We start from the raw sequence: 114,273 nt of genomic DNA, 5'->3' as shown, positions 1-114,273 counted from the left end.
GAGCCTCGTGTTCAATTGGAAAACATCCCAACTCCTACAGCTTTTCCAGAAAAGCCCTGCCTGGATTCCTAGCATACTGCGTCAGGGACTTGGTGTTTCTAGGATCTACATTTCCTACAGAGATGTGCTGCAGACACTAGGAGCCCCCCACCATGGGAACCTGTGGGTGCTTCTGCTTTGCTGCCACAGGGGCTGCAAGCAGCCACCAGCTAGTGGGTCCTGCCTGGGTTGGGGGCTGAGCACTGGGCAACCCATCCATGGGTTTGCCTTGAGGCACTGAAACTGCCCTCTGCTCCTGGCTGGTTCATCATCCAGGCCCAGAAGCAGCTTTCATGTCAGAAGCCTGAAATTTGATGTTGAGTTTACCATATTAAGGTATTTTTGTGTGTTTGGGTTTTGCCTTGCTTTGAAACTGGGCTCTGATCCCCTCCTGCCCTTCTTCTCTGCAGTTGCCCAGGTCCTCCCTCCTCCTTGAGGATGGTCTTTTCCAAATGCCTTGCATCACCAGGTCCATCTGAGCATACCAGGCTGTTCCTGACCAGTACAGCCGAGGCTGCGTTAGATGGGCTGGTGGCACATTCTGGCACATTGCACATTCTGGCATAAGTTCCCGTTCTTACCATGATATTTTTGTACTTCACCTACTGCAACATCAAATACCATACCTGCAAAAGGTGCATCACTGGCTCTTGTCCAGGAAGGTGAAGGATGTGACTGATGTAAGAACTGCATTTTCACATCACCATCTCATCACAGTTAAGGATTTCCACCTGCATTGCCAGCAAGGATCCCCACGACTGAGGAGTACAAAGACAGCCTTTGCCAACGCCCTATACTTTGCAGATGGCTTTTAATGAAAAAAAAAAAAGAGAAAAAAAAAAAAGAAGAAAAATAAGGTTGAGAAAGAAGCTATCCTGCAGGAGGCTGAGAGAGAAAAACAACACAGACTAGCTAGTGCCAAGCTTTCCTACTTCCCAGGCTCCTAGGAAATACCCAGCTATGTGAGCTTCCTAGTGCTAGTACCAAGCGTGTTCTTCCTTGCCGTGGATTCACCTCCCACTGCAGCCGAGGGCTTTGCTTTTTAACTTGGGAACCACACGGCTCTGTTCAGCAGGTGGGAGGGGTGGGATGCTGGTCCTCCCAGCCCAGTGCTCCTGGCTGCCTTCCGAGCCAACTCCCCCAGCAGTGGAGCAGCAGGGGAGCCATAAAAACAAGCTCAGTCAAGGGAAAAAAATCAAGAAATAGCATTCTTATTACAAGGTAAACAGCATTAACTCCATCTTGGGGGAGTAGAAACACCGCGGCAGCGATAGGCTTTTCTGCCCACAAGCCGTGGAAGGGCGGTGGAACGCGCTCCACCCTCCCCTTGTGTAACACTCCCCACGCAGCAGCTGTAAATAATCATTTACCTGCGTGTACTCCTCTTTTGCTGCCTTTTTTAGGGCCTTTCTTCTTAAATGCAGTTGCTGGAAGGGTGGTTGCACCGAGGTGTGCACGGCACAGCCTGGGTGCTGGAGCTGGCAGAGCTCTGCCCCACGTACAGCCGGGGCTGGAGCTGGTGGCCCCGGGTTACTCCTGCGAGCAAAGCTGCAGCTGCGGTAAGGGGGATGGGAACGTGTGGGCTGCATTTGTTATTTTTCCAGTGAAAAGAACTCAACGTTTCGTTTTAATTACTGTTTTTCCCAGATCTGCAATAGCATTTCTCCACACTTTGCAGTTCTCTGGAAAAGGTCTGGTAAAAACACATCAGTCAAAACACATCTGTTAGCGAGCCAGGTCTGCTTGTTTACCTGACTCCAGGATTTCAAAGCAGGTGCTCGGGGGAGCTGTTTGAACCTTTCCTGACTTCAGGTGCTTAGAAACTGGGGACAAAAAGATGAAGGCCAGTCCCTCCCTATGTGTGTCTCTTTGTTGTTTTTTTAATGGGTAGAAATTCCCTACCACTGACCTAGACCTGTGGGTTGTCTTTTTTGTGGATGTTTACTGGTTGCTGGCATAGTCTAACGTGACAAAAGCATCTGCTGGGGAGTATGCATGGGATGGATGCTCCGGGAGCATGAGCAGAGATGCAGCCATACCCATGCCCGAGCACACAGCCCTGTGCAAGCAGGGAACACCGAGGAGCAGCGAAACCCTCTGCACTGCCTTCCTTCAGGGATATGGCCTTGGCCCAGCAAGCAGAGTCTGCACAAGAGGGAGTCTAATTTACAGTGCCCTGTAATTTGCTGATGCCGTAATATGTTTAGCTTGGGGAAAAGGCTCTGTTGATATTAACGTGTACACTCACATTGGAGCTGTGGTATGTTCCATGAACATGAAAAACAACACCACACTGGGCTGTGGCTGGACCATTCTTGCAAAAATAACGGGGCAGTAGCTCAGCTGAGGCTGAGCTGTCGGGGCTTCCCTGACATGGGAGCAGCCCCCTGAACCCTCCAGAGCCAGGCAGGATGTGACAGCTGGGCATCTGCTGCAGTAACATTTGCTCCTTGTCAAGAACTACTGCCTAGGTAAATTAAAAGCCAAAGTGTCAGCACTAGATCAAGCAATATTTTCCTAAAGCTTTTGAACTGGCCCCAAATCACTGACGACAGTGTCAAAAAACTAAGCTCCATCTCCTGTCTATAACTGCTTTCCTCTAACTGCTGCTTTTTGAGTCCAGACAGCAATGGTAAGGATATTGTTGTTGCTAACACCAATAGCAGAAATAACATGAATGATCTCAAGGCACAGACTGGGGTGCCAGGGTGATACACCCTGCAGGGACACTGGGCAGCCAGACTTGCACTGAGAGCAAATAATTACTGCGCTGTGACCTGGTCCTGCTTTGGGATGCAATATGGTAGTGGCTTAAACATGCCTCCCTGTTTGCCCAGTAGATTTGTTATCAATAATTGCTTACACATTATGCAGCACTTGAGCTCATGGGACTGCTCCAGGCTGGCTGCTTCACGTTTCAGAGTAAGTCTGCAGGACCCAGCCCTGCAGGTAGAGAAAAGCCAACTCTGGAGCATGTATTTATCTTCATGGGAAGAGATGGCTTTTTACAGCTTCATCTGCACATCTAAATTCTTCATCATCCTCAGAGCAGCCTGGTGGGTGAGGATAGGGTGTTCACTCTGCTTACAGATGGGCAGCAGACAAACTATAGCCCTGAACCTTAAACCCCTGAGATCAGGGGAAGTGCCTACAGATCCACAAGGCTTTGAACTTGAGTCTCCTCTCATCCATGCTGGTGTTCTAACTTTCCTTCTCCTCCACAAATCTACTACACCCTTGAGGATCTCTGTGTCTGTTGGTTTGGGACTGACTGGCTGTGAGGAGTTATTTGGCTCTGGGTACAGTCACAGGATAAAGATGGACCATTTTGTCCTCAAGCTGCCCTGGAAAGGGGGAGGTCTCCCTTGCTGCCTGTGTACTCTTCCATCCTTCTTTTTGCCATCTCTGGAGCACACAGGTGAGCAAATAGTTCTCTGCCAGGTTTCTCACATGGGTGGTCAGCCCAGCAGAACACAGGGAACAGGGCTGAGACCCTTCAGCTCGGAGGCAGGCAGAAGAGTGGAGCAGTGGGGTAGGACCATGCTTTTGGCAATGGTGAGCCCCAGGGTACAGCAGGCCAGCAAAGCTCAGGGGCTTCCTGCAGAATTCCTCAGAAACTAGAACAAAAAAGTAAGTAAGACTCACTCTGATGTTCTATGCTGAAGGGAAGTGACCAAGCTTCCCTTGCACACACCTAATTCTGCTGAAGGCATGATTTAGTCCTGACTCAGAATAGCTCTTATTAGTACAAGACTATGCTTCAATAGGAGTTTCCTTGCAATTTTTCCCCAGAACCAGGCTCAGGCCAGCTCCAAAAGGTGACGACATCATGACCCGAGTTAGGAGCAGATAAAAACTGCTCTTAGAGCATCACGCTTTGCATGAACCTTTTTCCAAAGAACACAGATCAGGTGTTTCAGATTGAGTTAACATTAATTACAGCCACAGCAGTAGTTCAAAATGTGGCAAGCCTTTTATAACTTGTTTGTTACTGTAGATGGCAATGTCAATATTGCAAAAGTGTAGTTTATTTCCATCATAATCAAGTTGTCTAGCACTGAATAATGGACTAGTGGAGGCTGCCTCTTTTTATCTTGGCATAAGCTGAGCTCAGCAGTGTGTGTCAATACTAAGAACACTTGGAGGGTTGCATTTCTTTGTCTGCTTGGACCCAAAAACACAAGGACTTTGGAGGGGATTCAAGCTGATTCGTAAAGTACCTGCTCTGAGCCAGCTTACCACCTCCTAATACTGGCAAACTTGCTTATCTGTGTCCTGGCTTTCAGAAGTTAGCCCTCCCTTTCCTCCTGTTATTCACCTGGATAATGAAATCCATGCCGTGTGAAAGGGGCAGTGATACACTGTGCACACAAACTGGCAGAGGCTTCCATCGGTGTACTGCTAACCCCAGTTCTTTCAGTATGATATAAATGACATCATTCCATCATTCCCCAGACCTTCCGAGCAGTGGCTTCATTTTAGCTGTGCCAGGTGCCGTACAAACAGCTCAGAGCTTGAAAAAATAAATAATATATTATGGGTGGCACAGAACCAAATATATACCCTTAATCAGCTGGTTCATGCATGACTGAAATGCAGTAATAGCTGCAGTGAAGCAGGCGGTGTTGCATTCAGTGTCCCTGAGCCTGCACCCAGAATTGCAGCACCTGGACTCCCCTTTGGTACACAACTTGGTGGCTCCTACTGATTTTAGAGAAGGGATACCTATGGAAGTGATAGGACAAACAAAGCACAGGGGGTCCCGGGACTGATGACAGTCCCATCCCTATGTTGGTCAGTTAAGCATTTCTTACAGAATAGCTACAGATGGCACATGAAGTGCAGGATGTGTTCTGCATCCCTCCTGCCAGAAGGGAGATGTGCAAGTAAAGCAGTGCAAGTACTTTCACGAAGAGATTTAGAGGAAGGCTTGTCTGGGGCTCCCCTGTGACATGGGTAATTTTGATTCACATCTCCTGGACAAATGAGAGCTAAAAGCAGCGATTACAATGACTTTCCACAGGAGATTCTTTCAGGACATTTGAGTTTTTACTTTTTTGCAGAACTGAAAGAAGTTCAGAAGATATGCTGATAAAAGCTAAATAAACTCTTCCTTCTTCTACTGGAATTCATCTGCAAGAGGATGCACACTACAGCTAATCAAGACTGGAAAGGTTCTCCCAGAGTCATGCCTTTTCCTCTTGAGAACAATTGAGGTAGTTTCGTATGAAAGGGTGTTTCTGCTCAGTGTCTGTAGCAGTGTTGTTTTCTCAGGCTAGGTGGCCACGCTTATTTGTGGGGACCACTGGTGCCCTTGCTGCTGGACATGCCATAATGACCAGCCTTGGATGGGAGAAGGTGTCCTTCCCCCATGGGCATGGCACATGGGCTTGCTCCTAACACCAGTGACTCAGCACCAGCTTTCTTCCTCCCCGTGCTCCTCAGTGGCCCCTCAGCAGTGCAATCTCTCCTTGTCAGAGACTTCTTTTTTCCTGGTAGATGTTTCTCATGTGGATTTAATTCTGTTTGTGGAAGGTGCTGTGTGCACAGACCAGAGGAACGGGGTGGGTGGCAGGGTCAGCTCCCACACGTTATCTCTGGCTGACCAGGGCAGGTGAGGAAGGGAGGCTTTGGGCTCCATTCAGCCCAAAATCTGTGGGGTAGCTAGGGATGGTTACTAGGATGATATCTCCTTCCTGAAGAATGTGGTGTGTGCAATCTGGGACACGTTCCCACACCCGCCTCTGTATATTTACACTCATTCAGCTTGAACATCCAATTAAGCTTGATGATGGCAATTAAAAAAAGCAGCAGTATCTGTTCTTACTCATCTGTGAAAACCAGTTAGCAAGATTCTGTTACAGATGATCGGTCAAATTTTAAGCTGGTACAGTTAAGAGTCTCAGAATAATTCTGTCTTTTGGAAACGCTGCTCATGTGTATCAGTGTAACACAGCACAGCCCAACACAGGGAGCCTTCAGCAGGGTGAATTTTAATTACCCAGTAGAGTGGAAAGTGGATATCTGTTCTAACTGGGACCTGCAGGAGTAAAAGTGTGTGCGTGCAAGTGGGCACACGTGTAGGTCATGTATGCATACATGTATGTGGCAACACACACGTGTAGGTGACAAACACACACTGGACTAATTTTGCAAGGGCAAAGACCAGAATGTTAGAAACGATCACAACGTATGCTTGAAAACGGCTTCTAGCAGCATTGTAAGAGTAATGAAAGCTTGGGACTGCTGCCATTTGTGGGGCAGTTTCTGTTATTTTTATATTACTTATTTTATATGGGGTTCCCACTGGGAAAAAGGCTCATTCCATTTGTTTGTTGTAACAGCAAAGGAAGGGAAGAGGTTTTCCTTTTATCCTGCTATTACAGCTACCTTTGTCATTATATCCCTTTTCTCATCTGTTTGAGGTCTGTATTCAAACTGGCAAAGATCTTGTCCACAGCTTACCTTTCTGTAAACAGTAACAAGTTACAGCCAGCTTCTAATCAGGTTGAATTAAGCAAGCAGCAGATCAATGATGTAACACATTTACTTTTCCTTACACTAGAGCAGGAAGAGGTATATATAGATCCTATATATATAGGGGTATGTATATATCCTATATTATGGACCCTATTAGGAAGGGGTATCCCTCGATTCTGATGATAGAAACTCCCCGCTGCAGCTGATCAAATAGAAAGCTCTTGAGTTCTGAGCTAAAATGTCCTAAATGTGGTTGGTGACCTCCTGACAAAACCAGTGGTGAGTCCCTGCTTCATTTGGGTGCTCAGGTCAGTTCAAATCCAGAAATGATCCCAGTCTCTCCAGACTTGTTATTTGAAAATACCATCAGATTTTCAGATCTGGAAGTGCCCTGAGGCTACCAACTGTGGACTTCCATCAGCCACCGAAACTTCAACTAAGCCTTTTCTCCTTTCGGATAAACAAACCACCCTTTGCCTCCCTGATCCCCATCCAACAGAACAGCCACTCCTGAAAATGAAAGCAAGCTAATTTACTGATCTAAACTGCTCATTTCCCAACATGATATTCAGTGCTGTGAGTCACGCAGAAAGACTCTCCCCTTTTCCGTTAGGGTCAGAAGCAGTTTCGGTGGGGAGCAGGCAGGGCACGCTGCCTGGTCACAGCACCAAGCTGAGCTGGCAGCACCGGCAGAGGAGCCCAGGTGGAGGAAGGCTTCCCACCTCTGCCTCTGCCACAGCTCCTTGCTGGCACCACTCAGGGAAGCATATTCTTTGCATCGATAAATCTGATTATCAGCTCAGTTGCACTGTGGCAGGGTAGGTATAACTCCACTGGAATCAAATGCTAGAGGAGCATAAATAAAATCCGGAGCCAGACCGTAATCTTACAGGGGGTCAGGTGAACGAGATCAGTAGCACTGCCTGAACCTTCTTTTTTAAGGACTTCTTTTCAGATGCAAATAACTCAGTTTAATAAAGATAGGTGCTGCCCCAGGACTCGACTTAATTTGGGTGACAAATGAGGGATGGCTGGGAGGCAGGGAGCTTCACCTAACTTTAGAAACAGTTTAATCTCTTTCTTAGAGCTGCAACAAGGAGAACTTTTCTTTGTGTTTCTGTCCTCAGACAAACTTCCTTTGTTCTGCTGCAGTTTCTCCTCCCCTGGAATTTGCTGTCCCAACTGCCTCGCTCAGTCATGCTCAGGCTTGCTCCAATGCCAGCGTCTCAGAAGTCTGATGAAACCTTACTGATCCCCGCTGCCCCCGTATGCCTGTACCCAGCCACCCAGAGAGAAGCTGGGGAGCCTCCTCCTGTGACAATGCTGGCCCAGCAGCACCACGTGGAGAGTGGGAATGGAGGGATTACACCTGCTGGAGCCAGGCCTTTGGGTACAAATACTGGGTGACTTAGATGTCTGGAGTGGTGGCTGAGTCACCGGGAGCACGGGAGCCTTGTCTTTCCCGGTGAGTGTTTTCCTACCCAGGCACATCTGGACCAGAGCGGAGGACAGGGAGCCGCCAGCCCAAGGTTAGGACACTCCCTTGGGAGCATGTTTGCAGCCTCCACACTGACCAGAGCAGGAACGTGAATTAAATCTTCCACCTGTCACGTGGACATCCCAACCACCAGCACCCACACGGCTGCCTTTGCTCGAGCTGGCCATTCTCGGCTTTGAACAAGCCCGGGGGCAGAGGCTGGGGAAATGCCTGTGTGTTCTCCTTTAGGGCATCCAGCCTGAGCTGCTCTCTTGCAGGTACTCAGCTCTTGAGGCACCTTGGCACAGCTCATGAAAGCTTGGGATCCTGCTGGATACTTGGACACCCTTGAGTGAGGAACGCTGGCTGCGGAGTCTGGCCCATTCCCACCAGCTGAGACCAGTTGAGCAGCAGTCTCAGTGGCTGACTCAGCCCAGCTCTCCCATTTGACTTCACTGAGGAGCACCTGTTAAATCATGGTGTGACTTCAGACTCAGATGAATCAGACACTCAGTGAAGGAGTCACTCTAGGCTTTATGGATTTAAGTGCAAACTTAACTGCTGCTCAGGCTGCGGTCATTGTCTAAAGGGCAACACCAAAACACAAAGTCTAAGGCAGCAAGACACCTGCTGCAAGAACGCTCCTCCATTTCATTGCTGCTCCTGGAGCTGTGCAGCCACTTCTTCATGCAAAATCAGAGCAGTTTGGAATCTCCTGCGTAATTCTTAACCCTTAGCATGTTCCTCTACATGTAAAAAGTCCTTTTGCAACAGGTAAGCTCAAGCCTAGAGTCAAAAAGCAGCCATGTTCAGCAAGGAAATTCTCTGTGCTAGTGTGAGAGCCGTGTTGCTCAAAGGGATGATGTGAGGCCAAGTTTCCCACGTTAAATAGGAGCTGGCATCATTGCAGAGAGCAAAGTTTCACCTGGAGAGGCTGTTCCTATTGATGGTGCCAGCGCCTGCTTGTGCGATACTCAGTTTGAAGTTAAAGGGAGGGAGAGCAGGAAAGGACCAGGCTCTGTCGCTGATGGAGTCTGTACCTACACTCTCACCTTAGCTTCTTGCTTTATTCTGGTTTGCATTTGCTGTTGTGCTTTGTGGGAACAAAACTCAAGTTTCAGGAAGCATCTCATTAAATTTTCCATATTTTGAAACGTAGTGACTCACTCTTACCAAGCCAGCCACTCTTTTGTCCTTGCTCTCTGTGCTGAACAGAGCACAGGACTCACTCCTGCCCCATGACTGGCCCCAGCAGCCCAGGGAGCTGGGGGTCCCCTCAGCAGCCAACGCTCATCACCTTCCCCCGTCAAAAAATGTCCCTTTGTGGCTTTGAGACACAAACATGAATGTACATGAAAGGGCAGTGGGTGGGGGCTCATGCTGAATAATAAGTAGCAGCCAAACAAGTCGAGCAGGTCTGTGGAAGCAATTCAAGGCAGGCAAGGCAAAAAGATCGGTAAGGTGAGATGTAATTACAATCCCTCTAAGCTGGGACACGAGAAGCCGAGGATCCATGGCACAAACATCAGCCGTGCAGCCGTGTTACACCAAGGAGAATTAGGCCCCAAGTAACAACATGTTTACAACTTCACATTTGTCCCAGCCAAGCCAGCCCCGTGACGACGTAACTCAGAGCGCATCGTATCTTGGCCAGGCTGAAATCTTGTTGGGTGTAAGGGGAGATGGGGAAGAGGGACACAGGGACATAGGGCTTTTTTTTTTTTTCCTTTCTTGTGTCCTGTCCTAAAAATATTTAACTGGAGAGAGATTTAGTCAGGATTTTTCCCCTGTTTTCCATTGTGTGTCATGTGCTTTGCTGGTGTATCGGTGATGAAGGGACTGCAGAGCAACAGCTCACATCCAGCAAAAGTAAAATGAAGGTTCAGAGCCCAAGCTAATGGTCCCCAAACCTCAACTACCCTGTTAGATAACAAAGAAGCCAAAACGTACCTTGTTTTTCACCAAAAAATAGCCTACGTAAACGTCCTTGTAAGCTCATGAAGCTACCCCTCACTCATTTCTTTTTCTTTAGCTGTATGAAGTTTGCGGTCTCGGCTGCCCAGTGGCACAACGCGAAAGGATGAAAGGGTGGCTGTCCTGAGCCAAGTGCTCAACCAAAAGCTAAAAGAAAACCCTACACTATAGCCAAAGATAAAGCTTAACCTAAATGAGCATCATCATCAGAGTAAAATAGCGAAAGTGGGAAAGTTTAAAATTGTGCAGTCACTTCAGGTAAGAACTGACTTTCTAAAAAAGGAAATAAAATCAAAGAAAAAAAAAAGCTGGGGAAATGCTGAAAGCTTTCAGACTTCTTTCTTTCATCACAAGAAAGAAAAAAAGGGGCACATTTGCCCCTTTGTGAGTTGTATTTAAGAGCTAGACCCTTCTTCATATCGAGCCAAGGGAATTTTTGCTTTTCAGTTTGAAAAAAGCAGAATCAGGGTCATGATTTTAAAAAAGCTTAAATCCCAGGCATGTTTTAGAAACAGATTCAAAAGCACATGCTCACTGCAATTATCTACGCCTGCGGTGTTTTCGGACATGTGGACTTCAGGAAAACAATAGCCAGCCCTGTTATCAGCACAAAGGAGGATCAGTTTGGAATTACTGTACCTGTAACGTCGGCAGCCCTCAGCTCTGAGGGTTTTCACTCCCACTGTTGTTCAGCTGTGAATTTACTTACAACATTCCTGAAATTTAAAAAAAAAAACAAACAAACAAAAAAAAACCCAGAAAAAAAAGAAAAAAGGAAGGGCATTCTTGACGGAAGTGTGGAGCAAATGAGAGAGCTGACACTCTCTACACAATAATTCTTACACAGATATTGCCTAAAACCAGGGGGATATTCTGCCAGTGGAAACCGATGGCTCTTGAAGAAGGAAAAAGAAATCAGGTGGGGAAAGTATCTGAGCACTGGGCTGCTCCATGTCAAATGCAGGCACTGCACAAGGGTAAAGACATGATGGAGATGTCCCTGGCTGCAATATTCCCTGTACAGGAGCTAAGACTGTTTCCATCCAATTGAGACACAGGACTATGATGAACCATTGCAGCCCCCAAAGATGGTTTAATAGAAAGGTTTGGGGATGATGGCAACTATCTTGATGCTACGTGGTGTGGTCACTCAGAGGCACACATGTCTTGGGTAGCTGGGTTGGGCTGGTAAGGAAGTATCTCTTGGAAGCCCTCAGCTTGTTATTTAGGTTAACTACATGTGATTCTCTTATGTATTTGAGTTTAACACTCCCAAGGATAATATTGTTGAATCTCAGGAAGTTGGGTGGGAGATAGCTAGACATGGGCAGTCAAACCTTACGGACTGAGCTGGAAAAATAAAAGGTGATGGTGGAAGTTTAGTGAGTTTTAGCAGGAGCTCCAGAGGAAGCAGTCCCCTGCGCTGTTTGCACTGTCAACTACGCTGCGCTGCGCACGTTGTTTAACCAAATTGCCAGAAACCCCTTAAAAACATCTTGGAGATCTTGGGTCTCTATCCCAAGGGCGCCAAATCCTCAGTGGTCCTGGCCTCTATGGTGCGTCACTGTAGGGTGATGGGTCACCCTGTGGGTGGCTGCTGCAGCACAGGGGGGACGTGACACTGCTATCTGCTGCAGCCATCTCGGCTCCTTTCATAATCGATGGGGAGAAACCGGGAGGAAGGCATGATTCACCTGACCTGCCTGACACTCCGCCTGAGCACTGCACAGGTTGCAGCCCTTCTGCCTGGAAACTGCCCTGCCAGACTGCCACCACTCCCTGCCTGCCCTGTGTGTCACCCACACCCTGCACCGCCACATGTGTCCTCTGCTGATGGCCCCTGAAACCCAGACCTGGGGCAGGACACTGCAGCCTCCTTGCTAGCAGCTTGTGCTGTGAGTGCTGGGACAGGGCAGAAGGTGCAACACAGGGCAGCACCCCTACACCAGCACCCTACCTCCTACATGGGTGATCCCTTGGCACCTTGAAGCAGGAACAAGTTTGCGTCACCCTTATCCACGTGATCTCAGCTGTGCATTTCGTTTTTCTGTCTGCCAGAGGAGGAGCTGAAATCTGCACCAGCTGTGATTCATGTGCCATTACTATGGGCAAGCCCAGTGGTGGTGATGATTAGCAATCACTTATATAAAACCCAGGTTTCCAGGGTATTGATCACCTGTGAACTATGATAAATTGCAGGTAGAGTGCCTGGGCCCCTCTGGTAGTGGCACCCATGGGCTCCCAGCTGCCCCAGGCTAACCAAACCCATGATGCTGTGTGGCAGGGAGCCAAGGTACCAGCCCTGCCAGAGAGCTTTCCCCTGTACAGGGAGTGGTACCCATACCTCCCTGGCAAGCTTGTCTGGAGAGACAACTAAGGCAAGAGGAAAGGACTTGGGATGGAGAGGAGCTAGAGGGGGTGACCCTGGAAGGGAGGAGGCAGAACAGGCTTCACTGAAGTGGGATTTTGGAGAAGGGGGAGTGCTTAGAGTCTTGGCTGGGGAGGAGAGGCTGTTTGAGGTGTAGCGTGAGAAGGTGACGCTGGATTGTGGGAGCTCTAAGAACAGACTTGCTGGGGTGATGGGATGGGGCTGGAGGAAAGGAAATGTGTCTGATCATTTCCCAGCTTTCTGTGGAAAATGAACAGAAGTAGGAGAGGCTCTGAGGACAGATATGAAGATTCAGCTAATCTCTATCGAGTTAACACTTCTCTAAAGATTTGCTGAGCAGCTATCCCATCCATGGGGCATGCAGGAGCCAGTCTTCATGCCTCATCCTTCTTCTGCACCCAGTGGATAGGCACTGCTTGCTGCCAACTCAGCACGTGCAGGGATTGAGTGAGTCCGGGGAGATGGCAGCAGGATGGGGTTGCGGGGTGCCAGGCTCACCTCCCCCTGGGGCTCCTGGCAGAGACCACGCTGAGCCTCGATGAAGCTGGGAACAGGGTCCAGGTGAGCCGGTCTTGCAGGCTGCCTGGCAAAGCCAGCCAGCTTTTGCCCACTCTACTATGCACTAGTTAAAGTCAGCTCCGTTCCTAGCCAGAAAAATCCTGATAAGTAAGTCAGCCAGCTGTGTATTTACCTTCCAATGCCAGCCAGCACTGACATGCTTTACAAAGCCAAGCCCAGCGAGAGGGGGAGTGTGCGGGGATGCGGGAGGATTTATAGCTGCTTGGAATGGGGGTCGGGTGGGTCACCTGAGCTGAGGGGGCCTCCTCCCAGGTCCTTTTTCTGCCTTGCCAAGAAAGGCTTTCCTTGTTTGGCCTCCCGATCCTTGGACCCTGCAGTCCCCTCCCAGGGAGTGGGGTCATTTGGGAGCAGCTGAGCCTGGGAAATGAACCCACGGGTAGGGCTCGCATCTCACAGGGAGCAGGAAGCCGCTGGTGAGGAGTCAGGCTCAGGGGGCTGCGGGGAGCTTGGCAGAGAAATGAGCTAGGCTGTGGTTATGTACTGTATCACTGAGCGTTTCGCCCCTACCAGCTGACCATCTCTTTGTACACCACCACCCTTCCTGGCCGCTCTCACACTAAACAACAGCAGGAAAAACATTTTTTCAGGTGAAATGGGCTGATGCCTGACCCGGGGGGGAGTGCATGGGGATGGGCTGTTTTCTGGGTGCAATGTCTTAGAGAGTCTAAGTGTTTTACAAGCCAGTGGAGCGTTCTGCAGGGACTGTAGCACCACGATTTAACTCCCATCCTTGACTGACACACACGTACCTAAAGCCGAACATTTCCCATGTCTGCTCACTTGCTGAATATTTTTTTTTCTTCCCTTTACCAAGAATGCAGGAACCTGCTGCTCCTGGACTGCTCTGAGATGAGTTTCCGCTTCAAGTGCTCCCGCTTCCAAAGCGGAGCTGCGAGTGCAGCCAGCCAAGCTGCTGGAGAACTGTGCTGCGCCAGGGAAGCGCTTGGCAGGGGCTGCCAGAGCACCCCACAGTGCCTGGAGCAGCACTGGGAAAGGATGTGGGGCTGGAAGGGGAGATGTGCTGGGAACCCCGCATCCTCCCTGGGCTGTGGTACGGTTGCAGGGGGGAATTGCTCTGGCCACTGCTCCCCTGGAGGCTGTGTGGGAGGAGGACTCATGGCAACGATTTTCCACAAAACTGCAAAACTTTGCAGAGCGTTTCATGGCCACAGGTGGCATTTAGGTTTTTTCCTTGAGAAAATTTCTGCACTTTGGGAAGCGGTTTTTGCAGGAAAAGACAGAAATCTGAGGAAGGTCTAGCAGCATCTTCTGTAGACTGGCTCTGGGGAAAGGGCCAGTCTTTCTGGGTCAGTGAATATTGAATATTTATGCTAATTGAAAAGCCTGGCAAGGTGAAGGCTGCCTCTACAGCTCCATGTGGTGGTAGTCCCATTACCTGTCTTAAACTGCGCAGAACACTAATGTCAGCCTGTTTTCTAAGCAAATGCCCTGACATTTGGGTCAGTGGCTGTTAATTTGGGTACTTCTGCTGTTGGCAGGGCTTCCCCCGACACACACAGCCCCCGCCCCGGGATTTCTTATTCTAGTTGGAAACTCGTTGCAGAGCATCACCAGATTCCTCCAAACGCAACGGCTGCTGGTGAGCCTGGATTTTCCCGTACCAAAGTCCGACCAGCTGAGGGTCGATGTGCTCCCCTCCCCCCTGCCTTGCTGCCTGCCTTCCCCTCGCCCCGGGCTTTGCAGGCAGGGGGTGCTGCCTGCAGCCGCTGCTGCTGCTCCCGGAGCCGCTCTCGCAGCTCCATCTGCAGGTGCTCAGCCCAGGCTGTGCCTGCACAGAGCCCAGCACCCCGGAGCGTGGATTTCATGCTGGGCTTGCACAGCCCGTTGCTGTCTGGCCCTTTCTGTCGGGTTCCTGCCCTTCGTTGCGACACCGGGGTGCTGCTCCACCCGGCTGTCCCGCTGTCTGCCCCACCACGCGGTGCGTTCCCATGCTTCATCCTCCAAACTCTTTGAATCAGGCTGTAAGATCCTTCTTATCCTCCTTCAGATCCTCCCTCAGGACAGGATTTCACTAGGACACTGAGGAGAAATTCATCGTCTAGCTATGAGGAAAGGAAGGGTGTGCTGTGGTACGTGGGTACACGTGTCTCTGCTAGGACACAGGCTCGTGGTGTGATGTGAACCATTTGCTGACCACATTTTTAAACTCTCCAGCAGTTCTGCTTGCTGCTGGGTTTCTCTGGAGAACAAGAGGACAAAGCCATGGGTAGCAAGTCCTAGAAAGCTGGTCTGAGCGTGCAGTGTCCTTTCTCCTTCAGCTCATGTCACCCCCTGACACATGCAGCTGTCCCTGGAGGAGACGGAAAGGTGTATTTGGCCTCAGTGCAAAGTCCAGAAACAGTTAAGCCAGAGCCTATAACAACATTTCGTCATCCCAGTGTCCCTCTTCACTCAGTGCTCCTCAGGACCCATGGGTGACTGTGGTAGCCTGCTCCCAGCTTTGTGCAGGGCTGTGGCTGGTCCCTCTGCATGCTGGCAGTCTCTCCCCTGGAGTGCCCACATCATCCACAGACCAGAGCAGCTCTCACTGCTCCTTTGGTGACTGCAGCAGTTGTGGTCATGGCTCTTGTACACCTTTGAAACCACAGCTATGGGGTTAGTGCATTGACCCAGATGGTGGACATTCAGATTAGTGCTCTACAAGGAGAGAATATGAGGATTGGGAAGATCTTAAACTCCCTCATCTGCAACTAAAACTGATATCCCAGGAGCAGCCATGACTTCTGGTCTTGCACTATTGATAACAGCAATGCTTGTTAACAGCAATCCTACAAAACCTAGCGTGAGGCTTACATATACATTTTGTGGCCTGTTTGCTGTGCTTTATGGAAGGCACCTGTTCTGAGATGTCTGTGGGCAAAGCTCAGCAAACTCTCCACAGGTGAGAATGTGGAGATACTGGAGCAGACTCTGGGAGAACTGCTCAGGAAGAAAGGCTCCTCAGCCCAGGACTGACTCACTCTCAAGTAAGAGTTCACGGTTGGTGGCTGCTGCTGTTGTACAAGATTACAAGATAAACAGGATCACTGGCCTACAAGGCTTTTAATGCAACAATTTTCCTTGGTACATGAAAACAAAGCTGATGAAATAAGCCAGAGATGGTCAGTCCATTGGGCTCCCAGTTCTGTTTGAAGCAAAGCATTCAGACTGGGCTGCTTATGGGGTGTGTATTGATCCCATTAACCTAAGAAAACGTGAGCATGGTCCCTCCTGTCAGCCAGGTGACCACTTTGCACTCTGTCTCTTGTGCCTGTGTGCATGGCCTTTGCTCATCCATCCATCAGGAGAAGATGGCAGCAGAACAGTTAGATCAACCACCAGCCCAGAGTCTGGGAACTGCCAGCTCTGAAGTTCAGGCTTAGAGAAATCCCACCATCTGTGATATATAAAATAGGGGATAATTATGTCTCAGCAAAAGTTGCTTAGAGCTGTTATGGGGATTAACTAGTTAATCTCTGCAAAGTGCTGTAGTTATCTGAAATGCAATGTTAATATTACCGCCTTCCATGCAGGCAAACAACATTCATTTCATTTGAGAACTTAAAGCGGACTACTCTCATTAAGACTCCCAGAAGAGTTTTTGAAACCTTTTGTGTATATGACCTTGTCAGGGCTGATGTTACCGGTCTGTGTGAAATAAACCACTGTGGTCCTGTTCAATTTTTTTTAGTGGTCAAGCATGATTCTTTCATCAGCATATTTGTCTGATGCAGACACCAGCGTGGGTGATTTCAGACCCCTGGACCAAGCCCAGTGCCTTTCTTGGCGTGGCTGGGCTGCTGTTGGCCTGGCTTCACCTGCAGGTTTGCAAGCTCTCCATACCGACTGAGCTGTCAGGAAGCACCTGAATAGCATCAATGCACTTACACTTTCACACATGGTAAATCCAAGCAGTACAGTCTGGAGCAGAGTGTGCCTTGATTGCTTCAAAACTAGACGAGGGCAGTGAGGCAGATGGGTGCGTTGGGAAAACGGCCGTTGCACGCAGCTGGGAAAGCCAAGAGCGGAAAGAGGATCTCGGTCTCTGAGAAGCCCCAGGGCTGTGGAGCTGCTTACCAGCCTCGGGGCAGCTTTGCTTGCTTGGCATCGCCGAGGGGCCAGGCGGGTGCGTGGCAGAGGCAGCTAGCGGGGCTGAGCCCGGCTGCGGGGGGACCCGGAGCTGCTGCGGCGGCTGTGCCGTCGGGAAAGGCCGGTAGATGGTGGTGTGATCTTGGCACCGCTTCCTTCCAGCGCTGATGCAGCAGGGATGGGTCACAGAGAGGGCAGCAGCAGTTACCGGGCTCTCAGCCCTAAATCCTGCCATGCGGAGCCCTGTGCCCTCAGCTACAAGAAGCTCAGAGTCCCAAAAGTCCACCGTATCCCCCCAAAAAAACCCCAACCCTGGGGGTGCCGCTTGCAGCTGGTCTTTGTTCTGCTGGGTCCCCGGCGTGTGTTTCGCAGCCTCCACCTGAGTGACCTTGTGAAGGAGGAGGCAGGAATTCGCCTAAAGAACCAGCCCGTTCCGACCTTCCTACCACTGCCCGTTGCTCCCATGCCTGGGTGCAGGGGCGGCTGCTTACCCGTCCTGCAGGGAATGAAAGGCCGGTGAGTGGGTCGGAAGGGTACCCTGCTAATCCCTCGAGCTGACACTTGTCAGTAAAGGGCTTGACTTTGTTCTCAAAGTGTGTTTTCTGCCTCCTTAGTACAGCCAGGCAGCTTTGTCCCAAAAACGCTGACTGGCCTGTCAAGGGGCTGCCAGCTATAACTTCAGACATCAAGAGAGGATGGCTCAACCCCTCTCTGCCTTGCCTGTGCTACGGCTCCTCTTTTCCTTGGGTTTTGTTTGCCTTATACAGCACCTAGCTCTGTTACACAGGAATTGTGCAAACTTAATCCTTATCCTTCCACAAAATTAATTTTCCCTTTTGTATTTCCCTATTACAGGGAGACACTTCCCAGGCATCAAGGAGTCCATTTATTCCTCCGAGAGGATGAATCCAGTGCTGAGGCACCGCTACATTTCTGTGGGAGTGGGTGAGATACCAGAGAGCAGGGGGATGTGAGGGGCACCAGTGCTTCCCCTGGACTTGTTACCACTCTGGCAGGATGAGGCAGTGCTGGGTGGGACAAGTGCATGGGAAGGGAAAGGGAGGGACTTCCAACCATGGGCTGGTATTTTTTGATTTTATTTTTTAAAGCCTTAAATTCTCCCAGGATGGGAGCCTGGGCAAGCACCCCCACACTTAGGAATGGGCAGGTCTCCCTCATGGCCATCTCCTGCCTATGACACCCTAGGTTTTCTGCGTCCCCTTGGGTTTGCCTGCACCCAGTACAACCCTCACACCTTCCTCTTGGCCATCCTTGTCCCTCCTCTGCTTTGGCATCAGTTCTCAGAAATCCTCCTTTGCACTCCAGCCCCAGAGGAAGAGCTGCGGGGGCGGGCAACAGGGTGGGGAGACAAGGAGCTGGGGCAGGTGCTAGGGAAAAGAAAGACAAGGGAGACCCTAACTTCTCACCAGTGGTTCATTCTCCTGCCATGCCCCCCACAATCACTGCATCTCACTGCATCCCAAATTTCTTCTGCAATACAGATTTCATGCTACCCTCCATGCCCTCTAGCAACACTCCAAATACTTCCTATATACTTCTACACTCTTTCTATAACACTCCTATACTCTCCTGCTCCAGTTTACAGGGTGCTGTATCCTCTTTCTGCCCCCTGCACCCATTGGGGCCAAGTGGCTGAGGACAAGGTGGGTGGGAAGCATTCAAACTCCCCAGGCAGCTATAGAAATCGTAACATTGAATAATATCTTCCTATGCACCCCAAGCCAAGGGCTGCTCCTTGTGCATGCAGCGTGCTGAAGAACCTGGCCTTAGTTTTCAGCACACTTGAGGCCAAATCCTGATTTATTTATGGCAGTTTTCCAGCTGGAGCACACCAGGACTTACACAGAGATGCACATCTCGCTAATGTTTCACATAGCTGTACTCACTGTTGCAACATGATGGTCTTGTTAGAAGGTTTCAGAAATGTGCAGAACAGATGCAGGTAATTTGGGGTTTCCAGACTTTGGAACTATTTTGTGCCCATTGAAGTCAGTGGAAAAGCTACCACCACTTCCACTGGGTGCTGGAATGCCTCTAAGCTATTTGGCAGAACGAATTTGACTGTCTTAATGAGTAAAGGACGGCTTAGGTTTTCCACTGGATAAAATAATCGGCAGCGGTGAGCTCTGGAAATACTTGTGTTATCATATAGATGTCTTTCATGCAAAAAAAAAAAAAAGTGTCTTGAATACGGGAAAAAGAAAAAAAAGGAACATTTTGTTCTTAAAGGCTCTGGGCATTCAGAGCACTGTAGATCACCTTAGAGCACTGACTGGTTTGGAAATCAGGGTGTTTCTCAACCCCAGTTTGTTATGGGAACATACAGCCTGGGTCAGACGAGCTGGTATTTCCATTCTGAGCAAAGACCTTACCTGGCAAATGAGCCAAACTACCCAAAAGGCCTGTATTTATCCCACTCCTATGGCACAACAAGGTCCAAGTCCCACTCTGCAGACTCACACAGCTGTGTACGCAGCAGAGCTCATTTTGGGAGGACCTTTGAGATGCAGATTTCCAGCAGTTCAACACTGCCCATGGGGTGCTGCTTTCCCACATCATGGATATTTCTATGACCCCAGCTCACTTGTTGGACTCGTGGAAGCCGTGTCTCCTCCTCAGCTACCCAGGGAAGGCTGCTACCTCAGCCAAAGGCTGATTCCAACCTTTGTGGCCCCTTTTCTTCCTCTGGTCTGTTATGCCATGCTTTCCCTTCCTCCAATAAGGAGGTTACTTTTTTCCTCTGAAAATGGGTTGAGAAGAGGGAAGAAGAGCACTCTATGCAAAAGCCAAACCTCTTGCATGGCATGAGGCCAATTCGCTGCCTCCTGTTACGCTGATAGGTAACAAGGGTGTCACCTGTGTGATGGGGGGATATTCCCAGAACAGCTTAGGAATCTTGGACTAGATACAGAAGCATGTTGGTATGGAAATTTTGTTAATCCATGAGATAGTGGAGGCTCTTTAAAGAAGTCATGAAAAAACAGCCCTTTGAGCTTATTTGCCTAAGAAACTGCAAGTTTTCCTAATGTGGGAATAGGTGATGCAAAATCCCCCTTCCATTATCAAAACCTTATAAATGATCTCAGCCAGGGGGGTGTTTTCCTTGTAGCATATTTCCCCTTTATATTGTGTTATTTCATCACTTTAATATCACTTGCTTGGAATTCTTCAGTTCATAGCTACAGAAGGTAACTTCAGCCGTAGCTATCCTGCAGCCAAACTGATGCGCTCCATGTAGGAGGCAGTGTCCTGGGAGTGACCTCACAATGACTTCACTTGGTGTCTCACAGTAACCTATAGATAGTGATGCTGTAAAAATGGTTTTGTGAGAGGTATAAATACAAACACCATGAGATCACATATTCCAAACTATAACTGGATGCAGACTCTTGGAAGAAAATCGACTCAAAGCCCTCCTGGAAAAAGCTGTCAAGCACAGCACACTTCATAAATTTTTCCACATCCCCAAATGTACCATGCATCAAATAGGCTTCTTTTAGAAAGTGGTGCTGTGAACCCCATGGTGCCTGGACATTTGTTAGATTACTTGTATCCCATCCAGGATGGGGAAGGGGAAGGGGAAGGAGAAGGGGAAGGGGAAGGGCTATCTCAGGTCCTCTGTGCTCATGGTGTCCTGAGATGTCCTTGGGGACCTCTATGGGAACCATTGTGCAAGGCCATCAGGAAAGAGTCAAGTGCTGGCTCTGCAAAACGAGCCTGATGGCTTCAATCTTGTGCCACGCAGCATATCCCCTTGCCCAGGGAATAATAACCATCCTGGCTGCCTGAGGGCAGTTCCAGCAGTAAGGCTGGTGACTCAGTGGATTGTGAGATGGGTCCACCCAACCCAACATTGACTATGGGTAATGAAGACACATACTGTATGGGAAACTGTACTGAATCTCTGTCTTTCATCTACTTTTGCCAAATTGGCCAAGTTACAGGTGTCTGAAAACATTCTTGTAGCATTTGTTCAGGGTGATGGTGCTTGTGGATGCTGACTGATGTGGCTGATGTTAATAAAAATTGTGTCCTAGATATAGAAATATGCCATACTCCGAAAAATCAGCATATTGATGTCTCAGAAGGCACACCAAAATTTGTTGCTATATTTCATCTTCGTTTTGTGTGGATTAACTTTGTGCAGCTAACATGGAGCTAAAAGGTTTTCTTGTGCAAAGAAATTAATGAACAGCATGGCAGCATTTAGACAGCACAAAAAAATCAGAGAAAAGCTTAAAGTGAAGTTGTGTCCTCAAAGAATGTATATGCTTGCACTGAATAAGACCTGAAACTGCATGCTGAAGAATGAGGAGAATACAAAACGGAATTATTTCATACATGTACGTCTACTTTGGTCTGAGCAATCCACAATCCTGAGGGATGATGAGGCAGAGAGCATGAATAATGAACAACATACCCTGGAGGCCTCCTCTAGTGCATTCATCTCATGGGTATAGCAGGAAGCAAACTAAAGCAACCTTAGCTCTGATAACCCCTAACTTCAGATTGTTTGACAGTGTAACTGTCACATTCTCCTAATGTTTTCCTTTATTTATTCAGTGAATAAAAAAAACCCTCGAAATTTTTGCTTATGCCTCCCCAAAATTTTTGTTTTCATGTCTGGAGATGTATAAACCCCATTATTCTTCCATTACCCTATTCACCCTAAAAATCCACTCTAGGTGTGTGTCTGCAAAATGGGGTCCCCATTCTGTTTCTCCTCTCCTCATGAGGAGAGGTCTCTCCCACAAAGAAGCCACATTTGCACAACATTAAGCTTAGTTTCACAATAAATTACTCCCAGGCTTTTTGATTACTGTGGGGTGGAGAAAAATTATCCTTCATCTTCATTAGCCAATTTAGGAACAAAGAACTTCCTTACATGATGTGATAGAGACATTTATTTGTGGTTTGCCTTCAGTATCCCTGGCTCTTCAACCTGCCTTGGGCTTGTATTAATGCTGTGGATCTCTGAGGTCCTATGGCTCTTTCAGAAACCTGGCCAGGCTCAGCCTTGACATCTCTTCAGCTTTCTGGTATACTAGATGAATGTCAAAAATGCCTAATCGCCATGGGGCTCATTTCTCTCCCCCAACTCCAAGATGCCAGGTTGGGACCGAGGGGAGGAAAGGCAGCCAGAGGCTGGGAGCCTTCTCCATAATTTGGGACTGGGTGGGGTGATGGCAAGGAGGAGGTTTCCCTTGGTTTGTTTTTCATCATGAACCATGACTCTGGACTGCAAACCTTTCACCCACCTTTTGATTACGTTCACATAAAGTTCCTGAAGAGCCTGTGCTGATTTACAGGTTAGTGTGGCAGTCATGCAAACCCCTCTGCTTTTTGGCACAAGTGCAGGCAATATCACACCTATTGGCTTCCAATTAGAAACAGCATTTAGCACATATGTAGCACCTGTAGCCTTCAAAGTGCTGCTCAAATATTACCAGAACCCTGGGAATATGGTTCCAGAGAGGCAAGAGGCTCATACAGAGACCTGGCCCTGAGTCTGTGCTCTCCATCTGCTGGCTCAGATGCATGTAGCAGACTTTTCCATGTAACCATGATCATCCTCTTCCCAGTTTGTGCTAGACTGCCTAATCACAGCAGACACGGCACAGAGAGCAGCAGCCCCTGGTACAGTCAGCTGCATTGCAACAGCTTTATTTGGCCTTAAAAAGTCTGGGAGATCTTTGTTTACCATGGAAAATCCCTAGTTTAAGATTTGACATCTGGTGGCTGTACTAGTAAGTTAGGTCTCATCCTAAAAGTATTCCTAAAAAGATTTTGCTCTCAACCTTTCAGTATCTCTAGTCTGTGCGTTAAAATAACACCCCAGTACCTACACAACTGCTCTCAATGAAAATACCAGCTAGCGACCGTCCTGTGAAAGCAGACTGCAGACGTGAGGAAATGGGTAGCAATCAATGTGGTGAGTAAATCAGATGAATGCTGGGGAGGAGGGGCATATTTTAAGCATTGTAAGTTTTGTTCTTCTCCCCTTATCTCTGCGTCTGGCTGCTCTCTGTTCTTATATTGTGAGATCCTGAGAGAGGGGTTTGGTGGTTTTTTGGGTTTTTTTTTTTATTTTTATTCTGCATTTGTATGGCTCTCTGGACAAGTCCTGAGTGTTGCCTTAACACATACCTGTTCTAAAAATTCCTCTGTGTGTAATAGGTTATGTTGTTTCCTGGTCTCATAATGAGGTGCATGATTAACCTATACATCTAACGCTTGGACCAGCTCCATAGCTGGTATAAAGCGACATAACTGCCTGGCTCTTGTCCTGTGGTAGCAGGATTACTGTTTAACCTGATAGTCACTGAAATACTACATGGGCTAAAGATTTCTGTCTGCGTTTTCTCGCATGCACTTGTCACTGAGAGATGCTTGGTGCTGGGCAGCACTGGTTATCTCTCGCCAAGTGTCAGCTCTCCAGGGAGAAGTGGCTGTGCCGGGGACCCCATCTCAGCTCTGTGCTTCACTGACCTTACAGACACTGCTGGAAATCAGCAGAAACCTCCTTGAAATAAATATGTAGCACTGATACATGATAAAATCTGGCTCAATATATGTTTAGGTGAGGGACACCTTGATCTTTTATCTCCTAGCTGTTTGAATAAAGGATAAGAAAAAGATCACTGAGACACATATAAGAAATATAAGATGGTTGGAGGCCTGGGGGTAGAAGAGGGTGGTCTTATTCATGGGTGCCTGCCCAGGCACTTCCTCTTTGGGACAAGGAGAGGCAGCATCTTAGTTCCTGATGCATTTATTGTCTCAGTGTCAGGTCGTTACATGTCACTGACATGTCTCGGTCCCTAGTTTTGCTGTGCTAAGGGCAGAAATCTCCATGGCCAAACCACTGCAGAGAGACAAAGCCCTGCTGGCACTGGTAGCTGATTTCCCTCGTATTTGGGGTGAACCCTGCCTGCTTCTGCATTGACCCTGCTCTCTGTTGAAGGCAGAAGGAACTCAGCCTTGACAGCTTTTCGGCTGGACACATGCAAACCTCAAATAAAGCTTTCTTGAGCATAGAGGCTCACTCTAGTAACACAGAGATATTTGTGTGCACGCAAAGCTGGGAGTACAGCGTAGGGAAGAATGAGTCGCTGTAATGTTTTGTGATGAAAAAGTGGAGACACGGTTAAAGAAAAAAGGTCCCATTTTCTTCTGGCCAAGCCTCACTGGGGAAACTCCAACAAAATCAGTGATGTTTGGCCCAGAAAGGGAGCATGTTGGCATAAGCATAAACCAAAGCATCCAAACGCTCACAGATGATTTATGAGAATTCCTAAGGCCTTTACTGCCATTTCCTCCAGCTGCCCGAACTCCTTCCACACCATCCTCCCATCTGAGAGCAGGAATTAGCCTCCTTTTTCCTAAATGCTGAATCTGGGGAAGACATCTGATGGAGCAGGCCCTCTGCAGATGCCCATGGGGAGGGGTTCAAATATTGAAGGGTTTCCTCTTAAAATAAACAGGCTAACTCAAGCCCCACTGGAAAACCAAGCATCTCCCTTGGGCTGCTTTAGCAGGCAGCATTTCCCCTTGTGGAAGCACAAAGTTTGTGTGTAACGGATACAGCATCAATTAGGGAAAATCCAGCACCAGCTGATGAGCTGTGTGATTTGATATCTTCCCCCACTGTAACATGGACAGCGTTATTTTTGTCTTGGGTTCTCTGCTTGCTGGTGATCTGGTGATCAGTTTGTCCCAGAGCTGAAGTATGCTTTTACATAGGTCCTTCAGTCTCCAGCTACATCTTCTGTTCCTAGGGCAGGGGGCCTCTGGAGTGTCTGCAAAACCATGGTTAATGCCCTGCAGAGACCTGCCACAACTTATGAGGGAGGAAGATCACAGACCTTTGGTGATCCTGTCAATCTGGCTATCACGAGGTTGAAAAATCAGTGCAGCCTCTCATTTCAGCTGGGGCAGTGGGCTTGTTATAGATCTGTCTGACTTCTCATTTCTGGGGAGTGATGCTCAAAACAGGCTTCTTCACTCCCATGTAACCTCTGGCTGGATGTGTGCCGTGCTGAGGACAGGAGCCAAAGGTGGTGGCAGTTCTCAAGCAGCTGGGGGGTTGACAGTGGCTTAGTGAGACCACAGGCCTGGGGAGATGCCCTGGCTTGCTGCTAGCTGGCGCTGACCCTGACATCGATGGCAACCCTCAGCACTGTCATTGCAGCTGAACTTTGCTGCCTTCTCTCCTCCGGCTCTGTCTCTAGTTGCTGTGCTGTCCGTGAGCCATCCCACCTGGCCTAGGGACTGACCCTTGAATCCCTACCAGGATTCTGCTCTTTGGAGAGAGAGACGCTGAAGGAAAAGCTGTGGGCACAGCTTCTCCATGTGTCATTGATACGCAGGATCCTTATCGGCAAACTGCTTTAATGGTGAGAGAAAATCCCCCAAAGCCCTACCTGGCAGCCCAGCTCTGGCCAATGCAGTATGAGCTGTGCTGCTCAGATGGTTAGTGCAGAGAGAGAGAAAAGCTTCCCAAGGATGACTCACAAATTCCTGGTGATGAATGTGCTGAGGTTAGTCTGAGATGAGGTCAGCTTTCACGAAGCACGAATGCTGTAGAAGGCGGTTAGCTGTTGACTTGGTCTCCATCCCATGTGTGCACAGAGGCACCAGTAACAGCCCCAGTGCAGAGTCCGGCACCCGTGCACATCCCTCTCCAAGGGCTGAGCAAACACAAGAAACTGCCAGCCTCTCCTTTGCCATCTCCCCTACTGGATTAATACCTGCAAACTTGTCTGGAACCAGAATATAAGTGGTTCCTTGGCGTTTGGTCAGCGCTAACAAGCAGCAATGTAGCCTGCTTATAGGCAGAGACAGAAGCAGAAAGAAAAACAAGGAAACACTGCAGGCAGTGCTAACATCAGACTTGCTTTTATTTTAGCTTTCAAGGTGATTTTCCAGATTTAATTGTGTTCAGTAGTTAAAAAGCACATTCATTTCTTCATTACCCGCAGCATATTGGACGTCCCTGTTCTTAAGTTGTTTTGATTTCTAGGTATTTGAGAGTTTAATAAGGTTTTGTGTTTGTTTAAGGACTTATTGCCCACCCAATTGAAAGATAATGGGACGCTGTAGTCTTGCCAAGCGTTTTTATGCTTCAATAAAACAACAAGCAATTTACACAGGGTAATAAAACGGTACCCTGCATCCCCAATGAAGAAACACAAAGCAGTGTTTGAAATGATGTCTAGCTCAGAAAATAAATCCGCTCTTACTCAATGCACTCTATAAAATTAACTAGGTACAAAATCCCCCATACACTTTCCTTTTCCCAGAAGTTTGGAAAATTAGCACAAGATACACTTGAAAATCCTGCAACGTATCAGCGTAATTTGTCCCAAGGTACGTTGCTGTCTGCAGAATGGCAGACTGACTGCTTATGGAGGCTTGCAAAGGGGCATAGGTTTGATTATATACTCCATCGTCCCTGATTTCTTTTCTTTTTGTGCTCTGTCACTTTTAGAGCTTTGCCTGGTAGCTTGAAATGCTGAAGGACCCCATCTGATGTAATGATTTGCCTCTTTATCCCCTCTGCTGCAGGGCTCAGGCATTTGATGGCATTTTCTACACTGCCATTCAGAACGTTTTGGAGGCTGTGCTGCCCTTCTGCCCTCTGAACGACTCTTCTGCCACCTCTTTCCAAGGGCTGAGAGCATCCCTGAGCCCTCAGAGTGGCCTCTTGTTGCCTTGCCTGTTTCTTCCATAGAGGCAAAGTAGGATTTTGGAGTTTACCCACGTCATTCGTCTTCCATGGAGGCTGACAATAGCAGGTAAGTAGCCCTGTTCCCTCAGAAGTGTGTTGTCGTATGTCTTACCTCAATTTGAGTCTTGAGCTTCAAAAGCTTTTCTATCTGAAAGACCTCTTGGCTATAAGGATGCTCTTCCCTGTCCCTTCAGGGACTGCCACAGACAAGAGATTTCAAGTTCTGTCTTGATTAAAGTGGCAAGAAGAGGTCTGAGCCCAAAATGGGGTACAAACTCCCTATTGTTCTCACATCCCACTTACTCTTGGCAGAGAAGGGTTCCTGCTGGCTGTTCCAGTGGGAAATGCCATAGTGAAGCCTGAGATTTATATGTTTGTTGCCTATAGGCAGCAATTTGCACCATAAGTGTTGCTGTTGGTAGTACAGCAGGGACACCACCAGCAAATAAGGCTCAATTTTGCCTTTGCCAACTGATGCCAACTGAACTGGTGTCCTGAAGCACAGAATGGCAAAAAGCATGGCAGAAATTCATAGCAACACTGCCCTTGGGGGCAGCTGTGAGCCAGCACAGCTGGCTGAGGGAAACACACTCTGCAGGGCTGTTCATTTAGCCCCTTTCAAAAACCATAAACCCCAGCATTTCCAAGCATGTGCTGTTTCAGAAGCTTGAAGTCATTCATAACAGTGCTAGCCCTATTGGTGTGAGGGACCCCCCAGATTAGTATCCATTTGTTGCCAAGGACCTTCTGAGATGCTTTTCAGGACTGCATCTCCACCCACCCTCCTGACCTTCAGGGTGCCTTTCAGCCTCTTCAGCAGCTGCTGCTCAACAACTCTTCTGGCTTATAACGACGGAGGCTGTTTGGAGAAATAAACATACAATCTGGCCAGCTGCAAAACCAGGTTCACAGCGATCTTTCCTAACAAATAAGGTCAGAATCTTCTTAAACAGGAACATGTCCGGGCACAGAGATTAAAGCTTTCCTGTATCTCTTTTGCCATTAAAATCACACTTCTCATGAGAAATCTCCCTCCTCTTTCCATAAAAGATCTAGCCTGTTGGAGCCATCCGCTTGTCAGGGTATGATGGATTAACGCAGCAAAAGGTTGCTGAGGCTTTTAGCTCTCCTTCTCTGGGCATATACTTCAAAAAGCACCCTTGGCCTGGCATACCGAGCAAATTTCACTCCTAGTCCTGAAGGCTTGGCCAGGGGGATGCTTGTGAGGCCAGATCACTGTTCTCTGCAGAAATTACAGGGGTCAAAGAAGTAACCACACTCTAATTTCTAACAGCTGAGATCTTCAATGCAAGGAGTAGATACAAAAGCAGCACTGTCTGTGACTTACTTATTTTTCACTAGCAGCTATATTACAGAAACTAGAAAATTAAGGAAAATGGAGTCCTTACTACTGTATTCAGAGATCTTCTCCTCTTGGCTACCTTCCTAAATCTTTTTTTTGACAAGTCCCAAAGGTAATGCACTCGAGGAGAGAGGGAGCGAATGCACACTAGGGCCTATTTTTAGTGATTGCAGTAAGACTGAGATCTGCTTCCCCTGCCCCAGCCCATCCTCAGCCAAAAAAGGCCCTGCAGAAACTGCTGAAGCTGTAGTGAACAGCCTGTGCCAGTGACACCCTCTCCGCTGGGGCACTCGCCTTTGGTGCCTGACCTAGCAAAGGGTGTCCCCATGCAAGGTTCCAGGGAGGAGGGTCGGGAGAGCTGGTTCTTCTGTTTTGAGTGAATTCAAGCTGCTTGCTTCCCTGCCTGGGTGCACAGCACCTGGTGTATTGGGAATCTGCTCCTTCCGAAGCATTCTCCTGCTCTGCTTGGAGGAAGAGCAACATCAGCTTTCACAGAGCACTACAGCACAGGAAATGCAGAGGCAATTTCCCTTCTTCTTTAGCAGTGTTTCTCTTCTGCAATTTCTCTAATTACAGGGAACGCTTCAATGAGACAGGGTATTTGCTCCTCTCCATTATCACCATCTGGATTTGCTGCTCTTGCCATATGTTCCCCAGCTGATGTTACAGCCACCCTCTGCAGTGCCACTGTCAGCTGGCATGCAGCTGGCATCCCTGGTGCTTGGCATCCCTTAGAAGGAAAGGAAAGGGTGGCACAGGGGAGCTCAAGGCAGATACTGATCTCACAGGTTTCAGTGTTGATCTTGAGCAAACTGGAGTCACTCCATATCTTTACACTGCTGCTCCACCATATCCCATGGCTTCCATACCCAATTTTTCTGTAATTCATACCACTGTGAAACCAGAGTAAATATGCTGCTGCAGGGGAATTCATCCAGCTTTAACAAAGCCTAAAAATTAGCCATGGGGGAAAAGAAGGAAAGAGAAAAGCGAGTAAGGGAATGTGTCATTGCTTGAATTGGCAGAATTATTCCCAAATTGAATGTTTTCTGCTGGCCTGCAGCAGCTCTGCGAATAATGGTGTTATACAGCCACCTATTCCAGTCTCCTTCCTCCATTCACCCCTTCCAGACCTTCTTCCAGCAGGAAGGGTCCTGTGTAATATCTGTGCAGCATCCAGCTTTCCCCAAGTATTGGTAAAGGTACAAAGGATGGGGTGAGAGGAGAAATGACGATGCAACCTCCTGCATGCCTTGGCTGGCCACAGACCCTCAGTCTCCTGATGCTTTTTGGTCGGGCTTGTTGGTTGGGGCCGATCAAGTGTTAGGAAGTTTCTCATGGGTTGGGGGCCAGCAGGTACCCCTGCTGCTGTGTATTACCAAGCTGGTACCAAGCAATGGGGAGCAGGTGCTATGGACCCAGCCCTGGCTGAATCCAGGCATGGTCTGTTGCATGCTCATAGCCCAGATCTGAAATCTTGATGTTTCTTCTTGTTTGCCTCTGGGCCACGCAGTTGGCTTTGGTGCTCCACCTCCAGAATTACATCTGTGAGGAGAGACCAGAGCCCCCAGAGGTCTGTGTGTTACATGAAATGTTAAGAATTCAAGTTCTGTTTCTTTTCCCCAGGGTAACTTCCCTTAAAACAAGATTTTGCTGAGATGTCCTGGGTAGGTCATTCCCTTCCCACATCTGGGTGGGAAGAACTGCGCCAGCAACCTGTCTGCCTAGCAGCTGTAGTGAAGTGAGTTTTATGCGTATAGCATTAGCAGAACATTTTAGGATACTCTAGGATGAAAACTACTGCCATATAAACCTAGCACCTTGCAGTAAAAATGATTCAGCCAAATGCACTTTGGAGTGTGGTTTTAACCACCTCTGGGCCTCTGTCTCTGCATGCACAGCATGTCCGTGAGCTGCCCCAGCATCACCTCACCCTCATGAAGATTTTTGACTTTTAACCAGGGCAGGTCTTTAAGGAGATCAGGGAGCTATACTGACTTACGCTTAACGGCACACCATTTCTTTCAGTTCCCTTTGTGTTACAGCTGATTGGGCTGTAGATGTTGATTTACACCTCTTGGGCAGATTAGTCAGAACTGGATTAATGTACAGGAAAGATGGATTGTTAAAGGGAGGCTGCAGGGAACCCAATACTTGTGAAAGAAGGGAGCTAAATATCTTTTATAGTCTCTCAGCTCCCTACTTTTTCACTGAATCATAAAAATTAAAATAGGAAAAGACTGGCAACATGAAAGCCTCCCTCCTCTGCCGTGCCACCAGTGGTGAGAGCTGCTGGTGTTTGCTGTGGTCCTTCTGGGGGAAGGCAGAGCTCCCAGCCATCACTGCTGGCGCTCAGCTGTGCCTCTTCCAGGGAGGTCCTTTCCACGGTGCGTGTCCTACCATTGCCAAATTAGCTTTTCATTTCCTCAGTGGGCTTTCTCTGCCTCCTGGGCTTCTCCTGCAGCTCTCTGCCCTCCTCTGATGTCATGGGCAGGACGTTTGGTTTCCCCCCTGTGACAAGTCTTCGTTCTCTCCCATTGGGTTGCCCTCCTAGTGGGCCTCTTACCCCTGCCCGACATTTCCTTCTTTCTTCCCACAATAAGTCGGGGTCTGGCTCATGTGGAGAGCTCTGCAGGGAAAGGAAATATTTACTTTCGGAGATCCAGTCTCTCATTGCTAGGCAATGTGGGGAGAAGGGTCTGTGGATAAAACCTGGCTGTTTGTGAGTTACGTTTTGGGGTGGGATGCAGCATCTGCCTCAGCTGGCTCAGCAGCCTCATGGCTTTGACATAATCTTACTTTTAAATATTTTCCAAGTGCTGAATGAGCTTTTGAGACCAGACAAAAACTGATAAAGGGAATGACCAAAATAATAAATGCATCAAGGTGCCCAGATTATGAGTTAACGTGTAGGAAAAATAAGCACAAGGTCATGCAGAGGAAAATATGGCCACACTGGATTTGGGAGTAGTTATATTTATTTTGATGGGGACTCATTTGACATTTCCACTAAAAGATACAAATTGCTTCAGACAGCCCTTGGGGGCCCTTGAGTGTTTTCCCTATTGTCCCACTTTGATGCCCACGTTGCTTTCACAAACTGATTCTCCCAGCAGCTCAGTTCTCACATTTTCAGCACAAACAGCCCCGTTGCAGGCAGGTGCTGCCAGCACAAGGAAACCTGGGAATCAAATGCACTAGATGTTTACCCCAGAAGTTCTCATGGTCATGGTTTTCATGGGGAGCTCTTCCCTGGAGGGGTGGTGAGTCCACAAACATCCACACCAGCTGCACAGGAGCCTGGGCCACCCCTTCCCACACACTCATCTCCAACAACCACCTCATTCTGGGCAGAAGAGGAGGTTTGCTCTGTGTGGCATGTCTCTGCCATCCCCTGTCTTTCTTCTCCTTTCACATACCACCACAGGTCATGTTGGAGAGAAGTGTTACTCGTGGCTCTACCCCTCCTAGATGAATTTCATGTCCTTTAAACCTTACTCAAACAGGCTACTTCAACTAGCCCGTCCCACCCCCATCCATTCACCACGTGTGGGACCTCCTAGAGCTACAGCCAGACGCTGACTATGCATGCACATGCTCTGCACTTGACCCATCATTTTGGCAATGTCACCAATTTCAGTCCAATTACAACAGTCATGAATTGGACCCTGTTCACCCTCTGAAACTGAAACTGCCACAGCTTACAGCTAAAGTTCAGGCTGTTTCACAATGAAACCATTCACACGTCTCATTAACTCTGGGCTATGCACTGAAAAGAACTGTGTCATATGAGTCTATGATTAAATTTTCTCAGTTTATGTCATTTATAGGTACCTTCCTGTTCATAACTGCAACTCTCTCTAAATATGTAAACTTTTTTGTGCTGCCAGTGTAGGAAAAGTGCTATGTAGAGCGCAATGCAATAATACCTTAGTGTTATTAATTGTTGTCATCCTAAATAATATAGGCCATGGAGGTATTTTAAATCCAAGCTGAAAGATACAGGCATGTGGCCAACCCCTCCAAGACACCAGTGTGCCTGTGGTTGTGTATTCTGTACTTTTTGAACTTTATTTTTATTGGGTTTTAATTTATAACGGCAGTAGAGTCCAAGTTTCCAAGTAAGCAAAGCGTACAGGCACTTGGAATTTAATAAGGTTATACTGTTGCCTACACATGGGAAGACACAAGGATCTTCTGCTTATGTGATTTATATGATTGTATTTCTCTGCTGAGTGCCAACAGCAAGCCTTGTGCTGTTCTTGTCTGTGCTCTTGTATTAAGGTTTTTATAACAGATCCAGCACGGGGGTTTCTGTGTATCAGCAGGCACTTGCAAACTAAAGCAACGTCCAAAGCCTTGAGAGTCACAATGGAGGGATCATTGCAGAGACAGCTTTGGGGAGTTAGTGTTGGTTTGTGCTGCTGTAGAGAAGCAATGGCAAATTCTGGAGCACAAAGCCTGGTCCAAAACAGGCAGAGATACAGTAAGTCCCATGAAACAAAGCAGAGAGACAGGCCAGACCAGGACAAAGAAAAGAATGAGCTGTTGAGGCTGGTACTGATAACGGAGCGTAGCAAAGAGAGATGTGGACAAGCCTGGGCCAAGGCAACTTTAGTGGATACTGCAAAGGACGATATGAGGTAACCTTGACAGTGAATGTAAGGAAGGATACACAAGTGGGTTATGCACTTAGAGCAATACTGTAAGCAAAGCTTTGCTGGCAGTCATTTTCCCTGTCTGCAGAGGTAATGTCTCTGCCGATGTCAAAGGAAAGTAATAAAAAAAATAGGCTGTCATCAGCAAAATATGAGACGGACATGCTTTGGAGAAATGTCAGGATAGAGGCCTGCTAGGACAGAGAACATCCCAGGTTCTTGTGGTTGTAGTTTATGGAAGAAGAACATACAGCATTTGACCACAGGTCGATGTCTGTTTGGGAGAAAAATGATAGTCAGCTGCTCCCGGGTCCTGAACCTACAGAAATATTGCTAGAAGGAAGTAAAAGTGAAAAGATTTAGGGAGAAAAATTAAAGGCCTCCTGTTCATCTGTGCTGACCTCAAGTCATCAGTGACCTATTCAGAGCAATGCATCAAAGACAGGCTCAAATGTACAGTGGAACAGCAGTGAGGGACCAGATTTGTAAGCCAGCAGCAACGAAACAACTGGTGCAATTTGGAGTGGATGCAGTGGCATCCCCAGCATGCACCGTGTATTCTCTTCATCCATATCCTGCTCTGTTGCAATGTGCTACATCTTGCTATAACACAAATAATAATTTACAGAGAAAATTTCTCCTCGGTCACTCATCCTTTCAACCCTCCCAAACCTAGACTAGTTTTATGTGACTCGGATGATGGATTTTTCCTAGAAGGAGAGTCCCAAAATCTGGCATATGATTATTATTGCAGCACATCTATTTATTTGGTATTAATTTCCTGACATCTACTGACATTCACAATCACTCCCACACCTTCCTGAGTAAAGAAGGTGTTGGGTAGATGGAGGCACTCTACAGAATTCAGGTCTGGATTCGAGTCTTAATTGTGAAGTACTTCAGTGATGTTTTTGATATATTCAATAAACTTGTATTTTTGTACATGAGGCAAGAACCAAAGCCGTTCAGTGAGGGTGTGTTGTACTTTTCCATCTGATTCAGATCTTTTTCTCTCGCTAAGGTATATGGCTGAAGAGGTCACCTGTGTTTGATTTGGGAATTACGAAGTTTGCCCATAAGTTAAATACGAAGGCAAGTCTACAAATGAAACAGAGAGGGCTTGAAACTTTGGTCTGCTTGTAAAGTGCATGTTGAAAAGCAATTTTGAAAGGCATTCTAAAATTTGCTCTTATCTTGTTGCCAAATCATCAGTGGTTTGACCCACATATCAAAGTTTTCCTCAAGAAGAGGAAAAAAAAAAGCTTTAGATTAATCTATTTACGTAGGAAAAGGTCTTTCAAAACAACTGCACAGGGGCCAGGATCAACATCTGAACACGGGCTGAGTTGTTACATTTTTAGAATTATTCCTTTCATTAGAGGCATGAGGGATATCTCAGGCATCTTGGGGCCTGATTCGGAGTTGTAACATCCGAAGCTAGTAATTGCTCTTCTGGGTGAAATCCTGCCTTCATATGTGCAAGGCTTCTAAACCCAGCTCCTTGCCAACTCTAAGGCAGCAAACCCACCTTGCCTACAGTGCTGCTGGCTGTAGCAGCTGCATTGCTGGATTGTTACGGGTCAGATCTGCAAAAACAAGACCCCTAATCAGGGGACCAGCAAACTTCTTTCTATCTGGTCGCTGCCTTTTCATTTAGGCAGTGAGCAGGAGTATAAAAATAAGGGTGGTTGCTCAGGTGGCTGCAGTGAAGAAAGATAACCTTGATCTGTGTGCCTTGTGTATGTCAACTATTTTTGAGTTCTTTGCTGCAGTTACGTAGCAATGAAGCATCAAGATGAGGGAGAGCACAAGCTTTTGTGAGCAAAGAAAACATGACCCTAGGCAGGAGGACTACAAAACCGGGGTGGTGGCAACCTGGTCTTAGAGTGAGTGGGTGCCTACAGAGGAAACCCTGGAGGAAGTGTAGTGGAACCAGGCTGCAGGGTGGCAGAACTAAGAACCTTTTCTTCAGTGTTCAAAAAGGACTTTTAATGCAAGAAACATCTGGATCAGAAAATGCAGCAGTCTGAAATAAAATGTTTTGTTTGACTTCATTCTCTCTCCAGTCATTCGTGTACTTTTTGCATTCCTTCCTGTGCAGGGCCTCAGTGTTACCACTGCATGCACAGAGATGTTGCTGACTTGGAAACTATATGGAGTTACACACAGCACTTTTGCAAATAGATCACCTGAGGAGCATCCTTCAGAAAGTGCACCCAAGGAGCCAGGTGCTTTATCTCTGTGATTTGGGGCAGAGCTGACTCCCACTCTAAACTTGTGCAGTTACCAGTGGCACCTCTGTGACCCTCGAGAAGGTGAAGTAGCCCTCTTGTAATGTCGCCTCTGTTCCCAAGGAGTGCTGATAACCCTTCCCTTGCGAAAGGCTTTATCTGGACCTGAGAACTCACGATTGCATGGGCAAGTGGTTACAGCACGTACCTCTCCCACTGGGGATCTCCCTTCAGGGTGTTTGGTTCTCCTGTTGTGAGTACCCTCCCCAGCATGCCAGTCTGGCAGGGCAGAAGGATGGAGGGACACCCAAGCCTTTAAAGCATTTTGTGCCAATTTGCAAGAAAGCAACAAGGATGATTGTTATGAAATCTTTGCCAGATGGGAAAGCTCCTCACCAAGAACTCTAGTAAATCTCTAGCTATGTGGAAAAAACCCTTCCCTTATGTGAAACTGCTGTAAACCAGACTCCATAATCTGATCACTCGCCCAAAGAGAGGGTGTTGAGCCCTGTTTCTGATCCTGGACACAGCAGTATAAACAAGGCGCAATTTGATTAAAGCCACTAGAGCAGCAGAGGAGAAAACTCAGCATGACTATGAGGACATCTGGCATGATGCAATAACAAAATCTGGACCAAATGGGTTTCAAGCATCTCCCATTTGCAGCTATTTTAGCCTATGAAAAGGTAGCCAACATCTATAGAGATATTCCTGAAATGTCTGAAATAACGAAGGCCACAATCCCTGGTGAGGAACCCTAATGAGCACTATGCTGTACGCACAGACTTCGGAGTACTCGAGTCCACAACAACCTATAGTAAAGCTTCTAATGGGATCCAGGACTTGCCCATTCCCTTTCACTCAGGAACAGCTGATTTCAGCCAAATTAACTGCATTAATATGAGAAACTTCTTGCTGACAGGTGTTCGACACTGAGATTATTTAAAATGCCAACTCAGATATTTTTTTTCATGCGTCACTAGCCATCATTGCCAAACGTCTCGTCACAAGAATGCCTGAAAATTTATGCAAAAAAATGAGTAACATCTTTGGCAGGGCAGTGCTTTGCAGCATCGGAAGAGAGAAACCTTGGAGGAAGCAAGACAAACACACAGCTGGGAGCTGGGAAGGCTTCGCCAGCCGCTCACTGTGCCCATCCCAGATGATTTATTTGCAGAATTCCCAGCGGCGGGAGGCTGTCAGGGCAAGAGGGGCTGGGGGGCGGGGGGTGGGAACCCAGCGAAAAATGGCTCCAAGCAACATACTCGCAGAGGGACACAAAAAGCATCCTGCGGATATCGACGCCAGCCGCGGGGACGTGGGGCGGCAGGAGGAGCTGCGGGGCACGGGAGGGAGAAGCGGGAGGAAAGGCGGCGGCGGCTGCCGCTTACACCGTCCCGGGGCGATTTAAATTTCACGACGTCACTGAAAACCCCTGAGGCCGCGGGGATGCGGCGGAGCGGGGATGCTCCGAGCGGCGCCCGGCCGCTGGCTGCGCCCCCTGCGCGGCACCGCTGCGGGGGGGCCGGGGCCGGGCCGGGGCCGGGCGGGCGGGGCGGGCCGGCGGCGCGGGGCCCTTTAAGAGGTGCCGGCGGCGCGGGAGGGCGGCACAGGGCCGGGCCCCGCCAGCGCCGCGGGCAGAGCCGCACCGGAGCCCCTCGCTGCACCGAGATCTGCTGCGCGGTGCCTGGCTTTCACTGCGCGGACCACCCCCACCCCCCCCCCCCCCCCCCCCGGCTCTACCGCCCCGCTGCACGGACCCCCGGATCCCACTACATCGAAACTCGTTGCGCGGACCCCCGGACCCCATCGCACCGAGCCCCGCCACACGGTGGCCGGCACCCCCGTCGCACCGGACCCCCCGCTCCCCATCGCGCGGACCGCCGGTGCGGCGGGCATGGCATCGGGGAGTCGGCCCTGGGCGGCCCCGCTGCTGCTGCCGCTGCTGCTGCCGCTGCTGCTGCCGGCGGCGTGCCGGGCGGGCGGCGGGTGCGCGGGGGAGGGCGGCCCGCTGGAGCCCTTCGACGCGCTGTACGCCGGCGGCGTGGAGGCGTACTACGGCGGCGACTTCGCGGGCGCGGCGCGGTGCCTGGAGCGGGCGCTGCGCAGCCGGCGGGAGCTGCGGGCCGCGCGGTTGCGGTGCCGGCGGCGCTGCCGCGGGCAGGTGCGGTTGGCGGCGCCGGGGCCGGGCTCCGCCGGTGACCTGCCCTTCTTCGGCTCGGTGCTGCGGCGCGCCGGCTGCGTGCGGCGCTGCGAGGAGCCGCGCCTGGGAGCCGCCTCCCGCCACCGCGCCGCCGAGGAGGTGCGCGCCGACTTCCAGCGCAGGGTGCCCTACAGCTACCTGCAGCGCGCCTACATCCAGGTAGGCACCGGCCGCCCCCCGCAGGGCTGCCCCCCGCCCCGGCCCTGCTGACCGCCCCCTCCCCGGCGCTGCCCTCTCTTCTGTCCTCCCAAAACACCCCGGGTGCGCCCCGCGCCCCAGCCCGCTCAGGCTGCCCGGGGATGAGTCCCCCCCACCGTCCTCACTGATGCGGGCTGGGGGTGGCCGTGGCCTGGAGCATCCCGGATGGCAACACGGACTCTGTCCAGCCTTGGCTCACCTTTGCTTTTCCTACGTTTTGTTTTGTTTTGGGGCAGGGATGTTGTTTGTCATTTAGTGTAAACGTTGTATAATTCTGAAAATGGTCTGCCTGAAGTTTGCAGAGAAGAGCCCCCAGTAACACCCCAGTGCCCTCTGCCAGACGTGTTTCAGGCAAACTGGACTGATGGTGTATTCCCGGAGCTGGGAGTGTGTGCAAACTGGGCGATATATAACCTCTGCTGCTGGGATCTGATGGCCTTTGTGCTGTTGAACGATATGAAATACTTTGCGTAACACTGGACAGGCGCTATTTAGCAGCCACTGACATCTTGAGTATCATCCTCTTAGCCTGGTAACTTCTGCCTTGTAGCTGTTACCTTCCCTGAGGAAAATGGTATTATTCTTTGAACTTCCTTGCCAAAAAGAAGGAAAAACAACAACAGAAAACCCCCAACCCACGCCAGGATAGTTAATGGTATTTTTCTTGTAGTTCAAGACTTGTGCTTTCTCAAGCCAAGTACCTGTAGTAAGTCTTCCTGTTCATAACTAGTAAGGACAGAAACTGTGGGAATTTTATTTCATGCCAAGCTGAATGTTTAAAACATTTCTGGAACATTTCCCTCTGGATTTCTGCTTTATTTGAGCACATTCATAGCCTTTTAGTTGCTATAGGCAACTTAATAGGTGAAGACCTGTACAGCAGAGCATGGGGAGGGTGATTCTGCTGAAATCCATTTCTAGTTGGAGAAGCAAACATCTGTCCTGGGCAGTGCCTGTGGTGCAATCAATGTCTACATAGTAGCAGATCAATGAAGCAAGTCATCAGCTACTGCATTTTAAAACCTTCTGGAAAATCGTAGCTATGTTGCTTTTTTAGTACTTTTCTGCCATTGCCTTAATGTCAGTTTTACACATCAGGGGCTAGAACTGCATTGGCTTAAACTCTGGTGTCCATGTACTGCATAGGGTTCCGGAAAGAAATCCTGGGAGGGAACTGGGACTATAACTTGGTTTGTATGTGATCCCAGTGAAGCTGGCAGAATTTTCCAGCGTTCCTAAAGGATGCTCTATGTAATGTTAGCATGTGTGGGAAGTGACACTAAATTTGTCATGCTAAAAAACCTAAGTGATTTCTTCTCCTGAACTCAAAGCCTTTCCTAGAGTCGCAAAGGTTTGCTCATGTCAAGCTCATCAAAAAACTTTTCTCTGAATTAGGGAAATTTTTTTTTGTCCCCCATTTCAGTAAAATCGATATACAAAAATTCAGATACTTTTGGGATGTGGTCTGTTCTTCCATTTCTGCTTCTACTGGGTCTGAGGTTTTTACTTTCCTCATGTAAGAATGCATTGTAGACTTATCAAAGCAATGTGCTGAAAACAGTCTTTTTTCAGGTTTCGGGCCCTCTAGCTGAGGGAGGGTGCTCTTTGAATAGAGCTGTTTATGTTTTTAATACCTTTTTTTTTTTTTTTTTTTTAATCCTTTCTGACACTTTTGGGTTTTGTGAGCAGGACTCTGATCAGCTTTGTCCTGCAGAGCAGCCTGTAGTGGTTTGTCCATGTGCTCACCTTGCTGCTGCCTGCTCCTGAGCTCTGCTCCCAGGACTGCTCTTTTGATCTGGCTCAACAAGTCTGTGCGCAGGAGAAAATGCCCCACATCAGATTTGCCTGCACTTGCACAAAACAGGAGGTCTAATGCCTAGCACTTGCATACACTCGGATGTGAACCATCCCCTCATGCCAAGGCTGAGTGCCAAGGCTTTGGCATGTTCCCCAAGGCTTGGGATGCATCCATACACACACCCTCCAGGGAGACCTCGGCTGCAGCATCTGCTCGATGTTTCGTCTGAGAAGGGCGGCTGCAAAGTGGGACTTGCGCAGAGACCCCGCCACCTTGCTGTGGGGGTGTGGGCAGGCTGCATGGCTCCAGGGGTGGCAGTTTGACTCCCCTGTTTTGCTTCTTGAAACAAAAAAGTGAGATGAGGTTAAACATCCTGCAGTGTGTCCTGCCTGGTCCTCCCCAGGCTGCATGGGGAGGTCTGGGTGCTGGGCACTTGTGCAAGGTGCTGGTGGGGCTGGACACATGGCAGGGTTTGGTGGCATTTGGTTTGAGAGAGGAGGAGCAGCCTGGAATGTACTTCCCCACTCCCACTGCTGCTGACCTTGTGCTTGTTTGTTTCTCAGGAGGGGAGAAACACATCCCTTCAGGAGGGAGTGACAGAGCAAGGAACAGGGGAGAAAAAAAAAAAAAAGAAAAAAGAAAGGTTTGGCTTTTGTGCAGTGCTTTGAAAAACGGTGCTGAATATACATGAGCTAATCCTTGCAACACTCCTGTGGGGTATGCAAAGCAAAGGCTTTTAGCCCTGCTGGACAGATGCACAGGCAGCGTTGGCCAGCACTGTGTGTGCCCCCGCTGCTCTTGGGTGAGCGGAGCCAACCTGTGCATCCTGGGAGCAGGCTGGGGTCTCCCACCGCCTGCGGGCTCTTGCTGCAGAGCGAGTGCTGGCACAGCCTGACCCAGTCGTGGTGACATGAATTGGTCTCTGCGGTGAATTGGTGGAAAACTGTGTTAGAACTGGAGGTTTGGGACACCCTTTTCTGCCTGCTGGACCGTGGCAGTGGCTGCCCTGAGCTGTGTTGCTGCTGCTGCTGAGCAGATAGATGCTCGGGGTACTTCTGCATGGAGCACAGGGAGGTGATGATGTGGTTAAGTGAAATACTGATGGTATCCCTCTATAAGAACATGTCCCATCTGCCTCTAAACCCATGTCATCCTGTCTGTGTTCCCTAAATTATTTCCTAGTTTTATTTTTTTTTCTCTGTACTTTTCTGAAATAGAAACTGGTTCTGTTTCACAGATGTGAACAGTGTGTTTGGTGACTCCAGCATGGTGTGAGGGGAGGCTGTGGTGCACTGCAGGACTGGGACAGCTTGTGGGTTCAGCTGAAGTTTTCTGTGGACTTCAGGTTTTGGATCAGGCCTCTGAGGATGACGTTAGTCTCTAAAGAAATGGTAGATAAATTGCATTGAACAAGCAGCCCAAGTGTAAATGTGCTCGCAAGTCTTCTTGCAGCTTCCAAATGCATATTTGCATATTTTAAGTAGGAAGACTCCTTTTGCAAGGGTAGGTCGTGTTTTCAGGTAATTTAAAGGTACACTGGGTACAGATACCTGAGGCAGTTAGAATGGGATGAGTTTTGAGAAGATGTGGAAACAGAGAAGGTGATGAGAACATGAGATTTAACGCTTATAGTGCATGTAGTGGGCTAGGGGGCTCTCCAGCCCATAGAGAAAGGTCCTTCCATGGGTTTCTGATGTCATGTCCCATGGGCAGAAGGGCACTTTCCCTTATGCTGGTAGCTCTCTGCTGCATGCTGGCTGCTTGGTCTTTGTAAATGAAATACCCGCTAGGCTTGGCAGGCAGGTGTGGTGGGGATCTCTTTGCCCTCTTAAATATTTTATTAATCACATCATCCTTGCTTTGTTGCCTTAGTCATCTTGTTTCTCTTAAAACCTAGCCTGCAGGCCATGATGTTTCTAACCTCCACCTTTTGGGGAGTTTTCTGTCTCTGAGAGCCAGGGGAGGAGACAACGTACACTGTTAGAGCATGTGCTGGCCGCAAGCTGCTGATTCAGTAGCCGTGTTGGAGCTGGCTGTGGATGGTCTGCCACGAACCCTGTGACAGAACATTGCTTCCAGTTGCTGTACTGACTCCTGGAAGTCAGCTTGGTCCAAAAATAACAAGTAACCTGGAAAAGCTGGTCACTGTATCAATTACAAAACCAGGTTTTGCTTCTCTTCGACCCTACTAACCCTTCCCTCGAGGTCTGTTTTTCCTCGTCTCATCTTGTTTGCAGCCACAGCATCCCCTGGCCCGTTTTCTGGGTTGATCACTATAGCCCATTTTCATTTTCTTGTGTATTGGTGTGCTGTTACTGAGGGCTTGCTCAGGTTTTGTAAATGCTGACTAGCAATGGTCTTGTCTTCCCACTTGCCTGCATGCCCCGTTGCACACCAGTGAAGCGTGGCAGGAGTCGTGGGTATGTAGTCTGTAACCAGCCTTGGATCTGGATGAGAAAAAGCCTTTTAGGCTGTGCTTGGGTTTAAAACAACAAATAAAGCAAGTCTCCAGCACATAGGGCATTTCTCCCCTCTTAGTAACGTCAGATGTCAAGTGGAGCAAAAGGTGCAAGTGTCTGGCTGTATCTGGCTTACTCTGTTCCCCCTTGCTGTGTCAGAGATATGCGTCAGTTCCGTTATCATCATGATTTCATGTGTTGCAAGCATAAAATAATAGTTGTAGGAGAGGCTGTTTATTTGTTCTTTAAAGCTGTTTTTTTAAAAATCTTTTTTAGTCACATAAACTTTATACAAGCAACTTAATCTTTCTAGTGGGCTTGTTTTGGGAGAACTTTGACTTTGCAGTGTTCTGCTCTGCTGGGTCTCGGGCGCTGCAGCTGATGGGGCAGTGCTGGAGGTGTTGGTGGAAGCGTGTCCTTGGGTTGCTCCATGCTGTCCTGCCCACCTGCACCGAGATTTCTGAAATACAACACAGACACAATAATGACTTGATAAAAGACCGCAGGAGGAAAAAAACCCAGACTTGATAAAAGACCATAGGAGAACAAAAACAACCACCAGAAACCTGTTAGCCCAAACTTCAGAACCTTTGTGATACAAATTACTGCTCTACTCCAGTTCTGCCTTTGAAAACTCCCTATTTATGAGAATCCAAACTCAAGGGAGGAGACTTGTGAATGTAAAACCAGGCCCCTGACCACTCCGGAGGGATTGTTCTGTCTTCTGCCAGTGCTTATGTGAGCCTTACCATCAGCCACTCTTGGGTGTCTGTCTCTGAGCGCCTGTAGCAGAGCTCAGGGTGACTGTTAAGACATCACCAAATTCTTTCAACCCTGAGTAACTACTCACTGCTGCTGCCCACCTCTGTGCTGTTGCACTGGGACAGAGTATTTTGCCTCCTTCACAGGTGTCTGGATTACCTGCCTAGGGATTGTGGAGTAACTCTGGATTCACACCAATATAGTTTGGGAGTTTGGTTTGTTTCACTCAAGGGCTGGTATTTTCTGTGAATGTTATGTTCTCTCTTGCTTCATGCAGCAACGCTGCATGGACTTAAGCAGATAATAGGGTCCTGTCCTGGGGTGAACTGCAGCCTTTGGGGGCAAGGTGGTGATTTCACTTCTGGCATCTTGACACAGAATAAGGTGCAAAACTCCACTACTTAAATGTCTCTGTGGGAGCAGCCTACTGAGGCTATTTCTCACCACAGCCACCACCTGTCCTGCAAGGTCTGCCTGGTCAGTTGGTCTTGTTTTCACAGGATTTATATGACACATCCCAGACAAAGACCTGTAATAAAGCTGTCAGATAATCGGTATTATTTGGATTATTACTATTAGCGGTGTTTATTTATCTTTGATCTTGAGGATTGGTATTACTCAGATACTGGATAAATAAATAGATCCCAGAACTAATCTCTTGGAACGTCTCTTTATTTAGATTTTCTGAGAGAGCATTCCTCATCCTCACCAGAGGGTAAATGTTAGTGCTCAGAAAGTTAAAATTACGTAGACAAAAATAAACTCAGTTTATGGGATGGAAAACTCTGAGTCTTGATGGTTGGGTCAATGTCCTGGGTTTAGGGCTGGGCTAAATATCCTGCCCTAAACCCAGGATACTGACCCAACTGCCCCTGCCCCTGTTATTGCTACCACTTAAAATTAAATTTTTCTGAAATGTTTCATTTTGGGTTGAAAGTATTATCAGAGAGGGAAGGACGTGACCCAGTGGTACAATACTGACACTACCGAATGCACCAGTGGTACAATACTGACACTACCGAATGCAGACTAGGCATACGTTTTTGTGGTGAAGGTGAGCTAGCTGTTGAAACCAGTGTACCAGGAAATACACTGGATTCCCCTGCAGTCTTCATAAGAGACTCAGTCTTCACTTTTCGGACTTGACTCCAGGCTGGTGCTGTACTAAAAGTTAGACTAGATGGTTGTGGAGACTTTCTGCTGTGTTTTTTTTTTTTTTTTTTTTTTTTTTTTTTTCTTCAAATAGAGCAAATCCAAAAGAAAAGCTGTGATGTTTGTGGAATTCTACATCATTTCAATTGATAGTAAATTAGCACAGCCCTGCTAGGCACCACTGCAAATCAGGATACAACCAGTTAGCACAAATTGGTCTTAGACCCGCTAAGCTCATTTCATACAGGCTGGTAATCAGCCATTTGATGGCCAGGGCCACCTTTTTGTCTTGCCAAGTTCCTCTTTCTCACCTCATAGCTATGCAGTCATGCCAGGGCATAATATACTGGCAGCAGGTCCCAGCCTGCAAATTTTCTCAGTCTTTTGGACAAAAAGAGGTAAGCCTGGATTCTCCTTATTTCTTAGCAATCCCTGGTGCCGTGGCTTGGATTATGGAGAAGACAGTGGTGCGACTCACATGGTTTCTTTGGATCTTTTGAGGCCTTGATCTGAAGGCATCCCAGTGCATGGGCTAGGTTAATGCCCCAACTTGGGCAAACGGGGCACGGAGAGCGCAGGAGAGCCCCTGGCTTTGGAGAACAGACTCCTGCTGCTGTGCTGTAAGCTGGGAACCTGCCCCTTCTCTGTTCTTTTATCTCCTTAGTTTCTCATGCTTTTTGCACCTTGCTCTTCACTCATCTCATAGTGGCTTCCTTCGCCGACTGCTCCTTGGCAGAGCCTTGCTGCTGAACTGCCCTGTCCATGTGCTGCATTGCACTGGGATTTGTTAAATGGCTTTTTTCACTGCCTGTTAAATCTCATCCATACATCCCAGTGAGCTCTGCCCTGGCTTCTGCCGAGTCCTTTTGTTGTCCTTGGCCATGGGAATAACTAATGGCAGCTGATAATGAACTGCATGTGAATGAGCAATGCAATTTAGCCCTGCTAAGCAAACTTATGCCCAGTACTCAAGAGCTGTGGCTGAGGTTTCAACAAGGATTATTCCCGTTTCCTCGTACAAATGGTGATTTCATCATGGATGGCATGGGCAGTAATGAGAAACCATCGTGTCAGCAACTGAGCCATTTGCTGCTAACCCTCCTGAGCGTTACAGGAGCCTTGTTAGCAGGACTCTGGGCTCAAGGCAGTGCTTGACATCTGGAGCAAGGGATTTGGGGGTTATTTATCTTAGTTTTTTCCTTTGGAGGTGGTAGGAATTAGTCATTGTGATTGGGTTTGTTCCTGAGGAGTAGGGACCCCTGTACTCTGCACATGGCATGTTTCCATGTGTGTAGTCTGGACTAAGGCCAGGCTGAGTCTGGATAAATCGATGTGAACCCGGAGTGACCCAGCTGAGGGCTGTGGAGTTTCTCTGCTTTTACCCTGGGGAAACTGAGATCAGGATTTGGCCTGTGCTTTTTAACAGTAACCAATGGCAGGATGGAGGGTGCAAAGTTCCCTGGATGCTTTTGTTTCCAGCCAACGTATCGGCAATAAGGTATTGACATTTTTATTTCTTGGCCATGAGCTGGTGATGACTAATGTAGGCAGGGGGTCTGCCTGTGGGTGGGTTCAGGCAGCAAAGAGCTGTTCCTCATCAGCCTGTACCTCCCAACCAGTCCTTCTCCTTTCCATGACAACTGGTCAGTTAAACAGACCCTCCAGAGCTGACGTCAAGGGTCAGGGATTTGGCCACCAAATAATTATAGCAACAAAAATAGTATCCCCTCCCCACCCTTTCCTTCCCACATGCTCCTGCTGAATCCTAGCTCATAAATGTCCTTTTTTCCTTTCTTGGTTGGGAAGCAAAGCCCACATGTATTAGCTGGAACATATGGCAGAGTTTGGCTGCAGCCCATTTGTTGTGAAGGCCAAATACTTGCTTGTAGCTTCTTGTTCACTCAAAAAAAAAAAAAAAAAAAAAAAAAAAGGGAGAAAAACACGTTCTTTCAGGATTGGAAGAAAGGCTGAATCTGTGCTCATGCTGAGATGGGAAGCAGATAGGGTGTGGGACAGCATGCTGACCATGCTGTCACGCTGAGGAACATGTCCCCTCACAGTGTGGAGGTGACAGGCTGGCCATTGAGGGTGGATCTGGTGGCAGCTGCCCCTGCCCTCCACTCCCTGCCCTAATGCCAGTTCTCAGGTCAGGCAGAGTTTGTAGATGGCTGGTTGGGAGAATGTCGGTAGCATCAGGGGTGCAGGGCAGCTGAGGGGCACTCCAGTTCTCAGGTCAGGCAGAGTTTGTAGATGGCTGGTTGGGAGAATGTTGGTAGCATCAGGGGTGCAGGGCAGCTGAGGGGCACTTAAAAGTGGAATAGCTACAGGCAGGAGAAATTTCTGTGTTTGTAGCACTGAAGGTTTTATTACAGGTGGGGGGAACATCTGGGAGGTGGCAGAAAGCCGTTGAAGGAGAAGAAAATGAAGTGACATTGTCAGAAATGGACTGTCTGCACCACCAAAATGCATCTCTGTCCCAAGAGTTTCAACCAAGGCACTAACATCAGATTTGTGCAGTGAATGGTTTCCCTGAGTGTGCTGAATGACAGTGGCTGCTACAGGAGATGCGTTCAGTGCTTGAAAACTGAGATTTAGGTCCAAAGCCAAACTTGAATTTGTGCCTTTAAAAAAAGCTTGTTTCCACTGTAGCAAATTGAATCCTTAGGATATGGAGTTGTAATTTGGTAGCAAATTAGAAGCATGTTTTGGGGATGCTCTGCTGCCTCTCTCTCATCACCAGGTTTGTCCAGGGTGATACCATGCTGTGTGCAGTTGACCTCTGGCACGTACATGTCCGAGCTATCTGTAGTATTGTGAGCATGGTACTGCAGTGTGTAGCTGGTGGAAGGGGGATTGGACATGACATGGCCATCAGGAATTGCTGTGGCTGCAATAAATGGTTGCTTGCTGACCTACGTGAGGCTGGTGGGTTTGTGCCCTGGCAGAGCCAAACCTTTACTTGCTGCCTTGCCAAGTGGCATCACTCCTTTCTTTGCATGGAGATACATGGAAATCCTCTGCTCCTCTTCAGTGCAAAGCCACCCTGGGTCTTGCATGTGCTTCTCTCCCTCCTAGCACATGGGGATTTTGCAACAGAATTAAAAAAAGAAATAATCAGAAAAATCACAAAAATTACTATTAGACACCAACATGCTGCTTTTCACCATGATTTTTGCAAAACAGCTACAGTGGTGGCCTTGATCTCACATCATGTCCCTGCAGAAAGACGAGCCTGAGGCCATGCTGTGTCCTGTCAAGGTCAGAGGCAGGAGCACTTGAATCCAGAGAGCCTTCTGCCTGCAGCTTTGCTGCAAAACCAAAGAGCGGGCAAATCCTGCGTGACACTGTTGCAGGTAGGGCACTGCCTAAACCCACAGCTCTTTGAGATCAGGGCTGGACTCCCGAGGGTGTGATGGGGAGATGTGCTGAAGTTCATAGCCCAGGGCTGTGGGTGCAACTTCTTTTGAAGACAGAGCCAGCCATATCCCTTCCCAGAAAAGATCAGTGTGGTACAGAGAGAAAGCTTGGAAAATATACTTCAAAATATTTGCTGAAGGTGTTTCTGTGAATGCCCAGGGACTGAAGCAGAGTCTGTTGGTTCCCCTGCTTAGAGAGCTCTGTTTTTAAAGCGGTTTTTGCCAAGGCACTGCCTGTTCTAAGGCTTATATATATTCTGGGGCATCTGTGTCCTGAGTTACTCTGTCTCTTTGGAAGCAGATGAGAAACTGCAAAGTTTCATTGAAATAGTCTGAAAAGGAAGAGCCCTGACTTGTGGTACGTTGCACTGTGCTGCTGCTGGAAAACTTCCTCATCCAGGGCTGCCAGCCTCATCCAAAAGTTCAGTCATTAGGCAAAATATTTTAGTGATATTTTAGTGATGGGGAGGAAAAAGCATTGTGTCCTATCCTCGTTTTTCTTACTTATAGAGCTGTGTAATAAGTGGAATTTTTTATGCACTGGTATTCCTGAGGTGCTTCGTTGAAGGAAACTTTTAATTTTCTTCTTGAGAGTCTTTCTAGGGATAATCTTGGAGATGCGTAGGTAGGTGAGAAGGGATTCCTTTTCTTTTTAAGGACTCTATAAAACCTAATTCTATTTTATCAAAGCTAGAATTAGTTAAAAAACATTATTTTCAGAGAGTTCACCTGACCCATGTCCCTTTCAGGTGTGTTGCAAAGCATCCTACCTGTCAGGACTGCTGGTCTCTGTGTCACAGGGGCTAAGGACAGACAGGAGCTGTTGCACATGTGGGCAGCACTGATCCTGGGGAAATGTTTGCAGGCTGTTAAACAAGAGTTGTGAGATGCACTGATCTCTGGAGCTGGGCGAGGGAGGGCTGTTCGTTTAGAGGGCACTCATGACGCTTTTAGGAAAGGCTTTTATTGCCTGGGTGGCGTTCCTGAGTCCTGCTGATCTCTCCTGCTGAGGTTGGCGCAGGGTTTATTGCGGTGCTGGTGCATCTTGTGCTATGAATTACCGTGCTGCAGAGTCAGCACACTGTGCATGGGCAGCACACTGTGCATAGGCACTTCAGGGTGCTGCAGTGATTGCAAATCCCCATTGTGGGCTTCTGGAGATGCTGGTCTGTAGCCTCACAGGGACTGTTCCAGCACTCCCACCCCCGGGGCAGGCAGAGGGTACCCATTTCAGTACAGCCGCGTGCAGCCATGAGGTTGGTTGGCATGGTGCAGAAGGTGTTAAGCGCCCCCCAGGTTGTCTCTGAAGGGGCTCAGCTGGGGGATGAGTGGGCCAAAATGCAGTCCCCAGCACCAGCATCACTGGTGTTGGTGCCGACTGGGGCGTCTATCAGCCAGCACAGCCTCCTCAAGCAGACAGCATGGCAAGAGTCGAATCGCTCTTGCATTCGGTCACTTCTGTTCCCTTTGCTTTAAATATTAATGTCTTTTGGCAGCTAGTAGTTCCCCTCATCTCTTGGTTGGCAGTCTCACTCTTTTTCCTTTAACATAAGCATTGCATCCTGGTGTCCAGATGCTGGTGGCTCTGCTGCTTCTCTGGAGTTGGTGCTCCAGGGTCAGTTGCAGACTTGCTGGCTGCAACTGCCCGTTCGAGTTTGTCTCTTCCTCCAGCCAGCCACCTTCGCTCACTAGGGTACTGCTAATAAAACCTGTTTTCAGGCTGGACTCTTTTATAAGGCAGGCAAATAGCAAATAAAACAGCAGTGCGGTGCTTTATGAAACAGTTTGTCCATTCGGCAGCTGTTGACTGTGTGTCCCTTCTGTACAGCTCAGGCTGTGTCGCAAGCTTCTGGTCTGTGAGCACGGTCTGCATGTTTTAAGGATGCAAAGGACATCCTCAGGCTCCCACTCCTCTGCATTAGGTGGTCAGCTCCAGCAGTGCCTGTTCAGCTTTGCCTGTCCAATTCGCCTGCGTCTGAGCTGCCTGTGCATCCTGCAGTCCCCTCCGGCTGGCTGCTGTTGTGGGCCGGCCGTGCCCTGTTTATCTGTGTGTGCATCCGATGGACAGTTGTTCTAACTCTGTTTGCCACAAAGCTCCTTCCCCAGGTAATGTCCATGCCTGGCCTGTAGCCTTCGGTTGGGTTACAGCTGAAGCCTGGCTCAGACAGGCTTCGTGCAGCATTTTGCCTGCGTGGGAGAGCGGAAGGTGTTGCACCCCTGGTTCCCATCAGCATGATCCTTGTGCTTTCCTGCTGCCTCTGCCTGTGTGTTGTGCTTTCCCGGCCATCCTTCCTGCTGCTCAGGTTTGTTCTCCACCACCCAAACTGGCTGAATATGCCTCACTGTGACCTGAGCATCCCTAGACCTGACTCACCGCTGTATAAAGGGGCAGATCCTATACATACTCAGTGCTTTAATGCTGGGTTAGGGTCTCATCCCAGTAGCCTCAATGACTTGGGTGTAACTAAGGCACAACATGCGACATTGGTTCCTGGTGGTTCCCCAGTGCCCGAGTGGGTGGTTCAAGTCAGGATGATGGGAGGGCTGCAGTGAGCAGCGTCAGAGGAGGTGCCTGGGGGAGGCAGCTCTGCAAAGCAGTGGTTTGTAGAGAACAAGGCTTGTAGCTCCCCGGCTGCCTGGGATGTGCAGGAGAGATTCTGTTTTGGCAGCTGGACTATCCAGTGTGACAGCTGAAGCTCTGGGAATTGAACTATTCTATGATTCTTTGAATGTTCCCAAGCTCAGGTCTGAGCTTACCAGAAGAGATTTCCTCATCCTAGGGGACTCATTCCAGCCTGATTACTGTTTGGGTTTTAGATGTTCAACAAAACAGTCCCTGGAAAATGACTTTTGCACTGTAGCACAAGGCTTCCCGCAGTGGTGTTTTTAACTCCAAATCACTGTTATTTTAATCAGTGTACTTCTGTTTTCCAAATCCATTTTTGGATCCTTGCTGTGAAATCTAGCTAGATTATAGACTCTTAAATAAACCATTTTTAGCCTCTAATGTTTTTTGAATCAAACCAAACCAGGTAGAGACACCTGAATAATCATTTGCCTGGACTTTTTCTTTGGAAGTTACAGCCCTTAAAGCTGTCACTGACCTGCCAGTGATCTGCACTTGGTTATCTTGGAAAATGCAGTGTAGAAACCGTACTGTCTTTCATGACGCTTTTGAGAAGTATCAGATAGGAAAGGTTTACATGCTTCAGGCTTACTGCTTACATTCCTGTTCCTTTGCTGTTACGTTACGCAGTGGACGTTGCAGTTCAGCTCCCACGTGGAATTGTCAGCAGTCATGTTGTGGAGCTGTGCTCAGAAAGGGCTCCAGGTCCTTAGGGATCTTCTGTGCTGCTCTTTGGGGTTGCTTTGGTATTGCAGCCAGCCAGTGCTGAATAACAGAGTCCTGCTAAGTAGGATTGATAGTTGTGCCCTTGCATGCTCTAGGTGTGCGTCATAGGCTCTTCTCATGTGCAGAGATATGCATGAAGCTGGGGTGATGAACAGGAAAACCCTGCTGGTGTTTGCCCATGCTGTACGCCTGAGACAGGAGAGACTGCTCAGGTGTAAAAGCCAGCAATGCTTGGCCCCATGAGTCAGGGATTCTTTCACTGGGATAAGAAAGTACTCCAGGCTAAAAAGAAGCATCTTTGGGAAGTGATCAGGGTTATTGTGCCAAGTGAAGCATTACGCTGGTGTAGCTATCGGTGCTTCAGGTGCCATGGTACAACTGGGTGAACAGTGATATGGTCAATACGAACCACTTCGCTATCCATCTTGGTTAAGCTATGTAATGCCAAGTTTGGAGGTTATCCTCGGCTATTGGGGGGGGAGAGTTGAGCCCAGACAGCTGAGCTCTCAACCATATTTAATTTTGATCTATTTGCTCTTGGAGCCTGGGGTGGGAAAGGTAGAGCTTGGAGAAAGACAAGGAAGAGAGAAGCTACTTCTCTTTTCATAGTGTTGCCCTTGCACTGGGAGGACCGTCAGGCCTTTTGGGGGTTATCCTTGCAGATTCTTCCATGGCAAAACTGCAGGAGATTTAGGCTGTGCTATACCCTCCCTTTTATGTGCTGGCAAGGTTTGCTCTGCTCTTTTATCTTCTTTCCTGTGCTCTTGTATCCACTTAGTGCTTTAGCAGTCTTGAAAATGGAGAACTAGATCTGCTTTTACTTAGCATTAAGAGTCATAAAGCAGTGCTCAGCTATCTCTTGTTTCAGAGCCAGGATGCTGCTCAGTGCAAGCAGAGACTTTGTCCTACCAGTGACAGGTGACAACAGAAGGATATCAGTGCTGGCAAATGTCAGGCAGAGGTATGCACTAAATGCTGCTGAAAATAGCAGGGTTTGGAGCCTCCTGAATTGCACACTTTGTTCTTGGTACATCCTGAGGACAACTGCTCTGACTGCCAGACTGCACTGTAGATTGACGATGGATTTAGCAGTGTCCTCACAGGTGTCTGGATTTGATATCTGGTGATATTAGTAATAAAACTTGCAGTTTGATACTGTGTAATGGCATAGGTGTATCTGTCCTTTAATCTGAAAGCACTGAGCTGGAGGTTGTTGGTGTAAATGGAAGGGAGTGTGACTTAGCTTACGCAGAAAGAAAAATGAGTTAGCTGAGTTGGTACGTATAGTTGCGGTGGACGTACATCAGTTTATCATGGCTGAGGTTGGTGCCTGATGACTTCCTAGAGCACAGCAACTGCGTTGTGCGTTGTGCCACGTGTTTTGAATTCACTGTGTTGGGTCTTCATTCGACACGGCACTCAGGTGTGACCTGTCAGACCTCATGCTTATACATAGCAGCTGCCTGACGGTCTCAGCTGCATTTTATTTGAAAGTGTGTGATCCAGACAAGTGCTGCTGTGGCCACCAGCAACAGTTCATGAGACAGGACAGAAATGGCTGGGTTTGGTCCAGCCCAGCATGCCATGCCCTGATTTGCTCGTCAGTGGAATGCATTTGATGTGCAGTAATTATACACCAGGCACTCAGCATTGTACGGCATAACTGACACCACGTATTTGGAGAGTATCAGATGTGCCACATGATGTCTGTGCACTGTGAGTGAGCTCTGATGGGAATAGCACGCATAAACAGTAGCAGATTAATTAAAGATGTCCTGCACTGCAAGAGAAAAGCCCAATTACGGATGAGGTTTGTTCAGAGTCAGTAGTGCTGCCTGGGGTCTTCATGGGGAAACGGGTCACACAGCAGTGTGAACAATCGCAGTTGTCCCACATGTGCAAGAGGAGGCATATGTGACAGCCGTGAGAGTCCAAGACAGGTTTAGCTTCAGACACGAGCCTTTGTTAAAGCTCCTTTGCAGGGAGCAGTATCGTGTGTTTCAGCAGCACAGTACTCCATACAGCCAACGTCTGTGGCTATGTATTCCTCATTACCTTTGCAGAGATCTTTTCGACTTTGGGACCCTCGGTATATTTTATTCCAGATGTTTTTCCCTGAGCAGCTGCTGCTGCTGTTTAAAGGGCCCTCAAAACCCAATGACGTCCCTGGGATCTGGGGGAAAAATGAGCATCTTGGATGAGTGGGAGCCCTAAATTATTGCCAGGCTGCAGAAAAATGGTTCTTCTTGTTTTGGGCCTTTAAAGCCTGATAGGATCACTGTAGGAAATGTGGCCCAAGAGGGTTTTTTTGGAATGGTTCCTGAGTTAACTTTCTGGCTGGGACCTGAACTGAATCTGGAAAGCCAGCTGCCTTGTCCAGGGGCAACAGCTTTCATTTCACGGAGCAGGACACATTTGGCTGAGGATGAAAGGTGAAGTGGAGGTCCTCAATGTCCTGAACATTGTCATGTCCCATCCCTCTGTCACATCGTCACACCATGCCATAAATCCCATCCCATCATCACACTACAAATTCCCCTGGGAATCTGCTCTGTGCGTCTCTGGTTTTCTTTCTGCTGAACTTCATCAGCAAAACCCCTACAATCAGCACGAGCTAGTGCAAGGACTCAGACCCATCTTTATAGCCCAACCAGCCATGAGGCTGAGCAGGCAGCTCATCCTGTCTGCAGCTGTGCTGCTTGAGGAGAGCTACTGCGAGTGACTCTATCTTTGCAGCAAGACTAGCTATGTTTCATATTGCTTCACTTTAAAAGAAAAAAAAAAAAAGAAGCACTTCTGGAAAAATAATTATTTCAACATTCATTGAGAGTTTTTTGGAAAGTCGATATTCTGTTTAATTTCAAATCCATGGAGTGAACTGTAATTTCAGCTCTGGAGCATGTTTCAGTCTGTCTTCCTCCCATGGGAGTGTCAAAAGAGAAATGTAAATGAGAAAAGTGGGACGGGGAACAGAAATGGCAGAGGAATCAGGGGAAACGAGTCACAGCATTGAATGTGCTTGCCAGACTCCTGTGCCAAACCGGAGGAGGAGGAGGTCATGGGGATGCTGTCATGCTGCGGGGCACTTGCCTGTAGCAAGGTTTGAGGAGGATGAGTAGTGGTGGGTTTGATTTGTTCAAACTTGCAGAAAGGTTGGATTTGTCTGTGTCACAGTTTTGAAGGCTGTGTAACCTTGCTTCCACCCCTGTAAACCTGTGTACCAGGTGTCTGGCAAAGCCAGCGCTGTCACACAGGGAATTCGGCCCTTCCCCCAGGGACGGACAGGTCCTCCAGGATGGATAGCTGGAGAGAGTCAATCAGGGTTGCTCTCAAATAGTGCGCGTCAGTTTTTCCCATCACTGAAGCATGTCCAAAAGTTGATAACTTTTGTGTGTGTGTGTGTCTGGATCCCGTTAGAAGATTTCGTATTTATAATCCAACCTTTATTTTCTGGGGCATTGGTCTTCAGCAGCGAGCGCAGACGCATTTCTTTTCTGAGCTACAGTTACTTAAATCGTTACAGACAAGAATTCATAGCGGAGCTGAGTGGTCTTTTGATGGCTCCCAGGTTAGCAGTTGGGAGCATCAGTTCATAAACACCCGTTCTACTACAAAGTGAGGATTTCCAGCAGCTTTTGGCCTTTGCTTTGGCAAAAAGGATATACTTACCTGGCATGTGATGCAGTACCCCAAACTCTGCTTTACCTGAGACATACAACTTTGTATCCAAGTGCACAAGTGTGTTAGTATATTAAGCTGCTCTGTGATGTCTTCTGCAGAACTGTGCAGGGAGTCTTGCAGATTTGGGAGATCTCAGAGCTTGCTTGTGCATACACACCCGTGTACACTCGTGGGCGCGGAGCTTTAGGAAAGAAGATAGCGGTTGTATTCCTTGAATCCTTCAGAGTTCCCCAATGGAAGAAAACTTGGCAAAAATATGGCATCCTGAATTTGTTCACATTTGTGAACATGCTACTTTGTTCACATTTGCTCATATCCCCAGAGGAATGAAGTCATTTATTTGATTTGCCCTGCTGCTTCACACTCCTGCTTATGAATGGTAGGGAACAAGACTGTGAGTATGAATAGCCTGGCCGCATGTGGTTTTGAAAGACGTGTTCGCTTGCACATTAGTGTCCGAAGAGTAGCTGGCTCTGAAATCCTATCAGTAAGGCTTTTGAGTAACTTAAAACCTTTCTAGTAGATGCTTAGAATTTCTTCCATGCTGACATTGTGTAAGCCCCTGTTGAAGTTTCATTACATCAGTAACCACAGAAAAGCAGCCAGTCTTTTCACTGAAACCCTCTCCACAAAGGTCTGGATTCATTTTAATTTTTTTTCCTTTTTCCTTGAATGCAGAGCACAGCTTATTGTAGTTTAAATACAGGGTAGAAGGCCAAGATCACATATGGACGTGGGTGGCAGTTGTGCTAAAGATGGAGTATGAATGTGTCTTACCCCCTGGCTACCTCTGTGCAACTCTGTACTAAATATGGAAGATGACCTGTATAATTTTCAGCATAAGTAGGATATTCAGTGCTTTCTTTAGAGTAGCTTATAAAAGACCAGTCCCAAACAGCTGCCGTTTCATGGGCCATTCTTGGTATTTTCCATGCTTTAAATAACTGCAGAGTTTTGTGTCGTGCTCTGGTGGGAGCTTTCCCTACTTTCTCCCTAGAAGTTGTTCCAGAGGTTCATGTGTTGCTTCACTGATGCATCACTGGGTTAGCAGGGCATTGTGGCATGGGCAGTCACAAGATTCCTCTGTTGCTTCTTCTGCTGGGTGCAGGTTTCCTGGCAGAGGGACTTCAGCCTTCCCCAGAATGGGCATATGTCCTTCTAGGCGTGAACATCCCCTTCCCACATTCACCACCAAGCCCCATCAAGGTTGCTTCCAACCTGACTCTTCCTGCCACCAGTAACGTAGACTAGAAGACATACCCAGGAACAAAAAAAATGTATTTTTTTTTGCCCAGTTTTTCATCCTGGCTAGTTTTGCACCAGGCGACAGTGACAGTATATGCCACTACTACGTAGAGAGCCTAAAATCTTTGCAAGATCTTGTAAAGATTTTAGGCAGACTTCTACCAGCAAGCAATACATGGAGCTGCTGAGGACTTTGTTGTGAGATGCTGCTCAGACTTGGGAAAGATTTTAAATTTTGCCTTTTTTTTTTTCCCTTTTCCTTTTTTTCTTTTTTTTTTTTTTTTTTTTTTTGAGTGGCCTGACCCCCAACAACCAAAGTCAATGGCAAACTGAACATCAAGTGAAAAGGGTTTTGATTCAAACCCCCTAAACTCTCAGTTCAGATCCAGGCAAGTTCCACTTGCTGATGCTTGGAGAGAGGCAAAGGCCTTTTTAGATACCAGGCAATGCATGATATGCGTTTCCCTAAACACTCTCATTTTCAGTCTTTTTTAAATTTTTATTCAGACACCTATAAAATTAAAGGCTTATTTTCTTTGGCACAAGATCATGCCTATTTTCAGAAGCAACCAGAGCAGCCCCGAATGCTGCAGTTACTGCTGCTGGGGGAATTGGTGCCAGGCAGCTGCTTTTCATTTTTAGCGAAGTTCATAGTGCTTAGCTGGTGTTTTTAGTGAAGCCTCTGTTTTCTCCCTCAGAGGTTCATTAATCACACTGTTTGTTGCTTAAGCAGCAAGGTAGCAATCAGACAGAAATGACTGATGTTATAATGCAAAGTTGTTGGAGTATGAAAAAATAAAGATGAGAAGACTTCTCAGTCCTGAGAAAGAAGAACTGTTACTTCTGTCTGTGCTGTGGGGGGTCCAAGGCAAGAAGCTTACCTTAGCTGAGGAAATAAGCACACAAAGCTCATCTAATAGCTTCCCTCTTTCACGGTGGTGATGGCTTTTTTTTCCTCCAGCTAATGATTTTTTCACGTGTAATCTGCACAGAGCCAGTTTGTGGTTCTGCTCTGTGCTAGCGGATGGGATGCTCAGCGCCAGTAACGGGTGTACAGGCTTCTGGAGTTGATAGACTTTCATCTCAAAGACCCTGCCGTGCTTGCGCTGGTGTGGTAGATAAATTACTGAGAGCGTACAAGTTCAGCAAGGTGAAAGGAGGAACGAGAGTTCCCTGCTCTCAGTTTCTGACTGTGGGCAGAATCTGCTGGGCATCAGACACCCGCCACCCCAATAAAATGGAAAGATACGAAGACGCTAGATGTTTGATCATGTGCTTTGCCACAGATCACACCACAGCTTGTTAGAATTTCTCAGTTTAGAAGACTAAAAGGCCCCAGTAGATTGGCTCCCCTAGTAAATGTAAAAATCCCCCCCAAAAGCGATGTATGACAGAAGGGTAGCAATGGCGAATGGACCAGCAGGGCTGCTCTGTGCCCTGCTCCAGGCAGCATGGGTCTCTACAGTGACCTGATGTCCACCCCTCTTTCTTAATTTTTAAACTAATTTCAGTCATTCAGGTGCAGGTGGGAGGTTTTGCTCTACACATTGTCATTGCAGATGACTGCAGAAAGGGGAAGGCTTCATGGCACTGTGGGGATTGAGCTGAAGTGTGCGTGTTAGCAGGTGGACAAGAATTACCTCTTCATTAGCAAGCTGTGAACGTTTGATCTAAACTTGTTGTGGGGCAGCAGGTGTGAATTGCTGACTGCAATGCATGTTGCATTTCTTCTGTATCTTCTTCCCATGCCAGATGCTGATTTGTCAGCACAGCCAGTTGTTTCCATCCTGTGCTTCTGCTGATGGTCTTGCTGACCTAACCAAATACCAAATTCATGAGTGGGATATAAGGGGGAAACAACTCTTGGTCTTTTCTTAATGTTCCCAAGACAGAGGTTTGTCACATCTTTTCGGTGGATGCTGACATTGCCATGGGGTCCCTCTCTGGCTGTCTCAAGCCTGATACGAAGCAGCCAGGGCAATTAAACCATTTTACCATAAAAGCTGTGGTGCTAGAGCTGCTTCCCTGAGACAGCTGACGTTTCACACTCCCTGCTGAGAAAGTTTTGCTGTAATCTGCTAGATAAGGAAAGGATTCTTATTTCACCTCCCTTTCACCTCTGAATACACTGCTTGCTTAGAATCTGGCTGTGCCACAACTGCACATTTTTGCAAGGGGAGGAGGCGGCGGCTCTCAGTTACCACAGATGCTGGTCTTACCCCCTTACAGCTTGCTGAGTCAAGCAGATGCAGTCCAGAGATGATGTAGGTTGCATCTCAGAGTTCCCAGGTTTTTCCACCCTTGCAGACCTCCCAGCTGGTCCTTGTGGTTTCAGCTAAAAATAGAGTTAAGGCACTTGATTAATCCTTCAGGGAAAGAGCAGAGGAAAGACCTGGATTTTCATGTCTCTTCCATGCAGAAAGCATGGTTGATCCTATGACTTTAGGAGTTCATCCCCTGAAGCCCTGCAATGTATGGAATCTGAGAACTGCTCCCAACTCTTAGCCCCTCACTGGGATGTGGGGATTGCTGTACTGGCACTGTGTCAACAGAAGCGACACTGAGTAATAGGTCAGAGTAGAAAGACCAACATGGCTTTGTCTTGAGGGCCACAAAATGGACCAAACTGTCACTGAGAGCCATTTGGTCACATTTTGAAACCAGGAACCTGCAGTTTGGCGTCTCATCCTGTAGGAGAGCAGCTAAGTTTTCAGAAGCTCTGAGTTCCGACAGCTGCCATGATCCTCACACTGGAGTTCCAGAGGCAAACATCAGCGTTGGCCTCTTGCAGAGCTGATCACCTTCCTGCTTCAGCCATGGGGAGTCGGGACACTTTCTGGCTGTGATGTTTTGGGCTGTTACGCTGGTGGCTGCGGCACCTGGAGCTGGGAAACCTTGCTGGGCTGGGAAGTTACTGTGGTGCTGATTTGGAAGGGCAGCTGTGGAAGATGCTAGAAGATGCCTAAGTTGTGACATTTGTCCAAAAGAGATTGTTTCCGGAAAGAGAGCTGCTGTACTGCCCTCACAATTTCAGTTATAAGCTACCAGCCTGGAATGAAGCCTGGAAAATGTAGAGAGTCATGGGCTTTTTCATTCTTGGTTGTACAAAGCCTCTTCATCTTGGCCCTTGAAAAAGAGCAGAGCTCTGGTTTATTTTCCAGCTCACAGCCAAGGCAGACTAGTCTCATGGAAACTAGGTCTTGCAGAAGAAAAATGCAGAGGGTGTTGGTTTGTTTTCTTTGCCGTTTATCTTGCTGGAGAAGAGGAGGTGAAGGACTGGAAATGAGACAGGTATATTGTCCCCTGATTAATGTGAGTTGTCTAGTGTGTTTTGGGATGGATCCCAGTTTCCTTTGGTTATTTTTATCCTAAAAGGTGTGAAGTGCTAATCGGAATTTCATCAAGCAATGTGTTGGTGCTTCTCACGCAATAAGTGCTCCAGCTGAAATGTCCCAGCATGGGGGAGCGATCACATCTATGGGTGCTGTGAAGGAGAGCAGTGAATTAGGCTGAAACTTGAGGTACCAGCTGAGGAGAAGGCTGATGATGCCTGTGCCTGATGCACTGATCTTGCACTACAGATTCATTTTCTGCTCCTGTGTTTCCAAAGGTACCCATGACATCAGTCAAGCAACTTTTTTTCATCTTCCTTATTCCCAGGTCTATGCTGTTGGGTTCAACGGGGCGCCAAGGAGCAGCGTGAAGTCAGAGGTCACGCTGCCTGGCCAGCATAGGGCTCCTTTGAAATCTGGTTTCAGGAGGAGTCGGACTTGGAAGAGAAGCAGTTTCTCACCTGGAATTTCCTGTTTGGGTGCTGGGAAGGTTGTTAGGGATTCCAATCTTAATTAGGAATTTCTGTTTCAATTAAGATCCCTTCCAGATAAAGTTGAGCCCCATACCAGATGTGTCATAAACTCTTCCCTGCAATTCTGCTCCTTTGAAGCTCCTCACAGTAACAGACTATGGACATACCGTGCAGAAACCACATTTGGATTTTCTAGTGAGGAAATCTATTTGTCCCAGGCTTTTTGTTGTTGCTGCTGTTACTCTTAGTAACATGGTGTGCACAGAAAACAGATGATTAATAGTATGGTGGAGGGGGAGGCTTGTTTTTGTTTTTAGGCAACTGACACAAGAGCAGCTGTATCCATTTGGGATAAAGGTCCCTAAGGGTGGCCAGCACTGGGCATTCAAGGAAGGACAGAAGAACAGCAAAAATATTGTGACACTTACCTCAAATGCTCACCCAGCCTCCAGAACTGATGGCTGTGGAGCAGCCTAGATCTGACACTGGTGTCTGTGTCTGTGGGAGCCTCCACAGGATTTTTCCTCTATGAATTCGCTGGCTTTTGAACTTTCATAAACTTTGCATCCACCGCCCCTTCAAAGGGCAATGATGCTCTGCCTGAAGACTTGGCACCCTGCCTTTGGTCTGAAATTGTCACCTCCTTCCTCTTGCTGCCCTGTGTTGTAATGTATGTATTTATTGGTAACTCACTCAACTCCTTCAGAGGTCTAGAAGTTCTTGAAAAAAACAATAAAAAAAGGAAGGCAGTGTCACTGTGTAGGTGATGCTGCTTAAATTGTCCTTTTGTGCAGGCAATTGACATACAGATTTCTGTGCCATATTAATAATGTGCATGTGTATTTGTGTGTGGGAAGGAGGCAGGATGGGGAGGTTGGTGGCATGGAGGGGTCACAGGGCAGTGTAGGAAAATCAAAATGCCAGGAGAAGGCTCTGCGGTGCACCCGGCAAACCCGCAACAGGGGCTGTGGGAGCTGGAACTGCACAAGTTCAGAGCGCAAACAGGATGCTGCTTTTCAGTGTTAGGGCCAGTCAGCAGTTGCCGTGATTCAGTAAGAATGAGGGCAAATCGTATGTCCTGGGGAAATTTTCTGAACTAGAAGTGCTGAAATTCTTTCGGAAATTGAAATTAATTCTGAAAAGTCATAGATTCATGAGAACGTTGAGTTGGGAGGCACTTTAAAAACCCATCTCATCCAACCTGCTGTGAGATAGGTACATGCCAGATATTTATCAGATGTTTTCTTAAAATCCTCCTGAGAATGAGAATCCTGAATTCCCAAAGGAATCTGTCCTGGAAGCTGCGATTTTTTTCCTGATACCTAGATAAATATTTTTGCATGCTACAATCTAAGCCAGTGGATAGACCCTGGTTTCTCTTCACCTTTCTTCTTATCTATCAGCCTTTTATATATTCGAAGGCTGTTTTCAGCTCCCCTCTCAGTTTTTTCAATTCTAGCTTGAGAAAGCCCACTACCTTCAGCCCTTGGTCCTGCACCAGACCTTCTAGAATCATTTTATCTCTCTTCCCTGCCGCCCCCATCCCAGCTGTGCTGGACTCTTGCTTAGCTTGTGTTCACTTTTCCCAAAGCGCTGATTTTTGCATTTCTTGCTGCCTGTGTCCTGCAGTGGGACCACTAAGACTGATGTTACTGTGAAATACGCTATTTGCAAGAGCAGACAACATTATTCCAGTTATTCTAGCACTTACATTTCTGCAGAAATCAGATTATTTACCATGCAGGAATATCCTCTGTGTTTGTAAATCCAAGGCTGGGTTAAGACTATACAGAACTACAGAGGGTTTTTTTCCCTGGAGGAGAGTGCTTGTGGAAAGGGCTCTTCAGTAGGAGGAGGGACCTTGTTGTATATACAGACCAAGGGGGGGTGACGCTGACTCGAGAATGCTGACAGCATGAGCAGATGTTTTGGAGGTGATAGGACGGACAAAGGCAGCATTTCCTGTTAGAGGTGGTTAATTTGCTGAGGAAGTTGGATTGAGGGCCAAAAGAGCAAGAGAAGAGTCCCGTGGGTGGTTCCTTGTGGTATTTTTCCAGAGGAGATGCTGATTTAGTGCTTCCTGTTGTTCAGTGTTGCAGCGGGATTCTCCAGTTCCCAGGGCAAGAGAGTTCATGGTGCTGAGCCCTTGCTTAATGGTGTGCAGTGCAATGGCTGCACATGCTCTGCCATGCCAGCAGACCAGGGAGGTACGAGATGCTGCTGCCTGTCAGTCTGATTGGAAAACAATGCTGAATTCATCAGGAGGGGTCTAAAGAGCAGGGGCAGAGCTGCAGGGTATTGCTCTGGAAGCAGATGGCATTCGGGGAGCCTTCTGCCTTGATGGGAGCTGGTTAACAGGATAAGGTCATAGCACGGGGTCTGAGCCAGCTATGCGCACCATGAAGCTGCAACTAGTGCTGAAGGCAGTGAGTTCCTCAGTGTTCTACTGAGTTGCTTGTGGTCACCCTTACAAGCAAATTCCTCTCCACTGGGTAATGAATTATCAGATCCAGACAAAGGAAGTCTGTCATCATTCTCCTCCTCTGAGGTAACTCAGATTCTATGCAAATTAACTTGTTTTACAAATTGGAAGCACAGGATACAAGAACAGTGGTTAAGAATCTCCTCCAAGTAGTACTCAAGTGGATGGAAACTTAATATAGGTCAGATTGCTATGCCAAATTCCAGCTGTCCAAATTGGGTAGCTGACTTTCTGCTTTCCTATATCCCTTCTCAGATGTAAACATCAGCAAGCAGCTCAACCCATGTGTCTGTATTACAATCATGTCTGTGGATAAAGCCACACAGAATATGTGCTCCTTCAGGCTAAAGCTCTTAGATGAGCTCTTTTTAGAAAACTGGAGATGCGTTTTCCACCATTGCTCCCTGACTCTGTTATTTCTGCAAGCAAAGAGCTGGTAACCTGTCTTCCCCTCATCCTCGCTTCATGCTTACCATAAACTGCTGGTAGGCAACAGACCAGTCTGTAAGTGTGCTGTCACTCCACAGCAGGGTCATCATCCTTCGCCATTGCAAAAGAATGAAAGTGATAGGTTTCTGATACTAGTTGCTCTTAATACACCTACCACCTTGTACTATTGATTTCTAACAGCTTTACATATACCCTTTTTATTCTGTTTGCATTTGGCTTTACCAGAGTTGAAGAGTTCTAGTTAAAAAGTATAGAATTTTAACTGTCTTTTCCCTTTCCCTTTCCCTTTCCCTTTCCCTTTCCCTTTCCCTTTCCCTTTCCCTTTCCCTTTCCCTTTCCCTTTCCCTTTCCCTTTCCCTTTCCCTTTCCCTTTCCCTTTCCCTTTCCCTTTCCCTTTCCCTTTCCCTTTCCCTTTCCCTTTCCCTTTCCCTTTCCCTTTCCCTTTCCCTCTGTGGAGTTAAAGTTCACTTGTTTATGGCTGATCACATTTTGTCAGCCTTCCAAGCAGCAAGTAGTGCTTGGCAGGGTGATGCTGAGACAGCATGGGCCAAAAATTATAAATCCCTTGAAATTAAGGTTGTATGCTCCCAATTTCAGTTTTTATAGGGGAAAAAAATATTGCTTCATGTTACAGAAGGGAAGTGGAAGAAGCGGAGAATATCAAGTGCTTCAAGCAAGGTTTCATCCAAGAAAGGAATCCAAACAAGTGCTGTCAGCTTGTGGCCTCCACAGAGAGAGGCAATTCCGTAAGAGGACGTGAGCCCTGCAGTGTGCTGCTGTGTCCAGGGACTTGGCTCTGCTGCTGCTGGAGTAAGGGGAGAAGGGGCCAGTGATGACTTGGAAGTTGTTTCCAAAATGAGGAAACCTCCTTATGAAGAAGGATTAGATGGCAAGAGCCCTTCACACTGATTAGGTAAAGATTTGGGGAGTAGATGGACAGGAATGGGTGTCCTCCATAGATGACCTCTGAGAGTGGTGACAAGTCATGGAGAGCAGGGTACGTGCTGGAGGTCCAATCTGGAAAGCGTTTTTCCTGTAAATTCTGGATTGCACTGAAACCTGGGTGGGAGGGGGACACGTGTGTGTGAGTGTGACTTGTGAGTGTGACTTTTATCCTATGGAGTTTTGGGATACTCCAAGGTCATTCTGGAGTGTTGACTACCTGGATTTATCCTTTAGATGTAAACAACTGAAGTTCTCACCAAGGGCATGGAGCCCATGCTCTGCAGTGTCTCAGTGCCTCACTTGTAAAACGAGGCATGTAGCTGTAGATAAATTCATGATATTTGGAAAGTCTCATGATATATGCATATTAAAAAAGAACAGATACAAACCTGCATACAATTCTGGGTGAGAACTGTTGGAAAGAAATTTTAGTAGGAGTTGAGCAGTGATTTAGAGGAGAGGTGATAAGTGGCCATTATGGAAAAATTGAACTGATACGTTCCTACTTTGTTAATTGAAAAAAGATCCTGGGGGGAAAAAAAACCCCCACAGTAAATTTCTGTCGGGAGCTGGGCACCAGCATTTGAGTCCCCGCTTTGGTTTTGCCCTGTGGTGTGAGATAGCAACCCCATTCAGCAATATGTTCTAATTAATGTGTCAGTTCCTCCTCTGGAACACAGAGATCAAAGTTTGTTAGAAAATGCTTCCTTCCTCTGTGGAGGGCTATTCCTAGTATTATTTTTGGAACTGGCGTTACCAGTTTTCCAGGAAGAAAACTGCAAATCTCAGTGCTCCGTGGGCCATCTGCTGAATTTCTTCTTCTTTTTTTTTTTTTTTTTTTTTTTGTTGTTGTACACGAGACATTTTGGAGCCTGTACGTAATCAGACAGTCGTGTTGACTGATTCTGGCATGTTGCACAACAAACACCTTGTAGCCTGGACCAGATGTGGGTAAGCTAATGAGGTGTCTGCAACCAGAGTGTGAAAACCTGAAACTGCAGCAAAGATTTGGAATTTGATACCTCTTGAGGTAATGGAAATTAGTGCTTTACACAGAAGAGAGAGTGCAGATTTGGGGAAAAGTACCATTAAAGGCAATGAAGCACTACATGAATCAGAAATGAGGGATGTGACTTTGAGAGTTGAAGACTAGCTAGAAAGTAAGGTCCCTGGAGAAGCTTTCGTGATGCTTCTTTATATTTGATTATTTTCAACTGCTGAGAAAACACAGTTTTCAAACATGTAATTTAAATCCTTAGTGCACTTTCACCTGGAGCATGATTTCCTATCTTACATGTGGGGCTTGTGATCCGAGTCTGCGCTGGTTATGGGTTGTGTGCAGTGACACACAGCTACTTCTCCCTGCTGGCCACATGTAGATGGAAATGGGGATGGTTAGAAAAAGAGACTTTTTTGGAAACTACCAAAGGATGCTCTATTTTCTTCTTCCTTGGCAGGAGCAAGAAAACTCAACTTTCCAGCTGTGTGCAGTTCCCTCAGACTGCTGTCACTTATTTTGATGTTCTTTGTCCTCCAGCCCTGTAACTCAGAACTGCTGGTGACCGTATTTTTCTTTTCATTTGATCTTTTGATGCCTCCCTTGGAGTGTGACAGCCTGTTGGGCAGTACAAGTGGCAAGGGCAGAACTAGCCGGTCTCACAGCTGGAGACATGGCTTTGCCTTCACCTTGCTGGTACTGGATCCTTGAAATGCACATGGTGGGGCACATCCCATCCTTGGATAGCTGGCAGTCTGCACGCCATCATTTCAGAGCTAAGCCATGTCCCCTGTGCTCCCAGTGCCCATTGCGTCCTTTGGAACTGAACCCAAGGAGTGGTACCAGGTGGGGCAACCTGTGGAGCACAGGACATGCACTGCATGCTGTTGTCCATGTTGTTGGAACCAGGGCTGTCCAGGGAGGTGAGTTTTAATCTGGAACTTGCTATTTGGTATATTCAGTGATGTCAGGCTGTAAACCCCTCCCCGTTCCCTGGGGTGGGATTCCTGCCCTGGCAGCTGTGCTCTCAGCATAACACAGGTGTTGTGGGCTGGACTGGGGCTATCCTGGGGATGGGAAACTCCCCTCAGATCTGCAAAATTGCATTTAATTTTGAATGCAAAAATTTTATGGTGCCATTCTCCTAAAATAGCAAGGAATGTTTTACCACCCCTTGGAAATAGAGGGAAAACCCACATAGCTTGGGATATCTTGCTAGCGTCTAGGCATTGCGTGTGTTACCACTATCTAGACAGATGGGAATAACTATTTTAAATCATCCTTCCTGGTTTAGGGCTTTTGCTTTCCTTTGGGACAGGGCTCTTAATCGGTCTTCCTTTGGGAAACTCCATATGTTTGTTTTCCTCTGGTCTGTTTGGCATGTTGAAGCAAAATGATGTGATTGACCCTTAGGGTTACAGATGAAGCCTAGTTTCCGATCTCTGTTAATTTAGGGTAGCTGCAGGAAAATCTCAGAAGCGCTGTAGATGTTACAGATGAAAGCAGAAGCTGAATGGCTTGAAGAAGTTCAGCACTTTGGAAATTTGTGAATATTCAGCTGAGAGAGAAGTGGAGCATGTGTGTGTGATTTACTGGGTGTCTTTGGTGAACTTCACCCTTATTGAAGCAGAGGAGGAACAGCCATTACTGGTTTGTTTTTTGTTTTTTTTTAAATGGGAAAACTTTTAAAATTTTGCTTGTGGCTTCCCTGAACACGTAGATTAGATAGCCTTGATTTTACATTCCAGTGAAAGCCAAAGACTCTCGGAGACAAAGAGCGGTGGTGCTGCCTGGGGACTGTGCTGGTGGATCATAGCTGGAGCCGTGGTGGCTCGGATGCCATCCTTCAGGAGCTGCTTACTTTGCAGCTGCTTAATGTTGTCTGTGGGAGAGTCGCTCAGTGTTTTTCTCAGGGATTTTGGGAGATGTTTTCAGCACCACGTGGATCACGTGGAGTCCCTGGTTCCCACTGGAGTGAGGAGGAGAACTGGGTGCAGTTCCCTGCCGGTATGACAGTCCTCCCCTTCCCTCTGGTCTGCTGGGTCCCTCCTGAGGAGTTTCTGAGGGGGGGGCAGCAATCTCTGAATTCCGTTCCAAAGGACTAGGGAGAAACAGCCTCTCTCCTATGCAGTCTGCGATAATAAACATCATCTCAGAGTGTGTGGGACAGGCAGGTGAATCCTCCCAGCCCGTGCTGAGAGGGCCTGCTTCATGTAACTGGCTTTTGGTGGCTGCATTTGTGCAACACTAAACATTCAGTGAGGCTGTTCCTGTTAAGTCCCCTGGCCTCTGGTTTAACCATGAGACAAAGCCCTGCTTCTTGCAGCATCCCTGCCTGCTCGCCCTGCCCCTGAAGAAGTCGAGGCTCTAACGCAACGGAGCCACGGCAATCCACTCGAAGGCGTGGGGCAGAGACAAGGCTGTTCACATACCAAGCTCCCTCTTTCTGACATGGTGATTCGGTACTGTGAACGCAGCTGCTGGTTTAATGCTGAAGCCAGCCTTTTCCCAAGGAACAGCTAGTTCGGTTACGAGAAAACAGCTTAAAAATGTGTTGCCTAATTGCTGTTGCTTAATTAAAGGAAAGAGCGTGCCCACTCTGCATTCTGGCTGTGCTAGGGAAGGGATGCAAGCAAAGCTGGGAGGGGGGAAGTTCAGAGGAAGCCTGAAGCAAAGTGGTTTTGCGCAGGTCTTAATGGTCTGCCAAATGCTGCTGAACTTTTTCACTGGGCTGCAGAAGCTGTTACAAATTTTTCTTTCTCCTGTCCCTTCTTTTCTTCCTCACACAGAGCCAACTCTGTGAGCCAGCAGCTTGGTATGGTATAGATTGGAAGGGAAGGTATTTGGTTTAACATGTCATTGAAGTTTGTTTCTAGGTATCCCCCTGATTGCTTTGAGTGGGTGGAAAGTGGGTGTCCTGTGGTAGCCAGCATCTGCGTCAGCAAGTCAGCATGGAGCAGTACAGCACCATGCAGAGTCACCGGCATGGGTCTGGAAACGGTATGGCTGTGTTTGCATACTGCTGTGCTCTCAGCTGAGAAACATCCTAGGTGGAACTGAGAAACATTCGAGGTGGAACTTAACTTATTTCAGCACAGCATCCTGGAAATGTGCTTATTTTGTCACAGCCATGGAGCACTGATGGGCTACATGATGGGCTACTGAGCAGTCCCACTGCTCCCAGATCTATGGTTACTGTGTGTTACGTACAGTCAGGTGTCTGCACCCATGGGGTGGGCATGCCTGGTGCTTCACTGTTCTGACTCTTTGGCTTTTAATTTCTTACGGGTTTGGTTGGTTGTGTGGTTTTGGTTTTTTTTTTTTGGTTGCATTTTTCTACCTTGTACTGCTGGACTTTGAGACCTAGAGGTGGGAAAGACTTGCCCAGTCTTGGTTTCTTCACCACCTGCTGAGGGGTCCTCTCCTGGGAAGCTGGAGACTGAGCAGCGCTGTCCTGGCTGCGCTGACCAGTGGGAATTGCAAGCAGGAAGGTGTTGACATTCAAACTCAGTAGCCAGCTCCCAGCCAGCTTGTTTATAGCATTAACCATCTGCTGCAATGGAAAGGCCATCTTCAAGCAGAATATCTGTATGTGGGTCTTGGATGACAGTGAAGCAAGTGATGGTATGAACGAGCACAAAAGATGTATTTTTCTGCCGCCTGGAGATGAGTGTGTGCAGCTCCCAGCCTTGCAAGTTCGGAGAACAGTTTAGATCCATCTGCAGAAATGCACTGAGCCTCTGCAGTGGTTACATGGCTGTTTAGACCTGGAAGGAAGGACTGGAACATAAGATCAAAGGTAGATGGATGAGGCTGTGGGTCTCAGCCATCTGCTAAGTGCGTTGCAGGTAGCAGGGCTGGCTGTGCTGCAGCATGAAATTCCCAACGCCTCTTGCAGAGGAGAATTCCCATTGCCTGCATTACATCGCAGCCCAAGTACGCAGGCTGCGCTGCACCACAGTAGGGTTTAATTCTCTTTCCAGACCAGCTTTTAATCCACTTATTTTTCAGTAGGTCTGTTTGAACATAAATAAATGTAATTAAATGTGTGTTTCCCAGTTGGACAAAGGCAAAGTAGAAGAAAGCAGCTGGCCTGGAAGGAGGCACAAAGGCTTTGAAACAAGCTTCTGTGAGGTGCTCTGATGCTCTTTTTGGAGTTGGTGAGTACTCAGTGAGGAAGATGCCAGGGAAAATGTGGTTTATTCCCATGTGAATTGCCTTGATCAAAATCCTCCTGTTCGTTGCGGAAGTGTGTGGGATGCAACAGGAGAAGTGGTGGGAAAATTAATGTCTTTGGGATCTCAGTTACTGCTGTTGCCTGTATGTGGGGGTGTGTACATGTTGCGCTATTGCTGTCAATCTGTTGCAGTTATATCATCTGATGAGGTGCTGAGCAAAGATCTCTGAAGGTCAAGGGATATTGATGTCATTCAGTGTTTCACAGGATTTGACCCACATGAGTAAGCTAATGAGATACCTCGGTATGTGTGTTACGCCTCCAGGATGCCAATTGCTTATAAAACACAGTCGCCAAACGCCTAAAGGACACTGTCAGGTCACAGAGACACAATGAGTGAAAAAGACCAAGTCAGAAGTCTAGTTTTCTTCTCAGCTATTTCCTCACACTCTTTTCTTGCCATTACAGTGAAACAACATCTGAAGTTTCAAATTAGAGGGTTATAGTACAGTCGTGTCCCTTGGTGCATGCAAGAATGGGTCTGCACCTGCATCTGAGCACAAGGAAGAGGTGTAGTCCCACCCTGTCCTTTTCTAAGAACCCAGCACTTAGCAGGTTTTCAGGACAGAGGAAAATGTGCCATGGCCAAAAATAATTCCTTCTCTGTGACCAACTGGGAGTGGGATCTGGCTGGCCATCACATCATCACTCACACTGCTGTTTCACTTGAAACCTGGAAAGTGGATATGCTGTCAGATATTTTCAGGACACTTTTTGAAACGTGAGGGTACTTTCTGTATCCTACCAGTGGGTTCAGCCTAAGCTGAACACCCCTTTACCTGCCATCTCCTTTAGGATGTGCTGAGGAATATGTCTTTGGTAATGCAGAAGTTGCACACCATGCAAGGTCCTCTGCGTTTCCACAGGAGTTTTCGTGGGTGTGAGAGGGAAGGAGCTGTCGTTATGCTTTCTTAGGCAATCTGGTTTGGGTCTGTTCTTAGCTGCTAGTTACTGCAAAATAGTCAAATCTGCTTGCTTCCACCAAGGAAAGGAAAGCGCCTGGAAGCACTGCTTCCCAGCTGCCACTTGCCTTCGTGTGTGTGGGACTGAAGAAATAGTGGGTAGGTTGTGAGTGTTTTATTGATACGGGATGCAGGAGCACCCAGTCAAGATGCAAAAGGGAGCGTCTAGGTATGAACTTTTACTTTGCCTGCTACGAAGGCAATTCTTCATTTCTTGTTGAAGTGTGGGGTAGATTGAACTGTACCAGTGGCAGTTCTCTCGAGTCCTTCACTGATGTGACAGTGGAACCCAGGACCAGCCTGTGCTCAGATACAAACCTGTTTCAGCTGGCAGCTCCTAGGGTCTCTAGCATCTCCAGTCAGTGGAGCTGGGAGGAGGGGCAGGAGCAATGATTTTGAGGTTTTGGTGATGTGGGCTGTAGCTGGCTTGCTCCTTCCCTCCCCACGGCAGCTCAGTGGGGACAGAAGCAGTTTGCTCACCTCCCTGGTGACAGCAGCAACATCAGTGCTACGTGTGGAGATGGAGCCCAGCTGCTCCAAGTGGGTGAAAGATGAGAAAGCTCCTGCCATGGCCTCCCCAGGCCTCTGGGCACGAGTCCCAGAGCCACTGACTCAAAGCAGTGAGGGGGAACGAGGGCAGGGGACGGGGAGCATGGGGAAGCCATGGGCCCACGAGCCAGGGCAGGGTGAGCTTGGAGCCATCCTGCTCCCTTGATGGGAGCAGCAGGGCTGAGAGGGGAGTCAGTTTTCCAGTCTTGGCTTTTACACTTTATTACTGCTGCTTTCAGCAGACTTGTTTGGCGGAAGGAGCTGTAGGGGGGCTGCAAACAATGGCTGCTCACATTTTCCAGCTGTCAGATACTTAATGACATTAACTCCCCAGCCCCCTATTTTTATTATTTATTTATTTTATTTTTTTTCACTTTGGCACAGCCAGCTGAAGTGCTGCCAGAAGCCAGCTCAACCCAAATCCTGGCCCTGATTGCTGTCATTCACCTTGCAGGGGACCTCAGCAAAGGGGCTGCTTGCTTGTAGGAAGCAAAGTGCCGAGCAGCTGAGCTGCAGTGGGGCTCCCTGGTCTTTCACTCCCCTTGAGGAGCTGTAAATGTGCATTAACTAGATGGATGTGTGGGAGGAAAGTGTCTCCTCCTTGAAAGCAAGGAAACAATTTGCTTTGTGTATGGAAAAGGCATCTGTTCTCTGCACAAACTACTGAAAGCAGCAAAAGCCATCCGGTCTTAGCATCCCAAAGAAGGGGAGGGCTCAGGGGTTTGCCAGCTCCATCATCCTGCTCACCCACAGCCACCTTTAACCCTTTGTAACCCCCTTGCAAAGGCTGACAGATTCACATTGCTCTCGCACTGAGCCTTCTCCCACCATCCCAGACCCTGTGTCAGTTGCTGGGCTGCTGGTTCAGTGGCTCTGAGCAGGCTGGGGTTTGAGCCTCACAGCCTGGGTGTCTCCAGTCACTTTCTTGAGCTCTGCTGGTGCTAGCTTTGAGTTGAAGGGCGCCTGAGCTCGGGAGTGTGCTAAGCCCTGCTGCAGCCCAGGTTGTTCAGTTATTCTTGCAAATTAGCAGACAATTTACATTCAGCCTTTCCTGAGGGTAAGGGTGATGGAGGAGGGGGTGCTCAGCACAGAGAGGAAAAAGGAAAAATACCTTTGGACTCTATCCAGCTCTTTGAATTCTGGAGCTGAAGTGGGTCGCACCATCTCTGAACTGATCCTTTCCGCCTAGCTTTGACTCCAGCATACAGTTTGCCCTTGTTATATATGTGTTACATATAAGTGCCTGTAGGTCCGTACAGACATTGTACACAGTTTGCATGCTGTCGCAACATGCCGGCTGCTGTGTATGATGAGCATGCTTGTGTGTTTAAATGGTGAGAGCTCTAATGCTTTCAGGAAGCTGCAGCCTGGGAACATCCTGAAGATTTACAGCGTGCCTTTATCTCCACTGCAGGCTACCTGCTAGGTATGTGCTCTCGCGTGTATACTGCTTCCCTCCCATCATGTGCTCTGGGTTCTGCACAGGGTCTGCAGGGGTAAAAAAAAAAAGCTAATTTAAGAACACTCTTGCGAGTTCCAGTAAGTTGCTTCAATTAATTCTTTGCTGTTCCTGCTTTTATTTGTTTTTGCTGCCGTAGCAGTAGGGAGTCACAAAAGATCAGGGCTTTAGTTTGTTAATCAGCGTAAAGGCATGTTACTAACCCCCGCCCCGTCCCAGAGAGCCCAGGCTGTGTCTGGGCTGTGGGGCAGATGGGGGGTGATGTACCCGGTGCGGGAGAGCTAAGCATCGCAGTCTGGTCAAGTGTGAGCTGTCATTCTGTGTACCAGCAAGGAGATGTCCTCTGCAGGGTTTGATTTAAGAGCCGAGAACCTACAGGTCAGACTCTTGAGCAGCCACAATTCATTACTGGGGTTAAATGCAAGCCAAAAGCGGTTTTGCTCCCCTTTGCACTGAAGAAAGTGCATTTTAATGGGTCTCAGTGGTAGGAAGGGAGGATGTCCTTCCTCCGGTGCATCAGAGTGGGTGAGAGGACCATCTAGCTTGTGTTTCCCAGGGACTTGCTGTAGCTTGGAGGAGACGCCAATTTACCAGAAATGCAAAGGCAGGAGCGTGGGAGGATTCCCATGAGGTGGTGAGTAGGAGTTGATAGCTTGTACCTCACAGACCTCCTGGTGTGCGAGAGAAAAACTTGAGTATTAAAGGCACTTGAAAGCGGTCGTTCCTGCAGATACCACATTATTCCAGTCCACTTCACCTGCAGCTTCTCCTTTTTTTGCACCGTTTCATTTTCTGCTTGACTACCAATGAAAGCAATATGCTATTTTGATATTATTAGTGGTAGAAAGGCCTAATTAGACCTTTTCTTTCCTTGACAATATCTGCCCTGCCTGCCTGGGAGCTGATCCACCATGCCCAGCTGGTCATGCAGCAGGTTTTCCCAAGGGCCATGGCATAGCAACCTTCTCCCTTTCCGGATGCTCGTCCCACTTACCAGGCACGGAGGGCTGTGGGAAAGAGTAAGCCTGAATTTGTCATCATTCTTGCTCAGAACTGACACCTCCCCAAGTTATTCATTTGGCTATCAACTCTCAGTCAGGGGCTGAGACTTGGCGAAGAAGGTTTTTGGGTGAAGTGTGTGTGTGTGTGACAGAATATAATGGATTTTCCTGTAGGAAACATCCTGGATCAGGGGCATAAGCACAGGAAGAGGGGTCAGGTTTGACTTGGTTGTACTTGCTCCAGGATGGGTATCCTGTAATGATGGTGAACCTCAAAAGCAAGCATCTACTTACTCCATTAGCTCAGAGCTGGTCCAGGCCCATTCCCCTGGCCAAGCCCGCTTTTCCCTTGGCTTGCAGACTCAACCCAAGTGACTTGTCTTTGTTTCCCAGCAGTCCCAATAACAGCTTTTTACCGTAAAAGTTGGCTGGGAGAATGAATAGGAGGGATTTTGCACTGGAAACTCTGGCTGCTGATGCTTAGAGGTGCAATTTGTTGTTTATTTTGAATGCTAAACTAGTAGTTATACTGGCAAATGCTGGAGTTGTAGTATCTGGGTTTACATTGGGAGCTAGGGCAGGTAAGGAGATGCGGCACTTCCCTGGCCATGGCTGAGCTTACTCTGCACACTGTCCTTGCCGGTGCTGAGCTGCTGTCACCAAGTCCTGCTGAGCTTTACCAGCATGTGTCCTGGCATAGTGTCGACCACAGCTGTGCTGCTGTGGGCTGGCATCACGCTTGGTGCTGACTGCAGCCATGGGCACCTCCCTCAGCTCTGTCCTCACTGAGCCTGGGGGCATGGCTGAGTGGGTCCCAGCACAGTGATCTCTTGGGTCAGTGTGATGGCTGAGTCCAAGTCACTGGCCACTCTTTTTTTTCTTCTTTTTCCTAATCTTTATTAGTAGCATATTGCATATTTAATCTGCCTAAGCAGATATTGACCTGAGAGACCAGGAAAATGGGATCTGCCTTAAACGAACACAAAGCAGGAAATTATCTTGCAAGGCTAATGCCAGCCTGAACCATCATCACTATGCCTCCAGCTTTCTACACAGAGAGTGATTTATGGGCAGGGCACTCGTCCTAGTTTCAGATTTCTTCTGTTAGTATTTGTGGACTGTGCGTCATGCTGATCTGCTGTACCTCTGATATCTTCTTGACAGCTAAATGCATGGTTGAGTCTTGTTAGAGTCATTCATTATGATGGTCAAAGTATAGCAAGAGAAATACGGATTTCTCCCTGGGAAACTTAAAAGGTCCCCCCTCCCCATCTGCAGATTTGATATAACCATCTCAGCAAGCTGTGGAGTTAACCCTTGGCCACAGAGGATGGAAGGTGTGTGGGGTCCCCTGTGACCCAGCCTGTCCATGGTGATGCTCAGAGGTGGATTTGTCTTTCCTAGGAGGGTCCCCACAGCAAGGAAGGGAGAAGTGTGAGCTGGAGGGGAGCAGAGCTGTTGGCTGAGCACCATCCAGTCTGCTTCTGTGTGCCTGTGTCTGTGCTGCAGCGGGAGTGCCAGCCTGGCCACACAGCTGTAGCTATGTAGCCACTATGTAAGAAACAGCTGGATTTGATCTGCCAAATTGAGAGGGGGCTTGGCGAGTGGTTTTGAAGGGGTAGGCAAACCTGGAGCGTCTGGTTTTTGGGCCACTGTGGTTGTATTTTGAGCTCCACTTAGCGTTAGGAGATTTGCCATTGACTGTAGTGGTTCTAAGTCTTGATGCTTTCCTGCACCTATATGTGGACGCAGAACCATTCAGCCTTACATGTAGTGGTGGAGGAAATATTCAGCACATTGTACTTCTTCTGATGTTCGATGGAAGAGGGTAGTGAGGAACACCCGCCTAGCACCATTGTAGTAGGCAGCACCCTACAGAGCATGTTGACATGCCTGTGCAGTGCATGGGCTTGCACGCTGCGTGCCAAACGGCAGTCATTGCTCTACTGGAGCAGGTGGTGAAATGCTGGAAAGGGTGTTTCACTCAGGCAGAAGAAAAGGTTGCCTGGCCAGAGCCTGTCTCTGTGTCAGTGCAGCACCATACCATGCTTGGACACGTCTCACACTTTGCACACCTTTTCCCCTTTTTCCTTGCTGAATCCAAGCAAGGAGAGCTGCGGAGGATTTTCTTTCGTTTTGTTTCACCAGCTTTCTAATTTAAGTCTCCCTGTCACTTCCTCACTCCAGAACTACTACTTTGGCAGGGCTGGGAGAATGAGTCACAGCCGTGGCCCAGGATCCTGCCTCCCGCTTTGGCCAGCAGCACTGTGGCTGGTTCAGAGCAGATCTGCTGGTGATGCTCATGTGTGCTGCTTGCTGCAGGGGATGGAGGCACTGCCCTGGAGCAGGTGGGAGGCTTTGCTGGTGTGAGTAAATGAATAGGTTAACAAGTAAAAACGCTTACTCTGATGTATGAGCCCAGACCGTTTCCTAACATGTTGCTTTCCGGGGAGAGGGTTGTGTGTGCTCACTTGGTAACTCCAGCAAACTTCTCCCAAAGGCAGGATCACTGAAAAGCAAAACCACATGGGAGATGCATCTACACAGAGGCTGTCTTTAACATCATGGACCAGAAAATGAAACCAGATTGTAAATTAAGATGTTCCTTAGAGATTGAATGGATTTTCCAGAATTTGTGCTGAATAGGGGTAGCCTTTCCATGAGGCTGGTAGGGTTTTGCATTTTGTGCTGGTATCTATGTATGTACCTTGTGCCAAACCCACTGCTGGAAGCAGAAACAGTTCTAGTTGGCAGTGCTATGAAATCAAAGGTTTCCTAGAGATACACCTCCTGGTTTCCAGCATGGCAGGACCCCAGTGGGTGAGTCCTCAAGGATTTGGATCCTGCATCCCACTGCTGGAAAAAAGCAGAGAAAGTAAACACACAGTCAGTCCCTTAGAAAAACAGCCTGTCAGTTTTGTCGGTGAAAATGCCAGTGGCTGCTTCTGATAAGAAGGAGAGGGAGAGCAGCAGGAGGGAGGAATGTTTTGTTTGTGGTGTGTAATGTTAAAAGCGAACAAAGAGCCCCTCTCACGGCTAAAGGAGACTCTCAGAAGTGCTGCAGCCTGCTTGAGACATGCAGAACTTTGTCCACAACCTTGAGGACTTCCAGGCTAGCTTCAAGCATTGCGTGTGCCGGCCAGACAACAATGAACCCTTTGAACACATTTTGGGTCAAAGTAGTGTTTTCTTGGAGGGGGAAAGGGAAGGGAGACTGGTGCTTTGGTCTTGTGTCAGCAGCCATCTGCGATGAGCCCCAGATGCCTTCTGCATATGGCAGGGCTGGCTGCAGCTCCTCTGCACAGGCTGGTTCCCCAGGGATTGAGGTCTCCCACAGCAGTGTGTCTGCTACAGAGCCATTGCTCTGTAAGGCTTGAAGCTCCTCTGCCCTAGCTCTGCAATTTCAAAGAGAGCTTTTAAAATAACGTGGGAGTCTGTGCAATTACCCTGCTGCGATGTGTCAGCTGTTGACACAGCAACATGATGGTATGTCATCACTGACATCCTGCCTGAGGGATTGTCAAGCCTTGTTGCATGAGTTGGGCCCATCTGCTTTCCAAAAGCTAAATTTCATTGTATCCCTCTTTGTCCTCGCCATCCCTCTCTTCCCGTCCTTGGTCTCTGGGGCCTTCCCTTAGCCTTGTTCATGAGCGCTCTGGGGTCAGGGCATCTTAAAGCCCTCAGTTGACTTGGGCACGGGAGAAGGAGTTACCCACCTTGTACGTTTTTGGGGCTGCCCTGGCCAGCTGGCATAGAGGGCCTGCTCAGCTGTCTCTTCAGACCACTGTCACCAGGTACGTTAAGGAACAACTTTTCCATGGTAGGGCTGATGAAGAGGGCTGTTTTTCTGTGCCATTAATAGGCGTGTAAGTCTGGCCTCTTTCCCTGCATAGCCTGGGACCCGAAGTGCTGGCATGCCCCCTGACCTGCTGGGCGCAGGAGAAAAGCGTGTGATGTGGCAATGAGTGAGATACGGCGGCTGCCTTGCAGCCCTGGTTTGAGGGGTCCAGGCACGGTGGGCGGCCCTCAACCCATGAAGGCAAGTTTGAATCTCAAGCTGCAGTGAGAAGCCCACCCTGCCCTGCCCGCACACTGGGGCAAACCGAGGTGCACAGCTGCTGAGGAGCTCAGCTGGGGCTCTGTTTTTTCGCAGGAGTCAGAAGCTGCTACTGCTGCTGTTGGGTCTGGTGTAAAATCCAGCCTGGGGTTGCTGTAAAATTGGAAGTTGGTGTTTGTCCCTCCTCACCCATCACAAGACAGTGCTTGTGCTGCCATCAGTGCCCTGTAAATCAGAGCCCTTTCACCTCGCCAGTGGAAGGACAGGTCTGTGCGCAGCTGGGAGTCAGACATATGGATGGTCTTGCAGTAAACCCTTTGGAGAGCTGCTGAAGAATGAGTTTGGCTCAGCTCTCGTGTCAGGTGAGATGAGGGGGGAAATGTCTCCAGATTCTTTATGGTTTGGCAGCCAGAGAGCTTTTTGCTGCCGTCAGTGGAAACCGGGTGGGTTTTTTTATATTTGCATTATTTCTGGGATGTTCCTGCTGCGCACGCCTGTGCCGCAGCCCGGCAGCACAAGCTGAGCACGCTTTGTCTGACCTTGAGGGCCTGGAGGTGCAGCCCAGGGCCCTGACACAGGCTCTGGGCTCTGTCCCACATGCCATGCTTTGCTGGGCTTTGCAGTGCAACTGAGAGACCTGTTCACTACTTTGTTGGACCTCCAGAGCAGCTTCAGCCTGGGGAGCTGTGCTTCCCGGCATGGGCAGAGGCTCAGGAGCACCCTGTGTTCCCAAGGAGCAGGAGGGAAGAGATGCTGTCGTCATAGGAAGCATCTGTAAATAATAACCCAGAGGGCTGAATGCAGTACTGCTGCTAGCTATGCAAGTCTGCCCATGCCTCCATTTGCCAACCAAGTCACTGTTTGGGTCATGTGGATGCTATTCTGTGGCCCAGATTTATTTTGGATGGAAAGCTGTGTTTTTCTAGTGAAGTGACACCTGTGGTGATTTCTGTTTTGAATTATCCTCAGCAACGACCCAAACACCTTTGTCAAAAGTTCTTCATATTTGTACTTTTTAAAGCATCTTTTTTTTCTTTTTTTTTTTTTAATTTTACAAGTATGCTCTGCTTTTTTAACAGTAGTCTGGGCTGGGAGCAGATGAATGTTTTTCCAATGGCTTCTTGAAATGAACAGCTGTTGTGCACTAAATCAAACAGAAGGACTTTGTGGAAAGTAAGTTCAAAGTGATTCGTTTTAAAAACAAAAATGAAGTTGAATGTGGTATTATGGTTAGGTGCACATGCCAGGAGGCTAAATGAGTAAATGAGACAATAGACTTGTGACTTGGTCTCCCTCCTTCCTATTTAATCCATCACTAGCTGGCTGTAAATTTATGTTTAGAACGTTGCAAAGTGGTGCAGCTCCCGCGCTTTGCAGCATTTGGTGCTCTGAGATATTGGTAGCGGTGCATGGTGGTGTGCGGGGCCTGAGAGACCCACTGTTGGCTCCATGGTCTGTGGTGTACCATTGCCTGGTGCAACCAGGGCACAGGTTTAGGTTTTTTGGGGAAGCCATACCTACTGGCTCTAGGTTTTGTGGATTACTCAGGCTGAGCAAGCGTGCTTTCAACCTTAGGAGAGATGAGGTATGAAGTCACAGATGATTTCCTAAGTAATGTCTTTTTAAAGTTGATACTGCAGTATCCCCTGACCTGTTTCTAAGGGGCTGCTGTGCTGGAAATGCTGTCTTCATACTGAGATATAAAATGCAAATCCTTCTTACTGGCTTTGATGGGATTTCTTAGGGCTCATGGTTTCCATTCAGGTGTTTTGGGGTGAGTCCCACAGGATGTCATTGCATCCTGGCTTCTGTGGCATCCATTTCAGTCTCTGCACCTCTCAGTTGTGGCCCTGGATCATCTTTAGCCAAGTTAAAGGACCTTCATGAATCAGATGATGATTAGGATCCTTAACCTATAAGGTTTATTAATAGTTAGCCATATTTTCTTTCAAAAATCCCTGCATTGACATATCTGTTTCTTTAAACATTCTCTTCTCCATGCTGGGGAAGACCCCCAGACTTGGTACTTGGTTGCAAGAGAGCAACTGGTTCGGTTCTGCTGCTCCAGACCAGGGAAAAGTTAGCAGCCTGAATCTGCTAGGTGGCAGAGTTCCTCTGCCTTCATCCATGTCATGTGCTGTCATTGAAGCTGCTTGCAGGTTTTATTTTCTTAAAAAAAAATATACTATTTTTTGAGGGTTCCTGAGTTTGCAAATTGGGTTTTTGACAAAATAGAAACATTTGCAGAAAGCAAGGGTGAATCAACATCTGGCAATTTCCTCAGCCACCAGATTATATTTTTTCTTTCTTGTGGATAAATGCAAAAAAGAATTTAAGTGAAGCCTTTGTGCACATAAAACCCTCAGTGTCCAAGCGTGATTGATTAGGGTCGCTTGCTATTTTCCAAATTCTTTTACTTAATCTTGGCATCATCCGCCTTTTCCATCTTCACTATTTCCACTGGAGATGAAACGTTTCTTTGCAAAGGGGCAGGAGACACCCGCCCACGTCAGAGGCTCCTCAGACAGATGGGCTGCTGTTCCCTGCGGATTGCGGGAGGAGTGGGAAGCCACCTCTCCCTGGCCGCAGCTCAGGGCAGCAAAGCTGTAGTGAACCTGACCCTATTTGACTTCTCCTTTCTAGATCTCAGTCTCTACAAACAGCCTTTTATGGTATTTGCTTTTCAAAGAGGAACCAGGGTGTGGATGAGAACAGTGACAAAGAGCCACTTACAAGGATTGAGTGAGCCCTGACAGGAGACCAGTGCATAATTTTAAAATCAACAGAAAAATCTTGCAATGTCTTAAGCCCTGAAATGTCATCTGAGGTATTTAAATGCCGTCATTCAGCCTCCCAGCAGCCAGGGCCAAAAGTTTCATGCTCCTGTTTAACAGGGAAACTGAGTCATGGAGATGCTTAGTGGCTGGTAGAAGAATTCCCAGTAAGTCACAACCAGAGCCAGGAATTAAAAGCAGAAATCCAGACTCGCTTCGGAAGCACTCAGAAAACACTGGCTTCTGGCAGGAGCATGACTTCAGCCGTGTCCTCAGCGAGGACAGACAGCCTCTCATTTTTTGCATACTAGAAAACAGTTTTGCCCCAGACAGCGGGTAACGTGGCTCAGCCTGCCAGGGTGACATCAGTGGTGGGGCTGCAGCCGGGGCCGGGATGCAGAGTTGTGTCGGTGCTGTGAGTCATAACAGCCTGTGCTCGGGGGGTCCCTGCCAGCATCCCTGCGAGAGACACCACTGCCGCGTACGCAGCTGCATGATACTAGTGTCCGGCTCCCTGCAGGCTCTGGGCTGCTGTTCATCCTGCAGTTGCTGGCGGGGTTCCCTCTCCAGAGGGCTGCCGTCCTTTGCTGGAGCCACACCAGTCAGCTGCTTTCCCCGTCCCGGGCAGGCACAGCAAAGCAAGCAGTAATGGAATAAACACCTGCATTCTGCCTACAAGCGACACACACATTCTTTAGGATGTTGCTTCCTGGTGCTGCTGAGAGTTGAGAAACTGAGGATCCAGCACTTGGGTAGGAGACCAGTGAATATCACCCACCACCGCGGGTGCTTTTAAGCCCTTGACATGGAGGCAGCTGTGGAGGAGTGTGTCTCTACAGGATTTCCAGCTAGTAGGGCCACAAGGGTGTCAGAAGTTGGAGCTGAACGTTACATGTGTGCGTTTGCCCAGATTGTGGCTGGCATCCAGCCTGGCTTTGCCTATATCTGTCCCCAGTACAGGAACCTGTGCAGACCAAGTATTTATCTGCCTAGAGGTAGGTATTTGTGCATTTTGTCTCTGTGTTGGTTCCAGTGGTGAACAAAGGTCTCCTGTCTGAAGTTGTGTTCTGCAAGTGGCTGCTGCAGATGTCCCTGTGCAGGACACAGCGTCAGGGCACAGCAGCCTCACTGCCCAAGGACTGAGCTCTTCCCGTGCTGCAAAGCACTGTGCTCCCAAAAGTGTCGTCTGCCAGCCCGAAATGAGAAGACTCCGTTGCTGAAGGGCCACAGAAGTTGCTACAATCATGACAGAGCTGCAGAGGCAGGGCTTAATATGTGTCAGGGGTGAGAGGTGATTTGCCAAAGCACCCTGAGCCTGCAGCCGCTTCCCTCCTGTGCCGTATTGGCAGGAAAAGTCCAGGCAGACATGCCAAGGAAATACAGGCACAGGCTTGCAATCTCCAAGCCATGTGCATGCTGTACTGTAGATTATAAATAAACTGCATCACTGGCAACGTGTTTGTGTGGGAGACCAAGGAGGATGGTGGTACAAAAAATCTCAGCTCTGTTTCATTCAGGCTCTTTGGTGCTTCTAGTTTGGTGCTTGGTCACCAGTGCTGGAGCAGTCAATGGGAAGTGCAGGCTGTGATTCACTGGCCATCCTAGATTATACCAGTCCCCAGCAGTCTAGTCCATGGACTGCTCTTGCCCAGCGTAATAGGTCTGTGTCTTAATGCCAGCTTTTAGCTGGGAGAAAGAAGAAAGGTGAAGATGCATACCTGTAAGAGAGCAACCCAGAGTCAGAAATGTGGGATGTGCTGCTGATCAGCCCTTTGTAGAGGGCACATTGGTTGCTCTCAAGGAGAGACACATGCCCACTTCCTGCTGGGTCACGCCTTTGGCCACACATGCACTGGCCAAACTGGGAGCTGACACATCCTACCCATGCTGTTCCACCAACTCCACCAGCCTTTCTGTAGGCTCTTTCCCAAGCCAGGATAATAGAATTAGTGAGACTGCCTGGAAACCTCAGTCAGAGGAAACATGACCCCTTAGCACCAGTCTTCCTCACCTTTCTTCCCCAAGCAGGTTTGCTGTAGGTCGCTCCCATCAGATGCGGCACCCGCAGCTGCTGCTTGGCTGCCTGCCGGGATGGGTGGCAGCTCCTGGGCAGCTCACAGGGTAGAACTCATGCTGGTGCAGCAGCACATCTTCCGATTTGGTACTACTGGCATTATAACTCCATTACTGTGCGTTTGTAGAGTTCTTTTGATACACTAATTAACCAACAGTTTGATTTGATTGTGGTATTCTAAACTCTGTTACAAGCGCGCGATTGTAACTCAACATCCCAGCTGGCCCCGTGGCACAAAGGAGGGATTTGAAAGTGCTGCTCTGTATGCAGCACGTTTGGCAAAGGCTCCTTCATCCCACTGCTGGATTGAACGTCCTGATAAAGAAACGGAGCTGAGGGGGCTTGTTTCACTCCTTCGAGGAATGGCATTAGGAGCCAGTGACCCTGAGATCTGGTTCTGATTTACTGTGAGACATCGGATCCCTACCTGCAAGCGGGGGAAAATGATACCTCTTTGCAGGGGCCTCGCAGGGCTCAGCTAAGATTAATAAGAGAGGGAGGGGAGATGAAATAACTGTGACATTTTATTGTTATTATTAATGATGTAGAGTGAAGCCAGGGCATCTCTGTGAATAATCGCTGTTGTTTGCCTTTTGAGATTTGGCTGCATTTTTTCCCTCCCCTATCCACTACTAATCAGAGCAGAGTTTGACTTTGTAGGAGGAGGGCTCAGAAACCGGCATTTCTCAGTGTCTGAAGAAAAAAGCAGAGCATTTCCTGGTGTAATTAGGTCCAGGCTCTCAGGAAATGAAGGCCGTCTAGTTGATAAGTGTTTAGTAATGATTACCAAGCTATGGCTGGGGAAAGCAAGCAAAGTGTTTTCGTTTCAGAAGCAGCAAATCCAGCTGAGACTTGTGGTGTGTGTCATGTATGGAGGCAATTGTCCAATGGTATGTGGCCTCGCTCACTGAAGCATGAGCCAAATTCACCCTGCTGTAACTCCACAGGAGAAGCTGGAGCTGCACCAGGAGCCTGAGCAGCAGCTCAGAAGAGTTACTTCTCTGTAACGTGCCCCGGGGCTCAGAGGTGTCATTCTGGAGACTGGTGTTACTCTTCTCTCACAGCCAGCAATTTCTCTCTCAAATTAGTAACAGTGCTCATCAAAGCTTGGGGAGCTGGAGTAGGGTAAGAGTCACATCTGCAAGGGTAGAATTACATCCTCACCAAATGAAATACTTGTTTCTTCAGTAGTGCTGGATGAACTGAAGGTGGAAGTGCATGAAGGTGGGTTCTTCAGCGTGCTTTTGTTCCGTGTGTCAACCTCAGCTGCAGCAGTCAGAAGCTTTTAAGAACGAGATCCTCTCCTCCAGGATTTTCAGGGTCAGATTTTGCTGAGAACGTGTCTGGCAGTTGGTACACTGTGAAATCAACACAGTCCATCTCATGTCAGCATACCCATCCTGTCTACCAAGGGAACACCCTTGAGCCCTGATGTGCTCTTAGTTCTGGATGAAAGGGTGGGTTGTGGGCCCCCTCTCCTGCCCTGTTTTGTTTGCCTTCCTTTCAGAGGATGCATTCTTGTGGGAAAACCCTGTATTTTTTATTTATTTATTTATTTTTTTAGGAAGATCTCTGTTTTACTCAGATGGGTTTGAGTTTTAGTGTGACAAATATTGTAGGAACATGAGGGGGTTTGCAGTGTTGCTACAATGGCTCTTGCCTTCCAGGCATGTAAACGTGCCTACGGGTGTATTTGGCAGCAACTCCCACATTTTCTGAAAACTCTTAACGTAGCCTAGCAGTAGGTCTTTCTCAGCCACACATCTACTCTGGGGAAAATAATATACTGTTGTCTTAAAAGCTCCCAAATCCCTTATTTATTGCAGCTTGTATAAATGTGTTCCAGAAAGGATTACACAGCTCCCCGGAGGATAGGTCCGTCAGTGGCTTTTAAGCACAGTGGTCCAGAGGCAAATCCTGATTCAGGAAGCCTGTAAGCTGCTGCTTTCACTGACAAAATGCTGTGTGCAAGTCTCTGTGTACCTGCCACGTCCTTACGCTCTGCCTACAAGTGGCCATCCCTGGTCACACGGCAATACATGAACCTTTGGCCTGAACTAGTTGGGCAACCTATACACATAGTTACCCTTGCAAGACCTTTCCTTTGCTTTCCAGACCAGCTGAGGTATTGCAGAACTATGGATATATTTTCACTTCCCTCCTTGTACTGTCTACACCTTTCTCTGCAAGCTTTGCTTCCAGTGCAGTGCCTTGATGCTGGCCCAGTAGTGGTGAATGTATCAGATCAGCACAGAAGTTTATTTTCAAAGATGGCAGTTTTCTCCAAAGTCACTTAAAGCATAAGCTCAGTTTGCTTCCCCTTGGTCAGTTCCCATCATGGTGAGCAGAGCCCACCCCCTGATTTGTAGGTCTTCTTTAGTCTTTGCAAAATGCTTGTTGATGATTTATTTAATCAGGTCTGCAATACTCTAACGTCCATGACTGTCATGATGGCTTCCAGGCATTCAGCGGTTGTGAGTCATGATCCATTGGTTTATGACTTGAGCCTTAGAAAAGGTATTCCAGAAACATTGTATCAGGAAGAAACACAGTAATTAAAACAATTTCCTTGAAGACTATCAGGGGTTTTAGGTGAGGGGACAATGAATAGATATGCTGTGAGTCTGTTTTCTCCTTGGGGTTTATGGTTTGTTTCCTCCCTTTGCTGTCCCGCGGCGGCTCAGTGCAGAGGGAGATAGCCTCTACCTCAGATAGCACAGTCCTATTTGCAGCCCACCCTCAGGGCTATGCACTCTGCTTTTCAAACAAATGCTCTGGTGTTAATACGATAAACTGAACATAATCACTGTCAGGGTCAGTCCGTACCTTCTTCAGGAGATGACCTTTCTGTTGCTCAAGGGAAGGGTAGGGAGAGGTTGTTTTCAGGCTTGGGACAGGGCTTAGATAAGCCCTTTGACAATATTTACATCAGAAAAGGGATGCAAAAACTTTTATCACCAGGTCAGCAGTGGCTTTCTGGCTCCAGGGTGGTCACGAGTGGTAATTCATGTGTCCCCTCAGAAAGGCCTTTCCTAGGGGCAGGCATAGCTGCTTGGATGAGGTTGGGTGACAGCAGACAAGCATACACATTTTCACAGGAAACTTTGGCTCCCGAAGGGCATTCAGCAGCTCATCATGTCTGACTCTTTTAAAAGGTGCTGAGCCATTGCTAAACCCTGGAAAGGGTGGAAAGTTTCCTCTGTAAGAATTTTTCTGCTTGTCTCGGATTTTTCTGTTGTGTTTTTCGTAAGTGTTTTAGTAATTATTTCTATAGATACCAGCATGGAGACAGCTTGGTTAGGAGTCTGCCCCAGCGCCTTGTGTTGTCAACCAGCGCACCTCACCTAGTTGCAATGTCCGAGGGAGGCAGGATGCTAGAGAAAATTCACATCTAAACTGTAAAGCTGTTGCTTTCTGGGTCTCAAGAGAGGGAAGATATGTAAAAGCAGGGAAAATGCAGTATCTGGAAAGCAGACAGTATGTGACAGTTCTGCTAATTTGGGATCCAGTCTCCAACTTGCGTTGCTGGATTCTTGCACACATACTGGAGACATACTATTGATCTTTTCCAGGCAGAAGTACTGATACCCAGAAGTTCACCAGAATAACCTGCTTTGCCTTATTCTTGTAGGCACATGGATGGCATCAGCCTGTCGTGCCCAGTCCCCCCATGTTACTTGTGTAGTATTTGTTCATCAGTTAAGTCACAGGAGTATAACTCTCGTCCCCTCGTTGGTAAGGAGGTTGTGTGTCACTGTTGTTTTAGTGAAATCCTTTACTGATGAGAAGTCTTTTGATAGAGACATGCTGCAGCATGCTTTGGCCTTCATCCTCCTTTTACTGTTAAGTTTGTTTCTGTGCTGATGCCTCTGTGTTGCGGATTATACTTGTGTTGGGATCTTAGACACTGTAGGACTGTCTGCAACAGCACCGTGCAGTGATCCTGTCCCAAGCGTTTCCCACTCAATGTCCGTGTCATCACTTTGCCTCAGTTCTTTCATCACAGAGTTTGCTTTCTTTCTGGCCCAAATTAAGCCTTCAGATTGCTAAGGCTGGAAAACTTTGTGGAAATGTAGAATATGTTCCTGTGGTATCTGCTGGAGAGAGCGCCCTGCCTGTTTCCTCCTGTGACTCACACTTACACGATGCACCCCCCAGCCCTTTTAACTGCCTGCCAAGTTTGTTTTGTTCTGTTTTCCCCCTAAAAGCATGTGATCAGTTTTAGACTTAATCAGATTGAAGCATTCCAACCTTGACCTTCCTCCCTTCACGGGCAAAGGGGCTCCCTCGCTCCTTGCCAGTGGGTTTAGCAAGATTCACCTCTGTCCTCCCAGGTATTTCCGAGACTCTCTGAAGGGGACCACCTGCCTCTCTGTCTGTTATCAGCCAATATATCAGATGAAAGCTCATTATTTGCCTAACAGGCTGTGGCCCATGGGACTCTTGCTGGTGGTCTGTGAGAAGGGGATAGTCACATACTGCTTGTTCCCAGCTGCTCGATTTCATTAGCTTAAAACACACAGGCTAATCTTTGACTGATACTTTCCCAGGTGTGCAATGACTGGGGCTGCCACAGGGATGCTGTAACAACAGAAGGAAGGACATGCGTGAGAAAACCTCTGTCCTGGAAAGCCTGGCTGGCTTTATACCTATCCCCACCCCCCTTTTAGTATCTAGCACTGCCTTTTGCCATTAGTCTGTAAGTGTATTACTTCTCCCTTGCTGTTCATCCCCAAGGGCCGCTGGCTCATGTCTAATTACCTGACCAAGGAAAACTCTGGGGTGTAGGAGCCTCATGGGTAACCATCTGCACATGTTGCTGAGGACTGAATGCATCCCACCTCTTCCAGTGATAATTAATATGGAAACTCTTACTTAGATTTCGAATTATGCTGGCATCCTTAAAGTATAGAGAAAAAGCCCATTTCTAGCCAGACACAGCTTTTGGAGGAGCTGCTCAGAGCCCATGGTCCAGGGTGCAGGGTGTTTCACAGCACTGACTGTAGCATGGCCATGGTGTGTTGGCAGCATGTTTTTTTGTTTGCGGATGGAGGGAAGGGGACAACTCACCAGCTATCAACTGGACAGAAGTGACTTTTTTGTACAGAGTAATGTGCTGAAATCCATGTACTGCCAGCTCCTGTCTGTGATCTTAACTGTTGTCTACTGGCACAGAGGGAAGAATCTCACCTACAAGGGGTTTCTTTCTTGCCCAGGCTTTAAAAACCCAGTTCTATGGGTTTTGTGTTTTTGCCAGGAGGCCCCACACTGCATATCCTAGGATTTTTTCCTTCTTGAAAATCTCTTTCACACACAACTTAGCTGTCGTCAGAGTATGTTAGACAGAACAGAGTGTTTATGCAGGACAAAATCTGGCTTAGAGTGTTTTTCACAATCAGTCAGATTGAAGGTTCAGTAAACACAAACACATTTCCCACTGCTTGCTCTGCAATGCCTCAATGTGTTTGAGATTTATGTGGGAAGGGTCCTTCCTGCTGGGAAGTGGTTTTGCAAGTCACTTGCTGTGAGTAATGCCCTGCTCCTTCTGCAGTATTTGTTACATCATGTGTGCACTGAAGCATATAATGCACAGCCAGAAACATGCGAAAATCTTCATTCTTACCTGCCTGGGAACAGTTTAAGAGAAGAATGTCAGAGAGGGACGGAAGGAGGGGTCTCAGTCTGATCTGCTTTCTCAATGCAAAATGGTCTTTTCAGGCAGGGGATGCCCTCAGTCCGCTGGTGTGTGCACATGCACTTATGTAAAATACTACCAGCACGGCTCAAGTGAGAGATTCGTTAGGAAATCTAATTTCTATCTTGGCTAATTGAAAGAATTTGTTCCATGAAGAATATTGAAGTGGTTTGTTTTAAATTTCCAAGCATCTGCCACTTTCTGGAGACTAATTTGATGTCTAGTCAGTTGTTTTGACCATGTACCTACCAATATGCATGTGTTTGTGTACTGAAAAACTGCTTAACAAAAATCCCCAAACCCTTCCTAAGTTTCCTTTCTCATGAGAAGTTTTCCCTGTGGCATTTCTCCAAATTTGTTCTGTTTTGGATTTGAGTCTACCAGAGTGACTGGTGAGCAGCAGCACGCAGTTGGGGTGGTCTGAAAGGAACTGTCCAAAGCACATTGGAGGTTGTCTGCATTTTGAAAATGGAGAAGACCTGAAAAGATGCATGTGGAGCCTCCAGGAAGGCATCACTACTGCTGCCTATCACAGTAGCAGCAAGGGCAGTGACCAACCCTGTTCATCTTGAGTTGGAACCCAAGAAGCTGGTAAAGTCTTTGAAGAGCAGGCGATGGTGTGTTAATGAACTTTAAGGCTGCTTCATGTCTTTGTCACTTGGTACCTATTTCCTACACTTGACTAAGGTCCTCTTCTGCCATATCCTGGTGTTTCTGTGGGGTCAGTGGGTGCTGTTGTGGGTTGCAGACAGCTCAAGCATCTTTCTGCATATGTGCAATCCCATCAGCAGAGGGAAAATTTCCTGATTAACTTCTCTGGAGAATTTCTTCCTTCTCTATTTGCAATAATAAAATAGTTGAGACGAGGTCACATGCTATTTATAGCTATCTCACTGCTACTTGCTGCTACTCACCCAGGCAGTAAGCTCTGCACAGACACGGCGAGATTAATCCTTCATGACATTGAACCTTTTATTTGCCTTGTTATCTGTGCTTACTGACTCCAGAGCCTCCCTCCTCTGCAGAGCCCAGTGCGCTAAGCCTTTGATACAACACAGCAGCAGTGGAACTATGGAAAAGTTTAAAAAAACAATATCTGTTCAGCAAACCAGGAGTTGTCTGGGAGGTTTGAGGCTTTATTTTCTAGGTCAGCTGAATGGTTTGAAATTTTTTCTCACAAGCTCCATGCCAAGCTCATGCACTTAGCAATTAACTGAGGTTATGTGCAGGTAGCTCCAGTCTTGGCATGGCAAGAAACGCAGGAGTTTTGAGGGATCTGACACATTTTCCAGTGCATAGGTCTTACTTCTCTTCCCCTCCCAAAAAAGTTGTTTTCATTCAAACGATGTCTTATGTGCTGAAGATATGTTAATACAGAACCAGGCTGGATTACGACTGTCACACAGAACGCATGACAGTTGCCAGTATCTGGTAATAAGTTAAATAAAATGGGAACTCATTGTGAAAAATAGTCTGAGGTCTTGGTTATATCATGCGCTGTGACTCCTTGTCTCAGGCAGTCAGAATCAATAGTGCTTTGGCTACACTGTCTCTAAAATCCTCTGACTTTTGCACTTCTTTTATGCTTGTTTTCATTGTGAGAACTTCAGGATGAGCTGGAAGCACCTGAATACCTGTATATGTTCTGTCTATAGCTGTTTCTCTCCATAAAACGCACTATGTCAGTGTTCAACATAAGCAAAGTGGTGGTGGTACGGCACACCGTGCCCCCAGCTGCATGAGTGGACTGTAAAGCTGTGTGATGCTCATCCCACAGCCCTGGCACAATACCTGTTCCACTTCGTTATCCTCACTGCCAAGCACTACAGAGCAAACTTTCAGGACTGCAAGTTTAGAGTCGTAGCTAACCCAGAGTGCTGTTGTATGGTGTGTCTCCTAAGGAAGGGGCTAGGGGTTTATGCAAGCCTGCTGAGCAGCTGGTATGAGAGGGGCTTTGGTCAGAATTCATTCATCAGCAAATAGTGAGGGCAAGCGTGAATTCAGAGCATGTGCTTGCACGTGGAGCTGAGCCAGCCTGAGCTGTTTTCAGGTAGGCATCAGTGATGAGGTAAATCCTCCGTGTTTCTCTTTGAGGGATGGAGCAGCTGAAGTGATGATAAAATCAAACAGCAAGTTAGACGTGTTCCAGCGAGGCAGTTTATTTCCTAAGCATGGCAGGTTGGTGACAGTGGTACTACAGGTACAAATTAGATTGCTTGGCATGGAGTTTACTGGCTGATACATAGCTCAACAGGTACCAGAATGTCAATGAACAGCCCCTGGAAGTTCCATAAAGGATTTTCTTCATGGTTATCAATGAGAATTGGCATCAATTGTGTAGTGATGTTCAAGATGTTCACTCAAGGTCCTTTCTCCAGCCTGTGTTTGGTCCTGTTTAACGCTCCAGTTTAAAACAGCCTTCCTAATCCAAGCCACTACAGCAGATTGGGAGTCACAGTCCCACTGAAGTCCAGGCCAGCGCTGTCCCAGATGGGAACGAAACCTAGCATTTGCAATTTAATCTGAGGTTTTGCTGCTTGAAATAATTTCCCTGTTTTTGTGTGAAATGAAACACTCCTAATATTTGAATGAGGGAAAAAAGTATGTTCAGCGTCAAAACCCAGCAGCACTTAAGTTCTGTGTTTTCCCCTTCTTGGCTCTAGCCATTGGCTTGGTAAGATCAAAACCGACAGGGTGTTCCCAGGGCTCTCTCAGTGCTGGTGGTGTGAATTCATGTGTCCTTTCTGGCCGAAATACACAGGGTTTGGTGCAAAGCTGCAGCAATAACCCAGCAATCTTATTCCAGTGGGGTGAACAAGCAGACCTTAGAGCACGTACTAAGGTTGTGATCCTCCAGTTGTCATTTTTTTCCTTGCTGATTTTCGTTTAGCGATGGTTGTACAAAGATCAAAATCCCCTTGTGTTATATGCTTGCTATGCTTACAGTCCCTGAGCTGCTTGCCATCTAAATAAACAAAATTATTACCCTGTAGGAGAAATGCTATTATTTTCATTGTTATTCATTTAAAACAATGGAAAGTCAGGCGCAAAGAAAATAAAATGTTTTTTCCCAGTGGCTGCACAGTGAGATTGAGACAGGGCCAGGAACTGAGTCCAGGTGTCCTGAGTCCCAGCCCAGACCTTTAAATACCAAAATATCCTGCTCCTTGTGAATTCAGAGTGTTTTTGGCAAAAGCTCCCCCAGAGTGTTTCATAATTAATGTCAGTGCTAGACTGTGAATGTGTCTTACCAGTTAGGAATTTGCTTTTATGTGCACGCATCCACTTAAAAACTCTGCAAAACCTAGCAGCTGTTGGCTTCTTTGTGTTACTTGAATGTTTTTAAGGCAAATATGAGACATGATAGATTGAAAAGTGTTGAGCTGAAATGTTCTGCTTTGAGTTCACTTAGCAAACTCCAAAGGTCATCTCTGCTGCGAAGAGCCAGCGGGACTAGACACAGTATGAGCCCTGTTTGGAGGGTGGGAAAGGGATTTTGTGTTGTGGCTAGAAACCAGACTCTTTCTATCTCACTGGGTGGATGTTACCCAGGAAGAACTAAGACCATCCTGGGATTTGTGACAGTTTTTGACAGTTTTCTGAAAAGGAGCTAGAACCGAAGGAAAAAAGAACATCCTACAAGAGACTGTTGCAGCTTGTGTCTTGAAGGGCCAGTTCCCAGTACCCAAAGGTACAAGCAGTACCCTTGCTGAAATGCATTTGGTCCCTTTTAAGTCTGCACAGACAGGATGCTGTCTGGGAATAGAAATGTGTGGTGTGGCATGGAAGAATGCAGTTCTCCCGAGCAGCTCAAATAGTAGCTTAATAGCAGTCCTCTGGATCAGGTCAGCAGCTCATGTGTCCATAACAAACCTCTTGCCCCATCTCGACCGACCTCTCTAATTACCAGTTGCAGTGGCAGTCCCACCTACACTTGGCATGACCTGAAAATTCCCATCGTGAGATGCTCTGGTCTATCCTTTATCCTGTATCAGATGCTGTCCAGCTGGGATGAGCTTTTCCAGGATGGGATTACGGTAGAACAAGGTTTTTCGGGGTGGGATGTATATTTCTGAACAGGAATGTCTCTTTTTTTTTAAAAAAAAATAATTCCTACACTGAAGGTGCTTGGCTTTTTTTTTTTTGTGTGCTGCCCTGGATGAAAATTTCCTATAGTAATTTTGCTTGCCTGCTGGGAAGCCAAGGGGTTACTCTGGAGCGTGATGTCCTTAGGAAAACTCCAAGCAAAGGACTGGAATAGGTCTTGTTTTTGCAGTAAAAGCTGGCTTCCCTGTATATGTTGTCAGCACAGAGAAAATCCTGAAAAACTTCTGAAGTTTACACAAGGCAAATTTTTTGCATTTCTGTGGGCACTGCAACACAGTGGTGCTTTGGTGTTCAAAGGGCAGATCTGGGGAGTGGACTGAAATGCCATCTGACTGGAGCTTTCATCTTCCTTTTGGAGGTATTCACACGTGCTTCTTCGGCCAGCTCTGCCCTGGCCTTTCTGGGAACTGCACAAGCAATTTTGGCTGTGCTGGAGCTGAGGAGCATCAGAGGGGGTTTAGGAGAGCACCTGCCTGGCATGGGTCTGGCCCCGTGGTGATGACTGGGCTTTTCCTCCAAAGGGTCTTCATGTATCCGAGTACCTGCTTTTAAAACATTTCCATGCTCCAGCAAGCAATGTGAGAGTGTGTCTGGAACAGCTTGTCTGATATCAAAGTGCCAGTTTCACAAATCCCCTGGTAGATTTGGGTGTCTGCTTCCATTCAGTGTCTCCCTAACAGAATCACCCAGGCATCCCTGACAAGCTCAGCCAGTGATTGCCCACAGCTATGGTATCTCCAGTTGCCACCAGTTTGACTCATGGTAGCCCCCTTGTTTGCTCTGCAGACTGTGTTTGCACCAGTCCTAATCTAAACAGCCCAGATGAAAGCGCTGGGCGCTTCTCTGGGGGATTTGCTGCATGCCAGGAGGCTCAGTGCATGTCCTGCTGTGCTCTGCATCTTCCCTGCTTCCCTTGCCTTTAAATTGGGCTCCCAATCACTGTCAGCTATCTATACCTTTTTCTTTAAGGCCAAAATTGTTTTCAGCAGCTTGCTGAAATGCTTGCTTTCTAATTCCACTTTGGTTTAAGGAACAGCCAAAGGAAACCTGTTACAGTAATTTTTAAATATTTGCCACTTAGAAATTGTGTTTGGGAGTCACAATTCAAAGGACATCAGCTGCTTCCTTTGCAGCCAAAACACGCTCCCTCCACACTGCCCTTAGAGAGGGTTACCTTGCAAAAATAATGCATATCTTCCTCCTGGATTCTCCCGAGTCTTGCCAGGCTTTATGTGCAGTAGGAAAGGAGGCATCATTCTGCTAGTTAAACAACTGGGATATTTTATTAACCCTGGCAGACAGCCCTGCTTTCCAAACAGGAGCAGATTTGCTGAGTGTTTTGGTGTGGGCTGGGTGCTTCCAGGGGGACTCTCCTTGTCTAGTCAAATTGAACCTGTTGCTCTTGCCCCACTCCAGCTATTCCTACTCAGAGCACTGTTCAGCATAAAAAAGGACTTCTTGCTGTACTGTTGCTGCAGCCAAGTGCCCTGAGCAAATCCTTTGCATTTTTTCCCTTAGTATTTCACCACAAAGCTTTCACAAGCTGTGCGTTCAAAATTGCTGTAAGATATACATACGCAGGGCGTCCCTCAAGGAGAAGGCCTCGTGATTTCACTCAGATGTCAATCCCACTTGGTTCAACAGGAGTTCATGTGTTATCGGATGTATAATTTAATTTTAAAGACGGTTGCAAACACCTCTGCAGAAGTAATGGGCAACCTGCTGACAAGGTGGCTGCTCAGGCAATTGACAGTTCAGCCAGATCTCTGAAGGCAATCGTGTGTCAGAGGTGAAACTACTTATATGCCTGGCTGGTGATGAGTGTATGTCCTCTCTGAGCCCCTGAGATACACAGGGTACGAGACAGTTTACAGGGGCTCACTGAAAGAGGTTTTGGATGTGTCTCATGGCTTGGCTGAAAGGCAAGCTATAGCTGGTGCTCAGTAAGTGCATACAAGTATCAACGCAGTGTTAAGGAGCCCCGAGGAAGCTGCTTTTGTCTCCCAGAGACGAACAGGCCAACACCTCACCTCTGCCCTGCTCCAGGCTTAAGATAACAGGGTGTGAAGCTCGTGCTTCTCTGCAGGTCTCTCTTTCAGTTCTCATCATTTTGCCAGTCGAGTTGTCCAGGGGTTACGTGTGCAGGCTGCTGCAGGGGAGCTGCTGTACCGTGATGGCAGCATAGCGTAGACATGCCTGAGCTTGCTGGCTCCGGTGCCTCAGGAGGAGCCTAGCAGCAGTGGCACAGGTGCCATGTGGGTTTCACTATCAAGGAGAACACTTGGACACAGCCTTGCCAAGGCTAGCATTAGCTTGGTCCTGGCTAATAAGCTTGACTGAGCCTGCTCAGACTGCAAATGTATCCCAGGGGCCTGACTCTGCACCTTGCCAGCACTCAGTAGTGTTGGCTTTCTTTCAGGAGCAAGTGCATTAGCCATGGAAGTGGCTTCTCTCCTGCTGGGTCATGCAGATGTTTCACCTGAACATCTGCCCTGCTCCCTGAGCTTCTGGCAGCTGCTGTGGGTGTATTTAGCACTAACATTTTTGTTTATTCATGAGGCTTTTGTCAGGGTGAAACTAATGTCTGGTGTCAGTTCTGAATCTTTAAATCCAAAGTGACTTGATATACCAAGATAAACTCCTCTTTATATCTCTGCCACTGTCAGCATGCTGAGTCTGGCCCTTTGCAGCTATACACAGCTGAGCTTAACAAATTATCTCAAGATCCAATTTACAAGTAGAAGCCCTTAGCCTGGATGTAGCTCAGCCTCTAGGGCTTGTAGAGAGAGCAGTCACAGCAGCTGCTTTCCCCTCCTCTCTCTACTTTGTATCTCATGAGAGCATCTCTCCAGCTGGGACTGTGCAGGGGGTTGGAGTAGCTGAGTTCAGAGGATGTGCAGCTGGAAACTAGGCTGGACTCCATCACCAATAGACCATGTTGCAGACGGATAAGTGACCTGTCTGGCTCTCAGGAACTCCAGCTCTTCCAATTTCCCTTGCAGTGGGCTTTCCTCTCATTCCAGCACTTTTCTTGAGCCTCTGTGTACAGGGTTTCCTTGGTTATCCCATCATTGCCCAGTCCAGTGGTGTCAAAAGGGTGTCAGAGGTATAGATGTCAGAGGGTGCAGCATAAACTGCTGTGCTCACTGTCCTACGTCACCAGCTCACTTGGTCTTTCTTATCTTGTTACAGCTGAACAAGCTGGAGGAGGCAGCAAATGCAGCTCACACCTTCTTTATGGCAAACCCTGAGCACATGGAGATACAGCAGGACATCGAGAACTACAAGACCACATCAGGGAAAGTCAGCTTGATTGACCGGGAGGCCAGGCAGCACATGGTGAGTCTGAGCTAAAGAGGTGCCTGTGTGAAGTGTCAGGCGGTCTGGAGAGATCTACGAGGCCAAGAGAGCATCATCTAATGAATGGGGAGATTATTTCTGAGGTCCATATTACAATACTGCAAAATAAACTCTCCCTTTCAGCGCTATCCTTTAAGACAAGCCAGCTCCTGCTTTTTCAGGTACTCTGCTCTTTGTTCGATGGCTGTGTCCCCAGCCTGGTCCATCTCTTCAGGGAGCTCTGGGGTCATCCACGGCTGAGAACGTGCACCAGCAGGCAGCTTTGTTGGATGCCTCATGGGCACTGACGGACAGGTCTTGGTTTACGTGTGTTTCTTTTGAGCTGGGTTCTCCCACCTTGGCAGGGTACATGCACGTGAGTGGCTGTGAGGGTGCAGGTTGGCAGGCAGGAGAGTGACAGATTTTTCTGCCTCCCCAAAGCAAAAGCCCAACACAAATGCCAGGGTCACCCCCAACTTTCTGATTTCAGAAGACATAAGGAAGCAGGAATGGCTGTTTGGTGTAATTAATGGAGGTGCTCGTTAGGGGCCGTTCTAAGACAGATCTGCCTGGGTCAAGAGCAGTCTTTTCCCTTAGCATTCAGCTTAGTTGTTGGGTAGGAGGGTAAAAAATAAAGAATGTTTTTTCACATAATACATAATCCAGCAGTGGCACTGAGGATTCCCTAAGTATGGAGGAGTTCAGAAGAGCATTTAGACAGCTTTACGAGGTTCCACTGGTCCAAAAGTCCACTGATGGCTTAGACATGGTTTGGTACACACTGCTTACATCTGGTAGGTACCTGGGGAGATCATTGTGTCCCTGCCTGCTTGTACCTTCTTTTGAGAAGCACCTGTAATTGGCAAGGGCAGGATGCTGTGATCCAAGCGGTGTAGCCCACTCACAGTCTTCTCTTCTGCCTACCTACTTTGCAGGAGGACTACAGTGCTGGAGTAAAGCACTACGACAAAGAGGAATACGAGCTGGCCATTGAGTTCTTGGAGCGTGCACTGAAAGGGTACTACTCCGAGGATGAAGACTGCCAGATCATGTGCGAGGGACCTCAGAGATTTGAGGAGCACGAGTACCTGGAATATAAGGCTGGCCTCTATGAAGCTATTGCAGGTGAGATCATCTTGTGCCTTTAGAGTTCTCTCCCTTGGCCCTGCGATGATTTTAATTATTAAGTTTGGGCCTTTGACTGGATTTGGTGAAGCATCTTCCTTTCCATCACTGCAGCTGGTGAGTAATGCTGCAAGAGGCACTTGAAAGGCAAGAAAATGCAAATCCAGAGGGCAGGGAACCAGAACATCTCGTTTTGGTCTTGAACAGAAGTTGGGCTAGAAGAATTGCATTTTCAGATGTGTGGAGCATTTGCAGCTTTCCTCTAAGAGCTGGAAGTATAGGTGCTTTAACATAAACTGCCTCAGTTTCCCCGTGTACACGGTCTCACATATCTCACTGGGATCTAGACGTTGCTGGCCTCTGTATTTTCTCTGTTTGCCAGTGTATATGAAGAGAGCAGCAGAGTCCTCTTGGCCATGCTCCAGATGTCCAGGAAAGTTGCCAAAAAGGCTCAGAATATAGATAGTGTATGGAAAAAAGGGATGGATTTGTCATTAGTGGAGGCCCATCTAATTATGATCTTGACTGAGATCTCTGGAGAGAATTGAACGTTGCTATGTAATCTTCAGATTTGCATGTGTGGCTCTGAGCCAGAGGGGATTAAAACAGTTCATTCTCGGTAGAAATGAGATTACATTTAATTAGTCGTAAGGGAAAGAAGAGCAATAAATTAAGGTTTGTTTGGTGACAGAAATCTTATTTATCTTCTCATGGTCTTGGAGTCACATCAGGCTCTGGAGTTTCGCTTCTTGTGTGGAAAATACTTAGATGCAGATTGTTTTTTGGTTTTGCATAATTCTGTTTGTGTCGAGACGGGAAATCTAATTGAAACAACCAAGATGAGAAACCACCAACATACCGGATGGGAAACTGCCTTTGTTGGGTTTATTTACCCATGCAAAAAATTTGAGAAGTGTTGTAAGGGCTGAACTAGTACTAGCGTAGCTGTCAGCTGATCAAGCCTGCTGTTAAAGCTGTGACCAGGAGACCAAGGACCATAACAAACCCTCCAAGAGAGCAGCCTTCAGTGGCAAAGAAAACCTACCTTCCTTCTCACTGAAAGCTGCTTGCTGCTCGTCAAACAGGTTTTGGTCTCTGTTAAATTGTTTCCGTGCTGTTCAAATCGAGTGTAGCTCCGGTGAGCAGAGAAGATATTTCTGCGCTGAGCCATATGGAGCACAGATGTGGTCATGGTGTGGTCACTTGGGAGCGAGACCAAGCCGGATGGTCTCAGCAAAGTGCTGTGACTTGGCTAGGTCAGATATGCCTGGGAACAACAACTCCAAACCCAGAGCCATTCAGGGAAGTGAAGGCACACAGAGAGAAATAAGATAAGTAGTGCTACTGCATTGCTATAGGGAACTACGTGGTTCCGTACAGGACAGCATAATCCAGAGTTTACCCCTGGGTCCAGGGCACTCAGCCCCAGATGTTTCAGCAGGAAACACCAAGAAAAGAGAGTTTAAGTTTCTTCAAAATGCATTTCTCATTTCAATCCCAAGCTGACTGGTCAGCTGTGCTGCTGCAGGAGGTTGAAACACTCTCGCTCTCACCTCTCCACCCCAGGGACAGATGCATTTCAGTGAACTGATTCCAGTCTATGTAGCCTGTTTCTGAAGGCACCTTGACAGTACCAAGGAAAAGCAGTGCTTCTCAGTGATGGATTATTCCAGGTCTAGGATGCTTAAATAGGTTTAAATTACAACATTTTTTATGTCCTTTTCCTTCTTGCTTTGCTTAATGTAATACCCTGGATGTGTATGGTAAATCAGATAACTACTCGGACTACCTGCCCAGAGCAAACGGGGACTGTTTTGAGTTTCCACTTGCTTTCATTGCAAATTCCTCAGGCTGTTTTTTTGGCAGCTCTGAGAAATGCTTTGGTAGCTGAGCATATGGTTGTTTTTTTTCAAGCCTGTGTTTGTTTCTTAAGATTTTTAATGGTGTACAGAGACAGAGCAAGCAAAGGAGATTTGTAAGCGCATTGCAGCAAAGGCTCCAAACTGGAATCAGATGTCAGTGTTGGCTTCAAAATTGTACAGCTGATACAACGCTTATATTGTGGACTCCCACCAATTAAGAAACCTTGCTAATGGCAGAAGTTTACCATGTGCTTGCATTTCCCTGGGAAATACCTCATCTTTGAGAAGCAGCAGACACGGGGATTGTGCTGCCAATATTTGCACCTCAGACCTTTCAGACTCATTGTGCTGGTGCCTTGCTCTGCCAGGCTTGAGAAGCTGCAACCACCCCTCTTACCTAGACCTCCACATGCCCTCGGGAGCTTTCTTGCTGCAGAAAGGAGAGGATTAAAGATGAGCTGAAGGAAGGGGGTGTGGAGATGGCTTTCATGTGGCAGCACACGTGGCCACCCTTGTCTTCGCATCTCCGCTTGCAGTGTGGGTGTCTTTGCCTTCGGTTTTGCGCTTGGGGTTGAAGAGCTACCTGCCACCTGCACGTCCCTGCACCCATCCAGCTTTCCTGGGCAGAAGCAGCAGCTCCCGGCACCTAAAAGAGATGCTCAGGCTCCCTCTACAGATGACAGAAGGAGAAAGGCGTTTCTCAAGGGGGTAAAAGCATGACAGCAGCTCTCTGTTGACTTTGGGAAGGAGTCTGAGCTCTTCCTCTAGATGCACAGTCACCTGCTGGACCAGAGCAGCATGAGTTGCATGTCTCTCAGTTGGGGAGGTTTAACCTTTGTCTGTCCCCGTCTCAGCACCGTCACCATCCTTCTCAGTTCAGAACATCTCTCTCTTTTCTTGACAGACCACTACATGCAAGTCCTGGCCTGCAAACATGACTGTGTCCGAGAGCTCGCCACGCGTTCAGGCCGTATCTCGCCCATCGAAAATTTCCTTCCCCTCCATTATGACTACTTGCAGTTTGCCTATTACAGAGGTAAAGGCTATTTTTCTGTTCCTAGTAGTGCTTGCTGAGTTTTGCTACATTTTGTACAAGTTTGAATTGTTTCATGTGGAAATCAGGATATATCCCCATGTTGTCTGCGCTACAGTGATGCAGTGGTGTGGTCTGAAAGGGCCAGGAAGCAAGGAGCGTTGGAAATTGTCTCTTCAAAAGTTAGCTTGACTGAAATGCAATTTACGTATTTTTGTGAAAGTTTTATATCATCAGTCAGGTTTTAAAACCCCAACTTTTAGCTTAAACATTATTCTTCTTTAAATAAATCATGCTTTTTTAGGGTCCTTTCATTTGCCTTTTGATATTAAAGGTCTGGGGATTTATATGTTTCACATTTTCTGAAACCAATTAATACATTTTCTAAGTTAATATATAACAGATATACAAGTCAGGCCAAGCTTACCCCAAGATGCCAATTTTTCCTAATTTTAAGATTCTCAGTAAAGTTGCAGGAGTCGGCAGCATTGCAAAATATCAGGAGTTGGCAGTGATAGAAAATACTGCCCGTTGTGTGGTCCTGTATGGTATTTTACTATGTTCTGTGGCAGAAAAGAAAACTGAGACAGAATTCTGCTATCTCAGGCTTGTGCTAAGAGCTCTTTCCTGAAAAGGGCAGAATGTGTGAGGGTCAAAATTGGTACTGGAACATAAAGCTTCTTCATTTGTCGATGCAATGGGAAGAAAGCTTGAGGAGTCAGCAGCATTTTGTGTGTGGTGTACAGGCTTTTTTTATTCCTCGGCCCGATTAGAGGTTTAATGTGGTGGGTAACCCCCCCCCCGAGCCCTGAGAGACGCTGCACAGAAGAGAGGCGGTTTGCTGCCGGACAGCATCCACATCCTGCCCATCCAGCGGGATCCAGTTTGGATACTATCCAACCTGTGCATGACTGTAGAGAAGTTGTGTCTATGTGCCTCAGTTTCCCTGTCAATGAAATGGAGTAGTTAAGACAAAGTTGTATCAAAAGAGCCTTGTAAAGTGCTGGGCTCACCCTCCAGCCGATGGAGAGCTCAGGCTGTGCCCTCCCCCTCTGCGGGCTGCCCTCCCTGACTCTGCCCTGCCGTGCTCTGTGTGAGCCCCCAGCTCTGCTGGTGGGGCTGTGCCTCCTCTGCCCCCCTGACAACTGTTGTGTTGCCTCCCAGTTGGTGACTACGTAAAAGCCCTGGAGAATGCCAAGACCTACCTCCTCTTCCACCCAGACGATGAAGATGTCTTGGAGAATGCAGGTTATTATGAGGGCCTCTTGGAAGGTACAGTGGATCCACACACCATCAAACCCAGAAAGGTGAGAGTGAGTGTCATCTAAGAGCCCTTGGCGGGAGGCTTTAACAAAAGCATCAGCTGGAAATAAAAGCAGCTTGGCAGCTTTCCCACAGTAGGACCACTCTGAAAACAGATGCGGAGATGCTGGACTAACTGGCGATGCAAATTGTCAGGGTGCAAGTCCAGAGTCACTGGTGTAGGGGGGAAGCTGGAGGGCAGCTGCTTCTTTCAGTGGAGTCTTCAGCTTAGCAAAGCCCAAGCAAGGGCAGGGAGGGCAATGACCGAGTGCCTCAACAGCACAAACCCTCCTCTCATTCAGTGCCGCAAAGGGGATGTGGAGGAGGAGTGCAATCAAGCACTGAGCAGAGGGCAACCTCCATTAAGAAAGGGCTGAGAAATATCTCTTTCCCAGGGGGAGGCTGGGATGTCAGTGTTACTCTCAAGTCACTGAGCTTGAGAGTTCAGTGCTCAGCCTGTTCTGCGGGGGGTAACTTTGCTATCACAGGGTTAGGCTGGGGTCAAACAACCAAACGGTATGTGTTCAGTCACCCAGCAGGACAGGCTTCCTCTCTGGTCCAGGCAGCCTTTATCTGTGGCCCTGGGGCTGCCTTTCTCACGATGCAGAAGAGGAGAAGTTCCTCCCATCCCATCATAGCCCTGCTGAGGCTCATTCCCCTGGCACCATAAGCAGAGGGTAGGCAGGAAATGGATTTTCCTCCACTTTGGAATTCCTTGATTTCCAGGAATATCAAGGTGAATTTGATAAAAGTCTAAAAACGAGAAGGGAAGTGATGAAAAAGAAAACAAGAACAATTATCGTTTCTCCTTGCAAAGTGAGTCTAGGAAAAAACCTGAAGTTGACAAAAACATTTCATTGTTTCCAGTGTTTTGAAGTTTTCCATTAAAAAGAAAATAATTTTTGCTTTGCAAAGTAATTTTCTAAAAGAACCCCCCCCAGTGTTTTGTTTACAAATTCTTAAAAAAAAAGGCCCTCTGATGGATGATTTCCAGCTTGCTGTGCTTTGTGGTCCCTGTCGGAGTGCCCTGAGTGTCACAGGCTGCGATGCTGCAGCCCACCCACCACCAGGCTGTGGGCTTTGCGCTGCGGATGGGGCACCAAGACACAGCCCAGCCAGGGTCCCTGCTCTGCCAGCCTGGACCTGCCTCCTGTTCTGGAGCTGGGCCTTCTCTGGCCAGCCTCTTGCCCAGGTATCTAGATGCTTTCCAAGGTGCTCAGCACTTTCTGCCAGCTGTGGACATGTATTTTGGGTATTCAGGCTTCCTGAATGGTTGCTGAACACCTCCCCTTCTGTAACATGGTGAGTGGCTCAGCCCTGTGTCCAGGGTTGGTCTAAGGCATGATCCAAGGATCTCTTGCCCCACAGGATCTGTGGTGTTGCAGGAAAAGCAAACCCCTCTTGAAGCAGAGGTGTGTTGCCTGTGTCACGTGCAAGATAGATGTGCAACTGTTCCCCTTTTCCTCTTCTTTTCAGGAAGCAAAAACGCTGCTGCGGCGCCATAAGCTGGAGTCTCACCTCTTGCAGGTGGCTGCAGCCGGCCTGGGATACACCTACACAGAGCCGGTAATGCCTGGGTCTGCTATGGCAAGGACCTTTAGGAGCTGCAGGACCAGCTCCCCCCTTCCCATTCCTATAAAGCGAGTCCTGTGTCGGTGACTCAGGACCTGGGTCTTTGTCTGGTTTGTTCCCTATGGGAAAGTGGCAGAGCAAGGAAGGCAGCTGTTCCCAGGGTGAAGGAGGTGCAGGCGCAGCCTAGTCCCTCTCTCCTGCCGTGGTGTCTGGCTGTGTCTCAGCCACTGCTGTGGTGGTGGGGTGGGACAGAGAAGGCTGGGCAAGCCAGACTCCCTCTGTACTCACCATATAATGCCATTTGGGTTGGGGTTACGTTTTCAGTTTGATGACTCCAGGCAATTGCCCAAAGTTGTGTGGGATGGTTCCATACTAGAGAGGCTGCCTGATGTCCCTGGGTGCAAGGCAGAGCGGGTAGTTTCCTGGTTTCAGCAGGAGCATTAAATTAAGAAGCATGACCACTCTCTTTTCCCACAGAACTACTGGAACAGGTACGGCGCCCGCCAGGATGAGCACAGGTGAGCCACCACCCACCTCAGGTGAAACCACAGTGGGGTGAAGGGGATGTGCCCATGATGGGGTACCAGCCTGCCACTTACAGGGTGCTGCCCATCCATGCCAGCACACCATCATGGTGGAATTAGGGCCCTTTGCCCCTTACCATTACAAACATTCCCACAAGCACCTTATTTTAGCTGAGTGCCTCAAAACTAGAAAGGTTCTAGAGGGAACTTGGTCGATAAGGCAAGTGGTGCTGTTCCAGTTTGTTGGTGTCTGTGTGTTGCTGGTGAAACTGTTGTTCCCATTTCCAGAAAAACTCAGTTTGCCACAGGACAGGGTGGGGGCTGCTACTTGTATGGTTGTGATATTTGCACAAAGTACCAGTTTGCCCATTTTTCCCATGTATTGGTTTCTGAAGAGTGCAAAACAGACTGTTCCCAGAACTGGAGACCTGTGGCTAAGTCGTGATGTTCCTCTTCTCTCTTGCTCCTCAGTGTCCCATCAAGTATTAGCAGTGAACCAGAGGATGGGCCACGGCTGTCCCTGGCAAAGAAACCCATGCCAAAGCCAGATCGAGAGTTGAAGGAGGGTAAGTCTGATGAAGATGTTTCAAGAAAATCAGGTTTTCTTCTGTCACTAGAGGCTACAGACTGCAAAGGCCGGCTGCTGAGTAATGAGGGCCAATCCTGTCTGAAGAGGTTGAAGTTTTGTTTAAGAGACAGAGAAATTGTCAATGCTGTCACAGCATTTCTGGGCACTGCTCTGCTCTTGGGCTTGCTTTTCCCACCTGCTGAGCTGCTCATTAGAGAGCCATGAGATGTGGAGCTGGGTCCTGCTCACCATGGGGAAGGTAGCACCAGCAACCAGTAGTCTTTTCCCCAAGTACTTTTAAGATTTAAATGTTCCCTGTTGTCTAGGCTGCTGAAGGATAGATGCTGGAGGCATTAGGGTTTGGGAACTTTGGTTTGGCTTTGCTAAATGTGCTGGATAGCACCATATTAAAAAACATTTCTGTTTGCAGACTGGCTAGTTATTTCATGTTTTGGTTTATATCAAATCACTTGGTTTTAGGGCCTGTCGGCAGATATTTCAACTAATTTCAGCACATTTTCAGCAACCAAAGAAGATACCATAACATTTTCTACTACAGACAAGATTTCCCCCATAACAATTTTGAAAAACTGTATTGTAGCCAAATACCAAAGCATTCTCCTCACTGCAAAACAATGGCATCTCAAGCCAGGAGGCATCTTGTGTCTCTAGTGGGCCAGCTCCACAGCAGCAGGCAATTAAACCTCCCCGTAATGCAATGGATGGTTGCACTTTTTGGGGAATTTCACAGCTTTCCATGGCCCAAGTTGTCCCCAGCTGCTTAGCGTTATGTTCAGAGTATTGTTATCCCTTCCCTAGCCATACATAAAATAGGTGAATACCGCAGAAAGATGCTGTAGAGCTTGCTTAAGCCAAGCGCTGGTTGATTTATATGTGTTGGCCTGTTTGCCTTCTGTAACCAAATAATTTCAGAGTGTGTCTTTCTCTGTTTTTTCTTCTCTCTCTGCCTTTGTTCTGGTTTAGTTGCAGAATGTTTCCAGTTTACAAAGAAAACTGAAACCATTCAAAAAGAAAATGGAATTTTTGTCCATCCAGCAGCTTCCTTTCTCTTTTGTCTTTTTTTCTTTCTCTCTTTTCACTTGGAAAAAGAAAAGGCCAAAAGAGAAAACGAAAACCCCTTTTTAATTTTGTACTTCTCTTTTGTACTTTTCTCCTTCCCCCTTCCTTCTTTCTGCCATTTCCTTCACTCCCAAAAGCCCAAAAAGATCCCCAGTTTCTTGGGGTGTTTTTCACAGAGCACACACAGGGGAACGGGTCTCTCTCTTTGCTGGTGCTTAGAGGCGGTGGGGGCAAGGAAGGCAGCCAGGAGTGCGCACCAGTGTGGTACAAGGGTTCAGTGTTCACAGCACAGGGCAGCCCCCGCTGGTTCCCTGGGAGGAACAGAAGGAACTGGGGAAGTGGTGAGTGATGCCTTCCAGGTTCATCTCTCGCATGCTTACGGCTGGGGGAGAGCAACATCCGAGGGGGAAAACTCAGCCCTGAGTTGGAGAGTGCCAGGGGTCTGGAATTCAGAGTCCTGTTTCTGATCCAGCTGCATTTATAATAAATGCTATTATGGAGCAACAAGAACAGCAAAGTGAGGATGAGGAATGTCCCATCTTTTCCGGTTCCAAGAATCCTAACTTCAGCAATAAAGTTGTGGGCTAGTGGTGGGGCTCTGCCCTCAGGGTTACATGTCCTCCATAGGCCAGGGAGACCTTCCAAAACCACACAGTATGCCTCAACAGACAGGAAAAATAGTAATTATAAAAACAGTTTAACAGAGAAGTTTCCTTGTGCCACATGGTGAGAGGAGCTCTGTGGCTCTGTTTCCTCTGTTTTATTGTGGCTCTGTGACAACAGATAATTTTCCCCACAATTTAGATGCATTTCGCCCTCCTCCTGGAGAAACATCTGGTTTAGGTTTTTATTGTTGCTATTTCTTGTGTTCTCTCTCTTCGAGCAGATGAGGGGAAGAGGCTTCAGAGGATGGTGATTTAGTGGCCTTGCCACGTTTTTCTGATCAGGCAAATTTGATGGGGATGGATCCAAATTTCTTGTAAAGAGCTAATCTCTCTCTTCTTGTCTGTTCACTCAGCGTGTGGCAAAGCTCAGTCGCCCTGTATCAGGCGGGAGCCCAGCCACAGTTGTACTCCCATCCCAGGGATGCTACCTGGGACGTCCAAAATGCAACCGAGCTTCTGGTGGGCAGGGGGAGGCAGCTTGGAGGCAGGGAGAAAGGGATGGCAGGGATGACCATGGCAGCTCCTCTGCCTCTGCAGAGGAGGATTGTCCTCAGGGTCCCCCAGCTCACCCACTCGCAGCCCCACTTCTTGGTGGAGAACAAGCGATACTTGCTGCAAGCTCGGCACTGCATTAGTTTTTCTGTGTGTGTAAGACAAAAAACCCACTGATGACAATTGCAGAGAGCAGCTTTCCATGCCAAGCTGGCAAGATCTGCACAGCTCAAATGCAATGGAAACTTATGGTTTCCATTGATGTTGGCTGCTGGGCAGGAGAGCCAAGTTAGCCAGTGTCCGTGTCTCTCATCGTGTCTCGTCAGGTTTTGGCATTTTCAGGCTGTGATCACTGCGTTTGCAAGGCAGCTAATGAGAAGGTGGAAAATGCTGATGCTCTTGCAGCAAATGGATTTAATCTCTGTGTTTCCATTGTTTCTCTTTCTTTTGTTGCTGATGTGAAGCTAAACTCGGCTCTCTGCTGTGAAGCTCTTTCCCTGGCAACACACCCGGGTGACTTCAGCTGGCCCTCAGCCACGGTACAAGATGTCAACGAGGCCAGGGCATGTTCGGCAGGGTTGTTTTGTGTCTCTTTCCATCAGGGGGTCCGCTTCTTTACAGCGACGTGAAGTTTGTCTACAACTCACAGCAGCTGAATGGCACCCAGCGAGTACTACTGGATAATGTCATCTCGGAGGAGCAGTGCCGAGAGCTTCACAGAGTGGCCAGTGTGAGTAGGCAATGCCCCTGCGTGGATGTGACTGCCACCTGGGCTGAGTATCTGATGCTTTCCCCAGCATCTGGCTTGTTAGAGCTGAATGTGTGATCAACCCCTGGGGAGGCTCTGGGTTCATACCTCGCTCTTGAGTCTTGCAACTGATGCCAGGATGCCCATGGAGAGCAGTCGGATGCTTCCTAACACATCCATAACTGCAGCACAGGAGCTGCTGCTCTATCTTGGGCTATTCTTGGAAACACGCTGCAAGACAGAGCCTGTGCTCTTTGCCCTTGTTGTATCTATATAGCTCCTTGCCCCGTGTTATAAACAACCCCAAAGGATGCTCATCCACAAGCCTGGTTAAGCCTTCTCATTCATGGTTAACTGAGCCTGGGAGGGATTGTGGGTGTCTGAACATCCCCGGCTGGGAGGTCGCTGGCTGTTTTCCAGCATTTCAGAATGGACTGTGTTCCTGGACAGCTGCAGCACCTGGGGGATTTGGGGAAGAGGGTGGCAGGTGCTTCTATTGCCGCTCCCCCTCTCCTGGGGAACCAGTCCACTCCTAACGTGGGTTTGTGTCCTTCAGGGGATCATGCTGGCTGGAGACGGTTACAGGGGAAAAACCTCCCCTCACACCCCGAATGAGAGATTTGAAGGAGCCACTGTCCTCAAAGCCCTCAAGGTACCATCTCCTTCCTCCTCCTCTCCCATGCCCTCCCTCCCAGCCGGTGTGCGGCACTGACCTCTCTCGCGCCTTCTCCTTGCCCAGTATGGCTATGAGGGCCGCGTCCCGCTGAAGAGTGCCCGGCTCTTCTATGATATCAGCGAGAAGGCTCGCAGGATCGTTGAGTCCTACTTCATGCTGAACTCCACGCTCTACTTCTCCTACACCCACTTGGTGTGCCGCACCGCTCTGTCTGGTGAGGGCTCAGGGGACCACCGGGGCAGGGCTGGGAGGACAGGAGGGGTCCAACCCCCCACGGTGGGTTTACAACTGGGGGACCCAAGCCTGAGAGTAGGTTGGTTTTGCCTGACGCTTAGACTGGTGGCCAAGAGCTGGGGAAAGTCACCATCCCTAAAGCAGCAAAGGGTGGGCACTGCTGTCCCAAAGAAGCTGATTTCTGGGATGTCTCTTGTTTTTTATGTCTCCAACTTCCTCTTTTCTTCTCTCTCTTGCCTCTTCTCACTGTCCCTTCTCCTTTCCATCCCACTCCCAGCTCTCCATCTCGCTTCCCTGCAGTAAGGAACAGGGAGAGCTGTGCAGATCTGAGTCCTCAGATGTTGCCTTTTCTCCCCAGCCTTGCCTTTCCTCCTCTCACCTGTGAACATCGCCTGGAGTGGGGTCGGGGCAGGCTGCCACCCTGGGAAGAACCCCACACACCATGGCATTTCCATCTCATCCACCCCTTCTCCTTCCCCCTTCCTCCACATGGTCCTGCCTAGGCCAGCAGGAGAGGAGGAATGACCTGAGCCACCCCATCCATGCTGACAACTGCCTCTTGGACCCTGAGGCCAATGAGTGCTGGAAGGAGCCTCCTGCCTACACCTTTCGGGATTACAGGTAGGAAGGAAGGAAGGAAACAAAGGGGGAGCTGCTCCCAAGGGCACCCAGGGACCCCCTGGAGATCCAGCAGGTAGTTTCTGCTGGCAACAAGCATCGTGGCTAAGCTTCAAGGCAGAGTTTTAACTCTAATGCCTCTGGGATATTTCAGGGTCAGGAGATCCCAGCTGTGGCCCACAGCACTGTGTCTCTGTCAGGTGTTTTTGGTGCAGAACAGGAGGGTGAGAGCTGGTAGGACCCAGGGGACATTTTGAGAATTGTTCCCTAGGCGAGAACTGTTGGTGCTCAGCTGTGGCTCTGAAATGGGTGTACCTTGGGTAGCCCCGACCAGCCCTGCAGTGGGTCCTCTCCCGCTCTGGCATCCCCCACCCACATCTTGGTGGAGCGATGTGGGATCTGTCCTGGGGGTCGGGTCAGCCGTGAGCCCTCCCTGCTGCTCCCCTCAACGACGGTCTTGTGCTTCCTCCCCTAGTGCCCTCCTGTATATGAATGCAGATTTCGAAGGAGGCGAGTTCATTTTCACTGAGATGGATGCCAAAACTGTGACGGTAAGTCAGTGCTGTGGACCAAATGTTGTTCGTTGGCAGCCCGTGCTCAGGGGCTCTGGGGTCCCCCAGGCAGCCTGTGGCTCCTACCGTGCAAACAGCCCATACAAAAACTTGCTGTCAGAGGTGCACAGACCTCTTCCACTCCCAGAGGCTGTGCAGAGCTGGAAGCCTGCAGATCAGGGCTTTGCACCACCCCTGCACAGGCTGAGGGAGGGCTGATGGTTGTCCCTGCCTGGAGGACTGCTGAGCTCCCACCCCATCTCGTGGCCGAACATGAAGCGATGCCTCCATACATAGGCAGTGCCTGGCCCAGGTCTCTTGCTCCAGAGTGGCTCACAGCAGTGGACATCAGTCCCTGAGATGGATGGGGCACAGGCACGAGCCCCCAGCTCTGTGTGGGGTCATTAGGGAAGCCGGGCACCCCCTCCATGACTGGACAGAGGGTCTGGGCGCCATGCTGGGGCTCTGAAGTCCGGTAGATGCTGGAGGGTAGACTGTGTCTACCTAAGTGCCTGAGGGCTGATTTGGTTGGTACTTCTGCTGCTGAGGTCCTGCAGGATACCTCTTGTGAACTCAGCAGAGAGAAGAAGGGCATTTCACAGCCCAGGCCAGGGTTAGCCTGAACCTTCCTGGAGTTATCCGTGGCTCTCTTTTGCCATAGCTGGTCACCTGCAGGCTTTGCAAGAACTGCGTGCCACCATCTCCTTTGTGTGTGACACCTGCACAGCAGGACCAAGCCTCACACCTCCCTATTTACCCCGCACATTTTTGCAGCCATGCCCAGAGCTCTGCATGTCCTCCAGAGCAGCTCACTGGGGTGATGCAGAGATGCCCAGTAAGGTCTCAGGCCCTGGACCACGGCAAGCCCAGACAAGGCCAGTGCGTGCAGCCATGCTGCTCCTTGCCACCCTGGTGTTGCCTGTTTTCCCACAGGCCTCCATCAAGCCCAAGTGTGGGCGAATGATCAGCTTCTCGTCAGGAGGTGAGAACCCCCACGGGGTGAAGGCAGTTACCAAAGGCCAGCGGTGTGCTGTGGCTCTCTGGTTCACCTTGGACCCACTGTACAGAGAGCTGGTAAGTCCATCCATTATGATATGCGGGGATCTAGAAGGGGTATCCAGCATCCCAGAGGAACCAGGACCATCTTCAGCCTCCTGTCCCAGCAGATCTGTTTTCCCCCCACTGCACGCCCTGCAGCAGCCTTCTCATCCACTGCACCATAGGGACCTGAACTGGTGGCCCCAGGGCTGACTGGTTTTCCCTGCCAGCCTTCTTTTTGAGCACGCCGGGGGTGCAGGGCTGTGTGCGGAGTGGGGTGTGGGAAGCTCTGCAGGGCTGGGCTGGCCATTTCTGACACCTAGTGGCAATAACCTGATGAACAGGGAAGTTCTCCGCAGCCATCCACAGCTCGGAGGCCGGAGCGATGTGCAGCAGCTGCTAGGTCCTCCTAGGTGGTTTGGTAGCCTGAAGTCCATGGGTCTGGGCGCCCGGATGCCTTGCAAGATCTGCGCTGTAGTGCCTTTTACCAGAGAACCTCCAGATTCTGTTTTGAAAGCGTGCTGTGCCAGCCCCTGTCTCCCTTTGATAGCAAACCTGGTCTATTAGAATAAAAGATAAAAGACCAAGCACAACTAGGTGTAGGGAGAGAGAAAAACCCTCATGCCTTTGCCTTGCGATACAGGTGCGTTGTGAGGTTTTTGGAAGAAGCTTCTTTTCAGACATGCACTTTACTGCCTCCCTGCTTTTTGGCACTAGCTGAAATTCTTCCATGCTTGGTGCATGGTAGGAGATCCGCCCTGCCCAGGGAGCTGGAAATCGACATCAATTGGACGGGACAGGAGGGGGGTGTGCTGTGGCTGTGGCTGCTAGCGAGCTGTGATAAGGGAATTGCAGTACCTCAGCTCTGCCCCAACTACTGCAGCCCCTGGAGGGAGGAGAGAACTGAGGTACAAAGTGATTTAATTAATTCTGCCCAGCAAACTGCCACGTCAGGGCCCAGGCTGTCCCCCGTCCTCTGAGCTATACTGCTGGCCCTTGGATGAGCTGCTTGCTGTGAGCCCTCCCAGCAGGCTGAGCCACGCTGAATAAGCTGGGAGCAGGCACTGAAGCTCTGCCGTTACAGTTTCTTACCTTCCCCTTTTGCAGGAGCGAATCCAAGCAGATGAAGTGATCGCCATGCTGGACCAGGAGCATCTAGGACCCAGTGAAATGAATATCAACCCAAAGGATGAGCTATGAACTAGGCCAAAGACTTTTTCTATTATATATTTATTTAATATTGTTAATCTTATTAGAACCCTTCTATTTTTGTACAGAGACGCTGTATAAATTAACAGGTTAATATGGTTGTGGATTTCAGGAGTGCCTCTTCTGTGTTTAGCACAGCTCTTGCTGGGACCCCTTATCCTGTGCCAGCATCTCCTGCTGGGGCTGACTCTGCCACCAGCAGCATTCCCTGTTCTTCTCTAGCACTTCTCAGGACTCATTCCGGCTCACTATACCCCCTTGCAGGACCTTTTTTTTTTTTCTTTCTTTAGCTTCTGCTAGAGAAATGTCTCAGGTGTGCTAACAGCCCAGTCTTGCTGCCCCTGCTAAGTGCTAGGCTGAAGACTGGGGCAGTGCTGCCGTGGGGGAAATGAGCATGAGTCAGTTGTGGCTGGCCTTTCCATCTTGGCATCCTTCACCCTTTGAAATAATGCTTTTTAGGGAAAAAAGCGAAGGAAACCCCAAGCCCTAGCAAAATGCATGTCTCTGTGTAGCCATGCAAAGCTGGAGTCTGGGCATTAATTCTGAGTAGAGCTTCCAGAAATCACCTGCTGGGCAGGGGCACGAGCTGTGCACAGGCATGAAGGGGTTTGATTTGCAGCTGACGCTGGTGAAACAGGGTCTGTCACGCATGTTCAGTCCCTTCTCTGGCTAATACCCTGGGATGCACGAAATAAACTGTTTCACACTTGCACCCTTTGAGCTTCCAGCCCAGTGCTGCTGCTGGTAAATTCCAAAGTTAAAATATCATCACTTCCTGGTCCATGTTGGAAAAGAGCTGAAAGACTTAGGGAAGTTACAGTGTTACGGTGTTGGATGATCATGGTGCGGCTTTGTACTCGGGATGTCCTGGCTGTGTCCTCCAGTCTGGCAGTGCAGAAGCAGCAGATGTTCATGGTGTGGTGGCATCTATTTGCTCAGGGTATTTCTGACCCAGTTTGAGGGTGTTGCAGTGAAAGTACATGTCACATCACAAGAGATTTACTATGCCAGTAACTGCTGCTAAGCTAGTAAATCATCTCTGTCCCATCATTAAATCAAGTCCTGTGCATGGGATCAGAGCAGCCACTATCTCAGTCAGAACAAGCACTAAGTCACGGAATTGCCCATGCCCCAGACATAGGGACAGCTCTTATTTTGACCCAACAACTGCTCCTTGCTGCTAGAAAGAAGTTCCTAAAAGGCCAGTTGCAGCAATCTTCACTGTTGAATTTCTCTCTGGGAAGCACTGCAGGGATCTTGGCTGGAGTTTGCATCCCTGAGCATCTTTGCTCAGCACCCTGCAGCATTGGCACTTTCTCAGTCCTTTTCCGCTCCTCTGCCAGCTTTGGCATTCCCAGCACTTAAAATCTGCAATAGGGAATTGTCTTTTCTCTTTGTTCATGCAGCTTGTGCCTATCCAAACCTTCCAGGCTCTGAAGCACCTTCTTCCCATGCAGAGGCCGTAGACAAGGATGGCCCTTCTGTAGAGACCTCCTCAAAAACTGGTCCTGGGCAAGATAGAGGGGAGCTCAACACATCTAGAAAACAAAATGCACAGACCGGGAAGCAGGCACCATTACCACCTAGAAAGTGATGGAAGAGTTATTTGCTGCACCTCCTCCAATGTCGAATCTGCAGGGGAGAAAGCTCTGCGTGTTTCTGAGCCACCAGAGTGGTGCGTTTCTTTGAGGTTGTCTATTTCCCTTCCTCATAGACCGCTGAAAAGATTTGTTGTGTTGTCTCCCCAAAGAACTTCCCACAGGTCTCTGCCTTCAGACACCCTTCCCTGCTTAAATGCTTCTTCTGTAAATGCTTAAACCCCCTTTTAAAAGCAGCTAGAGGAAAAGCTGGGGGAAAGAAGAGGAAGGCAGCTGGAGACCTGAAACACCAGTTATGCTGACCCCCTGCCTGCACCATGCTATTTCATCCAAGGCTTGACTCCTGTGTGCTGTACCTTCGGTGCAAGTTTGTGCTGCTATTCCCTGACAGCCATGTCTGCCTGAGCGCATCCTGCAGAGCTGCCCCCTCCAAGCAGCTCAGTGCAGCCCCTGCCCTCCCGGGGCTGCAGGGATCCCCCTGGCTGGTCCTCCTGGGGGGAGGCGAGGGGCTGGCACCAGTCATGGCTTGTTTGCTGCTGAGGTGGTTAGCCAGAGCTGTGTCTAAATCCAGGCGGAATAAACTAAACACAACATCTTGGCCTGTCTTTGTCTTTTTTAAGCCAAATATTAGAAGGGGAGACTGGGGGATACGCAGTTTGTCTCACGATGGTGCCTCTCCCTTTGGGGTTTCCTGCCCCAGGCCCTAGGGCACACACAGATGCCCCGTGCTGGATGAGTGTCAAGAGAACTGATGTGGACAGGACTAAGCAAACCTCTCTGTGCGCATTTGGCTGCCTGTCCATCTCCTTTGCTCTGTATCCAGCCGCCTAATAACTTACGTACCATTGGCAAGCTTCAGGCAATTTGGAGAGCAGGAGGAGGGTGTCACAGCCCCTGTGTGCTGCTGGGGTGTGCAGCAGTCTGGGGAGTGAAGCAGGGTGCTGGCTGGCTTCTGGTGAAGCAACCAGCTTTGGTAGAGGATGGTGGAGCAGCCTCAGAAGGATGCAGCATTTCAGGACTCGGTTGCAAACATGACACCTAAATCCCCAAGAAGGGGAAAGACTCTGGGCTGCCTGGGCCACGCTGCTCCCCATGCTGCTCTGCTTACTGAGACCTGCTTGCATTGAAGCCAGGAAACAGGAATGCAGTGAGTCAAAGGCACTTTTCCTGTTTGTTTGTTTTTCCAGCTCTCTGTTCTGGTAAAGTGTAGCTCAGAAGTGGATTTGTAGTTCTGCTGCAGCAGCAGTGGTGGTTGCCAAGTTTATTGGCACGCTGTAGCCTCACAGGAGCAAGTTACAGAGTTCTTTGGTACATGCAGCAAAATACAACGTATGCTTTTGGGTCTCTCTTGTATTGAGTGGGATGGGCTGCTACCAGGGTGGCCTGGCCTCTGAGAAATGAATTTTAATTCTCAGATTTGATGTAGGGGCCTGGGTATCTGCCAGAGCTGTCAGGGTCACATCCAGACTGCCCGCAGGGCATCTGTATCTCTGGAAAAAGAAAGCTAACAACTATACTAAACATACAAATCCCTTGGTCAAATATGCCCGAGGGACAGCCTGGTGCACTGATATTTTTGCTTCCTGCTATGTTAGCTCACGTTGGTTATTCCTTCTTGCCCTGCCAGTGTGATAATTGCTGCTTCCCAAAGCCCTGACACTCAGCAGCTCCCCAAGGAGGCAGTGCCTGAAGTCACACCACTGAGAATAAAGCTGATGTGCATTTCAGTGCAAGCTTCATGGCTCCCAGGCCAGTGCTGAGCTCCTGTAGCCAAGGCTTGGCCACTGAGGGAGTCACAACCTACTTAGGCATTGGCCATTTGTTACACGCACCCCAGTTCTATCACCAGCAATAGCAGCAGTTTGGAGACAAAGATGCTTGAAACATGTCTTAGTTCCACGTTACCTCTGCTGTGCCCCTCCTAATACTAATAGTATATGTAGGGTGGAATTAGCAGGATTGATTTATGACAGTCAACAAGAAAAAAGCCTACTCATAAAGGAAATGTAATGGAATTCTAAAGTATTTAAAAGAACAACTGAAGTGGCTCTGTTTGTGTGTGTGCTTGGGTGCAGCCGTTGCTCTGAAAGCAAAGCCCTGCGTGGTGTTACTCAGTGCCAGGGGTTCTTTACTAGCAAGGAGCTTTGTTTTTGTTTTGACATTCAGGTGGGCCCCAGCCAAGTTCCGTCACCCCTTGCACCAAGCTGCTGCTAAGGACTGCAGGGGGTGGGCTGCTGGAAGAGCCTGGCCTGTGCCACAGCCATGCCTTCAGCAACAGGGAGTCAGTAACATTTCAGGACAATACAGACGGAACGGATACCTTCATTAGGGAGAAGATGAACCATTGCATTTTGCAGTCGAGGTGGCAGTGGAGCGTGCAGAGCTGGTGGCAGCGAGGGCACCAAGGCATGGGCAGCAGTGGCTGGCAGGGGTCACAGTAGGTCTCAGCAAGGCACTTGACACCTGGTACAGAGGGTAGGAGCACATAAAACACCTTGTACATGTAAAGAACCACCCACAGGGACCAGTAGAAAGTCTGAGGCTGATCCCCTTTGGGCTGTAAATCCCTTACTGCAAGCAGCTGCTTAAAGTTTCCCTTCAGCCAAAAGCTCACCCCTGAAACCTCACTTGAAAATATGACTTGCAGGTACTTACAGATTCCTGAACCCATAGTCAAAGAACTTCAGGTATTTCAGCCTTATGTCCAGTGGCTATAGAGTCTAATAAGAGCTGGGCATGTCCATAGGCATTAGCCTGCAAGAGTTTTTGAAGTGTTAATTTTAAGCAACTGAACCTCACCAGTATTGCTGTGGAGGCTTAGGGCCACGTGGACAAGTCTGTCTCCAGCAGCTCCGCTGGATGATGACTAATTTCCATTGATTCCAAGTTGGGGCATAATAAGCTTATAAAATATGGTGTATTTGGACCTTTTGTATGTCCCCTTTATTTCCCAGGATCTAGACTGACAGGCCAAAAATGCAGCAGCTTTGGCCACATTCGGAGACCCAATGACAAGCACTGCAAGCAGCCAGCCTGGCTGAAGACCCTCCTGCTGCCACTCCATCCCACCATGCAGCTGTGTCCCTCTTGCTGCCTCCCCACGCAGCTGCTTGGTCTCTGTCCTGGTGATGGACAATTTGGGTGGCACC

The 114,273-nt window shown here is 48.3% G+C and overlaps 1 protein-coding gene across 3 annotated transcripts; it reads left to right on the top strand.

Annotated features, from left to right (window-relative positions):
• Window positions 1-36,607: 36,607 nt before the first annotated feature.
• On the top strand, window positions 36,608-111,717 carry P3H2 (prolyl 3-hydroxylase 2). 3 transcript variants are annotated; one of them, XM_056358731.1, is made up of 15 exons: window positions 36,615-37,392; window positions 94,083-94,229; window positions 95,165-95,354; window positions 98,121-98,252; window positions 99,414-99,556; window positions 101,028-101,117; window positions 101,601-101,641; window positions 102,119-102,213; window positions 105,055-105,182; window positions 105,757-105,852; window positions 105,940-106,090; window positions 106,614-106,731; window positions 107,204-107,279; window positions 108,213-108,353; window positions 109,425-111,717. In XM_056358731.1, exons 1-15 carry the CDS (start codon window positions 36,928-36,930, stop codon window positions 109,515-109,517), a joined length of 2,106 nt encoding a protein of 701 aa, XP_056214706.1. In that variant the 5' UTR covers window positions 36,615-36,927; the 3' UTR covers window positions 109,518-111,717. The 3 variants fall into 3 exon arrangements, with proteins under 3 accessions (XP_056214707.1, XP_056214706.1, XP_056214709.1); XM_056358734.1 differs by lacking the exon at window positions 36,615-37,392 and adding an exon at window positions 65,485-65,625; XM_056358732.1 differs by lacking the exons at window positions 106,614-106,731; window positions 107,204-107,279; window positions 108,213-108,353; window positions 109,425-111,717 and adding an exon at window positions 106,388-106,481 and having other exon boundaries at window positions 36,608-37,392.
• Window positions 111,718-114,273: the final 2,556 nt, after the last annotated feature.

This window comes from Falco biarmicus, chromosome 13, assembly GCF_023638135.1.
Source record: "Falco biarmicus isolate bFalBia1 chromosome 13, bFalBia1.pri, whole genome shotgun sequence".
NCBI classification, from domain to species: domain Eukaryota; kingdom Metazoa; phylum Chordata; class Aves; order Falconiformes; family Falconidae; genus Falco; species Falco biarmicus.
This window is presented reverse-complemented; position numbering and strand designations above follow the sequence as displayed.

Bases quoted from the DNA above. Each gene is read 5' to 3' on its own strand.
- P3H2 (XM_056358731.1), top strand. From the start codon at position 36,928: ATGGCATCGGGGAGTCGGCCCTGGGCGGCCCCGCTGCTGCTGCCGCTG. The intron at 101,118-101,600 runs GTAATGCCTGGG...CTTTTCCCACAG, and splicing joins GATACACCTACACAGAGCCG to AACTACTGGAACAGGTACGG. The intron at 106,091-106,613 runs GTGAGGGCTCAG...GGTCCTGCCTAG, and splicing joins GTGCCGCACCGCTCTGTCTG to GCCAGCAGGAGAGGAGGAAT.